The 120907-nt window shown below is 38.1% G+C and overlaps 11 protein-coding genes, 2 long non-coding RNA genes and 2 other non-coding genes across 21 annotated transcripts in view; 13 read left to right on the forward strand and 2 right to left on the reverse strand.

The window, feature by feature from the left end:
* Nucleotides 1–6811, forward strand: part of LOC139131413 (carboxypeptidase N subunit 2-like) — a 15547-nt gene extending 8736 nt beyond the window's left edge. Inside the window, exons 2-3 of the mRNA XM_070697441.1 lie at nt 1–172; nt 6465–6811. The exon at nt 1–172 is cut by the window's left edge and continues 4926 nt beyond it. The gene's annotated coding sequence lies outside the window, so the exon portion shown is untranslated. The remainder of the gene's footprint in view (nt 173–6464) is intronic.
* Nucleotides 6812–10489: 3678 nt separating this feature from the next.
* Nucleotides 10490–10560, forward strand: Trnag-gcc (transfer RNA glycine (anticodon GCC)). The gene has a single exon. It is a non-coding gene; the product is annotated as a tRNA-Gly (tRNA).
* A 2663-nt stretch (nt 10561–13223) lies between these two features.
* Trnag-gcc (transfer RNA glycine (anticodon GCC)) lies at nt 13224–13294 on the forward strand. The gene has a single exon. It is a non-coding gene; the product is annotated as a tRNA-Gly (tRNA).
* An 807-nt stretch (nt 13295–14101) lies between these two features.
* LOC139131414 (reticulon-4 receptor-like 2) lies at nt 14102–19390 on the forward strand. The gene is made up of 2 exons (XM_070697442.1): nt 14102–14376; nt 16423–19390. The coding sequence occupies exon 2, from the start codon at nt 17143–17145 to the stop codon at nt 18079–18081; it is 939 nt and encodes a 312-aa protein (XP_070553543.1). The 5' UTR covers nt 14102–14376; nt 16423–17142; the 3' UTR covers nt 18082–19390.
* On the forward strand, nt 16472–17014 carry LOC139132218 (leucine-rich repeat-containing protein 38-like). Its single transcript, XM_070698607.1, has one exon. The coding sequence runs from the start codon at nt 16472–16474 to the stop codon at nt 17012–17014; it is 543 nt and encodes a 180-aa protein (XP_070554708.1).
* Nucleotides 19391–23115: 3725 nt separating the features above from the next.
* LOC139132219 (leucine-rich repeat-containing protein 24-like) lies at nt 23116–24102 on the forward strand. Its single transcript, XM_070698608.1, has one exon. The coding sequence runs from the start codon at nt 23116–23118 to the stop codon at nt 24100–24102; it is 987 nt and encodes a 328-aa protein (XP_070554709.1).
* Nucleotides 24103–26407: 2305 nt separating this feature from the next.
* On the forward strand, nt 26408–31777 carry LOC139131415 (slit homolog 2 protein-like). Its single transcript, XM_070697443.1, has 2 exons — nt 26408–26771; nt 29705–31777. Exon 2 carries the CDS (start codon nt 29714–29716, stop codon nt 30698–30700), a length of 987 nt encoding a protein of 328 aa, XP_070553544.1. The 5' UTR covers nt 26408–26771; nt 29705–29713; the 3' UTR covers nt 30701–31777.
* Nucleotides 31778–32965: 1188 nt separating this feature from the next.
* Nucleotides 32966–35248, forward strand: LOC139130486 (uncharacterized). The gene is made up of 2 exons (XR_011551876.1): nt 32966–33266; nt 34312–35248. It is a non-coding gene; the product is annotated as an uncharacterized lncRNA (long non-coding RNA).
* Nucleotides 35249–35789: 541 nt separating this feature from the next.
* Nucleotides 35790–41092, forward strand: LOC139131418 (uncharacterized). Its single transcript, XR_011552122.1, has 2 exons — nt 35790–36244; nt 38192–41092. It is a non-coding gene; the product is annotated as an uncharacterized lncRNA (long non-coding RNA).
* LOC139131417 (uncharacterized) lies at nt 40786–58376 on the reverse strand. 2 transcript variants are annotated; one of them, XM_070697448.1, is made up of 10 exons: nt 58206–58376; nt 50158–50306; nt 49660–49809; nt 49125–49262; nt 46296–46389; nt 45633–45732; nt 45126–45183; nt 44264–44391; nt 43511–43678; nt 40786–42487 (listed from the first exon to the last, which is right to left on the reverse strand). In XM_070697448.1, exons 2-10 carry the CDS (start codon nt 50293–50295, stop codon nt 42253–42255), a joined length of 1209 nt encoding a protein of 402 aa, XP_070553549.1. In that variant the 5' UTR covers nt 50296–50306; nt 58206–58376; the 3' UTR covers nt 40786–42252. The 2 variants fall into 2 exon arrangements, with proteins under 2 accessions (XP_070553549.1, XP_070553550.1); XM_070697449.1 differs by lacking the exon at nt 58206–58376 and having other exon boundaries at nt 50158–50469.
* On the forward strand, nt 58329–78114 carry LOC139131416 (uncharacterized). Of its 3 annotated transcripts, none has more exons than XM_070697445.1 (14): nt 58329–58487; nt 59332–59463; nt 61052–62703; nt 63580–63822; nt 64661–64950; nt 65527–65902; nt 68190–68311; nt 69673–69809; nt 71570–71743; nt 72204–72312; nt 72997–73077; nt 73916–74035; nt 74751–75719; nt 76307–78113. In XM_070697445.1, the coding sequence occupies exons 1-14, from the start codon at nt 58468–58470 to the stop codon at nt 76400–76402; spliced, it is 4521 nt and encodes a 1506-aa protein (XP_070553546.1). In that variant the 5' UTR covers nt 58329–58467; the 3' UTR covers nt 76403–78113. The 3 variants fall into 3 exon arrangements, with proteins under 3 accessions (XP_070553546.1, XP_070553545.1, XP_070553547.1); XM_070697444.1 differs by lacking the exon at nt 58329–58487 and adding an exon at nt 58703–58902 and having other exon boundaries at nt 76307–78114; XM_070697446.1 differs by lacking the exon at nt 58329–58487 and adding an exon at nt 59047–59068.
* Nucleotides 78115–81279: 3165 nt separating this feature from the next.
* On the forward strand, nt 81280–81738 carry LOC139132220 (tripartite motif-containing protein 2-like). Its single transcript, XM_070698609.1, has one exon. The coding sequence runs from the start codon at nt 81280–81282 to the stop codon at nt 81736–81738; it is 459 nt and encodes a 152-aa protein (XP_070554710.1).
* A 4064-nt stretch (nt 81739–85802) lies between these two features.
* LOC139131419 (sialidase-3-like) lies at nt 85803–100418 on the reverse strand. Its single transcript, XM_070697450.1, has 9 exons — nt 99726–100418; nt 96438–96483; nt 95621–95791; nt 94427–94562; nt 93720–93813; nt 92833–92907; nt 90959–91098; nt 89392–89583; nt 85803–88367 (listed from the first exon to the last, which is right to left on the reverse strand). The coding sequence occupies exons 1-9, from the start codon at nt 99958–99960 to the stop codon at nt 88035–88037; spliced, it is 1422 nt and encodes a 473-aa protein (XP_070553551.1). The 5' UTR covers nt 99961–100418; the 3' UTR covers nt 85803–88034.
* Nucleotides 100419–106109: 5691 nt separating this feature from the next.
* LOC139131420 (amine oxidase [flavin-containing]-like) lies at nt 106110–118991 on the forward strand. Of its 4 annotated transcripts, none has more exons than XM_070697453.1 (14): nt 106110–106369; nt 107651–108495; nt 108692–108832; nt 109699–109800; nt 110508–110599; nt 110947–111100; nt 112027–112176; nt 112661–112818; nt 113939–114037; nt 114981–115034; nt 115344–115401; nt 115985–116082; nt 116859–116973; nt 117183–118991. In XM_070697453.1, the coding sequence occupies exons 8-14, from the start codon at nt 112694–112696 to the stop codon at nt 117384–117386; spliced, it is 753 nt and encodes a 250-aa protein (XP_070553554.1). In that variant the 5' UTR covers nt 106110–106369; nt 107651–108495; nt 108692–108832; nt 109699–109800; nt 110508–110599; nt 110947–111100; nt 112027–112176; nt 112661–112693; the 3' UTR covers nt 117387–118991. The 4 variants fall into 4 exon arrangements, with proteins under 4 accessions (XP_070553554.1, XP_070553552.1, XP_070553555.1 ...); XM_070697451.1 differs by having other exon boundaries at nt 108401–108495; XM_070697454.1 differs by lacking the exon at nt 106110–106369 and having other exon boundaries at nt 106390–107806; nt 108401–108495.
* LOC139132221 (amine oxidase [flavin-containing] B-like) lies at nt 106306–112395 on the forward strand. Its single transcript, XM_070698611.1, has 6 exons — nt 106306–106369; nt 108401–108495; nt 108692–108832; nt 109699–109800; nt 112027–112176; nt 112390–112395. Exons 1-6 carry the CDS (start codon nt 106306–106308, stop codon nt 112393–112395), a joined length of 558 nt encoding a protein of 185 aa, XP_070554712.1.
* Nucleotides 118992–120907: the final 1916 nt, after the last annotated feature.

The raw sequence follows: 120907 nt of genomic DNA on the forward strand, positions 1-120907 counted from the left end.
CTTGTTTGACTTCGTGTATTTAATCAGGATTTTGTGGGAGATTACTTATTGAGTAATTCTAACTCGATTTGAGCTTGTACATGGGTAATACTTTATTGTGATAATATGATATATATATATATATTGTTATGTAGGTCATTTCCCCACACTCATCATGACCTGAGTTCAATTAGTCTAGAACATTCTCAAGGTCACTGCCCTTGATGACCTCACAACCTTGAATTCAATTAGTCATGTTTGGAATGTTCTGGAAAGTTGATTAATTGTGTAAGGGAGATAATTTTAGAACAGTAATTAGCATGTCAATAAAAGTTCTAGATTGTTCTTATATGCCTTTATAAAAGGGACGTGCTCAGCTTCCAGTCAGACTTTTGGGATCGTGTCTCTTGTGTGTTACTAAACTCCAGCAGTAGTCATTCTCAAGACTTTTCAAGACCTTCACTGCCAACGCTGGATTTATACTGTGGACTTTGTGCAGCTTCAAGCCTGCAAGGACTGTTCATTCATCCAACTGACTGTTACAACTCTGAGACTGGAGCTTTGCCGTCCCAGCTGAGATAAGTAGTCTGTACACTTTTAAAGCTTGTACTCTATCCCTAACTTAGCAATTAGTTTTATTTTCGTAATAAATTTTGTTTAAACGTTAACTGCTGAGTTCACCCTTTTGTTCGTTTTCTCTGTACGTAACAAAATTGGGGGCTCGTCCGGGAGACGAATATTTTGAGCCGTTTGACAACATTTTGACAGCCTTTTCAAAACTACTGTATACTGTGAACTCAGCGAAATTTAATCATGGCGGAATTTAAACCAGACGAATTTATGGATGACCTTGATCAGGACACATTTAATTCCCTCAGAAAAGACAACCTCATAACACTGGCCAATTTCCTTAAAGTAGAAGTCAAAAGATCTATGCGCAAGCGAGAAATTCAATTCAAGATTGCAAAACATTTAGTTAATTCTGGCCATTTTGAAGAGTCTGCCTTAAAAGATTATGAGCCTGAGTCTTCCTTCGAACTCAAAAAATTAGAATTAGAAATTCAGGCAGATTTGGAGCTTAAAAAATGGCATTAGAAAAAGAAAAAATACAAATGCAATTACAAATGAAAGAAAAAGAATTGCAAATGGAAGAAAGACAGAAAGAAAAAGAAAGGCAGGAAAGATTAGAAATGGAAGAAAGACAGAAAGAGAGGGAATTGGAAATGAAAGAAAAAGAATTGCAAATGGAAGAAAGACAAAGGGAGAAAGAAAGAGAGGAAAAAGAAAAGGAAAGAGAATTAGCTGAACACCGACTGCAGTTAGAAATGAGACGTTTAGAGCTTGGAAAGTCAGGAAAATTCTTCCTTCAGACAATTTTGACATCACTAAGCATTTCAGGTTAGTTCCCCCTTTCCAAGAAAAGGATGTTGATAAATATTTTCTCCATTTTGAGAAAATTGCTCAGAGTCTGAATTGGCCTAAGGAGTCCTGGTCTATGCTTTTGCAGAGTGCTTTGGTGGGTAAAGCCAGAGAAATTTACATTCAGTTGTCAGTAGAGCAGGCTTCAGATTATGATTCTGTGAAGGAATTAATTCTCAAGGGTTATGAGTTGGTGCCTGAAGCTTACCGTCAGAAATTTAGGGATTGTGAGAAGGTGAAAGATCAAACTTACGTTGAATTTGCTCGAACAAAAGAACAACTGTTTGATCGTTGGTGTTCTTCTGAAAAGGTCAGTCAGAATTATGACAAATTACGACAACTTGTTTTGATTGAGGAATTTAAAGGTGCATCCGGAGTGACATCAAGACATTATCAATGAACAAAAGGCAGATACATTGGAGGTTGCTGCACGTTTGGCCGATGATTATTCATTGACCCACAAATCTTCATTTCTCAGCAAACCATCCCAGTCCTTTTCATACAGAAACAATGCAGGTAAATTTAACTCGTCCTTTTCATCCAAGAATTTTTCAAAGGACAGTAGAAAATCAAATGACAACAGTGCACAGAGTACAAGTAACACTCCCACATCATCAGATCCCAAGTCTCAATCTCCTTCTGACAAACAGTTCGGTACACTTTCTTGTAATTATTGTAAGAAAGACGGCCATTTAATGTCAGAGTGTTTCAAATTGAAAAGAAAACGTGAAGGTCAAAGTGGTCAAAGTGGATCTAAGCCAACCGGCTTTATTTCTTCATCAACTCAATTAGAGTCTAATAATGTGTGCAACACATTTTCTGAGGTTAAACCCCTCTTATCCCCAATTAATGAGGTCAAGGTCAATTCTTCTCAAGATAGCATTATGGGTATTTTCGAACCATTTATTCATGATGGTTTTATATCACTTTCTAGTGATTTCTCTTCCGCTACCCCTGTCAAATTTTAAGAGATACCGGGGCGTCCCAGTCTCTTTTGTTGGCAGATACCCTGCCGTTTTCTGAAAAGTCATTTTCAGGTTCTAAAGTTCTTATTAAGGGGGTAGATTGTAATGACTACATAACTGTTCCTCTCCATAATGTCTATTTGTCTTCGGACTTTGTTTCTGGACCTGTGACTTTAGGTATTAGGCCTTTTTTGCCTTTTGAAGGGATTCACCTTCTTCTTGGAAACGACCTTGCTGGGGACAAGGTCATTACTAATCCACTTGTGACTGATAATCCTAGTTTAGATCAAAATCCAGAGCCAATAGAGGAAGACATTCCCGGCCTTTTCCCATCATGTGCCATTACTCGAGCCATGTCAAAGAAAACTTCTGAGAATCAAAATACTCTCAAAAATAATGTCACAGATGTTGACTTAAATGACACCTTTCTCAGTCAGGTGTTTGACACGGAGCATTCCGTTATCCCTCGGGATTTGAAACTTCCAGTAAAACTTCTGCTGACCAAAGTCAGACATTTTCTAGATCAAATCTCATTGCAGAACAACACAAAGACCCAGATATTTTGTCTTTGTTTGACAGGGTAGATGATGAAGGTAAACTTCAGATAGCTCTGTTTCCTATTATACAAAATCTGGTATTCTCATGCGTAAATGGAGACCTCCAGATGTTTTGGTTGATGACGACTGGGCTATAAAACATCAAATTGTGGTTCCAAAGCCCTATCGTGCTGAAATATTGCGCCTGGCCCATGAAACCCCTGGGCTGGTCACTTAGGAGTCAGGAAAACTTATCACAAAATTCTCAGTCACTTTTATTGGCCTAATCTCAGGCAGGATGTAACACATTTCTGTAAAACTTGTCACACATGTCAAATGGTAGGAAAGCCAAATCAGACCATTCCAAAGGCCCCTTTACAGCCAATTCCTGCATTTCAAGAACCATTTAGTAGGATACTAATAGACTATGATGTGTGGGCCCCTACCAAAAACAAGATCAGGAAATGAGTACATGCTGACAATAATGTGTACATCAACTCGGTTCCCGAAGCCATACCACTGAGAAATATAAAGACAAAGACTATAGTGAAAGCTTTAGTCAAATTTTTCACTTTATTTGGCCTCCCTAAATGTGTCCAGTCCGATCAAGGCTCCAACTTTATGTCTGGAATTTTTCAACAAGTAATGGATCAGCTAGGCATTAAACAGTATAGGTCATCCGCCTATCATCCAGAAAGTCAGATGCTCTTGAGCGATTTCATCAAACTTTGAAAAACATGATTAGGACCTACTGTTTTGACACAGAGAAGCAGTGGGATGAAGGAATTCATTTTCTGCTCTTTGCTGTTAGAGAGTCAATTCAAGAGTCTCTTGGTTTTAGCCCATTTGAGCTTGTATTTGGACATACAGTCCGTGGCCCACTTAAGCTCGTTAAAGAGAAATTCCTATCAGACGATGATGATTGTCTGAATATTTTGCAATGTGTGTCAGATTTTCGTACAAAACTCTCTAAAGCATGTGAATTAGCCAGAGAAAATCTTGAGTCATCTCAACAGTCAATGAAAACCAAATATGATAAAAGCACCTCAAAACGGAAGTTTAAACCAGGTCAAAAAGTTCTTGTTCTACTTCCAATTCCTGGCAAACCACTCCATGCTCGTTACTTTGGGCCATACCTAATTGATAAGAAATTGAGTGATTTAAATTACATCATAATAACACCTGACAGGCGAAAACAAAAACAGCTATGTCACATAAATATGCTTAAGCCATATTTGGATAGGGATAATCCTACTATAACTCAGCCTGTCAGTGCAGTCAGTTCAAACTATTATGAAGATAGTGATACTGAAACTGACTTGAGTGAAAATACTCTAAACTCAAAGCTGGGCTCGGTCAAGCTTCAGAACTCAGAAATCCTGGAGAAGCTGGAGTCTACAAAGTTGGCACATCTCCAGCCAGAACAACAACAACAGGTGAAAGAACTGCTCCACGAATATAAACACCTGTTTCAAGATGTTCCAACGAGGACAAACGTCATCTATCACGACGTTGATGTTGGGGACAGTAAGCCTGTAAAACAACATCCATACAGACTGAATCCAACAAAAGCGAAATATCTCCAGGAAGAAGTCAAATACCTGCTGGACAATGACTTTATTGAACCCAGTAAAAGTAACTGGAGTTCGCCGTGCATACTTGTTCCCAAATCAGACCACAGTTATCGTATGTGCACGGACTTTAGGAAGGTCAACGCTTTAACAAAGACAGACACTTTCCAATCCCGAGGATTGATGACTGCATCGACCGAGTGGGAAAAGCCAAGTATGTGACGAAATTTGACCTACTGAAGGGATTTGGCAAGTCCCTCTGACGGATCGTGCTCGTGAAATATCCGCCTTTGTTACACCAGACGGATTGTTCCAGTACAAGGTGATGCCATTCGGAATGAAGAACTCTCCGGCAACGTTCCAACGGATGATCAACGACGTCATATCCGGGCTAGACGGGTGTGCAGCTTACGTTGACGACGTCATCCTGTATAGTGACACCTGGGAGGAACACATTAAGCTCATGCGGAAGTTCTTCGAGAGACTGAGTAAAGCAATGTTGACTGTCAACCTTGCCAAATCTGAGTTTGGTTGGGCGAGGGTAACTTACCTCGGACATACTGTAGGACAGGGTGAGGTAAAACCTGTTGATGCCAAAATCGGTGCCATTTCAAGTTTTCCCATACCAAACTGCAAACGACAACTGATGCGCTTTCTCGGTATGGCTGGTTACTACAGAAAATTCTGTCCAAATTTCTCCACAATTACTGAGCTTGACTAACTTACTTAAAAAGAAAGTAAAGTTTGTTTGGTCAGAACCATGCCAACAGGCATTTGATACACTTAAAGCCATACTGCAAAGTGCCCAGTGTTGTCTGCACCAGATTTCACTTTGCCATTCAAATTAGCTGTAGATGCTAGTGATACGGCTGCTGGTGCTGTTTTATTGCAAGAGGATAGTCATGGTATAGATCATCCTGTTTGCTATTTTTCACGCAAATTTAACAAATCCCAGAGAAACTACTCTACAATTGAAAAAGAGTGTTTATCTTTGATATTAGCTTTACAGCATTTTGAAGTTTATGTTACTTCTTCAAATCAGCCAATAGTGGTTTATATTGATCACAACCCTCTTGTTTTTCTGCAGAAATTTAAATGCAAAAATCAGAGATTGCTAGATGGAGTTTAATGTTACAGGAGTTTAATCTTGACATTAGACATATCAAAGGCAGAGACAATTTAATTGCAGACTGTCTCTCTCGTATTTAGAGTTTATTGTTGTTCACTTTCAAGAAATTTTATTGTTGTTCACTTTCAAGAAATTTTACTCTAGAGTAAAACAAAATTGAGTACTTAAATCCTTTTCAAGATTACATTTGTAAAAGAAAGATTTTTCTTTGAAAAATTTTCTTTTTTTGAAGAGGGGGTGTGTTATGTAGGTCATTTCCCCCACACTCATCATGACCTGAGTTCAATTAGTCTAGAACATTCTCAAGGTCACTGCCCTTGATGACCTCACAACCTTGAATTCAATTAGTCATGTTTGGAATGTTCTGGAAAGTTGATTAGTTGTGTAAGGGAGAAATTTTAGAACAGTAATTAGCATGTCAATAAAAGTTCTAGATTGTTCTTATATGCCTTTATAAAAGGGACGTGCTCAGCTTCCAGTCAGACTTTTGGGATCGTGTCTCTTGTGTGTTACTAAACTCCAGCAGTAGTCATTCTCAAGACTTTCAAGACCTTCACTGCCAACGCTGGATTTATACTGTGGACTTTGTGCAGCTTCAAGCCTGCAAGGACTGTTCATTCATCCAACTGACTGTTACAACTCTGAGACTGGAGCTTTGCCGTCCCAGCTGAGATAAGTAGTCTGTACACTTTTAAAGCTTGTACTCTATCCCTAACTTAGCAATTAGTTTTATTTTCGTAATAAATTTTGTTTAAACGTTAACTGCTGAGTTCACCCTTTTGTTCGTTTTCTCTGTACGTAACAAAATATATATATATATATATATATATATATATATATATATATATATATATACACACACCAGCTAAAACATGTAAAATGCTATAAGTTATTCTTTTTGCAGTGCAAATCACTTTGAACAAGTATATCTTTTATAGTTCGCAATTTGAATTAAACCGTCATATTTTTAGGAGAAAATAGAATATCGTTGGTTCAGTGGTACTAGTAGAATTTTCGCCTGCCACGCGGGAGGCCCGGGTTCGATTCCCGGCCGATACAAGTACCATTTTGACAATATCCTGGAAAATCAAACTGTTTCTAACACAAAACTCACATTTGGTCCATGTGAATGAGGGCTCTGATGTAATTACAATTTACCTTTTGTAATCAGATTGAAATAAAGTATGGTAATGATATTAATAATGAAAAAAATCGTTTGAAACAACTGATTGTGTTTCTTCAATATTTTACCCAAAGCTGTTTTTCTTCAGTGAGACCAAGTTACAATTTAACCCATCATTATGCATTGAAGATCAATATACCGGGGTTTAGGTTTGCGCGGGACTGAATTACTGACTCACAAAAGATAGAGCTCTTGTTTATAGCCCGACACCTGAAAGTATATTTTAGTTGTTTGTTTGTTTTTTTGCATTTGTGTAGGCAATTTCTTTGTATAATTGTGAACATGTTTTATTGCTCAGCTTACGCCGAATTATTTGTTTCCTTTCGAATCCGATTCGTTGTTCACTACTCCCACGGCAGTGGGAAAAATAAAGTCCATGTTCTCTCTTTTGCACCTGCTGCTTGATATCGTCATTAACATCAGATCTTTAGAACTCGGTGAAACTCCATATCATGATTTGTCATCAGAAAGAGCTATAATTTTGAGTGCAAAGGATGTGTTATTTTCGTAATTTCATAAAGTATAGCTTTACTCTGAAACAACATATAGGAATGCAATACCCTTCAAGTACTTTACGGTAGTTCATTTCATCACCAGGACTCTCCAGACTGTTACTGCTTAAATGTTGAATATTGGATATGATATAATGTTGCTGAAAATCTACGTTATATGCATCGGTGGTTCAGTGGTAGAATTCTCGCCTGCCACGCGGGAGGCCCGGGTTCGATTTCCGGTCGATGCACTTTATACTTTTACAAAAAATGCTGGCATTATGATCAATAAAGTTTATCATGTGTTCATGACATTAATATTTTGTACAATGTATAGTTAGTTACTCATGCACAGTAATTTATAAAAGTCTCAGCCGGTTAATTCCAACAGCCCTTGGGACCAGAGTTCGCTGTGAAAGACAATAAAACGCACCAGATTATAGACACTGGGATGACTTAAGTTTCCAAATAACAATGGACGGCTTTCAATCAATCGGGGATTCTTTGGAAAATAAGCAATCATATCATGGAGATAGAAAGGGACTGACTCTTGTCCTTATCAACGAAATCATCGAATGTGAACAACTTATTTGAAAATCTTATGACCTGATGTCAATGGTCTTGAGGATTGTCTTACTAATTTACTGTTTGACAGTTGTTTGTGTTCCGAAAATTAAATGTTCCAAAGGTCATTACTATCATAGACCCTAAGAAATGTCTACCAATTTGATAAGAGAATTGAAGAGTATATTTGTCTTTTATCAAAACCAAAGCCTGGTATATATCAGACTGGAACACATGCATTTGACGGAAGATAGTGTATGGCATGGGATGAGATTAAAAGTTACAACGATTTTTTGCTAGGTTATACACTGTGACAACGAAATCTTGTGACGACTTTATTTGTTGCAAGTGACTTGTATTAGATGGAAAATTCACTGCTTACAAAGAATAAAGATGCACATGCGTAGACATCACCACTCCTACTTTGACATCATACCGTTATGTCGCAGGTGTGTTATGCTTTATACTTTCTAAAGGGACTATCGGTACCGAAAAACTGACTTTGGCGATTTTACCAAACATCAAGCGATAGTTTTCTTTTAGATATCGGTTAGCAAAATATTTACAATAAGCGTCAGTGTTTTATAAGCCTGCCACGCCGGAAGCTCGGGTTCGATTCTGAGCGATTGTTTTGTGATCATTTTGGTGGAAAATACTTAGGAAGATACTATAAATTGAAGGCAACTGCTCATCGCTGAACTTCTTAAAAGGAAAATTATCATGCACTCAGAACTTAACAAAATGTAGAAACTTTACGCCATGCCGTCTGTTAGAGAGATACATATCTATATATGAATCCCTGAGAAATGGTATTTCTACTGTTGAAAAATGTAGGTCCACTTTGTTCTTGGAGATGCGTAAAATATTAAAAAAGGTAAATACTATAAGCCACAGCTCATTATTGTCATCTTGTCCGAACATTCCGGGATCACCCGATCTTGATCAACTTGAAAAGAATAGGTAATTTGCATATTTCAACTATTTTGCTTCTTTGAGCGGTTATTGGGTGTAACTTGCGGATTGCTAAGGTAAGTTCGATTATTTGAAGTTGGGACATTGACTTATTTACGGCATTAGAAGCACCGTGGACCCTATTCAACCAAAGCCGACAGTCTGACAGTCAACAGACAGAGTCGACAAAAACTTGTTTTTCAAAGATTTTGCTCACTTCCAAGAAACACTGAAATTTTTTGCGGATAGGGGGAGGGGGTGGTTGAAGCTGTAAATTGCAATAACAAATCTCAAACACTGCATCGATTTTTGAATATATAATTTGTCACATGGCTCGCAATGCCGTGTTGGAGGTCCGACATTGCAAATCTGGGTCTGACGCTGGAGGCGCTGCCGGCCGAAAGAGAGAATACATGATGCACGGAATTACTCTCGTCATAAAAACTGACGCACTAGAAACGTAATCCTTTAGTTCTAGGGAGAGGGGTAAGAGTCCAATTTGTTTTGCATCCGTCATAGTCGCAATAAGGATTCTGCTGTAGCAAAAATTGAAATAAAAAACAATATAATCAGACCATGAAACCATAACAGAAGAGAAAGGACGACGATAAATATTGACCTACGGGGCACCTTATTCGTGTGCGATTTTAATCTTGTGCACTCAACTTAATGTGATTATACTCCGCCAAATGTGATTATACTATCTCTGCGTTCATCGATAAAATTTGGACACAAATTATGACAACCTAAAAAAAGATAATGTAAAATTCTGATAGAAGTATATAGACTACTTTGAACGTTGAAAAAGTGTAAACGTAAAGTTTATCTATTTTCATATCTAAATTTTGTCCGTGAAAGACAAGTAGGTAATTTCCATACATAATAAACAACTGTTTTCCCGAAACACATTTCACATATTAAGGAGTTTCATCTTGAAAGGGATTGATACCAAAAATAAGGAATTACGTTTCTAGTGCGTCCGCTATCGTGATCAGCGCGACCCTGACCGCAATGACACTGCATAGAAATCCCTTCTCTTGTGTCTCAAAAACAATTCTATTCTGACATACTAGGTTAAACATCTCAGGATATTTGTTGTAATTCCAAAGTATGCAATTTACCCATGCGTATCGATAATCTAATCTAATTAGAGGCAGAAGGCACAAGAACTCTATATCTTGTCTGAAATTGCCGGCTCATAAAACGATAGAGCGTTTGTTGAGAGCCCGACACCTTAAATATGTTTCAGTTGTTTTGTTTTGTTTTGCATTTGTGTGTAGCCAATTTCTTTGTGTAATTGTGAACACGTTTTATTGCTCAGGTTAAGCCGCATTATTTGTTCCTTTCGCATCCGATTCGTTGTTTACTATTCCAACGGCAATGGATAAAAATAAAAGTCCAAGTGCTCTCGTTTTCACCTGCTTGATGAAGTCATTAACATCAGATCTTTAGAACTCGGTGAAGCTCCATTATTATGGTTTTGTCACCAGAAAGGGCTATGGTTTTGAGTGCAAAGGATGTGTTATTTTAGAAATTATTTAAAGTTTGGCTTTGCTCTGGAACAACATAGCAATGCATTAGCCTTGAAGTACTTTATGGCAGTTCAATTCATCACGGAAACGTTTCAGACTGGCTCTAACTGCCTAAATATTGAATATTAAATATTACAAAATATTGTTGCACTTTTCCGTAACTATGCACGCATCGGTGGTTCAGTGGTAGAATTCTCGCCTGCCACGCGGGAGGCCCGGGTTCGATTCCCGGCCGATGCATCTCTTACTTTTACAAAATTTGCGTGACATTACCATCGACAAAGTATATCACGTGTTCATGGCATTAATATTTTGTACAATGTATAGTTTTTCATGCACAGATATTCATGAATAGTCTCTGGCAATAAAATCCAAACAATCTTTGGAACCATAGTTCGCAGAGAAAGAAAAAACTAGTCAGAATACGTATTGATCTACTCCAGGATTTTTCTCTGTTTTGTACATAAAACGCAGCAGATTATAGACACTGGGATGACTTAAGTTTTCCAAACGAACGGTTTTCAATCAATTGGGGATTCTTTGGAAACTCTGCACGCATATCAAGGAGATAGAAAAGGACCGACTCTTGTTCTTATCAACGAAATCATCGAATGTGAACAACGTATTTGAAAATCGTATGGCCTGGTGTCAATGGTCTTGAGGATTGTCTTCACTAATTTACTGTTTGACAGTTGTTTGTGTTCCTAAAATTAAATGTTCCAAAGGTCATTACTATCATAGACCCTAAGAAATGTCTACCAATTTGAATGATGGAACATTCTTACATATCATAACATAATTGATAAGAGAATTAAAGAGTCTTTGTCTTTTATTAAAACCAAAGCGCTGGTATATATCAGACTGGAACACATGCATTTGACGGAAGATAGTGTATGGCATGGGATGAGATTAAAAGTTACAACGATTTTTTGCTAGGTTATACACTGTGACAACGAAATCTTGTGACTACTTTATTTGTTGTAAGTGACTTGTGTTAGATGGATCACCGTTTACAAAGAACAAAGATGCACATGCGCAGACATCACCACTCCTACTTCGACATCATACCGTTATGTCGCAAGTGTGTTATGCTTTATACTTTCTGAAGGGATTAGCGGTACCGAAAACTGACTTTGGCGATTTCTACCAAACATCAAGCGATAGTTTTCTTTTTGATATCGGATATATATATATTTTCAATAACCGTGGGTGTTACATAAGTAGAATTCTTGACTGCCAAACCGGAAGCTCGAGTTCGCTTCCGTGCGATTGTTTTGTGATCATTTTGGTAGAAAATACTTAGGAAGATTTTACAAATTGAAGGCAACTGCTCATCGCAGAACTTCTTAAAGGAAAATTATCATGCGCTCAGAACTTAACAGAACGTAGAAACTTTACGCCATGCCGTCTGTTAGAGCGATACACATCTACATATGAATCCCTGAAATATGGTATTTCTACTGTTTAAAAGTGTAGGGCCACTTTGTTCTTGGAGTTGCTTAAAATATTAAAAAAGGTTAATACTATTAGCCCCAGGGCGTGTTACTATTGTCCTTTTGTTCGAACGTTCCTGAATCACTAACGAAGATCTTGATAAACATGAAAAGAATAGGTAATTTTCATATTTCAACTATTTTGCTTCTTTGAGCGATCATTGGGTGTAACTTGCTGATTGTCAAAGTAAGAGTTCGATCGTTGAAGTCGAGACATTGACTTATTTACGGCATTATATTGGTATCAGAAACACCGTGGGCCCTACTTAATCAAAACTGATAGTCTGACAGTCGACAGACGGTCGACAGAAAACTTGTTTTTCAAAGATTTTGCTCACTTCTAAGAAACACTTAAACTTTTTTGCGGAGAGGGGAGGGGGATGGTTGAAGCTGTCAATTGCAATAACAAATCTCACTGGCTGCATCGATTTTTGAATATATAATTTGTCACATGGCTCACAATGCTGTGTTGGAGGTCGGACAACGCAAATCTGGGTCTGACGCTGGGGGCGCGCTGCCGGCCGAAAGAGGGAATACATGATGCGGAAATTACTCTCGGCATACTGGATCATAAAAACTGACGCACTAGAAACATAATCCTTTAGTTCTGGGGAGAGGGGTAAGAGTCCAATTTGTTTTGCATGCGTCAGAATCGCAATAAGGATTCTGCTGTAGCAAAAATTGAAATAAAAAAACAATATAATCAGATCATGAAACCATAACAGAGGAGAAAGGACGACGATAAATATTGACCTACGGGGCACATTATTCGTGTGCGATTTTAATCTTGTGCACTCAACTAAATGTGATTATACTCTGCCAAATGTCATTATACTATCTCTGCGTTCATCGAGAAAATTTGGACACAAATTACAAAAACCTAAAAAAAGATAATGTAAAATCCTGATAGAAGAATATAGCCTACTTTGAACGTTGAAAAAGTGTAAACGTAAAGTTTATCTATTTTCATGTGTAAATTTTGTGCGTCAAAGACAAGTATGTATTTTCCATACATAATAAACAACAATGATTTCCCCGAAATACCAATTTCGCATTAAGGAGTTTCATCTTGAAGGGGATTGATACCAAAAATAAGGAATTACGTTTCTAGTGCGTCCGCTTTCGTGATCAGCGACCCTTTAGAACTCTTTAGAACTCGGAGAAGCTCCACTATTATGGGTTTGTCATTAGAAAGGGCTATAGTATAATGGTTTGAGTGCAAAGGATGTGTTATTTCCGAAATTTCATACAGAGTTTAGCTTTGCTGTGAAAGAACATATAGGAATGCATTAGCCTTCAAGTACTTTACGGCAGTTCATATCATCACCAAAAACTATCAAGGCTGGCTCAAACTGCTTAAATATTGAATATTAAATATTTCAAAATATTGCTGCCCTCCGTAGTATGCAGGCATCGGTGGTTCAGTGGTAGAATTCTCGCCTGCCACGCGGGAGGCCCGGGTTCGATTCCCGGCCGATGCATCTCTTACTTTTACAAAATTGTGCTGGCATTACCATCGACAAAGTTTGTCACTTGTTCATGACATTAATATTTTGTACCGTGTATCGTTATTCATGAACAGTTATTCACTTAGTTAGTCTCAGGCCGTAAATTCCCAACAGTTCTTGGAACCAGAGTTCGCGGAGAAAGACAAACCAACGTTAGAATAAGTATTGATCTAATTAAGTTATTTCTCAATTTTTTACATAAAACGCACCATGATTAAAGACACTGGGATGACTTAAGTTTTCTAAATAACAATGAACGGTTTTCAATCAATCGGGGATTCTTTGGAAACTCTGCAATCATATCAAGGAGATAGAAAGGGACCGACTCTTGTCCTTATCAAAGAAATAATTGAATACGAACAACTGGTGACAATGGTCCCGAGGATTGTCTTCACTTATTTGACAGTTGTTTGTTTTGAGAAAAATTAAAATGTCCCACAGGTCATTACTATCATAGACCCTAAGACACGTCTGCCGATTTGAACGATGGAATACTCTTACAACATATACGTGGAAATAATATGACCTGTCGATATTAGCTTGGATAACGGCTAAGTTGTACCGTAAGAAAATCAGCGAATATACAACACTGAGGTTCGGACGAACAATGGGGTCGACTCATCTCATGTACCTTTCCTATGCCTGGCAGACGGAAGTTTCAGACGTTATATAGCCTGCATTTTTCATTTGTACCTCGACCGTGGTTGTACATTTATCACCAACTTCCTTGTAATCTTCTCGCGCAGCCTCAAATGAATCGTCTTTCGCAATGACACTATTCAGTTGCGCATCCTCACGTGATTAACGATGGTTTCAATCATTGACTCATTGACTTTGTGGGCTTGGAGACTTTGTCGCGCTGGCTGCATTTGGCATCGCTTGACGGAAATTCATTTCGTCCATGGTGTAGAAGAGATCTGGTGCATGTAAAATTTCAAAGAGCTGGAGACACCCTGACAGCGACTGGTTCTACCGACACCTCTACGTTGATAAATTTTGTTCATTGAGAAGGCCACTACATTGTTGACGCTGTATATCTCAACAGTACAATACAGGTGAGCAAACATAACGGGTAGGTCAACACAATTTGACAAAACGAAAGCCAGATACGGTACAACCGACATGTATGAAATACGAAGGAATTAAGTTTGTAACATATCGAAGGGAACAGTACAACCGTTGACCAAGTTATTCGCAAGGCAAGGATAACGCTCCAGGTTATCAGGCACGTTTGTTACTCTTTGTGTGTCGCCATAAAGAGGCAACCGTTTTGAACATGGCGGCATATTAAATAGTTCGCTAACACTGAACACCAAATGCTATATTCTATTCTGAAAGTAAACCGATTCATGGACTGAACAGTTGAATTCAAGTAAGACACAATTCGCTGTGATGTATCCGTGCATCCGATCACCTGAAAAAGTTGCATGGAACGTCCATTGGACGCTCTAAAATCTGTTAGGAACCACGAAATGTACTGAAGTCATTGTTTAAACAAGCGCGTTCATTGCGAGTACCATCTAACCCAAACTGACACTGACTACAGTGACCCAAGCTAAAATGCGTGTCGTACTGGTATCTTCACTTCTGAATAATGCTCCTTCGAGTTTACGTTTGACTTTGAACGTGTGATCGTCATTGGAAAAAAGAGTGCGGTCTTAATACCACTATTGCAGTGACTTTACGCTTAGACCCTCCGGTTTTAGGGTCTATGCTTTACGTCACTGTAAACGCTGGTGACAAACAAACTGATATTTACAAAAGAATAAGTAATCTTTTATGCTATCAACAGGTTGAAAATTAATGGTACAAACATGGAAGTGTAGAACTAGAGTTAATAGTTTAATGTTCAATCGCTACAGTATTAACAGATGATGTTCCTAAATATATTTCGGCTTGCAAAGACTTTATTTGGATAACCTCACAAAAAACAAGAAATTGCAAAATAACTGGACACCGTGTGGGCAGAAAATAGGTCAGTATTCAGGAAACGTAGGGAGAGGGCCAGGAGACCCCGTGCAGGGGTCATTTATTTACACAATGATAAGTCGATGTCACATCATTTCCAATTTATGTAAAATACACACAGGAAAAAAGGAATTGATACACATCATTATGTGCAAGGCTGTACCAGACATGCGTTCATGACGTAAAATTAATTTGCCGGCGATATGAACGAGCAGGCATGAATCCGTCACAATTATGCTCGCATATACACAGATACCCATGCTCACATACACATTTTATATCATAATTACATGTACACGATCGGATACATGAAAACGTATACTTAAATATACATGCACATTTGCACATATACGTAGTATTACAGACAGACAGATAGACAGACCGACAGACAGACAGGCAGGCAGACACTGTAGTCAGACAGACTGACTTACACAGTACAGCCAAAACTGCCTCGCAAGATGCTTTTAAATAGTGCGCTGATTGAGCTTGCTTTGTTCTGATGTTCGTTATGCTTTCTGTAGATGTGTGCTTCGAAAACAAAGCGCAGATCTATATACAGTTAACTTACTGACAATCGTGACAATGGTACTGGAGATGATAATTTGACTTTACCGATAGTGTTGAATGCGCCCCAGGGACAGATATTCGGACTCAATTTTTTACAACACTTTTTCTGGTCTACCGCTTGCGGGGGATCATTTTGAAGCTCTTACAGTCAGATAAAGTTTTGATGGTCTTATTTTTTGTGAAACTTGAAAATTCAAATAGCTTCCCATATAGTCGACACGGGAAAGGCAGCCACTTTGAATTTTAGATATTGGTAATATTTTAATTGTTGGTGATTTGTTGTACTTGTACCAAATGTTGCACGTTGACTCGTGGTTCTTGGTTTTGAATTCGAAACGGACTAATTTGAAGTTTCCTTGACAAAAGTTTGAGCAAAAGTTTAAGTCTTTCCTTTCTTGCCGCATACCATCTCAAGGTAGAAGATCGGTAATCAGATGCTGTTTTAAAAGCCAGGACATTTCAGTCGATTTTGTCAAAAACCATCTTCTATAAGAAAATAATTGAAAATCGGGCTTTACTCGATGAAGGACGCTCACAACTTCTTTCATTTCCGTTTTCCCAAACAGAATCATGAAATCGTGGTGCGGTCTGATTCTAATTTTCGTGAACTTCGTGATGCTTTGCAAGGGAGATGACCCGGCTTGCCCTGCGGGTTGTAACTGCAGCGTTCCATTGGTAGTAAACTGTTCATCGTCCGGCCTGACCAGTGTCCCAGAAGGCATTCCACTTGACACCGAGACACTCTACCTGCAGGGCAACAAAATTACAAGATTGGAAGTGAACTCGTTTGCCAACATGACAAGCCTGATCACACTGCGTCTGGACTCAAATCTGATAAAAACCATCGACAACGGTGCTTTCAACGGAGCAGAATCAGTGGACACTCTGAACTTAGCCAATAACAACTTGACCTCTCTCAATAGAGACATGTTCGATGGCCTCCTCGGGATCACATCTCTCGATGTGGCACATAACCTGTTATCTTCCATCGAGGATTTTGCCTTTGTCGACATGATTTTTTTAACGGAGCTACACCTTAACAACAATTCAATCGAACATATGACAGCGAACATTTTCGAAGGAATAGACAACCTTGAGGAATTACATCTGCAATATAACAAAATAAACGAGTTAAGGGAAAATACATCAGCGATCTAAGAAATTTAACATCACTTCGGTTGGACGTCAACAACATCGCATCAATCGAGAAGAAAGCATTCAACGGACTGAACTCCCTAACTTTATTGAAATTATCAAGCAACGACCTGACTCAGTTGAATGGCGATATGTTAGACGGCCTTTCATTCCTGAAGAGACTCGACATTGACAGAAATGTGATCTCTACCATTGCGGACGATACTTTCACTGCAACACCCGAGCTTATCGACCTTGGTTTGAATATCAATAACATGAGTGAGATCAGCTCGACATTTTGGACCGGACTGGGCAAGCTACAAGATCTGAACCTCCGCTATAATCGTTTACAAGAACTGAAAGTGGATTCTTTCAGAGGACTGACAAACATGGAACACTTGGAGCTGGATTCCAACAGAATTCAAAGCATAGAGAAAGGTGCTTTCAATGGACTCGACCATCTTATCTACCTCGAAATGTCCTTCAACACACTTACCAAGATAACAGCGGACATGCTGACTGGTCTGAGAAAGATAGACTACATCAATCTATCCGCCAATAACTTGTCCTCACTCCAAGAAAACCTGTTCACAGAATGCTGCATAAATATGACAAATCTGCTGATGTACTACAACCAGTTTGAAGTGCTCGACCCCGATTGGTTCATCGGTCTAGATCGTCTCAATAAAATCGATCTGGACACCAACAAGCTCCGCTCCATTCCCGGTGAGATTTTTGAGGTTCTCCCCAGCCTCAGCTACCTCATCTTGACCGGTAACCCGCTCCACTGCGATTGCGATATGCTTGAATACAGGGCGTGGTCCGGGTGCAACAACGCTGGGATGAAGACCATGTGTTCCAGCCCGGACGAATATAAGGAGCGAGTCATTGAGGAGATACCGCTGCACGAGTTCAGCGACATTTGTATATCAAGCTGCGAGCCTGAGAAAGAGACCATCTCCACCCTGGCTTGGATCGGAATCGTTGTCGGTTGTTTCTTCGTTGGGGTCCTCGCGACGGTCGGTATTGGCCTATTTGCTCGCAGAAATCGGACCAAAGGCTATGCAGAACAGAGGAACGAAACTATCTAAACACCAGACGTAAATCTGTAAACAAGGGACAAATAAAACCCGAGTGGTTCTGTAAATTAGACAAACTGAGGTAATAAGTGGAGATACTATATTTGGTGATGTCCATTTTACCATTGATTGAAATAATTGACATGCGCAAACAAACATTACGTCAATGTAGAAGTGTTCATAAGATACATGTATTAAGCTTACTCGGAAAGCCAAGCTGTATAGTGATATGGAAAAAAAATCTTATTTAAGTTGAAACAAAGGTAAATTAAAAAACGCAATGTTTGGAAAAGTATCACCCATCACTTAACTTATCACTGCTAGAAGTATATAGAGTCGACTTTTGTTCAGTTATATAGTGCGAGTTACATGTAGTTATATTAAAAATTAATGTGTTTTTAATTTTTTTTCTTATCTCGTTTAAGGTTATTGCTGCTTTGCAAATTATGTTTTATTACTTTTTGGCAAAGTTTTAAAAAAAACAAACAAAAAATAACGTTCTTGGTCAAATCAGTGATATAATTTACCATTCAAATTAATCCAACAAAATTTTGTTTCTCATGCTTGCTCTGTAACAAAAAGTGTGGCGAAGCGGTCTTTTCTCTTTTTTTTTGCTGTTTGTTTTTTTTCTATTTTTATTTATTTGTCAATAGAAAAGAGACGTTTGATTTCAACCGTTTTTCTGATAGGCGGAAAGATGATAACCCCAACAATCAAATTCGTATAAAGTTACATATATCAAAGTATACAGATGTCCTCGTGGGAGATTACAGTGCTCGATGCTAAAAGCAGAGCGTTCTAAATAATAACAAATTATTTCCAGTACAAAGTAATAATATCTGTTACTTACAAGTTTCATGCATCCTGCAATCTTCAGACAGATGTACAAGGATTATTGGCTCTACACTCTCATTTATATGGCTGGGACGTACCATTATATTTCTAGGTGTGTTAAAATTTGATAAATAATATTTGTTTTGGTAGCACATTTTTATTCATATATATATACCTATCTGACGATCGCGTGTATGCGTGAAACTCGAGTAATAGGTACCAAACATACTTGATGTGTTCTCATATTTATTGTAATATTGCTCTGCATCCCTGCATCGAGCACTTTACCCCTCTGAGAAGATACAAACAAGTTTTGGTGTGTATATATATATATATATATATATATATATATATATATATATATATATATATATATATTAAACCGATTCGGTTCGTTTATTTGTTTATATGTATGAACGTTCGTTCCGAATAATCACCGAACTAGCACAAACTGGATTCACAGTCTAAATACGTTGTTGTTGTTTTTCCTTAATAGAAAATTAAAGACAGATTCAGACACTGTCAACCGTGGACATTTATTTGTGTGAGGCGTTTGGAGAGAGAGTGCAGGTAGGGGCGTATGTATGTATGTGAGTGCCCCTGGTTTGTTGAGAGAGAGAGAGAGAGAGAGAGAGAGAGAGAGAGAGAGAGAGAGAGAGAGAGAGAGAGAGAGAGAGAGAGGGGGGGGGAGAGAGAGAAGTCCAACATCGTTATGTTTATTTGAGGGTCTCTGGTATCCCTTGGTCTGCCTTCAAAAAGTTATGTTACCTTGTACCTTATCAAGACTACGATGCAAGGAACATGAGTAAGAGACTTGAGAATATCCGATCATTTACATCATGTAGGCAAACCATAGATGATCAACGACCGCATCACACTATAACGTAACTCGACATTACATTATGTTGTCCTCATTAGCAAACATATATAGTTGTGTGTTTGTTCAATGTTGCACATGCGATCATAAGATAACACATTTTTAATGTAATTGCAAGTACTCTCAAAAACATTCCCTGGGAAGAAATGGCAACCAATATTCAAATTCTTGAGGCATTTGGTTTACACTGTTTTGTGTTTTCCTGGACTGAAAATCGTGAACAATGTATTGGAGTTTTCGATATGTGCTCGATACATTGGCCATGGCAGTAATGCTGTCATTAGCTGTCGAGGCACATCAAAGGTCTTTTTAGTTTCCATTCTTCGTTGTAGAAATACCAGACTTAATCGAAAAATTTCTTGGCATTGTGTCTCTAAAATCTTCTCACTATAGACGAATCTTTAATTTCCACATAAAAAATATTTCAGTAGCCTATATTAGCCTATCGTCACAGGTGCCTGGGTTGCCGGCGTACATGCATAGAGAGAGATGGGATGTACACCGGCAACCCAGGCACCTGTGTGTTAGCCTATCGTCACATTAAAATTGGAAATCTGGAAGCAGAATACTTCGACGAAGTAGCCGTTCAAACAGCTCGATCATAGACGCGATGCAAACACTTGCACACATCTTGTAAAGTACCGATCGTAAAATCAAAATTCTGGCATTTCTTAGGAAAACTTTTAAAAAGCGGAATGTGTTTATATTTCCCAACACAAATTAATGTATACCTTACTTCGAAAATGCACAGAATGATATACAACACAGAGTTGGACATGCAAAATGAAAACTCTCACACACACACACACACACACACACACACACACACACACACACACACACAATCTCTCTCTCTCTCTCTCTCTCTCTCTCTCTCTCTCTCTCTCTCTCTCTCTCTCTCTCTCTCTCTCTCTCTCTCTCTCTCTCTCTCTCTCAATTTCCGTTGCCGGAGTTAACAATATTGGTTAATCTGAATAATATCTTCTTCAAAAGAAGGCGTAGCAGCTGAGTAAACTCTGATTACACCGTCTTTGTTATAAATTAATTGATGATGTTTGTCGCTAAATGGTATGAAACTTAGATAATAATGTTAACTACAGTGTTATGAGTAAGACCAGTGTGGTGTGCTGTTTACGATAAGGTTCCAATGATCGATAGAGAGCGCTCTAACCATTATATTTACGATAGCGTCAAGGATGCTGTTCCAGTGTAAACCGTTGACCTCAGACAAAAGTTCCGCACTTACGTGGTAGGCCATAGAATGAGTGGAATCACGGTGTTTGCGTGATCAGCGCGTTTCCATGAAAGTGTATTTATCATTTTGAGTTATATGCAGGAAGACTGATTTGCGGTGACGAGGCAAGCCAAGGAAATTTTGTTGGCTTCACGTGTTGTGACAGAAACTGAAAATGGTAAGTTATCTTTCTACCTGAGTTTGATTTGTAATGGTCTTTAAGGGAACGTTACTGACTGTTAGCGTACCGTAATCTGCGTTAATCTGCGTTAATACAGCAGCAATGTTCACTTCGAAGGTATGCGTAATTGGAAATAATGTTCGTTAATTTACCATCAGCCGCTCCGATTTTACACGCGCATTCTGCCACCCCCCTTACATTGCCAGATCTGAAAATGCAGTTTAGTCGGGGTGGCAATCAGTTCTTTGTTGAGAGGAATTCACTTTTACTACAGTTTGACATTCAAAATGTCAAACGTATTAAGTCGTTGCGGTCTTTGTGATTTGATGATATGATAAACGTAACGATACGGGGAGGTTTGACAACGTACAGGTAGTTGAAAATGGTGCTTGTATGTTGCGATCTATTTCGTCTTAGACATGGAAAAAATATTATATCATCGTTAACAATACTATCCCACCCACACTAAGCTTCGAAATTCTAGTAAAAAGAAACTTGAGTCGATCAGGAGTACGTGATAGGGATTTTTGGTGTCAGCAACGGCGCTCCCAATGCCTCTGTTTTATAATAGTGGGACACTTCGTTCAGTTTAAGCGATACAAGGCAATGCCAGGTACGGCAGTATGTTTGAACATCAATAAAAGTTGGCACTTGACGAGTTTTTTCGTCGGTAATACGAGGTTAAGGACAATAAAACATAAAAAATCAACATGACCTTACTTTGCTATTTATGGGTGTCAAGTATCTGGCTTCTGTTGGTATTTCGTTACAATTAAAAGGGTAATATTTTTTGAAACCGTACTTTAACAAGCGGGCCGATAGAGACCCACTGTGTCACATAGAGAATAGCTGTTTGTCACATATGTGTTGATGAAGAACGTGGAAATCTTTGATAGCCCATTTCAGGACTGTCTGGCCAAATATGGCAAAAACAGTCACAAAGATACACAATAGAAGATTTCATCATAGTTTGAACATATAATCACATTAAGACCATCCCTCGGTACACTTATACCAAATTTCAAAGCTATCAGACAAGCACTTTTTGAGGAACACACTTTTGACCAAAAATGTCACAAATTGCCTCAAAAATAAAAATTGCAGATGCCATCATAATTTCAATATATCACATATAGATCATCCCTGGCAAGCTGTATACCAAATATCAAAGCAATCAGGCAAGTGGTTTTGAGAAAAAATATTGACCAAAAATTGCAAAAATTGCCCAAAAAATACAAATATGCAAATTTAATTACAACATGAAAAAACCTCAGGCTGACTGAAGTAAGCTCGGGAACCTCAATATCAAGTTGAAAATTAATTGCACCAGCAATTTCAAAGAAGATTCTTTTGACCAAAAAGAGATAAAATTACAAAAAAAACCCACAAATATGAAAATTTCACTATCGTTTGAACAAAACTGAAGACACCCCTAGGAACCTACATACCAAATTTCAAAGTAATTTGACAAGTGGTGTCCGAGAACATGATTTTTCCGAAAATAAAGAAAATTGTCCTAAAAATACAAATATGAATGTTTCACCACAATTCCAACAAACCTGATTGAAGTCACCCATAGTCATCTCCCTCCCCGAGGCTAAGAAACTGACAAGTCCCTAATGTCGTTATCGTCATCGTCATTGTTGTCATCATCGTCATTATCATCATCATTGTCATCAGGTTTTGTCGTCTTCATCATCATAATCATCACCAGTACCATACCACCACCACCATTATCATCATGATCATCATTACAACCACCACTTCCACCACCACCACCACAATCATCATCATCATCATCATCATCATCATTATCATCATCATCATCATCATCATCATCATCATCATCATCATCATCATCATCGTTTGTTTGTCCAATTTGGTTTCACGGCTTCTTTCTGTATGCAGGAAACTGTAAGAATGGGAAACAGATCTACTTGGCACTGTATCCTGAGGATCAGTGTTCTGGTATTCCTTGCCACAGTCACCGCAGATGCCTGTCCCACTTTATGTGACTGCTACAGTTCCGTTGACGCCGGTAATGTTACAGATTGCTCCGCGAGAGATTTGACTGCTATCCCCGAGGACATTCCGGAAAGCACCTCATTCCTGGATCTAAGTGCTAACAGACTTGTCCTCAATGAAACCAGCATGTTCGGTGGCTTGTCGAACCTCCAGACTTTAAACTTGTCCTACAATAACATTGCTGAGATAGAGGGCGCTGCTCTTTACGGCCTGAAGAGGTTGGCCGTGCTGGATTTGAGCCACAATGGGATAATCCGTCTTGATTACGGCGACTTTGTTGGGTTAGAGGCCATTTCCGAAATAGACATTAACAACAATGATATAGTTAACATTGCAGCAAATACATTTACCGCGTTTGTAAGGCTTAGAAGAATTTCCCTCGGCGATAACGCCTTGGATTATCTGGACTCGGAAAGTTTCTCCGGTTTATTCACTCTACAATTCCTCGATCTCCATGGAAACCGGCTTCAGACTGTACCCGGAGTTTTGATGGACGAACTGCCATCCTTGGCGTACGTTGACGTCAGTAGTAACCCACTTCGTTGCGACTGCTCTCTACTCGAGTTCAGAGTATGGTTCAGCTACCACGGTCAGAGGTCGTCCGCTCCACAACCCAGGTGTCATTCACCGGCCGAATACGCGAACAGTGACATATTGGCCATCTCGACTGACGACTTGGCGAGAACATGTCATGATTCAACGGGGACCCGGATGTCAACAGGAGGATGGGTGGCTGTTGTCATGGTGGCGTTTCTCCTTGGAGTCCTTCTCACACTTCTCGCGATATTTTTGGTCAGGATGATACGAGAACGAGTCCTCCGCAATCAAGCCACGGACACGAAGGACCTGACCAAGGAGGAGCAGCCGACAGCAACATCTTGAAACAAGATGAAATAAAACTTGAATACTAAACCTATTCACTTTGAAATGATGTCTACTAAACTACAACTCAAGCTTCATCGGCTGTAACATTTTATCATGTATTCTGTCAAAAGCAGTTTCTTTCCCAACTGAAAAACATAACATGTCGAAATGTCCAATGTTTAACTTGTGGACACATCCTGTATGCGTGTCATGTCTAGTTTAATTTGACAACTGAATTTTAGTCTTGCTTAAATTTATTTGTCGATTATCACAGTTCCATTTGACACACAATATTTGGTCTAGGCGAAATAAATTCTTTGTTCTTCAGTATACTGTAGGGAAAAGAATAAAACATACTTTTCGAATGAAAGTAAATATTAGACCATTGTCCTTCCATAAAACTATATAGACATACATACATAAAAACATACATACATACATACATACATACATACATACATACATACATACATACATACGTACGTACGTACGTACGTACGTACGTACGTACGTACGTACGTACATACGTACATACATACATACATACATACGTACGTACGTACGTACGTACATACATACATACATACATACATACATACATACATACATACATACATACATACATACATACATACATACATACATACATACATACATACATACATACGGCTAAATCGTTTTAATACTCTTTCTTACCGTCACCTCTTTTTTAAGGGCACAGCCAATTTATGAATGATTTACCCAATGAGGAGCATTAATTCAACGCTTGCATTTTAACTGAGCAATAAAAAAGTGGTATTGAAACAAATTTCATAGTTCATTTGATCCTCAGAACACTTGTACATGGACAATCCACTGCTTCTGTAGTAAATGTAGACCTATATAAATTTAGTTGTTTTTGAAAAATGTTTTTCATTGTTTTTTAATTTAAATTGTTGTATATTTTACGTCAGCCATTAACTTTTGCTCGTTGTATATTGTGTTATGGGGGACTGACTTTGTATGGGTGTTTTGCACCTGTTTTGGTCACCCAATCTTATGTAGACCTTTTTTTTAGTTTACGTTGGATAAATCTTAATAAATAAACAAAAATAAATATATCCATACATGTGCATGTATTTTAAGGGCTTTGATGAAAGGTTCAATAACTACAAGCTTTACAAGTTTACAAGTTATTGAACAAGTACTATTGTTTCTTACAATAAAGGCTCTGGTTGGGATCATTTGATGGTCAAGTTTTCTTCTTCGCTGTCATATGTAAAAACTGTAAAACAACACATTCTTCCAACATTGAAAAACTGTTAATTGCGCAGTGACCCGACAATATGTTCAATTTGCAGCTGGAAACTGTTTTATTGATCGAGGGACTGTGGATAAAACAGTATAATCTAAATTCCTTCTTGTGGAATAACCAAATTAAAGGCATTACACTGCCTGCACGTGTATATAAATAGTATCTGCTGGTTTCATTTGCTTGCAAGAAGAAATGCAAAATACTGTTTGGTTGTCACTTTATTCAAACCTTGACAAAATATTTTGAGGAGCCGAATTGGTATTCAAGACAACGGTGTCACCGTACATGTAATTGATTTCAAGGCCAACTGGACAGAAAATTTCTCGCCATAGAAACCTGTTTGAGAAAAACTTTCGACTAGGTAGGTTGGGTTTTTGTTTTGTTTTGTTTTGTTTGTTTTTTTTGTTTTTTTTGGGGGGGGCGGCATTCTTTGATTACAAATATGGTTTTGGATCCTATCACAGTAATTTGTCCCTTACCTATTTGGTGTCCACATATATTTGAAAGTAACTTCAGAAGAGAATGGGTTTTAATCATCTCCGAACGGACACTACAATATTCAATCCCATTTACTGCCTGTTTTTAGGCCCTGAAATTTGTCTATAAGAAAAGTAAACACCATCAGTTCATGAAATTCGAAGTGTATCGCATACAAATGTAATCCCACACTTTGTAAGGTATCGTAACCAATATTTCGGGAACACATTATTTGATTAATTTCCCTGTTCGCCTAATTATATACAACCTTGAAAAATGACATAGCTTTAGCAAATACTGGCAATATATGTGTGGTTTATACGACTTACGACAACCAACAAATTTCTTTTGGTGCGATCGAGGAAAAGATTTAGACTTTAGTTATTTTATAAAATAAAAAATAATACAGCCTTTTTCTTCATATTGCTGCTTTTCATTTCCAAGTATACGGTTGTTTGGACCATTGTCTGTGCAACTATTTTGCTCTGGTTTAGACATATGTATCTTGTTCGACACGCCCATGAAATATCGCCATTTGTCGAACCGGAGGGCGCTTTTCACAGGGTGAGGTCAGTCGCGCTGGTGCTTGAATCAATGAAGTACTAGTAGTAGTAACCTTATCTCTTCACAGCGAAGGGGCCTTGCTGGGGTACTGTACGGTTTGTATGAATGCTGATTCTCGGACAAACGAGTTTATAAAACTGGATCGCACAACACGTCTTTGTTGACATGTTCCACAGGTATACCTACGGTGTTTAATTCTGTTCTGATGTAGTGGTTGAAAAGGTACATGGTGGAAGATAAATTCCCGTATTTATCTTGAGAAATCTACGAGGCTGTGTTGCTCGTCGACGGCAAGGTGGAGTTCGAGGGTCTAGCTGAGACAGTGAAAAGATTTGCGGTTTATACGAACGAGGTATGTTACAGACACCCACAGGATTACATGATACTCCCTGACCAGGAAGTCTCTCTAGCGTTATGTCCCTACAGATGAGGATAAAAATGCCGTTAAGCAATGCGCATACATTCATGCTACTCAGTGAACGTTTTACTGTCTTCGTCAGCCATACTGAACCAAAATAGTTTTGTACTTGTAGGGTCTAGTAGCCATTATAGGCTGCATGTCACCCCATCGCACAACGGCCGAGTCAAAATTAGCTTTTATTACTCTACTATCGATAAATACACAATCCAGTGTTCATAAAACAAAGTCCGCAATGCAAGCACTGGGATATTTAACAGAATTGAATAATGGTATATTGAGCATAGGTCTAACATATCTCTCGATGATGACTCCACAGTTTCAATAATTAGCGGACCAGTAGCTGTAACTGTTGATGTTTTTATCAAGTTTGTCAGCTCCAGTTTCTTGTTCTAACCCCCCGCCCCCGGCACATTTAGATAGACAGTATTCAGCTTGTCACTTCAAGCCTGTACATGAGTAGACATGTGTTTGTTGTTTATTGACAAGTGCATTCTGGTCCGGTCTATAATTCAACAATAATAATGGTACGTGCATTTTACATAATATAATAGACGCTGTTTATCTAAATTGTTCGTGTTTTAACGTGCTTTTGGAGTAGAACATGAAAATGTAGTCGGCATTAAAAACAAAAACACTGAAAAAAATAATCAAAACCCTTTAATTTGTCTGTCGTAATACTGACGCCTAAGGATGGACGTTAGCTTTTCACGAATCTTGTTTATGCGGTGTGTATGTTCCGTTAAGGTAGAACACGCCTCAGGGACAGATAGTCGGACTCTCAAATTTCTACAATTCTTTTCTGATCTACCACTTGTAGGGGTTCATTTTAAAGCTCTTCGAGAACGAAAGACTTTCACCGGCTCAGTTTTTTACGAAAATCAAAAATTTAATTTCCCCCATAGAGTTAACACAGGATTTGCGGCCATTTTGAATGTTAAATATAAGCAAAATGTATGGGGGTAGGGCAATTTGTTTCGCTAGTTAGTTTTGCACCGTGATCCCCTATTTTATTGTTGATTGGTAAGAGAATGATTGAAAGTTTCATTTAGGAAATTTGAGCAAAAGTTTAAGTCTTTCACTTTCGAGGTTCTTCTCCCTTAAAACACAGATTTTTTGTTCTACACCCAAAATCATGCACCAGTGTAAGCAGTGTTCAGTCTGCCAATATAGCCTTTGTATCTCAACACGATACGGGGATAATTAGAAGGAAATGTCTGTGTTTCCTAAAACGGATATAATTAAAACGTCAATTGAGTTACAGCCATTGCCCCTTTAATCGTACACGTTAGGGTGTATACTCGATATTTCTGGAGTGACTGTGGTTTGAAACAGTGGAATACAAATGTTAAGATGCAGCAAAGATTTATATAATATGAACGTGCTACTAGCCACACAGTACAGTACATGTTCTAACTTTCTATGTTCCATACCCTTGATGCAGACTGCTGACTCTGCAATTGCCTTATGGATCCAGTCAAATACCGGGCAACGCAATTATTGTCATTGTGGTTGAGGGTCGTGGTAAGACCGATAAAAGTGACAATATTCAGCGCTCTGGTCGCTTTTTGGATACCAAACTATTCGCTACATACATTTACATATAAAACAAACAGTGGTATGAAAACGGCGTTAGTGACCTAAATTAAATCAAATTAGTTTTTCGTTTGACTTAGCTTCTATGCCCTCATTCCAGAGACAGCTCTAGCTCTCGTTGTTATTTAACCTAGTTATGTTGTCATCGATGTGTGGTGATATTATTCAATGATTGGTTTAAGACTGTGGCGTCTTCTTGAGACCTTTCAGCCTAAGCGTCTATGGTTACTTTTGAAAGTGAGAATAGCATGGAGCGCGGAGTGATGACGGTTGATATCAATTAAAATGTAGGATAAAATCAATCAATGTCACAGCATGAGTTAAATTACAGTTATTAAATACGAAAACGTTAAAAAGAAATGCCAAATATTAAAGTGTAAATAAAAATCAAGAACTTATTTCGTCACCCCACCGAAAAATTCTATACGACTGTACCTTCCACAATTACCGAGATATCACGTCATCCAATATTCTGGCAACTTACCTACATGAAATTCCAACAAGGAGATTCATTGTAGTTTCCTTGACAACCGAGGGTTGGTTGAGAGAGAGAGAGAGAGAGAGAGAGAGAGAGAGAGAGAGAGAGAGAGAGAGAGAGAGAGAGAGAGAGAGAGAGAGAGAGAGAGAGAGAGAGAGAGAGAGCCCTATGTCTAAAAATAGGAAATTTGCAAGTTTATACAGGAGATTGGTACTGAGTAACCGTTCGGTACACAAGTTATTCAATTTGCGCCATCAGAAGTCTGAAAAGGCGTGATTTTGGCCATTCGGGGATATAAACGTCCAGTGCATCAATGCATTAGCCCTTTCCCGCATGCTTACATTGAGGATAGTGGGACTCGTCAAATCCCAGTCATTTTCTCATTTATATTGTCATTATAAGCTCTGCACTCGAAAAATAAATTGATATCTGTCATTGTGAACGTCTGTTAACCATCTCCACCATCGACATCTACTTCGACTTTGAGAGGGTTTTAGTTTGGCATAAATGTTACGCTATCGCCCGTAGTAACACAGCATACATGTACACAACCGATACCAGTACGTTAAGTCCATGACTGACCAACTTACCTGTATTTATCAAGTTTTGCCGCTGTCTCACAGATACATTCTCTGACCAAAGTCCGAACAATAAATTGTGTTTACGGTTCGTCTATGATGCATAATCCTTGATGGTCACTAATGCAAGTAAAATTTATGATGCAGACGTCAACTGACAAAAGCGGAAATTTTAGTTACTCACTGTGTTTCTATTTTACTTCTGGCTCTTTCAGTCGAGAAACATGCATCCTTCACGAGTACACAGTATGGCTGTCTCCGCACTACTGACTATCGCCCTTCTCGTCCATATGTCACTGGCGTGTCCAATACAGTGTAAGTGTCACGAATCGACCATATACGGATATGTCACAGATTGCAGTGGTGCCGGGCTACCGAACATTCCCGGGGACATAGAGTCCAAGACTGAATATCTGGACCTCAGCGAAAACAGTATCACGCAGGTCGCACACACGCCGTTGCGGTCACTCTCCAAGCTGAAGACGCTGTACTTATCCGCGAACGAAATAGAGACGATCGATGACGGCGCTTTCAAGGACATGACGAATTTGGAGAATCTGTACCTGCGGGTCAACAAATTGAGCGAAGTCAGCGCCGCTACTTTCTCCGGGCTCGGCAAAGTTGCCCTCATTGATTTGGAAGCCAACGAGATCGGGGCAATACCGGCGGGCACTTTCTCTGCCAACAGCGAGTTGACCCATCTGATGTTGCCCAGGAATTCGATCGACGCACTGGACTACGAAGCCTTCACGGGACTTTACAAGCTGAGATACCTGAACGCACGGACGAATAAAATCACCACGGTGTCCGGCCGTCTGCTGAACGGCCTGCCGGCGCTGCAGCATCTCGATGTCAGCGGAAATGCTCTGCATTGTGACTGCAATCTGCGGGATTTCAGGATCTGGCTGGAGGCACACAGCGATGATGACGTCTCCACTCCCACCACACTGTGCGCGGCCCCGTCGAAACACTCGGGTCGCGCCTTACTTTCGGTGAAGTACGACGATCTGACATGCGGGTCGACTGGCTTGTCCGCAGGTGCGGCCGTCGGCATAGCGATTAGTATGTTCTTACTCGGTGCTGCTGTGGCAATTGCACTAGGCTATCTGTACATCCGCCGAAGAAAGGAACCGGACTTAGATACTGTCACTTTGACACAGAGCGAGTCAGTGGACAAAGTTGAAATGAACACACAAACAGTGAACAGCTAATACCTGGGACCAACATATATTATAGTCCATGCTAATAAGAATAGTCTTTCTTGAGTTATCGTAGATCTTCAATATATTTTTTAATTTCAAGTAAGATAAACAAGTCAAATCAACTTTAATGAGGTCTAACATATGCAAAATTTGTATTAAGCATTTACATGTGATGCATAACTAATAGGCCTACCAGTTTACACAGGTTGAAACAAATGGTTTTGTGCGATGTCATGTCCTGCAGATGCCATTAGTTCGTTTTATTTTTTCGATTTCCCTTACATTTTATTTGAATTTCACTTTTAGCAAAGTTTCGAAAGAAGAGTATTCCTTGCACATGTAACAATGCTTTGATTTAATTCTCAACCCTTTCCGTCTTAATTTTTGATGAGGGCATTTTCCATCACGTCACAAGCACCGGTATTATGACATCTTCGCCCTTCCAAAGAGCTGAAACTTGAAGTTGGTTACCCACAGGCTCAGCAGTATTTGCGGAACAATGAACGCGATCCAACCCTAAACGAAGATTCTTTCATAGACTCCATGATTACTCTTATATGAATCGTTAGACATTGGAGGGGTGGGATTGGTTGTCAGAGGGGTAAAAATTCTGCACAGCAAAAAAAGCACGTTAATTTTGCGGCATTCTGAGGTTTGAAGAAATATTCAAATGAAGTTCGGCCAAGTTCTGTGTAATTTTATGGGAACATAGTATGCATGCCGCACAAAATACGAAAATTGAATTGTCGAACAATATTTGTGAAAGCGACACACAGCTCCCAACACAACAGCCTTCATTTTGTGGTGACCCATCAAGATCAGTGACCCTAGAGAGATGTAACTATACATCTGTGGGGACGGGTGCATGGTAAAGCTAAAACGCTTTGTCGCCCGTAGCAACTTCAAACTATCATAAAATCCAATCTCCGGCATCGTGCCCTTTCAGCTCATCGAACTGTCTTAGTTCAGGTAACTTTATCTAGCACATGTACTCTTTCAGATATCACTACGCTAGCTTACTTCTCAAAGCCCTATAATTTGAAAATTTGAATTAATTTCCTGTAATTAAATTAAATTAACTTTTGATTTGTCTGTCTGATGATTGCGTGAAACTCCCTAGAAGACGCCCTTAGTACTTCATTTGTTTGTATACATTTATCGTTAAACAAAACAGGAGAGAGAGAGAGAGAGAGAGAGAGAGAGAGAGAGAGAGAGAGAGAGAGAGAGAGAGAGAGAGAGAGTCTGTGTGTGTCTGTGTGTCAGTTTGACAGTTTGCTTGACCGGCAGTCTTTACATGTAAATCCATCGACAACTACCGACTGTTACATCAGCATGTGTGCACATTGCATATTGACATCCTGCCAATCTTCAAATATAAATTAATCATTTTACTGCCCGATTTAAGGGGCCATTGATATTAAAAACACGCGAATTACAAATCAAAAATTTTACCATCAAAACCATCTGCCTCCGCGATGATTCTCAGGCGATGTTAAGATTTTGTTTCGAAATGAAATTTGTGTTTGTTACAAACCTGTCAGCAGTACAAACGTACCAGCAATTGTGACCTTGGAAAGTTCATATCATTATTATGTTCGCGTCGAAGTACGCACTTCCAAACTCCCATTTAGGGGAGGGAAATTGATGTCATACGCAACTAGTTATGTTATGTTATTTTATGTTATGTTATGTCATGTTATGTTATGTTATGTTGTGTTATGTTATGTTATGTTATGTTATGTTATGTTTATTGGAGTGTCACGTGTGGATTTAAGCAGCTTGGTTGCCACATCCAGCCTGAAGGGCTTACAAGACACTAAAACAGTAAATAAAGTACAATGATATGAATAGCTCGAAACAAAATTTAAGTATAAGAAGCTTCTCGTCTAATTGAAAATGCATGATAAATATAGGATGCCATGCAATTGCGATAGCATCTCGCTCATCAGAAATTTGAGTTTCTGTTGTACATCAAATGAATCAAATACAGAGCACAAATTTCTGGCTTTAGAAAACAACTGATTCCTAACAACATTGTAAAATGTACCGTCAAAAATAAAATGGAGTTCATCTTCAACAGTTGGACAAAAATCGCATAGTCTGATAGTCGAGCCCTCTTTTGAACATTCGGGCAGTTTCAATTTTCAGAGGTAATCTTTCTGATCTGAGACATCGTAGATATTTCTCCAAATACACCCGCTCATGTATTTTCGTTTGCCATTCCCGTGTTACGATTATTGGCGGTCCCTTAAATCAGGTAAGTGTTCTCTCTTCGAGGACAATAGCCGCCGAGTTTGAACAGTCGACGTCGCGACGTGTCAGAGATATACTGCAATAAATTCCAAACGCGACAAACTTTTTGAAATGTTTGCTGCGTAACGTTAGGCAAACAAACCAAACCCACTTCACTTGGCAGAAAGCAACTTGGCCAGGGCGCTCTTTTCTCGAAAACAGGGTACTGTCGCATGCAGCATCCCAGTACCTCGGTGCTACCTCACAGGACTTTTCCAACGAAACAACAGAGACGATTTCCTTGCTAAATCCAGGCGATCTTGAAGTCTACGGCAATCAGCTGGTAAGACCGCATTTCCGATATAGCACGTACATTGAGCATAAGTAAAGGCCATCTAGTTCACAGGAGGCTTTTATTGGCAAGCAGAGAGTGGGCGGTACTTGCTGCAAAACCGTATTTTATCATCCTTTCTGTGATCTTTTGCCGGTTATGAGGAAGATATCGTGGTCAGCAACAACAAAAAAACACTTGGAAAATGCCAAGTCGTCACTTTCTAATCTTTCCCCAGAGTCAAAAACTTAAGTTACATTAAATATGGCTGCTGCGGGATTACTGACCCCAACCATAATCATAGGTTGTAACGCAGGGCAATTATTCAGGCTGACTGAGAGCAAACAAAAGAAATGAACCAAAGGTCCGAAATGTCCGTTAATGATTAGTCGAACTATGTGAAAGTCATCAGATATTGCCGAGTGATTTGCAGTTTATATATAGCGATGTTATTACTGACGATGTCAAAACTGCACTGCTGGTTCAACTCAAATCCCTGCAGAACTCAAATAATCGGAGAACTCTCTTCTTAAAGCTCCACTGGTCGTCACTTTTGATGTATTTCATCATATTTTTCCTCAGGACACCCGCTCATGTATTGTTGGTTTCGCTGATATAGTATTTGGCGAGTCATTTAACTTTAAAGTTTGATTAAAGAGATACATACTGCTAAATACTATTATGTTGACAGCTGAATTGTATATGATCTGGACAACTATGGAGAAAATGTACTTGTTGTCTAAAGCAAAGACGATGTAAGAAAATATTATCAAGAAATCACAGTTACTGTCCTTCTTACCGTTTGCAATACATCGTCAGGAAAACAGCACTTAAGACTTACCATACTCCACATAGCCACTTTTGAAGAAAGTCTCATGAACTTCAGGCGTTCGGTTTATTCAGCGTAGTTGTATTGCGTTAAAACAAGCTGACCGTAAAAGTTACGTACTATACCATCCGACACGAGCATGTTAAAAAAAATGAAGAAAAATAAACGAGGTCCCAGGAAAAGGGAACAAAGCATATTCATGTTATCTTTCTGTGATAAAATTTGCAGGTCACGGAAGAAAGTTCGGCATTTCCGGCTTTGGATAAAGAATGATGTACGACACGAACACGGTGGCAGCCATCGCTGTCGGCAGTTTCTTCGTCGGTTTCGGCCTCGCCATGGCCTTGTTGTTCATAGGTTACATCTGCAAGAAGAGTGGGTCGGCCGCCGGGAAGACGGCGGGGCCGTCTCTTGGTTTGCACAACGCCTCCTACGTCGTGACAGACGAGTCGATTACCGTCGGAGACGGGAAGAATCCAAGCGGATACGAAAGTTTCTACGCAAGTTAGAGCAGCGCCAACTGAAGGAGAAGAGACCTGCGCACTCGTGCAATCACAAATTCGAATACAATACTTTTCCAAATATTAATTTCCACCATCAAACAACCCAATGTGTTTTCTTCGAATCCTCAGAAAACTTGCATCATTGCAGCGTTGCTTTGTCAATTAACAGCCCTCTACATCGTGTACGTTACAAATCACAGTCGAGAGGAGACGTGACGTCTTAGCTGTTGATTTCATACTTCGCAGTCATGGAATAAAGTGCATTGTGAAAAAAAAAAATATTGCTGAAAATTAAGATTTCAGTGTTGCATGATATTCCACTTGGGTGGGAAATGATGCTGTACTCAGTAACGTGCATTAAACATTTTAAATTGTGAACATCACAGTGCAATGCTGAGTAAGTCTCAAATTATATAGACAAGATCTTTCTGTTTCCTGTATATAGATTAATTATGACAATATGATATTAGCATTAGACGCCAAGTTGTTTATCATTTCGTGGTGGCAGTGACGACGACGATGACTGATGGATGGATGTATATCTACAGACGATGAGAGTGACTGTGTTATCGATGATTATTGTGGTGATATAGTGTCTTTTATGTGAACAGACCATCCCAGTAAATCAGGAAAATAAATGGGCGAGTGGTTTGGCCAAAGAATGAGTTTAGAAAGGTCCTGTACTTTCCCCCAATATTTTTGTGTAGAAATGTCAACTACAGTTTCTTGTTCTACTCTCCAAAACAGTGTTGGGCTACTCAACTCGGCCTGTACATGTGAAGACTGCATTTTTATTGTTGACAGGTGAATTCTTGTCCAGACTAGAATTCAAATGTAAACAATAACAGTGAACGCGATTGAAACTAATTTGGGATAATTATTTTTCAAATTCTCAAAAGTGTTAGGTGCCCAATAGCTTAATGTTGCAATATTGCAAATTAATCATTTAAACAAGTGTATGAGATTACATTTGCAGATTAAATCGACATTACTTCACCATCCAATTTTCCCAAATTAGTTCCGATCGTGTTAGTGCTCATTATAGGTACAGAAGCTAATCATGATGACAAGCTGAATAATTGGCGTTTCGACATTCTGAAGAACTTTCAATAGACACGAAAAATTACTTTGAAAAATCGACAAAAATTGCAGCTACGGCCCTTTGAAGAGTATCTATAAATGTGTTGACAGAGGTGAGGAACGTTTACGATATTGATCGTGGTGATATTCACCGGCAGCTTTGTGGCAATAAATCATTTGGATATCAGTAGAAAGCTGCTGTAAATAACTGTTAAAATGGAGGCAAACAAACACGGGGATACATAAAGCTTATCACTGAATTCCAACGTTGCTGCCTACCTTCACGCTAAACAATTTAGGTGCCAAACCAGTAGGGTCGAAGGTGAGCGGCTACTTTTTATGTACACCACACGGAACGTTGTAAATGCTAACCATTTTGAAGTAGAGGTCACGTAGGCATTTTTACCTGGGTGTGTTTTCGTCTGTCGTAGCGAAAGTCTAGCCCGCGATACCTGCATCCCACAACACAACACAACACAATACGGTTTGTTGTGGCGGAGCCAAGAGTGAACCGACTACTTCAGTGCGCTGGTATTTCGAAAAAATAAAACATCGATTAAAGGACCAAAAGTCTTCAGGTAAGATATGAGAATTTACAAGTCAGAGCATAATCTTTGGAATGGGTATTCTGAGGAAGATAGGCTTTTGAAAGTGAACAGAAAGTGAAGTGAAGTAAATTCTCGAAAGAAAAACCGAATGTGTCGGGAGAACTATGGGGAAGGCGGAACTAACACGAGTGAATAATTGAAGTATTGTTCCTTTAAGTTCGGTGTTATCATGTCATGGAAACAGAAAGTTAGGAACAAAGAAGTGAAACCTTGTCGTGACAACACATAGCTTCCTGCAATAGGTAAACCCGAATTTCCTAGTTCAACTTGCCGTGAATTGTCCGGTCAACAACTCGACGACTCCTTCGCTCACTTAGATTGAAATCATTTTAGAAAATCAGAGAACATGCATAGAAAGGGAGCAGTTCTGTTGACATAACTTTTACAATCTGTCGAGAAGTATTTACACAGGAGCCGGGAGCACGTCACTTGACAAATACTTCTGTCTACCAGTTATTGAGACGCGTCACAATCATGTTCTTACAAAGAATACCTTGCCAGCTTTGTCGATACCGTTACCAACATGTTGATAGCCTAAAACTATTTGTGTGGCGGACAGAACAAACAAAAGATTTTGATTTCAAGATTCGCATGTTATTTACGGCAAAACATTGAATATACCCTTTCGCGTGTGAGAGAAACGTTTTCATATTTCTATTTAATACTCCTTACATTTATGGAGTGAAGGTTCAAATTTTGTTTTATCTACACCTTTGCACTATTTCCTTGTGCTGTGAAAAACTATGTCGTGCAAGGAATGCAGTAAGTAATTACAGCATTATTCGAAATTCCTGTAATTGGTTTTAATTATGGGTCCATAGCTGTACTGGTAGTTTTCTGATGGGTTGTCTATCTCTTACCACAGTCGTTTGGAGAGCTATTCAGCGCTGGGACTATTCGCCCATAGACGAGTGCGCAGAAGCGAGAAATACCCCAAGTCTGGAAATGAAATGGCTATTTCGTATAGGGATTGTGCACCATGTCATCTTCGACGTTCGATTTTACCGTGAAAAGTAGCAAGTTCATCTATCATGTAACCGTCGACCGTTCCCTAGCATTCTCAAAATTCATACCTGGTACTTGATTTGCTTCACAAACGCTCGTTTCGTGTGATTTTCGGCCGAATTCGACGGACACGTCGCTAAAACATAAGCGTGAGCACATTCCGGTCACCTCACAGTGGACGTTGGGCACCTCCACTTTACTGACGTCAGCGCCGCGTACCCATGAGGGGTGACTGGAAGGTTGTTCATGCCTTATGTTTTGGCGACGTGTCTTCTGAACTCGGCCGAAAATCACACGAAAATTCATACCTGATACTTCATCTGCTTACAAAATGCTCATTTCCTGTGATTTTTGGCTGAGTTCGAGATAAACCTGGCCAAAACATAAGCGTGAGCAACATTCCAGTCATCCCTCATGGGTAGGCGGCGCCAACGTCAGTAAAGTGGAGGGACCCAAGAGGTGACCGGAATGTTGCTCACCCCCAGGTTTTGGCGAGGTGTCCGTCGAATTCGGCCGAAAATTACACGAAACGAGCGTTTTTGAATCAGATAAAGTATCAGGTATGAAATTTTAGAATGATAGGGAGCGATCGACGGTTGCATGATAGATGAACTTGTTAATTTTCACAGTGAAATCGGACACGGAATGTGACATGGCGTGGTTTTTATAGCCATTCTGTTTCCAGACTTGGGGTATTTCTCGCTTCTGCGCACTCGTCTATGGGGCGAATAGTCCCAGCGCTGAATAGCTCTCCAAACGACTGTGCTCTTACGTGCTGATTTTGACTTCCACGACTTTGCGCGTGCGAGGCGGAACGTCGTCGAGGCAACTCATCAGAAACCACCTGCATCTATGGAACTATAACTCAAGGTTTCATTGTTCTGAACGCCCGCAACTTTTTTATCACACTAGGAGTTCCACGGATACTTCGGCAGAACCATGGATTCAGCATTCGAGGAGTCGACTGTGATAGCAATTGCGATCGGCAGTGCGTGTGCTGGTTTCGGCCTCGCCTTGGCTTTGGCATTCATGGTCAGCGTATGCCGAGCTGAAGAGAAAACCAATCATCATGATCATGGGAAGATGACGGCAACCGAAACTAGAAAAGGTGATCAAAGGCGCCACCAGCGTCCGACAAGCCAATTGGGGTTGGTCGACAATGAGTCCCTCAACGACGCACACGATTTGTTCGCATCTACGGTCAACTCGTTCGCTGAAAACAAAGAGAGTGAAATGACCCACTTTTGAAAGATTTCCAGAACCATATTCATACAGTGTATTATAAGCAGAGGACGCGACAGTGCCGAATCAACGCCGACATCGAATGACTGTTAGTGGAAATTCTCTCAGCACAGTCGTTTGGAGAGCTATTCAGCGCTGGGACTAATCGCCCCATAGACGAGTGCGCAGAAGCGAGAAATACCCCAAGTCTGGAAACAGAATGGCTATAAAAACCACGCCATGTCACATTCCGTGTCCGATTTCACTGTGAAAATTAACAAGTTCATCTATCATGCAACCGTCGATCGCTCCCTATCATTCTAAAATTTCATACCTGATACTTTATCTGATTCAAAAACGCTCGTTTCGTGTAATTTTCGGCCGAATTCGACGGGACACCTCGCCAAAACCTGGGGGTGAGCAACATTCCGGTCACCTCTTGGGTCCTCCACTTTACTGACGTTGGCGCCGCCTACCCATGAGGGATGACTGGAATGTTGCTCACGCTTATGTTTTGGCCAGGTTTATCTCGAACTCAGCCAAAAATCACAGGAAATGAGCATTTTGTAAGCAGATGAAGTATCAGGTATGAATTTTCGTGTGATTTTCGGCCGAGTTCAGAAGACACGTCGCCAAAACATAAGGCATGAACAACCTTCCAGTCACCCCTCATGGGTACGCGGCGCTGACGTCAGTAAAGTGGAGGTGCCCAACGTCCACTGTGAGGTGACCGGAATGTTGCTCACGCTTATGTTTTAGCGACGTGTCCGTCGAATTCGGCCGAAAATCACACGAAACGAGCGTTTGTGAAGCAAATCAAGTACCAGGTATGAATTTTGAGAATGCTAGGGAACGGTCGACGGTTACATGATAGATGAACTTGCTACTTTTCACGGTAAAATCGAACGTCGAAGATGACATGGTGGCACAATCCCTATACGAAATAGCCATTTCATTTCCAGACTTGGGGTATTTCTCGCTTCTGCGCACTCGTCTATGGGGCGAATAGTCCCAGCGCTGAATAGCTCTCCAAACGACTGTGCTTGAACTCAGCTAGAACTAGGATTGCTTGTAAAGAACATATGTATTTATCATTATATCATAGCTTGGTCAATAGCAGTGAATTTTGTGACTTCATTCCCCAAGTGATTATTACTGATAATCTATCCGATTACCCAGTATCGTGGACCCAGATGTTTTCTATATCTATAAAGTCACTGGTATCGCCAAAACTATACAATTGCGACAATGTACCCCTCCCGGCCCATAATAAACTCGAGCAAACTGCGCGCTTCGCCTCGTACGTTATACGTATGTTGTGCAAAGTTCGCTTTCGTCCATTGTAGGCCGGGAGAGGATACAGTCGTCGGAACTGCGCTCAAAAGCCGCATACGACCAATGTAATCACTGTATCCAAGGTAGATGGTGATTGATGAAAGTTAAAACATCTCTATCATAATCTACATCGTATCATTTAAATGTCGCAGCTTTGATGATGAGGCGCCTCTACATATCGTGCACGATTTGTTTGTAAACAAGAAACTCGCACAGGCGTAGTTCCGACGACGGTTTCTCTTTAAATATGAAGCAGTCCCAGCAACAAGAAAAACGATCAATCACAATTGTCCTGTTTCTGTAGTCTTGTCACATCCCTAATATTATAGACTGATAATCACCAAAGATTACACTGAAAACCCATGTGCAGAAGGAATGCCCTGGTCATCAAGTTGACCTTAAAAATATGTCGAGTCAAAGACATGGTTTATCAAAACATTTTTCCACTTGAAATGCATCACCTTTCAAGCTTGGAGACAACATGAAAGCCAAAAGGCACGACATCCTGGGATTCTAAACTTTGTTGGTCAACTTGAAAATGATACATTTTGAGTAAAAATACACATTTTGGTGTACAATTCTTTGAAAAGTGCAATATCTTGAAATCAATCACCATTACTTCCATACAGCTCAATCAATTTTATTTGTCGTATTTTGTCTCAAAGTTTATGAAAGACATAAACTTACTTAGGCACAAAGCGATGACTGCATCCATATACCCTAGAGAAAAACAAGGGTCTATGCTGGATCCACAAAGCGTTGCATTATCTGACTGTCCATTAGCAGTTCTGTGTTTGGACAATTCAAACTTTTTCTCATTGAGAGAAGACAATGTACCAGCAAAAGGTGGCTCATCAAAGTGCCAATCATTTCAGTCCTAAACATGGGGTTTGATATTAAACTGTGTTGAGTCTGTAAGCTATATTGAGATACATGTAGCAGGCATGAAATGTTGTGCACTGTGCATAATTCTATTCCAATGAATATTTACAATGAATTTATCAGTTAATTTGCATATGCAAACATTGCTCATTTCATGTACTTTGCATATATACATTTATTTAGGAAATCAGTATTCGATGTAGACAGCGTGCAATTTCATTGTTGATACTTTGAATTACAATATTTACAGGCTACATGTCACTTTGTTGGTGACAAGCATATGCTGCATGTATCACCTTTAATTGGATACAATCTCAGTTACCTCATGCCCATGTTGTGATAATAAATTTACCAAAAGTACTACTGCTACAATGATCCATTGTGGAAGATTTTTCCTTTATATATATTTTGTTTCTTTTATATATACAACATTCCTGAAGGTTTGTCACTTAGATGGAGAGAATTTCATAGCTGTTTTGTGGTTTACCAACAAGTTGATGCCATCCAACCATATCTCTGATCTATGAATGATGCATTGCCACACAATGCACTTGTCCATGCTGTGCATGATCATGATATAGATAGAAAAACTTACACACACATAGCTGTGGAAACGCAGCTATCTGTTGGCGGGGTAGCGTGGATCGCTATGCGGGTCAGAGGTCAACACCGCCACGGCGGGGTTGACCTTTGACCCACATAGCGATCCCCGCTACCCCGCCAACAGATAGCTGCGTTTCCACAGCTAACACACACACCACCTAATGCACTACAGAGCCCCAGTCTGTAGTACAGATACATGTACCCTTGACATTGAGGAATACACTTGATTTACCACCCTGCCACTTGCTACTCCACATGAACTTGATGTGAAGGATTGCATGTCAACAGATCTCTGTCCTTGAAAAGACCATGACAGTGAACGATAATAGATCCATTATGACTCCACAGGGTCAAATAAGGTGATATCCTTGCTAACTCCTTGTCTAGACGACAGTTGCATCAAGGGAAACACTTAAACAGGTTTTTTGCATACCACAAAGTCGATATGCAAACAAGCAAAGACCTCTACTACAGGTAGCAAGGACCTCTACTATAGGTAGCAGGGACCTCTACAACATGAAGCAAGGACCTCTACTACAGGTAGCAAGGATCTCTACTACAGGTAGCAAGAACGTCTAGTATAGATAGCAAGGACCTCTTACTCTACTATACGTTGCAAGGACCTCTGCTACGGGTAGCAAGGACCTCTACTTTAGGTAGCAAGGACCTCTACAACATGAAGCAAGGACCTCTACTACAGGTAGCAAGGATCTCTACTACAGGTAGCAAGAACGTCTAGTATAGATAGCAAGGACCGCTTACTCTACTATACGTTGCAAGGACCTCTGCTACAGGTAGCAAGGACCTCTACTTCAGGTAGCAAGGACCTCTGCTACAGGTAGCAAGGACCTCTACTACAGGTAGCAAGGACCTCTACTACAGGTAGCAAGGACCTCTACTGCTGGTACCAAGGACCTCTACTACAGGTAGTCCTAACTGCTGATATAATGTAATATCTCTTCCCACAGACGTTTGTTTGCAATGAGTTCATCTTTTGTCCTATGTTCAGGTTCAATGTCTCTGTTGGCAGCTGTTTGACTTTCACACATGCTATGTACCAGTCTTCTGACAGTCTCCCTCAGAAACGTTGGTCCTCTCATTAGATGTGAGAAACTTTCCAGCAGCCTGTTGTAATCAAAATGGCCGTTTTCTGGATATGCTGCATGCCTAGTGCAAAAACACATGGAAAATAAAAAAAAAACATGAAAAAGGTTGCTTCATTTCATTCACGGAATAATGCTACGTACAGGCCACAGTGTTTAACACCATTTGTGATTGGCTAACACAACATCACATGATTGTATTTGAGATGATCTTCAATGTCAAGTTTATCATGGCAGAGTGGCTTCAATCACAATTGGCCTTTGTATGGTGAGACTCATATCACAGGTCAAGTAACAATAGATTAGACAAACCACTTGGTGTGCCTATGTAAATCCCATTACCAAATTTAGAATCAGCCTTCATCAAGTTCGTGGCCTGAAACCAAATTTACAATCAGTCTTCATCAAGTTCATGGCCTGAGACCAAATTTAGAATCAGCGTCCATCAAGTTCGTGGCTTGATGACCACATACATGGAAAAAATGAATGTTCACAGTATAAAGCATATGTTTGATAGTCTCCTAGAATGGCCACAGTGAAACTTCTTTCACCTTTTGTAAGTTTTGTCACAGTCATACCTATCGTAAAGGATATCTTTCACATTATTACAACTTCTGTAAATTGTACAATAAGCATACAAGAGCTACATATATACTTTGCAAGTTGTGATCTAAAATGGGAATCTGCTAAATTTTAAGTGTCGCTCTGATGTCAAAGCTGATCACAGTGGTCAGATTACACCACAGTCCCTCCACACACCGGTTGGGAAATGCCTGGGTCCCTATTGTTACGATGCACCTTATGGTTTGACAAGATGTCTGTGTTTGTAATTGTAGGGCTTCATTTTGGTTTGAATACAATCCACCCCCTCACCAAAATAAAACCACATTTCATGTGATATATGTACCTGTCGTAAAAGTTTATTATCAGGCACAATTTAGACTTGGATCATGCATACAACATATCCAATAGACGTGTCCCAACTGATGTGTGGAGGGAATGTGATTACACATGTAGGATGAACACATGCAAATGCATGTAAACTATGATTAAGATTTGAAGTGACACAAACGAAACATATCCATACCTCCATAAACTTCCCTGGGATACAACATCATACTGTAGCTCCATAGAGTTGCCCCATTTCACCAGGTGATCGATGTAAGCTTTGAAGAATGTGAAGTACTTGGCGGAGAGCTTGCTCAGGAGTGAGCTAGGTAGCTGCCATACACGGCTATTCTGATCAGATGTTGAACTAATGTACAAATACAAATACGGATTTACTGTTTCATTGCTCCCCCTTCTTCACAAGTAGCCTTTACAATAAGTCTCCAAAGTAATGTGTATACTGGAACAGCTGTTTTCAGAATTTTGTATACACTCTCAGTATCTGTACATTTTTACCATGATGTTAAATGTGTGTTTGGTCATGTGTCAAACCACCATTATCAGGAAAATAATGCGTTTCATGACTGTTTTTTGACAAAAATTTGACCAAGTATTTATAAAGTGAGTTGATCACAGACATTTTTCTTGCTTCAGGATCTATAAGATGACCCAGAGAAAGAGTCTTTTTAAATCTTAAATCAGTTGCTTCTCACCACTGTCGTTTCTTACTGCAATTATTTGCTACATACTGTAGCCCCCTTCTCTGTCTCTTGATCCAATATAAAATGTCACTCTCCAAATATTTCGTGAGCAAAGTGTGTACTAAAACACAAGTTATCCATGTGAGAGATTACCTCAAGTGACCCACCTTACAGCTATCACAGAAGGTTATATCTTAAAATTCTTGATCCCTTTACAGGTTTACAAGAATAAATACCGCCCATTTTCTTACCCATCAGTCATTGCAGGTCCACCACATTTCTGCATGAGCCATGCAAGTACCAGTTGATTGCACTGTTCTGTGTCACCACCGTTGCCCTTGTCTTCAATATCTGTTACAAGCATTATTCCAATAGTCTCCTATCAATGAATTCAAGCACACATATTGATTTAAAGTCTTCTCAGAAAACTACGACAACAACTGCAGTGTTAAAAAAATGGAAAAATTTAATTTATTGTAATATGTTATGATGTAAAAAATGCAGGGGATTGGGGGTTGCAGTGATGCTGATGTTCCTCTGACACATATCTGCTACCATATATGGATATATGCAAATTTTCAGTGAATAGATTTGCTTTTTTTCTGTAAAACAAATGAAATGTACAATATAACAAAACAATGTAAACTAAACACAGAAGCAAATCAATTCAAAAACATTGCAGGCTCTATCGTACTGGAGGGGCAGTGTTTGATAGCATGATGGTTCCCTCCAAAGAGTGTACCGGTACAAGTATGATATTGTGTCTCCTGTCTAACAAATCACAGTAACTGGCTTTCAAAGAAGCTTTGAACTCTACTGCAGAATATCAAGTATCTTGACATTCTCATACATTTGGAAATATTCATAACATTCTTATGAATCACAATACTTGAAGGTAAAATAGCTTTGGTTGTACAGATGTGGTTTTGGATTGTGGAAAGAAAATAGAGTTTGCCACAATTCCTAAATTATATTTGTTTTTGATAAGTTATTATGCCTTGTCTACCACAGCAATGTATCACACTGCTCAATCTATTTATTTCTATGGTTTGTCTATGGAGCCTGATAGAAAGAAGATAATTAAGTTTCAATCGTATTCAGGAATATGCTTACCAGTCCAGATTCTTTGCTGTACAGGTTATCCAACTTGGCAGTCAGCAGAAACTCTTTGCTACAAAACAACAGAAAGGCCATGTGAGTGAATGACGTGAATTGTGAGATATTCTCTGTGATCATCGAGAGTGAATGAGGCAACCATGACGATGTAATACATCTGCGATTTGTTTATTTTGTAGATGAATACAACATTCATTGCTAACATTGCTGAATGGAAAGTTCTCCTGAAGGTGCTGTAACACTGTCACTTCACGAGAAATTCTTATGTCTGAGATTGGGAAAGCTATCTTGTATTCTTATGGGCGGTATTGCAGAAGCCTGTACACCGGACGGTATATGACACCTCAGTGTACATATAATGGCAGCTTAATGTACTCATTGGACATGCAAGTTTACAATTGAAGATAGAGCTTTTACCAGTTTGCTTCAACTGTGTTCTCACTGTGACTGTATTTGAAGGGAAGAAATGTTTTATTTTTACAAAACAGAGATTGTTTGACACACCTTTGTTTTGGAACATCTTCTTGTAATAGTCTGCGCAAATACTGTGAAAGCAAGTCTGCCTCTGTTTGTAGATACACATCATTGGCAGAGAGACTGCACCCTGAAAAAAACACATCCAAAACATCAGTACATGTATTGAGAACATCTTGAGATAGGGCGGATTTTCATTACAACATTGGGTTCAATCCGACTGTTGCCAATGGTGTTGACACTGCTGAGGAACAACGATTGTCAGAATTAACTCTCAAATGATCAGGAAACAGACTGCTGCAGGTTCTGTTGGGTAAACTATCATTGTTATTGGCTTTGGTAAAGTGGCATTCCATAATCATGAAATTATTTTGTAACTAGTAAATCTCACAGTCTGCCTGTCATCAAAGTTGAAATCCTTGCATCACAATGCAGACCCTCTACTATTGCATCATTTTGATCACATGATCAGATTGGCCACTTAGTTCTTGCTTGGGGACACAAAGCACATCTTTGCTTGGAGACGTGGTAAAACATGTGAATTACGCCATTGTTTAGGTTTAGGACCAAAGGTACATGTATGGAGGAACACACATACGTACATGCAAACACAAAAGTGACAAATGTTTCTTTAGAAAAAGAAAAATATGTGGATAAACAACTTTTTTGAAGCTATGATGTCATGTGTCTCACCTGCTGTGTGATTATTACAACTCTGCGAGAGTTTATCTTTGATTTTGGAGAGTACCATCACCATTGCTTTGCCTTCACTGTACTTGGCAGCATCCTATGGGAATGAATGGAAGGAAATACAAGGATGAATGATTCCATTTTGTATTTGGTGATTCCCAAAGGCCAACAGCAGGGTAGGTGTCTGGGAAATATCACATATTGAGTATGCTCCATCAATTACTTACCCCAGGGTCTATGCTTGCCTATTACTTACCCTAGTGTCTATGCTTGCCTATTACTTACCCCAGGGTCTATGCTTGCCTATTACTTACCCTAGGGTCTATGCTTGCCTACAGGCATGTCATGAGTTAAGTGTAAGTCACTGCCACTTCTGCTCATTATATTCAAATTGTAATTTTAAATTGAGACTTGATGTGCTCATAAAGCATTGACTTCACAAAGCTAAATCACTCATACAGTATTCTGTCTTATTCTGTGTTACAGTACTACTACTGGATCTAAACCTTCACAAAGTCCTTAACAGCAAAGTTTGCTGATATGCACATTTTACATCGTGCAAGTTGGATTCACTTGTCTACTAGACTACTGGGAAAAGATATTTTTACTCTCAAACTTTTACAATACCTTTTCAGGCTAGCGCTTGTGGGGGCTCACTTTGAAGCTTATTGCATGACAAAAGTTTTCACCAGGCTCAGTGTTTAAGAAAATCAGAATTTTACTTTTCCCCATACAGTCAACACTGAGATGGTGACCATTTTGAATGTAAACACATTGGTAAATTTACGGTAATTTGTTTCCATAGTACCAAAATTTGCAAGGTGACCCAGACTTTTATTCTTGATTTTGGATGAGAAACGAGTTTCCTTGAGTTAAGTTTAGAGCAAAAATTTAAGTCTTTAATTCCGAGGTGCATACTACAACTACTCCATCAAATTCCTATAGTTTCCAAAGGCATCACTCTGTGGCCTGCAGATTCTCAACAACACAATATTACACTCAGAGTAATAATGAGAATAAAGAAAAGTTTTCCTGTTTTGGATACAAATGATAGTTCTACAGGTAGGAAACATCAGAGATAAAAACATAGGGCCAAAGTCCCTGAAGCTACTATAGACATGGATACAAAATTAAGTATTTCCTGACTGTATGAAATCATCTCACTAAGGTCGTCCTAGGGACATGTAAACCAAATATTAAAGCTGTCTGATCAGCGGTTTTGAAAAAATAAGCGACTCAACAGTTGACAGAGCTCTGCTGTGTTATGTAGAGAATAACCTTTTGTGACACATGTATTGATGAAGAAGGTGGATATCTTTGATAGCTCATTTCAGGATGGCTGACCAAAAATGGAAATAAACTGTAAAAATACAGATTTGCATATTTCATCAGACTATATTAGGCTATAATAGCAAATAAACGAGAGTCAATTACATTCTAATTAAAGTAAACAAGACTTGCTTAAATCAAGATTTACGTCATAAAAAACATATACATATCTGTCAGGTTATAAAGAATCTTGAGCTGGTTATCTCTTAATATATTATTTTCATCCTATTAACCAAGCACATTTTAACTTTCAAATTAACATTGTAAGTAAGTTCTGTTGAATAAGTTGAGACTGTACGTACTCAGAGAAAGCACACTGAAGAGACAAATGTTTGAAACTTAAGAAGTTCAAGGTCATCAAAAGCATTATAAGGAATCATTTTACACTTTCATTGCACTGTTTACACAGATTGCATAAGTGCTATAAATAGCACATGAGGAATCTTACAGCCCACCTTTACGATAAAAACCCTATCACTTTGACCACTCTTTTAATTGACCACTCTGTTTTTTTCCTAAAAATGTAATCTTATTTTATCCTTACCAAGTCAACCATAAATGGAAATTAGAACTTTCTCTATCTCTATTTATTTGACCACCCTATCATGACAAACTATTATGAGCAATTTCTTTTAGATAACATAAATAGTGGTTCAGAATATATCAAAGTTGGGATTCAGGAAAGTTGCCTTTACATGTTTTCATCCTCCAAGATGGTAAGCATTTCACTATGAACTGTCAAAAAAAGTTGAACTTTCTGATAATTCCACACTAAAATTATTTTGGCTTTGATGATTTCCTAATTAATTCAATTATTTAAAATCATATTAATTATTTTTTTCTGGGTGAATTGATAGGGTTTATACAGTACAAGAATTCCATACAACGTAAGTCAAATTTTGACCAAAAATGACAAAAAAATTCCTTAAAAATACACATTTGCATATTTCATCACAATTTGAACAAATCTAAGTTGGGTTATCCCTAGGGACCTGTATACCAAATAACAAAGCTCTCTGACCAGCAGTTATGAAGAAGATTTTTTACCAAAAACACCTTTTTTGGCATTTATTTGCCTATTTTCAACAATATCAAAAAATTAAAAAAAATAGTTTCTCAAAATCATATTTTTAATCTACACAACAAATATCAAATCAGTAAGTACTGTGGTTCTCAAGATATTTGAGTGGACGGACGCCTCACAAACGGACATACATACATACATACATACATACATACATACATACATACATACATACAGACTGACGCCGGACGCCGCACAGATACCCATCTGCATAGCTTCTATAGACTATAGTCTATAGTAGCTAAAAAACCATTTCATCCTGGACTGCAATGGGCAACAGGAACAAAAGGTCAATTTTCCTTTTCATGGCATTGACAGTGGTTTTGTAGCTAAAGTTTCATACAGATGTTTGAAGATTATGAATGAGTCTGTAATACACTGACACTCACAGGAGACACATACTCAAGGCAGTGACTTACATAAAGCAGTTGTTCAGATGTTGTCCAATCTCTTTGTTGACAACCGCTGTCTGCGTCGTGACTTGGCGGCAGCTGTTGGTATAACTTGATCACATCACTGCAGATTGCTTTACAAAGGTGAGGATTTTGAAGAAGTGACTGTGTAGAGAACAAAAAAAATCAAATAGAGAAGACTTTTCAGCTAGCCCATTGCTGATGTATACTCTTCTATGAGACTGATGTAAAGCAGCAAATGCATTTTAAAACAGCCATTTGATTGAGTTACATAGTCACTGAGATATCCCTGCTGTGAACATATTGCACGTTGGAAGAAGATTCTGCTAGTGATGAGCAATGCTAAACAAATCACCTTGTAACCGTGTACAGAGCAGGGTGTTTGTTGTAGGTTCTCCTACTGTAGTTAATTTTGATGTTTTTCATATCAAAAATGCAGCAAAATTTGTCATTTAAACAAAAGAATGAAATTTTTTGCAAGGCGTAACTATTGGACAGCTAGTTATTTAATATCAAACTGAAAATAAAAGTCTCCACTTACTTCCAGAAGTAATTTGCGGGCATTCCTAAACAGGTCAAAGTTGACCTCCAGACTCCCCAGATCAGGTCTGTGTTTCCCTTGGTACTTCAACCTCAGGTGTTTTTCCAGTTTGGAAACAAACACTGGCTTTTGATGAAGTTTGAAGTAAACCTGCATGAAATTTCAACAATATAAGGTCAGTAAAGGACTTGCTGGTACTCTGAAGGCAAGATTTTAGATTCTTTTTTATAAATTTCAGGGAAGTGGCATTGGTGAAGAATAAATTTGGTGCAATTGAAATGCATTACTGGTAAGATCTATCTGACTCTGCAGATTGATTTACTGCCATCATCTAGCCATGTTGCACCATCATCTTTCATTTTTTACCACATATTTTTAATCCATTTCTACATTTATGATACATCACAAGAAAGTTTGACATTCACTTAGTTATAGTACAGAAAAAGCAACCATCATTAACATGGAGACAAATGCATTATATATTTGACATTCACCTACCTGTTCAAAATATTTCGCCCAGTCATGTGCGCGTTGCAGTGCCTCTAAATCCCAGTTAGAAAAACTCTCTGTCCTCACAGCTGTCAGTATCTCCAGTAAATGTCCGGCGCTCTTCAAGACTTTTACCAGTTGCTCCATCGTTCAAATCCCTAAGTATCAATTACAGTGACGTCATCTGAACAGTACGCACAAGAATGAGCACCTGCTTCTATCAACTGATGAGAATTAAAATCTAGCCATTGTTGTCGAAAAATCTTTTAGGGAACAAATGTAGGATTTTTATAAGGCCAAAGAAAATTGTGCTATTGCGATAACCAGACTTACCCTACTTTTTACCTGCTGACCCTAGACTTTTGAAAGCTTCTTAAACATGGAAGTAAAAAAAAAAAGAAAGAAAAAAAAACTTAAAATAATGCTTTCGTTACCTTGCATTTGATTTTTTCTCAAGGATGTCTTTTATGTCTTTATTACTTTAATATGCTACGATACATTTTTCTGGCAAAATTGTGGCCAGTGTTTGATCACCCTGAACCCCCGAAAAATGTGTACTTTAAAAAGAAAAATATTTTGAAAAATATCCTGCCTACCTACCTTAGTACCTACCCTAATTTTGAAAACCATATTATCTGAAGAGCATAATTTATTTTCTTTGGCCTAATACTTTATACACCTGCATCTGTAACCTGTTCATCTTACAGTAGGTTTCAGTGTCGTGGATGTGGAAACCATAACAAAGACTTGAAGTCCAATAACTTTAAAGCCGCAACTTTCAATCCCAGGTTCCCACATTAGGCCAAAGTGATTAAATTCTTTGTTTTGCGTCCACTCTAAGTGGGAAAAGGTACGCGTCTAAGCGGCTGAAAAACACACACAAGAAAATTAACACAATGTATATTGATTGCTGCAAATAAAAAATTGTAACAAACTTTGAGTTCAGAAAAGCTAAGCGGTTATGTCCTAAAATTTCCTATTCAAATACACTGTGTGTGTTTTTCATGAAAACCATAAAAACCTAAGCGGGTGGGGACGCAAAACAAAGAATTTGATTACTTTGGCCTTAGTGGAGTTCACAACACTACCCACAACACTTGGCCAGTACGATGTTTGATTTCTATAACATTAAATTACAAAAACTGATCTCAACCTTTTGTCACCTTTTGCTGATCCTGCAAACAGAGTAAAAGCGTTTGATTGACGGTCGGTTCAAATCGCCAAAAGTCATTGATTAAAGTGTAGTTTACGCTACATTCCGACGTACTGTCTGATACGTAGCTTTACCACGTATTGAGGGGATCTGAAAAATAACAACATTTCAATCACGTCCCCCTCCCACTATTTGTTAACGCAGCCTAATCTCTCTTCCATTGTTTATGGTAATATAGCTTGTGTGCATATCACTTCCGACACGCGACAACGTATTTACTACTCCTTTTGTCTGAGCCTCGTGTCTGTAAATTCACTTCTCGGTAAACTTTGTAGAGACAGAAGACAGCATGTCGCGTGACTCGGCTGAAGCTAGCAGCCAAAACCTAGCAGCCAAAACTATGGTGTGGAAGCTAGCAGCCAAAACTTGCAAGCCACTTTCCTCCTATGTTTTGAAGTCAAGTGGACATCAATCTAACATACAAGGTTCTTTATACATGTATCAACACAAACACATCATTTACTAATTAATTTATTTGCATAAATTATCTCCATTCTAATTAGCACCTGGTATCCCAGCTAGCATATGGCTATAAAGCACAATGCATTGTCTGCTGGAATGAAAGAAACAGTGTGCACCCATAACACCTAGCATGTCTTACACTTATACATCCATACTAACAAACTACACTTGTCTCATTTCTTAATTAACTTCTTTGCATAAATTATCTCTGCTTTAATTATCACCTATATGCTAGCCTATGGCCATACAGAAGAGTATAGTGTCTGCTTGAATGAAAGAAAGAGTGTGCATCCATTTCACCTAGCATGTCTTACTCATATACATCCATACTAACAAACTACACTTGTCTCATTTCTTATTAATTTCTTTGCATAAATTATCTCTGTTTTAATTATCACCTATAGCCAATGGCCACAATAATATAGTGTCTGCCTGAATGAAAGAAAGAGTGTGCATCCATTTCACCTAGCATGTCTTACTCATGTACATCCATACTAACAAACTACACTTGTCTCATTTCTTAATTAATTTCTTTGCATAAATGATCTCTGTTTTAATTATCACCTATAGCCAATGGCCACAAGAATAGTGTCTGCATGAATGAAAGAAAGAGTGTGCATCCATTTCACCTAGCATGTCTTACACTTATACATCCATACTAACAAACTACACTTGTCTCATTTCTTAATTAATTTCTTTGCATAAATTATCTCTGCTTTAATTATCACCTATATGCTAGCCTATGGCCATACAGAAGAATATAGTGTTTGCCTGAATGAAAGAAAGAGTGTGCATCCATTTCACCTAGCATGTCTTACACATATACATCCATACTAACAAACTACACTTGTCTCATTTCTTAATTAATTTCTTTGCATAAATTATCTCTGCTTTAATTATCACCTATATGCTAGCCTATGGCCATACAGAAGAATATAGTGTCTGCCTGAATGAAAGAAAGAGTGTGCATCCATTTCACCTAGCATGTCTTACACATATACATCCATACTTACAAACTACACTTGTCTCATTTCTTATTAATTTCTTTGCATAAATTATCTCTGTTTTAATTATCACCTATAGCAAATGGCCACATGAATATAGTGTCTGCATGAATGAAAGAAAGAGTGTGCACCCATTACACCTTGCATGTCTTACACATATACATCCATACTAACAAACTACACTTGTCTCATTTCTTAATTAATTTCTTTGCATAAATTATCTCTGTTTTAATTATCACCTATAGCCAATGGCCACAAGAATATAGTGTCTGCATGAATGAAAGAAAGACTGTGCCATCCATTACACCTACCATGTCTTACTCATGTACATCCATACTAACAAACTACACTTGTCTCATTTCTTAATTAATTTCTTTGCATAAATTATCTCTGTTGTTTAATTATCACCTATAGCAAATGGCCACATGAATATAGTGTCTGCATGAATGAAAGAAAGAGTGTGCACCCATTACACCTTGCATGTCTTACACATATACATCCATACTAACAAACTACACTTGTCTCATTTCTTAATTAATTTCTTTGCATAAATTATCTCCAATTAATCAACATATATATGCCAAACCATGGCTATATACAGCACAATGCATTGTCTCCTGGAGTCAAAGAAAGAGTGTGCATCCATTTCACCTAGCATGTCTTACACATATACATCCATACTAACAAACTACACTTGTCTCATTTCTTAATTAATTTCTTTGCATAAATTATCTCCAATTAATGAACATATATATGCTAACCTATGGCCATACAGCAGAATATAGTGTCTGTTCATAAAAGAAAGAGTGTGCATCCATTTCACCTAGCATGTCTTGCTCATATACATCCATACTAACAAACTACACTTGTCTCATTTCTTAATTAGTTTCTTTGCATAAATTATCTCCATTCTATTAGACTCCTTATGCTAGCCTTATATATATGGCTATACAGCAAAGTACAATGCCTGCTGGAATGAAAGAAAGAGTGTGCACCCATGTCACCTACCATGTCTTACACATATCCATCGATACTAGCAAACTGCGCTTGTCCCACTTCTTAATTAATTTCTTTGCATAAATTATCTCTATTATAATGAGCATGTGCATGCTGGCTAATTGCTGTAGAAGTGAATGCATGGTCTGCTGGAACAAAAGAAAGAGTGTGCATCCATTTCACCTGCCCTGTTTTCTGCACGTACATCAATACTTACAGACTTCATATACCTCAACTCTTTAATTATTTCTTTTGCATAAATTATCTTTATTGTAATTAGCATCTGTATACTGGCTTGAAACAGAATGCACGGTCTGCTGGAATGAAAGAAAGAATGTGCATCCACTTCACCTACCCAGTCTTATACATACACATCTATACTAACAGACTACTCTTCTTCCATTTCTTAAATAATTTCTTTGCATAAATTATCTCAATTATAATTGGGACGTATATGCTAGTTTATGGCTGTAGAACAGAGTGCATAGTCTGCTGTGAAGTTTGTTAGTATAGATCTAAAGACACAGGACAGGCTAGGTGAAAAGGATGCACACTCTATCTTTCTAGCAGACACTGCATACTATTTATAGCCATAGGCTAGCGATTATGTGGTAATTAAAATTGAGATAATTTATGCAAAGAAATAAATTAAGAAATGTGAGAAGCCTTATTTGTTAGTATGGATGCAAGACATTGGTAGGTGAAATGGATTCACTCTCTTTCTTTCTTTCCAGCAGACAATTGTGCATTCTCTTGTATTCACAGGCCAGCATATAGGTGATAATTAAATTAGAGACAATTTATGCAAGGGAAATAATTAAGATATGAGGCAAGTGTAGTTTGTTAGTATGAATGTATATGAGTAAGACATGCTAGGTGAAAGGGATGCACACTCTTTCTTTTATTCAGGCAGACACTATATTCTTCTCTATGGCCATAGGTTGGCATATAGGTGATAATTAAAGCTGAGATAATTTATGCAAAGAAATTAATTAAGAAATGAGAGCAGTGAAGTTTGTTAGTATGGATGTATATGAGTAAGACATGCTAGGTGTAATGGATGCACACTCTTTCTTTTATTCAGGCAGACACTATATTCTGCTCTATGGCCATAGGTTAGCATATAGGTGATAATTAAAGCTGAGATAATTTATGCAAAGAAATTAATTAAGAAATGAGAGCAGTGAAGTTTGTTAGTATGGATGTATATGTGTAAGACATGCTAGGTGAAATGGATGCACACTCTTTCTTTGACTCCAGGAGACAATGCATTCTGGTCTATGGCCATAGGCTAGCATATAGGTGATAATTAAAGCTGAGATAATTTATGCAAAGAAATTAATTAAGAAATGAGACAAGTATAGTTTGTTAGTATGGATGTATATGTGTAAGACATGCTAGGTGTAATGGATGCACACTCTTTCTTTCATTCAGGCAGACACTATATTCTGCTGTATGGCCATAGGTTAGCATATATATGTTAATTAATTGGAGATAATTTATGCAAAGAAATTAATTAAGAAATGAGAGCAGTAAAGTTTGTTAGTATGGATGTATATGTGTTAGACATGCTAGGTGAAATGGATGCACACTCTTTCTTTCATTCCAGTAGGCAATGCATTGTGCTGTATAGCCATAGGTTGGCATATATTTATGTTAATTAATTGGAGATAATTTATGCAAAGAAATTAATTTAGAAATGAGAGCAGTAAAGTTTGTTAGTATGGATGTATATGTGTAAGACATGCTAGGTGAAATGGGTGCACACTCTTTCTTTCATTCCAGCAGACAATGCATTGTGCTGTATAGCCATAGGTTGGCATATATATGTTAATTAATTGGAGATAATTTATGCAAAGAAATTAATTAAGAAATGAGAGCAATAAAGTTTGTTAGTATGGATGTATATGTGTAAGACATGCTAGGTGAAATGGATGCACACTCTTTCTTTCATTCCAGTAGGCAATGCATTGTGCTGTATAGCCATAGGTTGGCATATATTTATGTTAATTAATTGGAGATAATTTATGCAAAGAAATTAATTTAGAAATGAGAGCAGTAAAGTTTGTTAGTATGGATGTATATGAGTAAGACATGCTAGGTGAAATGGATGTACACTTTTCTTCTATTCAGGCAGACACTATATTCTGCTCTATGGCCATAGGTTAGCATATAGGTGATAATTAAAGCTGAGATAATTTATGCAAAGAAATTAATAAGAAATGAGACAAGTGTAGTTTGTTAGTATGGATGTATATGAGTAAGACATGCTAGGTGAAATGGATGCACACTCTTTCTTCTATTCAGGCAGACACTATATTCTGCTCTATGGCCATAGGTTAGCATATAGGTGATAATTAAAGCTGAGATAATTTATGCAAAGAAATTAATTAAGAAATGAGAGCTGTGAAGTTTGTTAGTATGGATGTATATGAGTAAGACATGCTAGGTGAAATGGATGCACACTCTTTCTTTTATTCAGGCAGACACTATATTCTGCTCTATGGCCATAGGCGAGCATATAGGTGATAATTAAAGCTGAGATAATTTATGCAAAGAAATTAATTAAGAAATGAGAGCAGTGAAGTTTGTTAGTATGGATGTATATGTGTAAGACATGCTAGGTGAAATGGATGCACACTCTTTCTTTCATTCAGGCAGACACTATATTCTGCTCTATGGCCATAGGTTGGCATATATATGTTAATTAATTGGAGATAATTTATGCAAAGAAATTAATTAAGAAATGAGAGCAGTGAAGTTTGTTAGTATGGATGTATATGAGTAAGACATGCTAGGTGAAATGGATGCACACTCTTTCTTTTATTCAGGCAGACACTATATTCTGCTCTATGGCCATAGGTTAGCATATAGGTGATAATTAAAGCTGAGATAATTAATGCAAAGAAATTAATTAAGAAATGAGACAAGTGTAATTTGTTAGAATGGGTGTATATGTGTCAGACATGCTAGATGAAATGGATGCACACTCTTTCTTTTATTCAAGCAGACCATGCAGACATTATATTCTGCTGTATGGCCATAGGCTAGCATATAGGTAATAATTAAAGGAGAGATAATTTATGCAAAGAAATTAATTAAGAAATAAGACAAGTGTGGTTTGTTAATTTGGATGTATATGTGTAAGACATGCTAGGTGCAATGGGTGCACACTCTTTCTTTCATTGACGCAGACACTATATTCTTGTGGCCATTGGCTATAGGTGATAATTAAAACAGAGATAATTTATGCAAAGAAATTAATTAAGAAATGAGACAAGTGTAGTTTGTTAGAATGGGTGTATATGTGTAAGACATGCTAGATGAAATGGATGCACACTCTTTCTTTTATTCAAGCAGACAATGCATTGTGCTTTATAGCTATAGGCTAGCATATAGATGCTAATTAGAATGGAGATAATTTATGCAAAGAAATTAATTAAGAAATGAGAGAAGTGTGGTTTGTTAGTATGGATGTATATGTGTAAGAAATGCTAGGTGTAATGGGTGCACACTCTTTCTTTCATTCAAGCACTGAGACAATGCAGTGTGCTTTATAGCCATAGGCTAGCATATAGATGCTAATTAGAATGAAGATAATTTATGCAAAGAAATTAATTAAGAAATGAGACAAGTGTAGTTTGTTAGTATGGATGTATATGTGTAAGACATGCTAGGTGTAATGGGTGCACACTCTTTCTTTCATTCCAGCAGACAATGCATTGTGCTTTATAGCCATAGGCTAGCTGGGATACCAGGTGCTAATTAGAATGGAGATAATAGCGTTTATCGCGATTTCGGGTTTGTTACTAAAAATAGCTGCACGCGCGCGACTTTCGGACAAATATGCTGAAATTCGGACTAATTTCGTCGTTGTATGCGCGACTGTTATTGCAGCTTGTAGTCTCAGTCATCAATTCATACGAATAAGTGTGAAGCTAAATAGCCTTTCTAACACTCACAGGTTTTATTTTCGTCGTTATGCGGAAAATGCGGACAAATGTTTATTTATGCATATTAATGAGAGAGAACAGTGACGTCATTTGCGATCAACGCTATTTATGCAAAGAAATTAATTAGTAAATGATGTGTTTGTGTTGATACATGTATAAAGAACCTTGTATGTTAGAATGATGTCCACTTGACTTCAAAATATAGGAGGAAAGTGGCTTGCAAGTTTTGGCTGCTAGCTTCCACACCATAGTTTTGGCTGCTAGCCGAGTCGTCGCGTTGGAACGTATGATAAACTACACTTTCACAAACTACCACTGATCAACATAACGCCTGTGGGTCAAAAGCACAAAAGACGGTGATAGATCGATGCAAGACACGCTACAAGGCCATGTTTGGAGTATCATGACATCGTAATTACACTCCTATACCTCGCTAACATCCATGGAACACCTTACTGCATTGGCCACCGTCACCAGCTCCATTTCAAACCTTCCGCCATTTTCAATAATTTGGACGTGTCCGTGTGTTTGCGGTTTCTTCATCGTACGCGTAGGGAATGTTGGGATATACAATTTTTCAAAATGGCTCGTCAGGTGTTCACGAAAGATACCGAGTAACGAAGAAATTTTTCTCTCGTGGCCTTTCCAGGGGTCATCGAGTTGGGTTTGATGGATCCACTGTGAAACGATCATGTCCATTCGTGATAAAAGGTGAGAGAATGTTTAGTAAACCCAGCATGAGGGTACAAGAACTTAAGGTATATGCCTGCAACCACGGTCCGTGCTGCAACATGAACATAAACAAACGCTGGCGCGCCGGCGGCACTGTGCCAAGGGTTTCGCCAACTGACGACCCTGTACACAATGATTGCAAGCCGCGAAACCAAAAACGTGTCAACGCTTGCTTATAGATAAAGAGTTACCATGGGAAATAATCTTGCGTTGGTATGGTTATAACGTTGAATTAACGTTCTTTCGGTTAAAAAGCGCGCAGCATTCCACATCAACGTCTCTTGAGGATTTTAATCCATTGGACTCGGAAAGTCGACCTCTCCTGATGATAAAAAGTCAGAGAGACGTGTTCGGTAACGCTCTGTGAAATGTTACAAATACAACGGTTGGTTAGGTAGGATAATCGCAGATCTTAAAGCATTTTGACCATCATCTGTTACTGTGTATCTAGACGCCAAACTGTTGACTATCACACCAATAGACACACAACAGCAGACGATAATATTGTAGTATTGGTATTTCTGGCTTCGGTGTATAGTCCTGGTAAATCAACCATGAAGGTAAACGATAATTCAGTCGCGACAGTGTGCGCACAAATGAGAAACCTGATGCATGTTTAACCATTCACTTTGAATAATTTGTATTTTCAAATATCGATCGGCATACCCTGCAATAAAGTGGGTGTGGTAAGAACCATCAATTACAGTAAAATGCAATACCATACGACAGAAGAACAGTGTTTATATACATGTAAATGGAATTTGCAATGTGTTCTGTAATTCACTAACATTCACTTAGTCTCATTCTCTCTTCTTCGCCGCAGCGCCTTGAAAGTGGCCAACCTCAGTCAAGAAAACAAGAGGTTGGCCAAGGACATCGAGAAGATGGAAGTTGTGCTCGAAAGACACAGGCTGATGTTGGAGACAGAAGCCAAGTCTCTGAATAGCCAAATCAGGTACTTTATGCTTCACTTACATACCTGGTATATAACAGTAATTTTACTTTGCAGTAAGGAATTTGTCAAGGTTAAATTTTAAAACTTTTTTCTCCCAAAAATCATCACTTGTTTGTATGCTGGCCAGTTTGATGAGAAATTGTTTATTTAGAGTATAAACGGAAAGTAACAACAAGACATCTGGGTAGGTACCGATAACTTTTAAACACTGCCCACAAGAGCAAAACAGTACCTGTCCTGATAATTATTATATCTCATACTGTATGCTGCACTATGCTGTAGCATATACCTGACACCTCTGGTCTCAGCAAACCAAAAAATCAGAAATTGTTTCCGATTGACCATTGGCAGATAACCCTGAAATTTTGTGTGCTTTTTCATAAAATTGACTTGTATCAGACAGTCACTTATTTCATAGTCTAGTATTACTACCACTCCATTGGCCATTTTTGCTGTATATAAGGTCTAATTCTGCCACTGCAAACAAGATAATACCAAATGGGATGGTGAAAGGGTTCAGTGATCAACACGATGGTTGCGTAGTTACTTTTCATAGGAGTGAAGCGAAATTGCAATTTTTACATCTGTATCCACCTTTAAGAAATTGAATACAACTACCATAAGTTATCATATAAATTGCAGTGTTTATTAAGACAAATTTTTATGAATAATTTTCATCATGTAGCATTTGCAGCCTTATATTCATTTCAATAACTGTTGATGATCCTGTGAAATTAAACTGTCTCTTTGAAATAAGATTTCAGTTGGCCACTTAAATGTACAGTACAGTACAGCTGTTTTTAAATCACAATGTGTATTCCTGGCAACAAGCCAAGAAATGTAAACCAATCTGCATACCCGTATACAGCACTTCAATGTGAGGGCAGGTTTTTTATATATCAGCTTTATCTCTGAATGAATTGCTTGCCACAATTTTTGAAGGACAACAAAGAGTAAACATCGTGTCTAATTTCAATGTCAACAAGCTGTGATGTAAAAACCAGTTTTGAAGACTACTACTTAAAGATATTCCAAAATTCTGTGTATAAAATTTGTTTTACATAAAACTTGGAAAAATATACCAATACTTGCATTCAGAATTATCAGTGCCAGTAAATTTGGTTTCATGATATTGTCAGTCTGCGAAGTTACCTGAAGACATTTTATAAACTGGACATTTATTTTTATTTTATTTATTTTTTTATTTCGAGAGCCAGCTCATACACCAAAAAAACGTACAGGAAAAAAAAGGTGGGGGACACAAACTATAAAAAAAACTAAAAACTAACACACAATAGAAATGAAAAATATCAGACAGAGAAAACATTTGCCAAGGGCTATGTGTAAGGCTTCGGTTATTTGTAGTGACAGGGTTGGGTAAGGATGACATTGTCATAGAACTTGAACAAACTATGGAGAACACCTGTTCCCCCCAGTAGTCCTATTTGAATTAGAATGTGAGCATTTTGGAAGGTGTAGCAATGCCATATAGGCTTATCAGATCAAGTGATTGTAAATGAGACGCTCATCAACTACTGAATAAATACCTGTACATCCTAAATCATGATATGTTATCCTTGACACCTAGGAAGGAGGTTGGAGGGTCAAGATGGCAGGCTGGTGCCAAAGGTCAAATGAGTGGTTACAAGTCCATCAAAGGCCTTCACAAGGATGAGACAACAGTGTCCAAACCTCAGAGAGAAACAAAGAAAGGGGACAAGAAGCTTAAAAACCATGAGAACAGAGAAGTCCGTCCTTCAAGTCATTCCACAAGAACTTTAACAGATACCAAAGACATATCTCAACAGTCACATCCAGCTGCCAAGAAATATAACAGCAGCTCGGGTGATATCAGCAGCAAGGTCAATGTCACAATGGCTGCTCCAAAGAAAACATCATCAGACAGGCAGGCCGGGACTCTATCAGCCCATGGCAGAGCTATCACAGCAACCTCTGCCAGGCCACAACCAAGGCAGAATAGTAGTGGCTTCAGAGAAGTTGGTGGTGCCAGTGCCACAGACAGGACTGTCAGTAAATCGCATATGCCTGGAGAAGAGCAGGACTCTGTGATGCAGTACAGTGAACGGATCGCCATCATGAAGGGTAAGGTTCTCAGCAAGGCCAGCGCTAAGGTTAAACTCCTTGAAAAGCAGAAGAGAGCCAATTCCAGGTTGCCTTTCAGCAAAGAAGATGCCATGCCTGGAGCAAGCACCGGGAGAGACATGCAAGAAGATAATGTTGCCATGGATAAGTTTGTCGTGACAGAAGATGATGCAGCTCCGTCAACTAATGAGCCTGGATGTGAGAACATTGTGAAGCCTGAAGTGGTGACAAAAGAAATACTGAACAATGTCAGTGCCAATAATGAAATGATCAGTGTGACATTACCAGCAGTGGGTGATCTCATTGAAGATGATGAACGGGTAAGTTCATCTACAGACCGATCAGAAGAAGAGGAAGAAACCAAAGATGTTCCTACTGTAACCAACAGTAACAGTGGGATAAGTAACACACAGAGTGCGTATATAGAAAGTCATGAACACGTACCAATGGCCATTGGCAGACAATCTCCTGAGGAAAATGAGAAAGCTGCCGTTTCTGAACAAAAACTGAACAATTATGGCATCGCCCAGACAGAAGAGCCACCACCAAAGAAGGACCCCGTCCTTTACGACCCTGCGCTCAGCGTCTGGCTGTATGGTCTGAAACTGCTGGACACGGACAAATACATCCAGATATTTGTGGACAATGAAGTGACCATGGAAGGTGTGAAGCTGCTCACCGACAAACACCTGAAAGAGATGGGAATTACGGCGATGGGTCCACTGAGTAAATTATCGCATGGCATTAAAGTGTTAAGAGGAGAAGTGGAGGAGGACAGCCTCCCATCCAGCAGGGGGAGGGCAGATGGAGGAGCAGACAGCCCAAAGGATATTGATTCAGCATTAAAACCAGGTACATGTAGATCTGAAGTGACGGATGCATCAAGTTCAAGAAGAGACGATACTGCCGTGAAAAAGTCAAGCCAACCTTCTGAATTGCCAAGGAGAGCCAAGGTGGATAACTCATCGGAGATAAAGTTGTCAGGAAGGAGTGCAGCTGTGAAGAAAGGAGAGACGGGAAAGGATACCAGAAGAGTGAAGAGCGCCACCACAGGTAGAAGTAATAAGGAAGAATCAAAGAATGTGAAGTCAACCAGACCAGTGTCTGCAAATGTAGCTCAGAGATCTCTAGCATCTGGTAAGTCAATCTGGAACCATCCTCAAGTTGTTTACAGTGGTTTCCATTGAACTATTGGTAGAACGGGAACTAGGCATACATGTAACATCTAAATTGAGGAGTTACCAACACTGTCAGGTGTTAATATTGTCTAGCGATCACAAAGAAATCCATCGTTGTGAAAGTTGAAACATTGTCTGGAAGAAAGTCAGACGTAGTAGTCAAAACAACAACACCAGCTCTGCACAAACAACATATGCAAATGATGCATTCTGGACAGATGAGGGGTGTATCGATGTGTGTTGTTTTGACCTCACGTGACCTCATTCCATACAGTGTTTAAACTTTTGCAGAGTTGATTTCTGTGTTGTTGACTGATATTACTTCCTAAATGATAATTACACCTGACAGGGTTGACAACTCTTTGTTGCAGACATATTTTCAAAGCCAAAAAAGTACAAGTTATAGAATTTCACTTGCCAAAAGGACACCTGTCCATTGCAACCACAGTCAGTGCTCTATAAACTCCACTGCCTAAACTTTTGATGTACTGAACCGTATTAATGTTTGGATGGTGAAATTCCCTTTCCTTGGGCAACTCAAAATTCTTGTCAAAATGCCTGGTTTACAGCTTGTCATTGCAATCTATGTGACGTGTCTGATGTTTTTGTCAATAATTGAAGTTTACTTTGTAGTTCAAATGAAAATTTGTCCTTCCCAATATTATACACAACTTTTGGTTTTGATGTTGAAAGGCTAACACTTCATTTTTCAACGCCATTGAGAGAGAATAAAAATGTATTAATTTTGCTTTTCTCCTATAATAAAGAAATGTTATCTTATGGTACAGCTATTGTCCCTTTACTACAAAGCAAACTTCTTCTTTTCTATACCAAGGTGTTCAAGCAGCCAGTCACAGACTGAAGAAGAAGAAGGAACTTCAAGAAAAGGAGACCAAGAGACAAGAAAAACTCACAAAAATGAAGAAAGCCGAGAGAGACAAGATGGCGGCTCAGTTTCACATGAAGAAGAAGGTGACAGAGAGCTCCAGAAGAAAGAGTTCATCGTCTGATGTTGATGAAGGATCAGGACATAGCAGTGATGGAGTTGTAGAAGATCTCTTGATGGTTTATACCAAGGGTAAATAAATTTTTCGGGGCTGTGAGTGAGGATTTTTAGACATGATCCTTTGAATATGAACTTAAAGGGTTTTCCTGGGGACGATGATCAGGACTCCCTAGGTTACTAGGGTGTCCATTATGTTGCCTTGTATGTTGCCCTTTCCTTGTTACCGCATGTTTCAAAATTTTGAAGGATCTAAAGTGAGCACAACATTTGCCATTAATTTTTCTTGGGAGTCTGTGCGCATACATGAATTATAGGTGGCATTTTTTTAGGCCAACACACATCCAAGTAACATGTCACCATAGTCGTTTCAATTTGGATTTCTCGGTGAATATTAATATCAATACAAACCAAGAGAGCAAGAGAAATGGTACTGAGGTTCCTAAACCACCAACCTAGGTTCCCAAACCTTGGCAACAGCAGTGATGGGAGTGAACAAATGCAGTTGTCTGGGGTCACTGACCACCAGAATCCACCAGTAAATTTGCTGTCATTTCACTGGTCCTAAAAATGGTAAATACCAATGCAGACATATAATAAAGAATGTATGTGGGTCCAGCAAACTGGACGGCAGGATCACTAGACTTTTAGTAATACTGACTAGGAGACCAACTTATTCTGAAATAAATTTACCTAAACATATGTATTATATATTAATGCATTGATAAGTGTAGCATTGAATTTGTGTGTTTCCATCACATGATACATAATTCTGGGAGACAGAAGTAACTAAAAGAGTTTCTTGTTATATCAGCCTTGTAAAACCACAAACACTATCATTAGTTTTGGTGTCCCTCATATTTCTTTTTGCGAAATCAATAAAGCTGCGACATTTCATTATCTCCCTGCTCAGGTATACAGGGTACAAAACCCAAAGCCAACACCAGCACCAAACCAGAGAGCCCAAGCAAAACAAAAACCAGTGTTTATCCCCAGAGAGCCCCAAAGTCCGACCGATCGTCAGCAGTTCCTCTGTCTGAAGGAAGTGCAGCCTTGCTGGTGCAAGGGGATCAGCTGATTGAACCAACAACAAGGGAGAGCAGTCGGACCGGAAGGAGGACGGAATCACATCATTCCAGCAGGAGTACGGAATCGTCTCCTCTATCTAGTCAAGAAGACAGACTCAAAGAATTAGAAATTCAGGTAAAAATCCAGAGGGTCAAATTCTTAGATTTCTTACTGACTGTTCAACCCATACACAGCTGTATATTTGTTGAGGATCACTGACATATTCATCAGTAGCCACATGGTCAATATTGTATAATTTCAGCTTCCTTGTGACATGAGATTTTTATCAAATATTCCACATTATCTACCATGAAAATAAAATTGTCTCAACATGAGGTCCTTATGTACTGTATATAACTTTTCATGAAGTAAAATTCATTTTTTCATACAAAGTGACATTGTATAAAGTATATCCTTTCTTGAAAACTCATCCAATAATATTTTAATTGTTATTTCTGTGTCATATTACATGCATAACATGATACACGTATCTACAAAAAAGTACATATAATCACTCATATTCTCCGCCTTTCCATAAGGCTTAAGTCCAGTGATTGGCAAGGTCAACGTGCATGTGTAATAATCTGTCAATGATGTTTCAGAAAATACTCTGTGTCTGTCCTTGTCAGTTTATTTATCATCCAAGCAAAATTTTGATAGTACAGTGTACATGTCAAGGTGATTTTTGTGTGTGTTTTGTGCAAATGACAGGTACTTGGGTTGCAGCAGAAAGGGCCGGACAGTTCACAGGTCACCATCGAAATGATCGACAAACTTCAAAGACAACTCCAGAGCATACAGGGAGAGCTGGCCGGAAAGATGGCCCAGTCTGACCTGCAGGACGACCAGACCGGTGGCGAGTCCAAAAATGCCGTGGAGGTGGAGGCACCCAAAGCGGAAAAGTCCAAGACCAAGGGATCGTCGTCGTCGGTCACCAAGAGAGAGTTGATGAGGAAGGTGAGGAAACAGAATGAAGAACACAGAAAGCAAATCAGACACCTGGAAGCTGAGCTGACCAGACTGAAACACAAAGATCCAATGAGAAGCTGTGAAATACCAGAAGATGATATCAGGTTTTCTGAAGCAGGTAAGCTGACTGATATCAGATTGCACACGATGAAGTACACAGGCCCAACTTCGCACGCAGAAAAACTGTAGCCATCATATAATGTTTGTGATTTTTTGAAAGATTGTATGTATTTTTGTTCCATTTCCAATTGTAAAGAAATTGTCTAAATGAAAGTGAAATTATCGAAAACACAAATGAATGTTTGGTATTTGTACTTAATATGTTTAAGAAACAAAAGAAAATCAACCTGTCGAATTGAAATATTGTTTTAGAAGAAATATTCAGGTTGCGTTGCACATAACACATTGTATTTTGCTCAAAATTACTTTTTTTGCAAAGGTACATTCACAATTTACATTACTTTGTTAACCCAAGATTAAATATTGGTTGGGTTCACCTTTTAGCATGAATACCGTAAAATTCCCAATTGAGGCCGCACCTCTAATTGAAGCCGCACCCTGACTTTGAAACATTGTCTTGGCTCATTGTTTGCCCATTTGGGGTTTTTGAATTGTACCATAATAGAAGCCGCACCCTTCTCTGAGCCCATCATGAAACAATGCATGCTGAAATTCACACCAGCTGGCTTGCAATGCGTCATTGACTTGTGCTAATGATTGACAGGTGTCTTTCTTACAGAAAAAATACACAATAAAAAGTTCCTTTTTAACACTTCTACCATTGTGCATTTTGTCAATGATAGTAACAAAAGTACAAACAATGCCCCATGTATCGGTACGTTTGTGTGTATGTTTGAACACGGCCGAAGTTTTTGTCAGTGTGGTAAACACCGCCATAGTCAATACCTGATGCAACAATTTTGAAGCAATGGTGTTTGTGTACAAGTTAAAATAGTTGAGAGATTGAGATACCATGTTTCAAATACGTAGTTTTCATTCAATACCCTCGTACCCTTACCGATGCCTGACGTACAACACCACCACTGCATCATATTGCCATAATGAACTGCCATGCCTATACTGTACTGTGGCTGTTGAATGACCATGGTGGGTGCGTATAAGCTTGTACACGTTCTGTTTTTGATCATGAGAAAATAAAATTTGACTGCAAAATAGTTCACAAAAACATGGCAGTAAAGTTACCAAAGGTCATTCACTTGCCTTTATTGCACTATTCGAGTACGAGCCACCGGTTCGGCAACACAAGACGGCTGTAAATCAAGGGGACCCATCTGCAGTGGACGCTTAATTTATGCTAATTTTATGCACGATTTTTTTTCAACACCATTTGATCTTCTATTGCTTTCAAATCGACTTACACGTCCAAAGAAATTGATTGTACAATCTCTGAATACAGAAGTGACATTTTTGTGAAATTTCAGCGTCCAAAAACCCCTTGAAACCACTTGAAACAAAGACATCATGCCCGCTGCTGATCAACATGGCCGACCTTAGTGAGACTATTCTATTTAGAGGACGGGGGTGACCAGGGTCAGAGAATCAAGAAAGTGCTGGAAAAACGTGTCATTTTCCTTACGATGCTGTCAAGGGAACTCCAGTTTCCTATTGTTTTAACATCTTTTAATAGTTTCCTTATTATCTAAAAGGAATTTACCAAGTTTAACGACCAAATACACTCTCCTAACGTTTCTATATTGGAGTTACACTAGGTAGGGACTTTTTATGCGGGTAATTTATTCACGCAGAATTCATTGGTACTAATTTGCATAACAATAGCGATTGTCCCCTGCAATGCTTGGTGAGCATTGAGAAAAATATCGAAACACAGGAAATGTACGTAATTGAAGCCGCACCATGACTTCAGTGCGTGGTCCCAGGGGTCCCTCAAAAATGTTTCTAATACAAGCCGCGGCTTCAATTGGGAATTTTACGGTAGTAGTCATAAGTTTTGTGAGGAAGAAGTGTAAATATATGCAAATTTATGCAAATCACCCAGTTTCCTTGCTTCTGTTTACTACTGTTTCCAACATTTCAAAAAATTTACCTCCACTGACACTCTGGCTGGGTCAATTTTGTTAAATTTTCACATTATGTTCTGAAATACTATCTATCATGGACAATTTTGTCTAGCAATAACATTCTTACATTCGACTGAGGGTCATTTCAGTTTTGCTTCTCATGATTTTAATCACTTTTTTGAATGTCAATTTTCAACCCCTACTTTTTTAAAATCCATAGTATGAGGGGGTTTCATGTCATCTTTGATGAGAAATATTGCTTTGAAGAAAAGTATGTTGGTTAAGTGTAACACCACCTTAAATATAACACTGCATTGACATTTTGTACTCTTAATATTGCTGACTGACCTTTGACCTCTACTGCAGATTTAACTGGAGAGGGGGCCTTCTCTCAAGTATTCCGAGGATCTTACCATGGCTCTGAAGTAGCCATCAAGAGACTGAAGACACCACTGTCAGTACAGGACAAGAACTACTTTGCTGAAGAAGTGAGTCTGTTTGTCATGTCAAACACTTCATGACAGCCCCCTACTTTTGTTCACATGTAATTCTAAGTCTGATTTTTTTTACTTCACTGTGTTACCGTAGAGTAGTAGACCAGGTTGTAGCCAGAAGCAATAATGACAATTTTTCAGGTTTATGGTATCACAGACACTTGACCAACAAGGTAGTTACATAGCACCTGGCATGTACAGTGGAAGTTGCCCTTGTATCAGTACTGTTGCAAGTACATTATTTAAAGCAATTGTGTCAGTAACGCTTATCTACTGAAGTATGAAAAATGGAGCTATTTCATGTTTCACGATCGCAGTCAGTATCTTATAGTTTGGATTTCGCCTACTTAAAGTTTCAAATTATTATTCAGAACAGAGCAGTGTTTTCATGGCATGGAATCACTGTACAAGTCAATACTGCCATGTACCTATGGCTTTATCTTTATATAATATCATATACTGTTTTTAGCTCATATTTGGTTTTATATATAAATACCAAAAAGAGCTTATATGATGAGTCTGAGTGGCGTCTGTATGTCTGTATATTTGTGGGTATGTGCGGATGTATGTCCGTCACACACAAAGGCTCCCATACTGCCAAAGCTACCGTCTCAGTATTTGGTGTACAGGTAGATGTAGGGGTTGAGATGTGAATTTGTTCAAATGAACACATCAGTGTCAAAAATGTGCAAATGAGGTAAGAAAAAGGGAAATACTGCAAGTGTGCAGGAGTGGTGGCAGTGAACTGAATCAGCCCACACATCTGAATAAGAGGATTTTGACCTTTAACCTATTTGTATGCAGGGTACCTATTATGTTTGGGAGTGGTAGCAGTAACTGAAACAGCTAATTGTTCATTTCCTGTCATTGTTTATGAACTGTGACATACTAACAGATCTGCTGAAACCATATGGATGTCTATTTTTGTACATCCATGGTAGAAAGATTCTCTGCTATGCATGTTGCTAAAGTTGACCTTCAGTATCTAAAGTTTCAGACCTTATTTACTTTTGTCATTCTTAATTTTCTGGTTTAAATATTTCTTGTTGTTTTTCTGGTTGTACTGTGCAGAAATTGTCATAACATCAACGTATAATTTTCCTGCACTGAACAGATAGAAATAACACTTATTGTTGATCTTTGGTATGTACCAATTCTGATCAAATTTGAGCGACACCGTATAATTGCGGTATTTTTAATAAATAAAATTTACAAATTTATTAATTTCCACACCAGTAGACCATTAAAACTGTTGCAGAAATAACCAACACATGTTGTTTTGGTCTGGCCTCCACAAGGTGTTCTGAATTAAAGAGTCACAAAATTAACCAGTCTGTCTCCTTACTCTATGGTAGGTGAATTTAATGAGAGAGCTACGGCACCCCAGGGTGGTGTTACTTCTCGGTGTGTGTACAACCAGTCACTTACCTCTGATGGTGCTGGAGTATATGTCAAATGGATCTCTGTATTCATGGCTGCATGATCCAAACAGGTAAGGCAGTTGTTATCAGTACTTGGTGTAAATAATACCAAAAAATATACCACAAACAATTCCTGTAAATTTTTTGAACAGTTTTGAACTTGTGGTACTCCAACTCAACCATACTGTAATTTTCAGATATTCAAAAGGTAAAACTGAAACCATTCTTAGGGCTCGAAATACTTTTTTCAACCACCTGTCCACTGGACAAGTCAAAATAAAAAGTACCTGTCCCAGTGAGAAAAGTACCTGTCCAAAATGGCATAATTTATTCTAAGAAACTATACTAGTTTCAATTCAATTCAACAAACTCATGCCTGTATCATATGCAAACTGGCGTAACAGCGGTGTCAAGATAGCTCTGAGAATCTCCCAATCTAAGAGATTTGAGACATGACCTTAGATAAATCAATATGGCTGCCTCCTGTAAACAGTGATTAGATATTATCGAATTTTCTTTTACTTTTTTTCTCTCAGGTAAATATCCAAATAATGATTTTCAAAATTGTAAAAGGTATATACTGTAACAGCGTTTCCGTTAACGCAAAATCCTGCGTATTTTACGCAAAATAGTCTGAAATACGCAAAAAAAATCATGACTGCGTAAACTAATTAATACGCCTTGAGAAATGCCGCCCCATGACACGGACGTACTTGGCTCACACTACATTGCCTCAACTTAAAAACTATCGCCCCTTACTGATATATTTTCGTTTTCAATGTGTTTACGTCAACCGTCCCCTTTGTCAATGTAACATGTTTAGGATATGAATTAAAACCTTTACTTGTGAAATAGCCTTCCAATGTAATGGAACATCCTATAAATGCCCTAGGGCACATTATATAAATGCCCTAGGGCACAGCAGATTTTGTATTGCAGCTGGTTTCCGCTGTGTTACCAAATTTGAATATTAAAACGTACCAGATGTCTACAGAATATGACATGTTCACTTTTGATTGGACAGTACTTTACTACGGCGCTGTCATTCGTTTCTGGAATTTGGTGACCAAGGCTTTACGAGTAAATAAAACACCCTGAATTGAGCACTCTGATTGGTCAATCAACAGTAGATAGTTTTTAAAAATACAGTTAATCATGGTCATTAGGTCGCATGTTATTTGGAAAGTGTTTACGGGTGACGATTTACACTCTGTAGGGTTGCATCTTGAGAGGTCCCGCTGGACTTTGATCGGTATCTGATTTTGTTGGCCCTTTGAAAACACTAATTTCATTGTCAGAAAGTATTTTCTTTGAAACTTTGAACATGAAGTCATTAGGCTGCTCAACGATCATATACGAGACATGCATCACGGCATTGCAAGCGTTCAGCTACTATACCTTGAAGCCCCCCAGGTTATTGTTTTTTGTTAATAGAGCATGCGCATTAAAGGAAACCCCCCAAGTTCGACAGAAAAGACTGCCCAACTCACTTCAGATACCGATTCCCACCGACACCGTACGAGTTGTTGATACATTTTACGCAAATAAGAACCAAGTTGCGTAAAATCGTACGCAAGTTTTGAAATTGTAACGGAAACGCTGTTATATAAATTTAAACTTATGAATATTTGCTGTAGTCAATAGGTTGAAATACTGGTTGCAGGCTGAAAAAACCTACCTGTCCACTTGGACAAGTACTTTTCAAAACTACTTGTCCCAGGCCAAATTTCACTTGTCCGGGACAGGCAGACAGGTAATATTTCGAGCCCTGATTATACCAAACTAGAGTGGCTGTAGTATACAAAATTTTGTTTTTAAATTTTACTTGCAGACCACCTCTGGACCACATCTCATATTTCCAACTAGCCAGGGATACCTCCCTGGGAATGAACTACCTACATAGACACAAACCAGCTGTTCTTCACATGGACTTGAAATCCATGAATGTTCTAATCGGTTCCCATGGTAGGGCTAAAATAGGTGACTTTGGATTTTCCAAGCTCAGGTGAGACTACATCTTGTCTATTAGAAGGGACTTTCAAGTGCTTGAGTAATACTGGCTCTCCTTATTACAGAGGTTTTGTGTGTACATTCTATTTCTCTGTACAAATGCTTACCTTTGAAACTTAGACAAGAATGTATACTGTTTTAAGAGCAATATAGTTTGATGATATCATTGATAGAAGTATTTGTGAAATACTTATGTTTTTCTGGTAGCAAGAACAACATACTCAGTGCTGTGTACTTTATTTGGACAGAGAATGCCGATGGTACATTATACTACGTACAGAAATTATCTTTCTGTGTCTTATATTACTCTTTTGTTACTCCTTTTAATTCACTAATTGAAAAACCATGTATGTAGACTCCCTTTTCCTACTTCACAGACTTTCAGTCTACCTAACAGAGATTTAGAAATGTTAAATAAATTTACATCTTTTTTCTGTTTTTATTGTTCATCTCAGACATGATGCCGATTTGGCAGCGTCTCAGTCTGGAGTCAGTATGAGAGGAACCCCTGCATGGATGGCCCCAGAGTTACTGGATCCAACCATTGGAGATGTCACAACAAAGGTGAGATTATATGCAAATGAAAATGCAGTGCCAGTATACCATGTGAGTGGTTACAGCAGTACAAAGCAATGTTGTCCATTACTCCAATGTATTTTGACATAAATGCCTACTCGTGGTAGTATAATTAAGACTGAAAGGGGACAAAACAACCTGTTTAAATAGCGCTGATCACAAATGATGCCATTTTGCTTTCATTAATTTGCAAAAATTAATATTTGTCCACATTTTCTGAAAGTACTTCGAAAATAAAACCTGTTCGTGTTACAATCGATACTAAAAGTCACATTAATTCATGGTTCAAACTATAAACTGCAACAACAGCCACACATGCAACAATAAAATTTGTTTGAATTTCAAGGAGTAGTGGCTAGTGGTAGTAGTGCCGTGCGCATGCAGCGATATTTATTAACAGACCTGAAATCATGATTAGCACTATTCAATTCCCGCATTATTGACTAGTCTTTATTTTGCTGGTAAGAGGTAAATGAGATACCACAGTGTACTTTTCCCTTATGGCACTTTCCCACATTTGCAAACTCATAATTAAACTTCTGAGAATGTTTTCTTGTGTGTGAAAGGTACTTACTAAATATCTTATATTCAACAGACAAACGCATTCTAGCCAGTCTCTGACAGAGTTTATGGACTTGAGATAACAGATGCTATCCATTATCTGTTTTGTAGGTTGATGTATACAGCTTTGGAATGATACTGTGGGAAATGTTCACCAGAAGACACCCTTATAAAGGGTTATCAGTGTTTCAGGTAATTATGCTCTCCTTCACATAGCTTGCTGTCTCATTACCTAAATTTCACCAAAGTCCCATTATTCTTGACCACATGGGAAGCCAGGACATCATAGTGTAAAAGCTATTGAATGCAACCAATATCTTGCTTACTGAAATTATGAATTTTGATATGTGCCAGTTGAGGAATGTATACATTTATTATTTTGTTTATCTGTATGACAGAAGTTTACCTGAATTTAAATGTCACATGTATTACTAGTCTGAAACAAGGAGGGACCGTGCCTGAAACTACAGGCCGGATTTGGTTTAAACTTGTTATGCAGATTCCTTAAGGTGACTTTAGTTAGCTTTGTTCAGATTGTGGTGAAATTTCATATTTGTATTCTTTGGACAATTTTTCCTGTTTTGGTCAAAAAATCTCTGAAATGGCCTGTCCAGCTGCTTTGAAACATTGTATGTGTGAACAAGGTTTGACCTTGGTCAAGTTTTCATATTAGTGAAAGTTTCATATTTGTGTTTTTCAAGCAACTTTTTCCATTTATTGGTCAAAAAATCTTCTTCTCTGAAACTGCGTCTCAAATTTCTTTCAATCGAAACTTGGTATGCATATTCATTGGGGTGACTTGAGGTGAGTTTGTTCAAATGTGCTGAAATTTTGATGTTTGTATTTTTGGGGCAATTTTTCAAATTTTCAAAATATATTCAAATGCACATGACATTATGAATGATACAAGCTAATGCCCATTGAAGCTATTAAATATCATACCAGGTACATACACTCACTCTGGCTTGCCGCATCTAATCAAATGTGAGCAAAGTGTCATTGACGCTGTTTTTGTCTCTCATCTCAACAGATTATTGAGAGAGTTCGTCAAAACAAACGTCCAGAAATCCCTGACACCTGTCCAGCAGCGCTATCTAAACTCATCAATTTATGTTGGGAGCAGAAACCAAACAGAAGACCTTCATTCAAGGTACATGTAGCCGTCCATTTCCCAGTCACCTACTTTGTGATTGGCTGTTTGTGTCTGTCATGAAATGAGTTGTGTGTGTCAGTGGTTATTTGGTTGTCATTACAAGGTCTCGTTAAATACTAAGTTGATATGACACCATCCCTTGAAAGAAAGTTTTCTATTGATGATGCTATGTCTTTTAAAGTTTGTGAGTAAGTTTTTTTCAAACTTGAATTGTCTTAGAGACCATTTTCAGTGTTTTTGCTAAGGTTCTGGAACATTGGTAAATGACTTGGGAACCACGTCAACGTTCTGCCGTCCCAAAATCTGATTGTGTAGATATACCAAGGGGAACCCAGTAAAATGACTGGGAACCCCGTAACATTTACTGGGGTACCTGCCTTAACAAAAACACTGATTTCCATCCAAACTACTTCAAGTTATGATATGTTTGGATGTACATGTGTTCAACCATTTCATTCACCACCATGGTTTGAACCAATCGCGTTGTTTTCTATGGTATTAAAAGTAGGACCTCTAGAGAGGGAAATGAGGGTGAAAGCATGATACATTGCCGTCATGGACTTTCTTGATCCCAAGAGATACTGTCTACTATTCGTATACATGTATTAGCCAAATGAAAAAGTTTTAATGTTGGCTACAGACTACAAATTATTCCCTTTCTTGAAAAGATAGTTATTATAAACATCCTATTGTGTGCTTAACTTTTCCACAGGATATACTAATATCTCTTGAGGGGCTATCCTTCCCTCCGGAATGGAGGGACTTATTTGCCGCAGCAGGTATTCCCAGGGAAGCCATGGATGATGCCCACTCAGCCCGCAGCATCATCGACCTCGTCAACAAGTCTGTGGAAATGTCCGAGAGTGAGCTGGCTGCTGGTGTGGGTATAGTGCCTCCCTTGGAGCTTGGACTTAGCCGGGATAATATCAAATCTGGTGAGCTCATGGCCAAGGGCTCTGAAGCAGCTGACATTGATGTGGACAGCGTTTCATCCGATGACGACTGGGTCGCAAAGACCCCCGTCAAAGAGAGCATTGATGATTTTGTGCTGAAAATACCACAGAATGTTCTAGATGCCATGAACGAGTCCCGTGACGATGATGATTTGCATGCACAGACTGAAGATGTGGATGGCCATGTGAACATCCAACAGAACATCAGCGAGAAATCTGATTCAAAGGATGGAAGTCACACAAGTTCAAGGTCAAACAGGAGCAGCAGAAGTTCAGGTAGATCTGACAAAAGTGAGCAAGGTATGGGCTTATCACCAGTCCATGGGAAGAGCCCGGGCAGATCTGTGAAGTTTGCTGACCAGAAGGCAGACTCATCTTCTGCTGAGAAGTCACAGAGATCATCAACAGCTTGGGAAGAAGGTCAAGTTAAAGTGAAGGGCGGCTCGATTCCCCCACCACCTCCTGTCCCTGACCTGTCCCAATCCCTGGCCATCACTCAGGGTGCCAGGCGAAAGACAGCCAGCTCCATCAAGACCACCCAACCCATGAGGAGAACCGTAGCAACAGTTGTAACGCCGGCAGCGGGTCACGTGACCATTCCTGTGTCTGAACTACTGAAGCAGAAGGCCAAGCTGAGACCAGCCACTGATCCACATCCCAGTCAGCTGGCAGATCTGACAAGGATCAGCCAGGATAAGTTTACCAGCATTGCAGAAATACTTAAAAAGGTAAATACACTAATTTCAATACAGAGGAAGGTGATACAATTGACTTCAGAGGGCATACATATATGGTAAACCAAAGTGAGTCATCAAACATTCAAAACGTTGGACTCAGGCAAAAACAATCCACAGATTCATTAAGTTTTACCGGTAAAATCAGCATGACTTGACCGGCACAGATAATGTAGGTTATGGGTTTTTTAATAGCATATACATACAATAAAACACTCTTACATAGTTTGTCATCATATGTGTACATCACCCTACATTTTGTGAAACCACCTGCTAGTTCTAAATTATAGCTGCTGACTGAGAATACCTTAAAATTCGAATTCAACAGTTTGGGACATGCATGATAATTGGTTAGCTCAATCCTCAGTATCTTAGTTACAAGCTTGTCCGACAGTACTTTCCACAGGGACAGCACATCAAAAGAAAACAAACTTTTCTGGGATTATTTTAACTTTTAATAGGGCTTAGTGAGAACTCTCTATTGACCTATTCTTCAATCTTGTAGAGTTTTTCACTGTTTTCTGTAGCATGGCGTGGAGGCACTCTTGATACCAAGGTAGTTTTTCTTTTTCTCTTCACAGGCTGTCGGTGAAAGAAGAACTGCAATGAGAGAGGATGCCGCCAGCATTGAACATTCATACCCCAGTGGGGCATGGTCTCTAGAAGAGGGGATGTAGCTCGGTCTGTTCGATGAATTAATGATATCAAACTGCTCCAACTGTCAAATGAGTATATGGTGCATTGACTGAACCAGTAGAAAAAGAGACGAATTCACCCAATTTTAGGTAACTTTTCTTTTGTTGACTGACAGACAAAAGGCACATCTTGCAAAATCCAGATCGCATCAGAATCGCTGTACTTAAGTGTAGTATACATCATCCCACTAGCTGTCAGCTGAAATGATTGATGCTTCTATTCAAATTTTTATTTCTGTAACTTATCATGAGACATTGTAACTTTTTCCTCCTCGTAGAGTTTATTCTATTTTAAATTATCAAAGGAATTCTTGACAGGAAGGAATGTGCTCCTGGAAGGTCAATGAATTTTAAGTTACTTTTGAGTGTAAGGACCCAGGCTTTAGAAATTGAAACTAAAAATGCGCATTTATTTAACAAATTGTTGTTGGCATACTGAATGGTTGTGTATTTACATGATACGGTTTCATCCATACCATAACGGTAGTCTTCTAGAATTTAGACTTGGCTTATTTTGACCAGAACTTGACTCTTTTGGTTGTGTTACATCACCAATGATGTCACAGCATAAAACAGCATTTCTTCGCATCATGAAACCAAAGATGTCTTGATGGGAAGATTCTGCCAGTGTCACCATTGTTCATGTTGTTTGTGTAGTGTTTAACACCACTGTGTATGTCTGTGTATTCACAACATGACAGGAATTCCAAGTGAGACTAGAATATCTGTCCCTCAAGGACACTCATTCAGAGAATCTTCTTATCCAGGCTGTGAGTGACCTTTTGAACCTGATGACTTTTGACCCTTGAACTACATATTGGCAGGTCATCACAGTGCTCCTAAACCCATACAATTTTCAGTTGTATGGGCAATCTTTTTGAAGCCCCACCATAGACTAAATTTGTGAACTTTCTCTCTTTAAGAAATCCCTGTAACTCATTATACCCAGTATTTTCAGTATTTTTGTATAGAGTAAATAAATTGAAAATATATTGATAAATTCAAAACACCGTAGGATAATAACAAGTTGCTTTTGAACCGAACGGTGTGAACAATGTGCAGCCACCATAATCTGTTGAGATCTCCATGAATATCGAATGTGTCTTTTTGTATGAGTTTATGCATGGCCCAGGGACCATGGTTACTCGTAAATTTTATTTTTGAAATCTTCAAAAATATAGCCTGTTTGGTTGTAAAGATGTACAGAAATTGACTGAAAGTCTTAATTATTGAATATGGTTTTGCAACACAATGACCCACACATGAAATTTTTAGTTTTTCAAACTGAATGACAGGACAGCTGTTTTTGATCAACACGATGTTGATGTGTGTGTAAGATATAAATACATACTTAAAATACAGCAGAGGGAACAAGTTTTACATATTTGATAAGCATCATTCAGATCCTCTGTTTGTACATAATTACCTTGTCTGATTCTGCACTATTGATGACTTTTGAAATCACATAATCTGTACTGCTAAAATTAATTATTCACAAATAATGATTTCAGTAGTAACACAGCAAAATCACTTTTTCATACATATGCTGATTCAATTTAAATTAATTCATGTAATTTTGGCTTGATTTGAAATTTCTCTGTACATTTTTGTTTTATTTATATCATGTTGAAAATGTAAATAGAATATTTAAATTATTTTTGTTGAAAGTCCAAAGATGTAAGTTTCTCAATTTTTTTTATTGATTCTTCCCCAGACATGTTCAATAAAATAGTACATGCAATGTCCGCTGGTTTGTAGTTTGTTTTTTGTCAACGAATGTTTGATCTGCGGTTGAATGTGGTTAATGTAAATTCGAAAATACCGCCAGTCCTATGTCAGGCATGTAGCCATTTGCATTATGGGATACGCTTGACTTCCTGTTTTGTAAGCAGTGCGGACCGAAGATGTCTGCCGCTAAAAAGGAATCCTAGCTTCTGACAACATACTCGACTCGATTGCGTATGTGTAAGTGAGCTTAGGTATTCACCCGCAAGATTGATTGCCTGTCGCAAAATTCGTTTCGGACAAAGATAGCAATTCTGTTTTTGCCAATACTGCAAGCGTAACAGAGGTCCATCAACATCAGACGCGACGCAATGTAAAATGACGAGTGTGCTTTGGTGTGACGTAATGGCCTCCGCTGTAGTATTTTAGTCGAGTTTGTTTATGTTTTGACTCAGCGGGCATGTGAGCGTGAGAGCGACTGATGACAGGTAAGTACCGTTCTACCGGATTTATCTGTTGTTGTGATCATGGTGCCGAATATTTTCTCAAGTTGATGCACCATTGCGACTTTGTATGGCATCACAGGCAGGCCGCGGCATGCGTCGCGCTAGTATGGCTTCTCTCCTATGTCCCGTTGCGATTTCTGCAGTGCTGGCTGCTGCACTTACTAAGACAATAGGTTTGCCCAGGGTGTATGAAATTTAATTATGATTTCAAATTGAGATGCAAGACCCCTTTCGTGTCTTCAGGGCTACCATGAGGAGGAGGAGTTCACTGGTACTTGTAATCAAGCCAACCCGGGCGCGTTTTGTTTACCAAGGTCATTCACAGGTTTGTTATTGTCAACATAGGCACGTGTTAATGTTTGCCGTACAGTAGGCCACCGTCCTGGTCATTGACCTGCCCGCAGTACACTGTGTAATACTCTGTGTCAACAGCAATACCTCAATGAAACTTGAATCTCAAGGTGAATAGTGTGTCCTTCAACATAAAAGTATAGATTCAAACCTAACTACAGGCTATGGCAGGCTGCAGGTCTTAAGGTACCGTGTTGTTAGAGTTCGGTGTTATAACATACACACACACCCCTCTGAATATTAATTGATAATTAAATTATTGCACACAAAAGCTATACAGTTTAATCGGTGCAAGCATGGATGGTCTGTGGTACGCCATGGTGCAAGTATTTATCCCTTGTCTGATCATAACCCAGTAGGCATTCTAGAGTTATTACTTCCACGTTAGTCTTTATCTTCAACAGACTGATCCTTCACAAAAATTTCAATAATTCACCAAACTAATATTAGTCACAAATACATATACAACACTGAATATGAACCAACTTGATCTCTTCGGTAAAACTTTTGAGTGCAACCGTGAAAGTGAAAGTTAAGATTTGATCTCCTTTTATTGTGCAGGCGTATCTATCGACACAAGCGCTCATGGTCGAACAAGCGCTGACCCAACTGACAATGAGGTGTAAAAATCGAGGTAATGTTCAGGCAAACAAAAGTCTGCACTTCTCAACCACAACTTGTGCATTATTTTGAAGTTCCAGCATTGTTCTTACTACTTGCAAAAGGATAAACACTTTCCGACATACGCAGCTTCAAAAACAGCATTTAAAATAGCAATGATATCTATGAAACCCTTCTTTGCCACTCAGAGAAATTTAAACAGGTTTGAAGAAAATAATTGCAAATTTCTTAAATATTTTTCCATTCATCAGACTCATTATTTGAACATGATCTTCTGCAGAACATATTAATCAAGTTCATAGCTGAAAATTGTTGAATTTGTAAGACAATAAAAGCTTAAAGACAAATTCTGAAAACAGGTGATGCCTCTTTCTCTATTTGGTAAACTTGGTGTGACCTATGTCTGTTGATGATATTATTTTGTCTCTGATACTATAGATCAAATTCCGAAACCGGTAAATGTCAGGTTGCCAATTTTGGAAATGACCAAAACAACACTACATTCTGCCTGTATTACTTCAGCACTAATCTTCTTTATTCCCAGTATAGCTGCACCTAAATTGCTAGTACTGTCTAGTTTTGAGTTTGAAACACGGGCTAGATGCTGACTTTGAATCAACAACTGAATTTGCTGTACATACCCACAGCTGTTTTAGTAGGCTGTAATAAATTGCATTTTGAAGTGCATTATAATCAACTCTATTATGTGCACTAAAGTTTCAATAAACATCCTCTTGTGTATTCAAATGGTTTTGTCAGTCAAGTATAAGTAAACCGTTCAATTTCATCAGGGTTGTTGAGTTAATTACTTTGGGTTTTTCCAAGTGTACCTGTCTGACTTCACCCATATCGTTATTTTGATACAATAAGAAGACCGTAGATAAAATAATGATATCCGTAATTTCAGAAATGTCCTTTTCCAGAACCAAGTGTCGGTAACTGGAAGTAGCAGAAAAAACACTGTTCTAGTTGGTTTTAGTGCTTTCATGAAAATTAATTCGACTTACGTGTAAGTTGGTGACAATAAGGATGACGTAACCTGTACACATTTTACATTCAACATATATTTTTCTGTTTCTTTCAGAACAACAAAACCATCTACCTTCAATGCTGAAATGTACTCTGATCAGTGAACTTACCGCTGTGAAAAAGTCCATTTGGAGCCTAAAGATTGCATGTGTCAGGCCAATCATGTAGCCTCTGCATTGGAGACTGTGTACAAAGTGAACGTGGATGAAATGAATGAATAATGTCACTATCTAAACAGCTTGTAAAGACCATTGGAGAGGAAGGAACAAAAGAAGGTCAGCTCAAAGAACCTTGTGGTATTACTGCCTGGAGTAACGGGGAAGTTGTCGTCGCTGACCGAGGCAACAATCGAGTGCAGATCTTCAACCGGCATGGACAGTACAAGTACCACTTTACGTATGAGGACTTCAAGAGGCCTTTTGATCCTGTGGACGTCGCGGTGACCAGAGATGACAGTCTGCTGGTCACCGACTACAGCAATTCGAAGATCCTGGTGTTTGACAGGCATGGTCAAATGATTGACCAGGTGGGCTACCAGGAGATTCATGGGCCCTGGGGATAACTGTGAAACAGGATGGCAGCTTTCACGTTGTCGACAGAGACACAAAGTGTGTTGTCTTCTATGACATGTACGGCTCATACCTGAAGACAGTTGGAGGCCCCGGTAAAGGGCCCAGTGAATTTCGGTTCCCACTTTACATTGCTGCCTCTCAAGACGGCTACATATATATCTCCGATAGTGTCAGCCAGGCTGTCAAAGTGTTTGACTCCAATGGGAAGTATGTAAGACAGCTTGGCATCAGAGGACAAAAAGCCGGACACATCTTCTGGCCAACCGGTGTTGCAGTCGACAAAGAGGGCAATGTGATAGTTGCTGAGTTTCAGGACGTCCTTGGCGGAGGCCACAACAGACTTCAGCGGTTCAAGCCTGATGGTGCTTTTGTTGACCGAGTGGATGACATTAGCGAGAGTCTGAGTCACCCTGAGGGACTGGCGGTCAGTTCTTGCAGCGGCAATACACAGAAACTGTATGTGTCAGACTGGGGTAGTAACTGCATCAAAGTTTATCAGATCTTTGGTACTTAGTTTTTCTCCCAATGTACGGCGCTGTCACTCAAGTCAGTGGAAGACAAATTACAGAAAAATGGGAGAGAGTCAAGTCTGGAATCAAAGATTTCAGAATGCCTTATAGGATATGGATTTAGATGTTTTAAGAATACCCATCTGTCAAGTTTGAGGAATACTATCTTCCAGCACAATAGTGTTGTATTCAGTTCTTGGCATAACAGTATAGTGCAAAAAAAACACAGCCCCTTTCAGGTTTTGTCCACTTGACTGTGTCAGCTTGTTGATGCAGTTGGCAGCATGTCCTCTAAATGCCTATATACTAGAGCTAATGGCAACTGCCCTCAGCATATTTGCTAATCTTAGTATTGAATGACCTGGAAACAGGAGACGGAAAATATACCTAAAGAGGCATTTTTTGGATCCCATTTGATAGACGTGTTTGTGGCATTTGCAGCTATTGGGATCTGGTCAGTTGGTGTTTGGCATCAGAAAGACTTTTAGTCAACTCTTGTGAAATTTTTGACAGTTTTCTTCTTTCTGAAGGGACAATGTTACACCCACCCCTTTAGTGCCCATGAACTTGAGAAATGGTGTGGCTAAATCAAAGTTTGAAAATTTATCTGCTGATTTCTCTCTGATGAATTTAACAAAATTGACTCTGTGTTAAGCTGTACTCATTGAGGGACTGTGCGGTAATTTAATCAATTTTGATTACTCTAATTTTTGATTTTTGTGAAGAATACAAATTTGTATTTCCATCAACTTATAAATGTAGCTTGAATCTCTGTTTGTGGAGTTTTTTGAATAAATTATATTGATATCTCTCCCCCCCCCCCCCCCAAAAAAAAAATGCCATTCTAGATATTAATTTAAACTTCAGCAAGAGGGATATCTGACTTTTGAGATTGATGGACTTCAGAATTTCAGTGATGAAAGTTTTTCCAATCAACAAAAAATATAATTTATCATTGCAATGTATATTTGCCTTTCAATTGCAGTTTCCAATTTTGATATCTTTGCCTTGTCAACATAGCACGGTTATAGTCCATACAACAGGGTCATTGCTGATGTATGGTTGTTGTCAACACTGATCACAAATTCTTTGCTAACCGTAATATGGAAGGCTTAAAATTTGTTGCAAAGGAAAAAAAACAGAGGCAAAACAGTTCTCCTGTTTGCACAATGTCCAGAATAGGGTGACAATGGTTATGTAAAATAGTAAAGTTTTTCCAATGCGAAAACTATAATGTGTTACATCAACTTAAATTAATATAACACTTTATGAGAAGACAGCCATTTTTACGGTTCGTGTCCTACCTGTGCTGACTGCCACACAATAGGAACATCGAATTAGACTTGTGAATTGAATTGTGTAGACCGGGGATTTTGTGATGTCTTGCATTAACATGGTAATGTGAAATCACTAATATAATCCTTATATTATCAATTAGTATGGGAAAGATGTGCTGGATAAAACTGATAACTAGGTCTGCTTAAGGTCATACATGCCTCAAACTGAAAGACTTAAACTTTGTTTAACCTTTCCTTAACGAAACTTTCAACCATACTCTAACCAAATCCTGAATAAAAATCAGGCGTCACCGGTGCAGTTTGGTACCACAGAAAAGAATGTATCTAACTCAACATTTACTGATTTTTGAAATTCAAAGATGGCCGCCACCTGATTTTGGAATAAAGTGAGACTATGGCAATATTAATCACTGCAAGAGCTTTAAAATGAGCCACCAAAAATGGTAGAACAGAGAAGAATTGCAAAAATTTGAAAGTCCAAACAACCGTCTCCGACGTATGTTCCAACTACCTTTATGACATTACATGTGTACCTAAATTGATTGGACAGGGAAGAAAACGACTTGGCGTAATTCAGTTGAATTTCAGAGTTCCTAACACAGCACTGAATTTGTCAAAGTTTTGATTTTACAGGACGCTGGTAAAAGACCCTCAGGTACATCAGGCTGTCTTGTCAGGTGCTTTTTCAAGCAGATCTATGAATCAATGTATTTTGCAACGCACTCAACCACTGTCCCAAGAATCATAGTGTTATGTATAACTAGAAAGAGCTTACCAATTGTTATGGATTTTTACCTTTGTGACACTAATCATTGTAATGCTGATTGATGCTGTTGTAGGTGAACCTTTCCTGACAACGCTGTAATTTATCTTTTTCATTTTCAATACTATGGTGTTGATCTCCATAGAGTGAATACTGACAGTGTGAGGGGGTACATGTATGTACAACCATAATCAAACATTATTGTGCGACTATACATAGGATTTACCATATACTGGTTGATTTGAATTTCTAACCTTGGCTGTCTGTTTTACCAGTAGTTTTATCTGGTTGTTTTGCATCAAGGGTTTTACAGAGATGAAAGAAGTGTGCAACTTCAAGTACAAGGAATAGTTTCTTGTGACTTTTTGATCCTGCCATACACAATATACTTACTGATGTCAAGGCAGACTATCAACCTAACATGTTTTCTTAGGGTGACCAGTGCCTCTTTTCGAACACACTGCCTCACTTTAACTATTTATTTAGCCTTAATCATCACACATTTTGAGCAATTTTCTTCAGTATCAGTGATGAGGAGGAAGATTTTTGATGATAATGAGAGAGTGCGGAAAAGTTTCACCTGTTTGTGAACATGTGATAGCTTACTCATCGGTCAATCATAGCCTATAGGGTGCACACATTTTGTTTTGGTGTGTGATCAACCAATATGATAGATGGACTCCAGGGTTAGAGCACAAATTGTCATGGAAGACAGACACCTACATGTATAGGTATGGTGTAGGAGTGAATTATGCCTTTGTACTAAAATTTTCAAGCTGGCTAAACAAAATCACTATTGTAATGGCAGATAAACTAAAATTTCAGAGTTTGTATATTGATGCATTTTATACAGTTCCTGTGGAAAATTCTACAACTCCAAAATTAAATATGAAAAAATGAAATATTGAAATATGAAATAATTAGTACACCTTTGCCAGGACTAAAGCAAAACAGATAGTTAGGGGTTGGGATGTGTGTGTATTTGCAGAGAACTTCAGATATTTTGTATTTTGAGAGTTTACCGTAGGAACCGTGCGCCACCAAGTGGTAAGAGTGGCCTGACTACAGATCTGGAGGTTTTGCATCACTGGTTTGTGAGACTGAGCTCTTCTGTCAGGTCAAATATAGATTTTTTTTCAAGTTTGTATCCCATTTCTCAGAGTAATGCATCCTGTAACATCATGTAGTACAAATCAGACTTTGAAGTTTGCGGTGCTGTTGTTTAATTTCAGTATGTCTTCGTTTTCATGCTGACGATTTCTGTTCTGTATTCATAAGATCTCTGTTCTGTATTAAAGATTGCATGTAAATTTTTTTTTCTCCTACCTTCAAAGAAGTGTCAGTTGATAGAAGATTGGATTGAATCTATTACAAGTGAAAGAGTTTGTCACTATAATAAACTATGGTATGACAATTTTGCATCTGTATATACGCACGCAGAATAAAACAGTAACTAATATAAACAGTGGCTGTTTTCATGATGTGATTCGATGTGTGGAAGAGAGTGTAAAACATTCAGCTCCAACAGGAGGCTGTCACTGCCATTCTCAAGTCTGTTATTTCTGCCACAAGAAGGATGAGGAGGTAAAAAAGTGCTACAAACTTACATGTAGTCATGTTTGAAACTTCTGTTGTTTCATTACAGTGGCTGTATGAGTATGATGATAGCACTGTGCAGTACTGCAGTTTGAGAGACCACAATTTGCGTGGCAGAAATGACAAACGCTAAATGTCAGCATGGTTGTGAAGTGCACATTCTGAGGATTCATAGAATCCCTCCAGGACAGTGTAACTTCATTATTCTTGAATGTTTTGAAATACCAACATTTATTCATTAAGCGGCGGCACCTTGAGAGCATGCATGTCCATAGTCCTGACAGGCATGGTGGGTAGCGCCCTCTACAGGCCATTTAGAATAGACAAACTTACTTTTACATGCATTTGATAAAACTCGATGGCTGTGTTCTTATTTTGTATGGACACAACATTATGCAACATCAAAAATACGAAGGATTACTTGTCTAGTCCCTTTATTCATTTAGTGTAAATCAACTAGAAAAAAAATCAACCAGCGTGTCAATGCACTGAAAGAAATAAATCACTATCCTTACTGGTTGATATGTAAAACAATATTTGCACAGGAAACGGAACATATTTTGCAAAACGATCTTAAAACAAGCACTACATGTTTCCTTTGTTGCAAAGTGCTATTGCTTGGCAGGATTATGGTTAATTATCATCAACATGGCTACTCAAACTTTGAGGCACAGAACACCGTGATGTCTACAGGACGTCTGTGTTATTCAGAAAGACTAAAAGTTACAAAACGGTGTGAAGGTCTCATAAAGGCCTTCCAAAGGCCTTGGGGGAAAAATCTACATATGGCACAGAGTTACATGTTTATGGATAATTCCCTGCTCATGTGTTGCATCTTTCGTGAATCTGGTAAGAAGTGGCATGTACAGGAAATTTTTCCGACACATTAAAAATATTTCTCTTGAGATACAATTAAAAAGCATCTCACATCCTTGTAAAATACATAAAATTGACATGCGATGCATTTTAGAATCTTTTAAATCAAATATTTAACCCATTGACTGCTATTAATTCACAATTATAGTGTATAAAGAGAGCTCCAAAAAAAAAAAGCCTTGCATCGTTTTAAAAAAATACAAGAGTGAAAAGATGCATAGAAGTTTTGGGAAAAGTATACATACTCTATCAACACTGACAAAATTAGGAAGAATCTTGGAAGCCAAAGGAATAATGTCCTTATTCTGACAACGTCCACTATGAAGATCTGATGGTTCTTTAACTTCAGAATTATTTGCAATGTCTGAAATATTGCTTAATACTTCATGCACATAAAGCTTTCCGTGCGTGTGCTGTAAGTTGTAATATGGTCCCTTGGTGCCCTGAGTTGCCATAAACTTCAATCTACAAACCTTAAAATATCTGACAAAATATATGTTCCATAAACTCTCCATTGATACCTATTTCATGCATAGACCAAATGTGTGAAATTGTGTCATTTGCTTTTAAGATTAATCAGTGCAATTACAACTAAATTAATTTATGCATAATTATAGTAACCTCAGATGTTACATGTACAAACCCTCACATTTAAAAAATTCAATATACTTCAATGAAGAAAAAACTTGACATTTGCTTGACAAAAATCCTATACTCTCTTTGTAACCCAGGCATACAGTGCACAAATATACATAGATAAATAATAAATTATTTATATTAATTGGTTCAATGAAACATCAGATGTTACATACACAGAAATTAATTTCATGTGTCTTTGTGATTTTTGCTGCTCAAGAAACTTATTGAGGAGATTATGTGATGTCAGACATAACTCTTATCAACTGAATGCGAGTCCAGAGACCAGCTGTATGACTCCTCTATTCAACACAATGCATTGTTCATGCAAGGCTATGAGCATTTCAACACACGCCCTAAGGAGAAGAACCAGAGAAAGTGTTTCTTTTACAGAACAAAAATCAGTAAATCACAGAAAGTTATGACACTATTCCTTTATTTGTGTACACCCTGACCTTTGACACAATTTGCTTTCATGAGAAGTTAAAGTAGACTTGCTTTTGTTCTCCCTTCACACTTCCCACATAAAATGGAGAACCATGGTCCTTTTGAAACACTCACACAATAACTGCTGTGCTCCAATTTTCCCCTTCATGCAAGTAAATGTGATTTCCTTCTGTGACATAAATTATTGCATATCCAGCTTTGGTCCAATAATACACTAAGATGAAAGCAATCAAGAGTACTGTGATGTTTATTTCATTTTACAGAAATTTGTCCATTGCATTATTTGGTTATTATTTGGCATTTTATTTCATTCACTTTCATTCAATTAGTTGTTTGTATTGCCTTATACAGACCAAAATATGATATTTTTTCCAACAGATTCTCAACCCCTCTTCATGGCAATTACAATGCTGCTAATATCTATCAACTACTTCCCATGGGATCAACTTTCTGGACTTGTGCTTCAATGTCATATTGAAATGACGTCATGTTCATTTCTTATCTGACATCGTTCAAGACAACCTCTACAGCAGCTATACTAAATCATTGCCTCGACTTGATTTCCAACAAGGGGGCTGTTTATATTGGACAAACAAGCTTTTTTAAGCTTTTCATTTTGAGGCCCTGCATTTATAGTAGACGTGAACTTGACACACATTTAGTTGAACATGTGATATGCGGTAATTTACATAATTCCGCCAAGTACTTCTGTGAGGGAGAACGTCCTGAATACAATGGCTTCAGAGCTCTTGCGATGACCCCTCTCATACAGGAGTCCAAAGTTTTGGACTTTTCGACCTCCCTCGTAGGTTTCAAAGTATGTCAGGTCTGAATAACCCCCGGCTTCATGGTTGAAAGTCCAAGGAAGGCTCCATGATTTCATACCATCTGTGCTGAGACGTATAGAGGAGTCTTTCCTCACTGATGCGTCAGCTGGGTTGGAGAACAGGACCCAGGTGTTGGAAACATATTCACTGAACACAGTTTCTTCAGGGGCAGGAAATGCCAAAATACTCGCCTGAAAATAAACAATTTTTTTGTTGTTATATTTGAGGTTTTGTTAAGTTACCAGCTAGTGGTGAAAATTTTCAAATTTTCTTCCCTGTAAATCCACAGGTGAAGATAGACTTGGTATAAGTCTGTGATTAAAAACTAATTTAGTGAATGTGATGTAGCAGAGTTATTGCTATTGTTTTCTTCAGGAAGAAACTTTCTTATACTGTCAATTGCGTTTACTCCACACATGCACAAACGCACACAACCCAGACACTTCACACACCTCACACAAGCTCATGCAGACATCTCGCTCAATATACCGGTACATTGAACTCTGAGTGAAGACTGCATAGGATAGTATTACTATCATCTCAGTCAAGGCACTTCACACAAACTGTAACCTTAATTCACTATAACTGGCTGACATGACTTTATTTTAAAGAATCACTAACTTGAACAAAGTCTGCAGGTGGAAGAATTTTCCAGTACCACATTTTACTGTGAAAAGTACACTCATCATGCCCTTCACCAACATGTTTGAGGTCCGTATCCATACTCTACGGGTATTGGCAGTGTTCTGGCAAACGCCCTTATTGTATATTGATGGCTAGAAGTATATTGAAAAGCAATTCACTGCATTTATTGCAGAGTTTTCAAACTCAATGAACTCTGGCACTCTAAATATGCTAATTAAATCCCCTATTTTCCAGAAATATCTCCATAGGAAATAGGCCTCTTTCTTCAAATAAAACAGAATTAAAAACGAACATTGGTTCCAAAATCATTGAGTTAATATTCTCCTGAATGGCTCAGAGTTGACAGCTAGCTGCCATATGGACTTCATTACACAGTGCTTCAGATAGGCAATGAAAAATATCTCCAAATCTCCTCCATTTAAGTAGTATGATGTCATTAACCACCCTCACCGTTAGCAATTGTAAGTTGTGTTTAGCTCAACACGTAGTTGTGAAAGTGGTCCTGCAGAAAACATGGATTCCACTTGATTCAAACAATAGCTTCAGAATGAAAAACTAAATTACACTAACCTGACAACCAGAGTAGTTGCCGGGCCTCATCACCCCCTTTTTAAGCTTGAAGCCAGGTTCTATCAGATTGTACGCCAAACTTGGGAAACCGAATGTCTGGCCAGCATCCTCGCTGCATGATATTGCCCTTGTCTGATAGGAACTCAGTGTGCGACTGTTAAGGCATACCACATTGTTCTCAAGCTCGACAGCCTTGTAAGAAAAACACATGCAAGAAGTTTACCAGTATATCAAAGGGTTTTGATTAGAAATACTGGGTGTCATCACATGGCGCCCTCTAGAGCTTTTTCATGAAAATTGCTCGATTATATAGTAGCCATCGTGTTGAACAGCCTGGTGAAAATTAACATTCAATAAACTGGAAATACCTGTCCATTGTTGCATATAAAGAATGTTATAAAAATGATTGGGATCAAGAAAAATCCCTCATTCTATCTTAACTCAGTCGCCTTTCAATTTGGTTAATCAGAACAGTGAAAAATGGAATTACATGTAATGCATAAGTACTCCTTTGACCAAGAAATGTTGTGACTGTGTGACCAACAATGAAAACATTTGTCATCATTTTCCATTTACAGCACAAATTTATTGTGACATACATGACCCATCGATACTGCCGCCATTGCACACAATGAGGGCAGACATCATCCGCAGCATGTTGCCACTACTAAAATATTACTGTGATAGCTGTAACACATATGTTACCCAACCCAAACAAAGATACAATGAAAAAGTCCTACATTGTTGACAACACACACACTGTTTTGATTGCATTTCTCAGTATTTTTGGCCTTTTACCTATTACTTTAAATTATCATACTCCATTGAACTTCTTCAGTGTTGTTGCAGGCCAGATACAGCAATTTGGTAACATTTAACAGTGCACATAAAATATTTTTGTACACTACATGATAAACTCAGAACATAAAATATAATGGCCGGCACAGCTGGCACGTATTAGTATCAGCAATATCATAATAATTCTGACATAATCCTGATATACCATCACCAAGGATAATCAAATCAAATCTGATGAAATTTAGTCAGAGAGTAATTTTTATCCAGGCCCATCTAGAAAAAAGTGATATATTATATCTTGAAAATTACATATTCCTGAGTTTTGTCAGAATTTTGAAATTTATTTAGAACATCCCTATGATCCCCAACAAAAATTCAATCGCTAAGATGATAGAGAGGCCATTTCTGAGCAATTTTTCAGCTAAAACTGAATGACACAATATTTATTTAAATTACTAAACAGAAAATATCGACAAAGACCAAGCATTGTAGTAGCAATTCTTAATTTTCAATTTTTTACATGTACAAATGTACACTGTACAGACTAAAAAGACACAAAACACGATATATATATATAATATATGTATTATGTGTGTGTATGTTTTTCTGATAAATAATGTAGATTTTAAAGGAAATATGAGGTGTTTTTTCTGAAATTTTATTGCATTGTACATACGTAATATGTATGTATATATGTACATTACATTAATGTATATCATAAAAATTTCTTTCTCAAAATAGCAATTACAGTTCTGCAACATACACTTACCTGCACTTCATTGGTTTGGATGTATTTACCTAACCTATCAGTCCCAAGGGGTACCCTGCCACCCATGTGCCAGGTAGTACCTCCGTCATCGCTGTACACAACTGTGGAAAGGTTGATACAACCTCTCTGGTCGCTGCTACCTGTCACCATTATGCACAATGAGAGAAACTTGAATGAGTCAAATCGATAATTAACCCTCAAATTTTTGTCAAAATTTTGACAAAAAGCTTTAGCCGATGAAATGTGATGTTCGTTAGGTCCAAAATTATCAAAAAAATTAGAGACAAGTTCATAAAAATTTGTGAAATTTTGCACTTAAATTTTGGCGGGAAAAAATAACAGCACTCAAAGGTTTATACGGAGAACAGCATTATTCTGTTTTGCAAATTTGCCCATTATTTCTGTTCTATAGACACATACATATATTCAATATTTTTACTACTTCCTAAAGTATATTGTGAAAGATATGCGCTGCTAATGTAAACAAATGTGGGCAAATGAGTTCTGCCTTACGACTAGCATTCAGTTGCACACAAAACATCGGGCATTTTATGTTAACCAGTAATACACAATTGAGGCATTTCACCATGATTTTTGGAAGAGAATCTGGACACTCAAACAGTCTAATTACTGAAGGTAGAATCTAGAAAGCGCCTCGGAAACACAAATTTGGCCTCTCAAACTTTTACAATTCTTTTCTGATATAACGCTTGCGGGGGGTGGGGGGGGTGTTCATTTTACAGCTTTTGATGTAAGAAAACTTTTCACCAGCTTAGTTTTTTAAAATTCGAAAATTTTATTTTTCTCCATAGAGTTAACAAAGGGATGGCAGCCATTTTGAATTTTGAATTTCTGTATATCTTGAGTTATTTGTTTCCCTAGTACCAAAATTTGCATGGTGACCCCAAATTGTTATTCTTGATTTTGAAAGAGAATGATGGAAAATTCCACAAGGAAAGTTTGAGCAACAGTTTAAGTCCTTCACTTTTGAGGCCCTAACTACCTTAATGAGAAATATGTTCATGCAACAGCTATAGCTGTCAGGGAGCTTCCAGGACAAGACTGCATGGTTATAACGCATGTTACAGGTAATTCTCCACTAAGTCTGCCCACTGTGACAATATAATAAATGTACAGTACTCTGTCTCTATTGTTTTTCAATAGGATGGTGGACCAGCACACAGGAATACAGGGGTTAAAGATTTAAATTTGTATTAATGAAGAGAGATGGCTAATCTAAAATGATGATGTTATTATTGACCAACCTGTATTTCAAGCAAAACTACAGAAAGGTGAAATGGAGAAGGAATATATTCAAATAGCCCATGGCAGTAGTAATGGCAGACAGCCTTCCTGTTTGATCAGAATAATCCATCGAGTAGCCGGTCATTTGAATAATTACTAACTAATTAATTGAGTAATTAATTAACCAACTAAATGGGTTGATTGTTGATCAATAGAAATAAAATGGCTCATTAGGTCAAGTGGAAGGTTTTTTACTGCGATAAGTGTATCAAGGGAAGAGAGGCCATGTGGGAAAAGTCTTGTGGGATTTTTTTCAAAAAAGAACACAAACACACCCACCCGTATGTACTAACAATTAGGCAGATTAAATGTGATCACCAAGGAGACAGCACATCATCAGCCAATGACTGAACAGCAAACGAGGTATGTGACCATTTCAACCCTTTCAGGCTTGACTTTCTGGAAACATACCAAAATTTCTCCTATTCATAGGGAATCCGGCTTGAAAGGATTAATTAAACTCTACACATTGGAAATAAATTGGGCGTTTTGTGTGCATTTTCTGTCGCCATTAACATGATGGATATTTTTTTTTATACTGTCATCGAAAATAACCAAAGGAAACGAACCTCGTGTGTCTTTGAAGAATACATTAGCGGGAACGATGAGTCTCCCAGATCTAAGTTGGATACCATGGCCTGGCCCTGTCAAATAATCATAAACAGTGAAGAAGAACATGATGTTTGGTATGGCACACCTAAACTAATTAGTGATGCTAATATAATAATAATAATAATAATAATCTTTATTACCCTTAATCATAATAATATTGCAATTCAATGATGAATGTACATCTGAGTTGTGCTGTGATAAAGGGTAAATGGAAACGGAAAATAGCAAATGCTAGTCTAGTCCGTTCCCAAAGCCATTTGATGTTAAAGCAAGGAAACAAAGAAGAAAAAGAAAACTGAAGTATATCGAGGGTAGTGTACATGAAAGTAGTGGGATTGCAAAGTAACCTAATTGTAACAAAGTAACTAAGTGAATAAAGAACAACTACATAAATAAATATATAACTAAATAGATACATTACGAGTAAGTAGAAATGCGTAAAAAGAAAACGATAAGAGAGAAAAAAAAAAAAACGTATATAAAATATATATATATTTAATATTGAGTGGACTCATCCAGTTTGTGAAAGGCCTATTATAAAAGTAATATTTAACGTTAAGCAATGATGGTGTTGGCCATGCTGGGATAACATATGAAGTGTGGACACTTAGAAATTCAATTATCTCTTTCATATGGCGATCATGCTTGCATGTTAAAGAGAAAAACAGACATTATAATCACATATGGCTAAACTATGTAACCATATTCTGTATCATATTTTTGACAGCTGTGCAGACTTATCTGGTTTTATGCAAATGTGTCGAGCACATTTCCATTAATATGCACTAATTGTTCTCATAATATTTCATAGCAGTGACAGGTAACATCCATTTCAATGACCAACCTGTCGCAAACATGGCTGGTGTCTGCTTCATTCTTGCAAGAGTACTGGATGTGATGTCCACGGGGTTGCTCCATGTCAGACCATCATCAAAACTCTACAAAAGACCGCAAAGATTTTTGAAAAATCAAACAGATATTAATACTTGGTCAAAATATCTCATACATATACATCAGTGGCCACTTTAGTGTTGATCAAGGCTACTTGATACAGACAGAAATTCTGCTTGTATAAAGACAAAACAGGCCCTGCCAAGGGTTGTAAATGAGAGCTAATGACTGGCTAACAATTGTATGCAGTATTTCTGTTTTCACTGTTCTGATCAACATAATTAGAAAGTGAATAATTTAAGACAGAATGCAGGATTTTTGTCTTAATTCCCATCATTTTTATAACATCAATCTTTATATGCAACACGGGAGAGGCAATTTTCCAGTTTATTGAATGTTATCACAAGGCTGTTCAATATGATATCTAACAGATAATTGAGCACTTTTCATGAAAACCTCTTTGATCTCTTTATGATGTTTGAATCCTATAATATATGATGGTTATTGCAATATGATATGCATGTGCTCATAAAATAGCATGACTATTTTGGATCATTTCCCCCTGATATGCTTATTTTACAGAAAAGGTAATAAATTAAAGTTGGATAAGAATGAGTTAATCTCTATAACAAGTTTTGCAATATCACAATGAAGTTGAACCTTAGTGTAGTATAGTCCCTGCTGTAAGGTGCCGACTTCCAACAAATCATACTGGTTCATAGATTCTTCAAACGACACAAACACCAGCAACAAGCAATTGCGTACTCTGTCCACAATGGGTGTCGGGTTCATCACCCTGAAAAAGATTGGCACTCACGGATTATTTCATGATTTATTTTTAACCCTTTCACCACCATGGTTTGTCCCAAATCCATTGTTTTCTATGGTAAAGTTGGACCTGTATACAGGGAACTGGGGGTGAAAGGGTTAAACTAAATTTGGTTCGTGTCAATGTGCTAACTGAAGGACATGTATAGAAGTATCACTGCTCACTGATTTGGACCATGCCTACATGTTTTAACAGGTTAAATAATAAACGGGTGCCGCGCTCATAAAATGGCAACCCCACGGAAAAGCACAAAAAATGCACTATTTCCTGCATGTGCACATCGTGATCGTAAAGGAAAAACAAGCATGATGCCATTTACTTGAATGAACAACACACGGTGGTCAACATTTTGTTGTTGTAATCTTCATTTTCTCAGTCACTAGTTTTTTTGAAAATGGCGGGAAATCAAAAAATGATGGTAAAACGTTTAAATTTACATGCCACTTTTGACACTTATGACAGTGTTATACACTTTTTCAGTCTTTCATGGGTCTTATTCAAAGAAAACTCTTTGAAAACTGAGAATATTGAGATTGGTTTGTTACAAATTTATACCTATTGGGGCTTTAATGTGTGACATGAAAAGGGAAACTTATGTACAGAGTATTTGTAGCGTAAATATTAAACAAGCAAAGCTCTGATTGGTTAAGACAAAGATATTTATATGATCTAATGGGTAAAGTCAATCATACTGATTGTCTGCTCAACCACATCATGATATCATATCAGTGCATATATCAATATGTCTACATACATATATCGATAAATCTATACAATATTACCTACATACTTTAAATACATAACTATTTTTACTGTACTATCTATACATCTATGATTTTCTTCAAATGTGTATCTATCTTATCTATGATCTATATATATCCAAAGCATGCTTGTAGACACATACATATTGATTATCTATATCATCTACATAATATCTACCTATATTATGAGTATGTATGCATAATGTATGTGTGTGGACATTATCATTAAACTGTCTTGTGAACACAAAATTCTTTTCCACTCACCTTCTTCCCGGCATAGTGACAACCACTGATGGTTCATCCCAGATGATCTCATTTCCAGTCAGCTTTCCCCTCCTGGCAATGATATCCATATTGCCAATATCTTTGAACGTGTCTTTGCGTGCTTCACAGAAAGCGATAAATGTTCCATCTTTGTAGACAAGCGCAGGAATTCTTTGAGATTGAAAAATCACAATCAAAAAGTCAGATCTACTCGAGACATTGGACTTAAAGAAAATCGACAGACAGGATATCTGGAAAAATGTTACAAGAATGTTTAAAAAAAATTGAAAAAATCATCGAACACCATTTCTGGGGTGTTTAGCTCGAAGATGTTGAATGATATCTTTTGTAAACATAAAACAAGAATATAAGCACATCTAGTGACAGCTTTGCCTTGCGGCACTCTATCACAGTGTTTCATCCAGGATGGCATCAACAGAAGGGGTTTTCCCCCTTAACCAGAAAGTTAAGGGGGCCCGAATTCACCAATTTATGTGTTCTACCATAGACCCTCGAGAAAAACGTTTTTCTCGAGGGTCTGTGGTTCTACTTGTATAGATCTCTAAGGTGTGACTGGCGCCATGGGGGGGAGGGGGGGCTGGTTCCCTCTTGACAAATTACTAAGGGGTGCCAACATGTCAACAATGTGGAATCCCCCATCCCCCATCAAGATGAAACACTGCTATCAGAAATCCAAACTTTTCAAAAATGAAAGACAACAAAAGTATGATATGAAAGCACCATTGAATTTTATTTTGTCATATTTCATCCAACACATTTAACCTTTCACATAAGAATGAAATAAATGAGACTTTACCTTGATGTGTTGAATCCATGCATACCGGAGTAGAATAACGGAACATCTGGAAGAAAACAAAAGCCAGTGGACATCATCACGGTCACATCACAAAGTGACTGTGACATCATAAAGCATTTGTCTGGATATGTACAGTAAACTCAGGTACAACGTTTATAAGACAATCCATTTTCCCAAAGGCTGACAATTCACACTTTAATACAGTTCAGTCTTACTTTTGTTAATGGTAATAATGATGAATTTTTAAAGTATTGGTAGTCGGTTGAACTTGAGTTTCTCACATTTTCAAGGAGTTAATGAGCATTATAAACAACTCAAAAAATTCAACTTTGTGAAAAAGGCATTATTTCTACACAGTATATATTAGTGCTTGCTGAAGAATCACAGGTTTGCAGTTTTCACCTGATCTGCATGTGAATGAAAGGAAAATGGCGTAAGTACATGAAAGCTGAAGGAAAAGTAAGCTTACAATTTTACACTAAGCATTTTTAGACAAAACTTCTGAAAGACATGTTTTCAAGGTGGCAATGGCACTGCAATTTTAAATACTGGTACAACAACAGGGATGTAGAAAATTATGGTTACAGGTGGCAAAAATAAAAGTACAGGCACAAGTAGTGTCTACATGTGCATATTAAGTTTGTGCAAAATGTCCTGATTTTTTACTAAAACTAAATTTTCACAGTGCAGCTGAAGATCGCTGTCTATGGTCCGCCATCTGCTTGTGTTGGTACAAGTTGAGCTGATAAAATGGCTAGAGGATTAATTTTCTAGACTGGCCCTCCATTGTAGTTTTTGATTCCCCACTTAGCCCAGAAAATTACCAGTGTACGACACTGCAATTCAAAGAGTATGAGGTTGAAAAAGTTCAATATATACAGACAGATTCCATGGTGTGGAACCCCTACTCAGACAGTTTATTGAACGGTGTGAACTCCCTTCTCAGAAAGTTTTATTGAAAGGTTGTATTACTAGGCTAAGGCACTGACACCAATGAAAAAAAGCCTGTCCCTTAAGTGGATAGTTGTGAAAAGATCTATGTAATAATAAAGTGTGATCACCATTCACTGCATTCTTTCACTGCGCTGATGTCTATAATCTGCTGAATTCTTTGGCAATCTGAAAAGTGATTCCTTTCTCTTCTATAAAAGCCTACTGTGTCTTGGTATTTTTGCTGTTTTTTTAAAGCCATACCCTTTAACTCTATACTGTTAATAGAATTGCTTTTTCTTCTATAAGGGGAGAACCATTTGATTTCTGGGGGGGGATATGGAGGATTTTGAGAAAAAAAAATTTGTCACCAGGTGAGAGAGAAGAAAAAAAAAATTGATCCTGTCATGGCCTGAGAAAAAAAAAATTGTCATAACAGACAGAAGAGAAAAAAAAATTGTCACAATGCACCAGAAATAAGCAAAATTTGGAAACCTTATTCTCATGTATTCTTTGCCAGCGCGCCGCCATAGGCGGCGCAAATGTTTTTACCACAAGCAATTCTTATGTTTCTTTTCCCAGCACTTATGATATAAGCATGCACTCCATAGGTCTACTTTACACCTCAGTACACTCAATGTTTTCCTTCTATTTTCTGACCCAAGAAATCATTTTCAGGATTTCTGTTGCAATATCTCAATGGCATAGGCACTATCTAAAGGGGACTATTTGACTTCTGTAAATTGTGAAAATTTAAAACACAAGACAGGAGTCAATAAACTAGTGTTAAAACCAATATATTATTTTCTCAATATAAATTTGTTAGAAAGATGTACCTTAGCAATGAAAAATTGAGGAAAAATAAAATATAATGAAATACAATGTGTGAGCCTTGTTTTTCTGACCACAAACACCGGATCGCAAACATACCATATTCAGGCTTTTCATTAGAAGCTGGCAGCTGGAGAAATGACACGAGAAGGTCACAGATTTTCCGTTCCTGTATATTCATTTGTCTTCAGTCTCTGGCAAACAGAACTGTTTTTCACAAATTGTATTGTCATTGTTTGGTTGTTGAATATTGTGACTCAAAAACTGATCATGCAAAAAATGTAAAAAATATCAGTGTTCAATGTCATTTTCAAACAGTTTTACCGAGTGCAAAATAAACTGAAACTCCTCTCAGATTGCACCATTAAACATCAATTTCTCAAAATTTCCAATACGAGAGGGGGAACCCCCTCTCGTGCTCTCCCCCTTGGGGTATTCTAACAGTTTCACTTAGTGAACAAATTAAAAACCTCTCAGATTGCACCAGACTGCACCATTGCACACATCAATATCTTAAAAATTTCCATGCAAGATAGGGGAAAGCCCTGTGACACTTTCCCCCTAAGCCTCTCTCATGTTCTCCCCCTGTACTTTCAAATTCTGCCCGGTCAGATATCCTAGTGAAAACCCTAGCATAATATCCATCCAAATTAAACAATATACTATATGATTAGATACTGCGTGATCTTTTATATCTTTATTTTATTGTGACTTTGAATTTCATTTTGATGTGTTCACCTTTTTTGAACCATCATGAGAGCTGATGATAGTCTAGCAGGGTACATCAGGATTTGAAGGGTCTTTACTGTTGCTGTATTTTGTAAATTTTACAATTACATGTATTGGTATTTAACTTTTCTAAGTGGAGAATGGTCAAAATTTCAGAGTTAGAGAGGAAGGTTACTCAAATTCATCATGGTTGGTGAAGGGGGGAGGGTCACTCGAAATTTCGGAGTTTCAGGCCGTCAATAATGACGGCTCCCTTATATACAACGCATTACAAACTTGATGACCAATAAAAAAAAAAAAATTGCACTGCTACTCCATTTGGAAAAAAAAATTGATGCAGGTCTGACAGTAGAAAAAAAAAATTGCTGTCACTCTGACAGGAAAAAAAAAATTGCTCCCATACCCTCTTCCTCCATACCCCCCCAGAAATCAAATGGTTCTCCCCTAAAAGCCTGTCTTGATACTCTTGCTTTTTTGAAGGCAAAATACAACCTTCAACTCTACACTGTTATCACACAAAAACAGAGTAATTGCAATGAGTCCCATTGAAACCCCCCTCTGCACCCCATCCACAGGCGTTTTGTTAACTCGATCGTTTGTAAAAGCGTAGTTTATGCTACGTTCCGACGTTCTGTGTCTCTACCCTTTTACTATTACGTTTGCTTACACTTTCACTACTACACTTTTACAAACTATTGAGTAAACATAACGCCTGTGAGTGTGACCCCATCCAAACCCAGGGCTGGCAGGCCACAACGGAAGCGACGTGACAGCACTTGATCAGCGTTTCATCATTACCTTTAGGCCCAAAGTACGGTACAGCATCCGTTCTTTCAAGATGAGGGTTGCTGCGCAGGACAGACAATATAACTGCACTTTTTCCTGAGGTAGTTCGAGAGTTACCGTGAACGTCGTCCACCTGTTGCCTGCAACCACTTGCCACAAGCCATCCATGTAAAATAACTGTGAGGCATAATGCAGCCAGTCCACACAATGCCGCCGCCGATGACACTTTTACCCGAATCGGCAGCATCACTGATCGCGTTTGCTTACACCAAGTGCCACATATGCTTTTCTATGTTTATATTGGTATAGTGTATATATAGTTGATTTTGAGGTTCTTTACTAAATATATACCCTTTTCACGCCACATTTTGCCACGGTCCTTCTGCTTACGTGTATGTCAGTCACTACGTGTTCAGTACACTTCCAGTTCACCCACTCAGCAGGTCCAGCAACTTTGCCGCCTGAAAACACCACTGCATTGGCGAATACCGTAGTTAGCCTAAAAGCGATATAGGCATGCGGTTTCTGACATGGACACTCTCCAGAAAGATCGGCATACCAACTCGTTGTTGACGACTGCAAATGTTGATGCGACTTGTTGACAATCGACGCATTGAGCCCACTCACCTTTACGCGTTTACAAATTTACATGAACGCCGCGCGCCGCAGCAGGCTTTTATTTTGCATCGACCGTGAAACAACTTTCTGGACAGAAATTGGAGAGGGCGCCGTTTCGATACTTTTATGTCAATCACGTGTGTACGGCGCTTATCTGACAAAACGTGCTTATCTGACAAAACTCTTTTTAGCAATACCCTGGGGAGTCACTTTAGCCAGCGCACTTCATGCGCGCGGTACATGTCGTCGCTTCGTACGATGTTTTGTACAGAGTGTGCCAATTTAACGTTAATACGAATTCTTCTATACGAAGGATTTTGTTTCTGTAAACTACTCTCAAATTGTTGACATAGGCCTATAGTTTTTTTATTTTGGTTGTTCTTCCATCGGCCGGGCTCGCGCTCGCTCACTGTACAAACTACTGTACGAGCCCATGGAGATAACTTCGTGTACGTGTTGCAACATGTAGGTGCTTTTCTTATCATCCATTTGCATGTTTATTGAATATAATTTATGTACTTAAATGGCAAAATTAGCGATCGAGGAAGGTGATGAAAAACAAAAACAAAAGTACTCTTGCCATTGCCGCATTGTGATGTGGTGATTTTGATACTACCGCCATCGTGAGAGCGCACGACCTCATGTGACCTCGTGCCCTCTCCTCTACCCCTTAAGACAGCCTTTATGTGTTGATCGATGTATACACAGTGATTTATTGAGGTGCTCGGCGATTTTACGCAATCAATGAAATTTACTGTATTTTTTAACTATTTTATGGCTATTTTGTGATGTTTGTGATTTTAGACTTCTGTAATTAAAATTTCATTCGTGTGTTTTAACAGACGAAGTATTGTGTAAGGGGTTACTTTCCACAAATGAGTAAGGCTACAAGCAGTAATTAGTTATTTTTGTCAGATAAGCACGTTTTGTCAGATAAGCGCCGTACACACGTGTGGGCGACCTGCCTTACTATACCCCGGGGTGCTGCTATACGATCGAGGGATGTACACATCTGTATCGTGTTTTGTCACCTTATGAAACGTTAATAAAATGTACAGTCAACTTGTAGTCGTCTGAGATATGAAATATAGGCCAATTGTTTGTACAAAATATAGTTTTGACCAAGACATTTGGTCAAAAATATCACTGGCTTACACCTCTATGAAGGCGGAATAAGCTTATTGTCTCCGCCCTCACCACAGGGGACTCGTGCTTGTTGTTTATTTGTGTCTGTTTGTTTGTGTGTATGTGTTTGTGTTTGTTTATTTGTTATTTTTAATAAAATAACAGCGGAAAGCTGTTTTGTTAATATTTGTCAATACAGAGCAGTTTGTTTGTTTATATATTTGTTTGTTTGTTTGTTTGTTTGTTGATACGTATTTCCGATGGTTAGGGTTAGGGTTAGGCTTGAGTTAGGGTTAGGGTTAGGGTTAGGGTTAGGCTTAAGTTAGGGTTAGGGTTAGGGTTAGACTTTTTCACTCCCTCTATATATTGAGACATATAGAGGGAGTGAATAAGTCTAACCCTAACCGTAACTTAAGCCTAACCCTAACCCTAACTTAAGCCTAACCCTAACCCTAACCCTAACCCAAGCCTAACCCTAACCCTAACCATCGGAAATACGTATCAACAAACAAACAAACAAATATATAAACAAACAAACAAATAAACTGCTCTTTATTGACAAATATTAACAAAACAACTTTTCGCTGTTATTTTATAAAAATAACAAATAAACAAACACAAACACATACACACAAACAAACAGACACAAATAAACAACAAGCACGAGTCCCCTGTGCCCTCACTTGCTTCTAGAAAGACTTAACCTTAACTTTTGCTCAAACTTTCTTTCAGAGGGAAACTTAAAACCGTCCCTTTAAAAATCAGGAATACAATCGGGAGTCGCCGTGCAAAATTGACTACTAGAGAAATAGACCTATAAATGACCTATATTTTACCGACACCTCCATCCCTATAATAACTCTATGGGAAAAAACCTATTTTCACAATATTAAAGTGGTGGATGGTTACTTCATGAGTTTTAAATGTAACTTCACAAGGACTGCCCCCCTCCCCCCAAAAAATATTGTGAAAGTTTGAGAGTTGAAATATCTGTCCCGGAAGTGCACTCTACCTGAAATGTGAACTGTCTATATTAACTCGATCGTTTTAGTTCAACAAAAAGTATAATCAGAGGTAAATGATTTAAATCACGGTCGATTCCACGGAGACCCAAGTACAGAAAGTTTGGCAAAACTTATATTTTACATGGAAAAGGTCAAATGTCTTAGTACTTATGCCCAAGGTGTTATACGAAACATTTGATAATACACGTACGTACTGAAGTGCAAATACGTATAAAAATAGCAAATTTATGAACTTTGATAGAAAAATAAACAACATACAAGACGTACCCATAGCTTGAAATGACAATGACAATACAACCATGTATGCAAACATTATTTAGGCGAGGATAAGATTTCTGCAGTGGTGGGCGGAGATTTAGGGGAAATTTTGTTGACAACTATAAAAACAGAAAAAATATTTGATCTTGTAATGGCATGAAAAAAGGGAATTGTTCAAACTGACAAAAGTAAAAAATTGTTGCCAATGTGATGAAATCAGAAAACTGTGAAACATGGTTATCTGATTATCTGGCTACTCGCGCGCCGCCTATCATGGCGCTTGAATAAGTCAAAAACATTATTTTTATTATACAAGAGTATGGTGTGTGTATTTTCGATAGGAGAAACACCTGTGGGTTATTAGTAGGCAGTGATGTGATTGACCAGTAGTTCTACTGGTACTTAATGCCGCCGGCGCCCGAGGGCGTATTTTACTGTAGGGCTTCCTGGTGATATATAATTGGCGATCTGTGCTCATGTATTACACGCTCGAGCCCTACAGGACAAAGACCGTTGGGAGGTAGAGGTCACGGAGCTGTCATGGTACATTTCTATAAAGGGGTGTGAAGAAATTAGCCCAGACATTTAAATTTGAGTCTTCCTCTCCGGCCCGCCTCCACAAACACAAGAAATCGGAGTGACTCCGTCTCAATAACAAAGATAATTATGTAGAAGATGAGGTACATTTAAAAATTTCCTGCTCCACTGCAAAGGGAACACAGATACTAGGAAAATTCTCATTAAGATAAACATGGACAATAACACACTCAGGGACGCAGGACATAGTTGTTGAACCATTATTATATTAATATCTAGATCCCACAGCGAATACGATTTCAATAAAGGCTTTACTTTACTTTACTTTACTTGACAAAACAAATCCTTCGATATTTAAGCACTCCCTGTAAATTTGATGTTTTCAATGATTCCCCACCCCACTCAAGTTGTAGAACGATAGATTCCTGAGAAGAAGGATTCATTTCAGTGGCTATGTAGGAACTGTAATGAAACATATTTACCTAGTCCCAGCCTGAATAGCATAATCATTTCTCACTCACTTTCAACATTTTTAATTAATATTCTATGGTTCCTTTGGGCTGCGTTCACAAATAATGGGGGGGGGAGCGGAGGAATTGCGATCGAAATCTTATTTTTTCAGATCTCCCCTCAATATCCTCAAAAAATTTGAAGCCCTCGTTTATATGATCAACATTTTGCAAGTCCCCCCCCCCCCCCCCCCCCCGTTATCACATGGCCGCATATTTATTAGGGATGCACGCAAAGTTGAGAAAAAATGTACATGTATTGGGCAGTTCTGCTCGCAAATGTTCTACACTGCCTGTTATTAGCAATTTGTAGAGCATACTCCTAAGGCAAGTTCTTAAAGTGATCATCAGTGGACTTTTTGATTTATCAGTCTAAGTCATTTGATTTGAGTTTATCCAACTCTGGCCAGGTCAATGGCACCTGTTGACGAGCACACAAAATGACGTTCATAAGAGAGTATGCAAATTGTTCCTGGCTATACATTTTGCCAAATTGTGAAAAACTGATCCCGGTGACCTAGCAAAAAATCTTTTTACTAAGCATATATGACTTTGATGTTGCTCAAAATTGACAATACTGTGGTGGAAGGTTAAAATATTCCATAAATATACGTTTTAATCTCTGAAATTTTAGGTGTAACAATGGCAAATTTGGTCAAAATTTCATTTAGTCGCACATTTTTTTCAATTTAATTTGAGTCTTTACTTTTCAAAGATTTAATTTACGGTGTTATTTTTTACGATGAGAATGTGAAAATTTAGAAAATCAAGCATGATGACAGTACATATTTTTCCTTTAATATTTGATTATTCTCATATGCCAGAATTCGATCAAAATTTCTGATACTTTTAAAGTCTCCTGGTCTTCCATATCATGTGTTGCTCTCTGGCCTGATTTTGTGTATTAGTATATTTCACTGTCATGAGCGTCATTTGACTCAACCTTTTCTTCAACTACATCAGAGTCAGAGCTATCTCTGTCACTGCCGGTATGTTTTGACATATGTTTTTCGTCAATTTATACAGCTGCGTTCTTGTTCTACTCCTCGCTACAGCATGTTCAACTGTCAAGTATTCAGCTTGCCTACACAGCCTGTATATGTGTACCTTGCATTTGTATCATTGACAATTAAATGACTTTAAGTCTGGACTTTAATTCAATCACCAAATATATATTCATATACAAAATGATCAATAATATTGTATGTTTCAGCATGCTGTAGGTAGCTGGACAGCAAGAAACTTTATTTGATATATAGCATAGAAATATTGAAAAAATATCAATAGTTGCATCTTACGGAAAATTAATCGTACAGGTTTATATTTTTTCGTGATAAAGATCATGGAAGGTGACAAAAGTGTTCAAGATTTGCATAAGCTAGAACGATTGGGTGACACTGAAATGTTATTCATTTTTCATTGAATTACCTATAAAACATTCGAATCGGAAAATGTTACAAGAAAAAGGGAACCAAAAAATTTAAGGTTCCCCTTATAGGTAGAGCAAAACTTCCAAGCCCTCCCTTTTAAGAGCTTTAATTCAAAAAGGTATATTTATATATTTCTTCCTTATTGCTAATCGACTTACAAAACGAAGTCATTTAAAATTTTCATTTATTTTCAGCCTTTGTGTTTATTTATTCAGATAAGTTTCGTACATATCTTTCATGAAAACTGGTCGACAGTAGTGTTATGCAACAGCACAAGGGGAGCCTTTCAATGTGTGCCAGGTTTCAGTTTAACATATAGCTTGCAGCCTTGCACCTAGTCATTGCCTTTAATACGTCAGATGAAGGCTGGTAAGAATTGTTCAGCGAGCTCAATTTACAAGATGACAAGCCTGTATAGAGTCGCCAAGGCAAGATCTTCATGTATATTAGTACATATACTTTAATTCATGTTACAGTGAATGACTTCAGAGCATGAAATCATGCAGAGAATCATTTTCCCAGAATATTTTTGTACACTGAAACTGCTTTTTGACGGGATTGATGCTTATGAAAATCGAGTGAACCGCCCCTCCGTGTGCTGTTTGAAAAACATGACCCCCCCCCCCCCCACCACCACCAACCTTGCAGTTTTCAAATTTAAGGTGATCCCCCGGATTTTGCCGAGCCACCCCTTGCCTTAATAGCGGGACGCCCCCTTAGGCTTCATTGACCTTTCTGGGTGCAAACACTTTCTCGGCACTGAGTGAAACAAGCAGGAGCAACACAGGCAACAGAAGGAAACTGGCGACCGATCAGTGCAGTATGGTCAAGTGGCAGCCCCTCTTACCCTTCGCCCACCCCCAAAATATAATGGCACAGTCTGAGTGGACGCTCCACACGATCACTATCATGCATCTGCAGTGCACAGCCATTCTGCCCACTCACACAGTGAGCTCGACATCAACACTACACTGCAGTGCAGATAGAGCACCTGACTGCTTGGCCAGGAGCTCAAAGGAGATAGCCAAGGGAACCATACCTACATCAATCTGTACACTGCGTGAACAGGTCTGTGTGCCAACCCTTCTGTATGGCCATGGAATCCGCCAAAATCAAAAGGGCGGACGTGATCGTTGTTGGGGCTGGGATCACAGGTAAGGGAGCCGGGTCTGAGGAATCGGAAACTCTGATATTTCAAGTAACCCCCGCCCGCCAACCATGATGAATTTGAGTAACTCCCTCTCTAGCACAGAAATTTTGACTGACCCCCCCCTTAATTCCCACATAGAAAAGTTAAATATCAATACATGTATTTGTAAAATTTACACCAATACAGCAATAGTAAAAAGACCAAATCCTGGTGTACCCGGCTAGATTATCATCCGCATCGGTTATCTCATGATGGTTGAAAAAGGTGAAACCAACAAAATGAAATTAAATTTTGCAACAAAATGTTGATATTAAAGTCTCTCGCTATAACCGGTATCCAACCATATAGTATTATTTACTTTGGATGGGTATCTTGACAACGTTTTAACTTAGATATCTGACAGCGGCAGAAATTTAAAGTAGAGGGGGGGGGGGAGTGTCAGATGGGGTTGTACCCTCTCTTGCATGAAAAATTTTGATAAATTGATGTGTGCAACGGTGCAATCTGGTGCAATCTGAGTGGTGTTTTCAATTTGTGTTTTTACTAAGTAAAACTGTTAGAATGGAGGAGAGCATCACTGTGTCCCCCCTCTTGCATAAAAAAATTTGAGAAATTGATGTGTGAAATGGTGCAATCTGAGAGGTGCTTCAATTCATTGTGCACCAAAAATTGAGAAACCCCCTTCTTTCTCTCCACATTTTTAGCAACCCCCTTAATGTAGCTTTCAAAGTTTTCAGTGACACTCCCCCCCTTCACATTCCTCCAACCCCGGGCCCCAGGCCGTACATAATGACAGCTCGCTAATACATATTCCCCTTCTTCGTGCCAAAATCTGGTTTTGATCCCCAAAGTCTCATGGAGGATAAACAAACTGTGGAACTCATACCTGGTGTCTGTTATTATCAAAGCGGTCATTATTCCACGTACAGATATATATATATATATATATATATATATATATATATATATATATATATATATATATATATATATATATATATATATATATATATATATATATGACATGTATATCAAAATCACTAGACAATCAGAGTATTGTTTTATCAAATAAGTCTTGCCAACCACTGACAGCTACACTGAAGAAAAAGATTCTTGTCACCATCTGATTATTGTCTACACTGGTTTATACTGGGAAAAAGATCGCTTTTCAAGAAAGTGTAAATTAATACACAGATATATTTAGCATACCATTTAGCAGGGAGGTTAGAGTCAGAGCTTATACTTCCATACTAAAAGTTAGTGCAGGTACCGTATTTCAAAGCAGGTGTTGTCACAACATAATTACAAGCTGAAGATATTTGTGAAAAGAATGGAAAACCGATGGCATAGTATGCGGATGGTGACGTGATGTACTACTGCAGCATTTCATCTGGCCTATTTGTACATCTTCTGTGACGCATACACCCTTGCAGTACAGCAGGTAAAATTGCAACAGCGCCATAACATTTAAGGCCTAGGGGATACATCACCCAGTTAATTGTGGTTTATTGGTAATTCCCAGCAGTAAATACACAGCATTTATACTCTTGTCCTGTACACCAAATACTGTGACCCCTCAATGACCCTACCTCAAACAATAGCCCATTCCCATAATGCTGTGTAATTCACATTTAAGTAATGCAGAAAAATAACATAACTCAGATTATCTGTAAATTTCATTAACTCACACAATAAGGCTTTCAATATCATTTTTTTATTCTTTAAGGTTTAACCCCTGGTTAGTGTAAAAGAGATCAAATAATAGTACATTTAACTCTTTTACAGCTAAGCTAAACTTTTTCTCTTTATACCCACAGAAAGTTTCAATAATTTTCAAAACTGCAGTCCTTTAATTTCACCAATCATCCCGCAAAACTCAAGGGTTTGTTTGACATAGCTCAGTCAACAAGAATTAAGGGACCATGGGTAATTACATAAACTGTTCTTAGATAGTTTCTAAGATGTATAAAATTCAACCATCATATCCATACTAGGGATCACTAACGAGTCGTTTATAATCAATCATAAACTATAGGGACAATAGCAGCAAAGATTCTTACTGAAGAAGGTTTCGATGTCATTGTATTGGAAGCCAAGGACAGAGTTGGAGGAAGACTTCACACAATAAAGGTAAGACTGCAAATTATTGACAATTCTAATACGAGTGAAGGATGTAAATGAAAGTCAACTTTGTTGAAATTTCTTCATAATTACATGCAAATAAAACTACCATAAAAAACAGAACAGATTTCATTATGTCCCAACTCATTGAACTGTGCATGTATGTGGTCTTAATTGTTATTATATTTGTGTGTCATATTTTCAGACTTCAACGTCCGAATATATAGATTTAGGAGGGGAGTTCATCGGCCCATTTGATCACAAACTGATGGACCTGTTGGAAGAATTAGGAGTTGAGATTTACAAACCGCCACCTCCTACTGGTAGTCTTGGCTTCCACTCACAGGTATAGTCACAGTACAGCTCTCATGAAAGAGAACTTTGGAATGCATGCATTCACCACATGTCACAGACTGCTGGTCGCAGGATACAGCAGAGCAGGATCCACGGTCTGCAATGGAACAATTAGTTATCTGTTTGCTCTTTCAACTAAATCCAAGTTTTCATGCTGTATTTATATCCAACTTCACCAAACAAAATGTAAAAATTTCTGTTTTGTACTTCATATGTGGGTTTCTAAGTTAAGGTAGTGTGTGCCTCAAAAGTGAAAGACTTAAAACTTTTGCTCAAACTTTCCTCAAGGAATCTATTGACCGTTTTCTTTCAAAATTGAGATAGAAATCGAAGGTCACCATGCAAATTTAGGCACTAGAGAAACAAATATCCCAAGATTTACCAATATTTAAAATTCAAAATAGCCACCATTTCTGTGTTAACTCTATGGAAAAAAATAAAATTTTTGAATTTCAATAAAGTAAGCTATTGAAAAGTTTTCCATATACCAAAAGCTTTAAAATGAACCCCCACAAGTGGTATATCAGAAAAGAATTGTAAAAGTTTGAGAGTCCAAATATCTGTCCCCGAGCTGCATTTTACCTTAAATCTTTTGACCCAAAACCAAAAAATAAGATAAAAAACAGCATTAGCGCATCATTTTGTGAAAGACCTAATGGGTAAGATGAGAAGCAATCATACAATTTTGTTTGGCCTAACCTTTTCAACACCAAACTGTCTTTGGAACATCCCTATGTACTTGGATTGGATGGGTTGATCTGCACTCAGGGAATATAGGGTGAACTGAAAAGTAATAATTCACTCAATCATTCTCATCTAGCATCTCTACTTTTATTCATCCTTTTTTCCTTCCTTCAGGGAAGAACCGTAGCCTACAGAACAGTTTTCCCGATTTGGAATCCCATAATTTGGATGGATTTGAACAACTTTTTCCGTGCACTGAAGACCGAATCAGCCAAGGTGGGATTTGTATATTTTGAGTGTGAAGTGCTTATTTTGCTGAAATCCTCAATTGTATATTTTGAGTGTGAAGTTGCTTGTTTTGCTGAAATCCGTGATTGTAGAAACAGAATCAATGTGCTGTTAGCTGGAGTATGGCTTAGCTGATGGTTTGAATAAAAGAAAAGGTGTTATTCTGCCAGATTTTATCATGTAACCACAGATAATTACTTGACCTTGTCAGGTTTTTGCTCTAGCTCACCAAGGTTGACACACCAATTTCTATCCACTGAAATGACTTTCCTTGATTAAAACTGCAAAAAACATAAGAAAACATCATAAGACTATCTGGCATGATGAAAAATTATTTTGATTTTGTCGCTTTAAAATTTCATATTTCGTAAATTGTTCATTTAGTTCTATTATGATAACTCTTGATGTATCTTTCATTATATTTGTTCTGTTTAAAACATCAAAATACTTGGTGAAAGCTAACTGAATTTATATGTCAACAATGATATTGCTTATTTATTTTAGCGGCAAGATGTTTTCTTTGTATTTCAACATGCTTTAGTGAGAAGTGAGTGAAATGTGCAAGTCTTGTTTTATGGATAATAATGTTAAAATTGACAGGTAATGTCCCTTCAACGTCAGCATGTCTGTCTTTGTGTCAATGCGTGGTTCAGTCATTCTTCATCACGTCTCTTGTTCATCATAACTCAATAAAGATACCAAGGACTGCACCATGGAATGCAAAAAACGCTGCACAGTTGGACCAATGACTGCAAAAGAATGGATAGAAAAAAACCTGCTACACCAAGTAAGTTAATTGAGATTATTTCCATGCTGCAGAGGCCCGGTCACTAGCCATGATAGTAGGTAACTGATAGTGACCCAAGATGAAGGCGCTAAACGATTGCAATAATCATAAAAAACACAACTTCTAAAACTGTCATGCACTTTATGATATTGGTCATCGCTGTCTGGTACAGTCAATTAGATATCACAGTTTCAGACCACTTTCAGACTATCAGAGTTTTTAGAGGTGTCAAAAAGGTCCAGTGTAGATTATGTTATACCTTATACTACCGGTAGAACCCCCATACCAACGTTGTTTCATAATATAAAGTTAGTTAATCATTTTCCATCTTTTTCTATCTACTACAGAACAGCAAAGCAGATTGCTACAGCTCTGTTGACAGTTACGTTCTGCACCGAGCCTGGAGAGCTCTCCCTTCTGTTCTTGTTGTGGTTCCGGGGAACCATAGGGATTTTGTATTATGACTTCTTGTTCCGTGTTCCACCCAGTTTTAAAGTTGATGTAAGTTGATCAAGATTTAGACTGTCCACAGCATCTGGTGCCCACTTTGCCCAGAAGTTATTAACCCCAAATATACACCCACTTCATCCTTTGACTAAACTAATGCTACCATACTAAACTTTAGAGTCTCTGCTTTTTGACAATATATAGTAAGAGGGGGTTTCCTTGTCATCTTTGATGAGAAATATTGCTTTGAACTAAACTGTGTTGGCAACATGCAGCTCCACCTTAAGGCTTCAATGACGTCATTAGATTGCTGCTTTCCCAGTAGCTAGCTGAAACTCTGCTAAATTTGTCTTCCGACAATTATAGATTAGTGTTGTATAAATTTGTATCAAACAGTTTCTTGTGTTGAATTTTAATTGTCTTTGAAATGAATTCAGTTGTCAAAAGTTATAATTGCAACTCAAGTAAAATTACCTTGGAACTTCTGCAAAGTTTAATTGTCAGGGTACAGATTTTAACGAAAAAGACTCGCTGAGTGATAGTTTCAGCTTGAATGTATAATTTTATTCTGTTGTGGTACAAAATGTACCACTAAATGCACATCAGACTTACTAAATGAGAATTTTTCCTCCCGGAAGATGTAATTTCATTCCATATGTACTGAGGAAGAAGCAAATTTCACTTTCAGATGTTAACCTCACTGTTGAGCTAGGTATGCTTGAACAAAACTGTCATTTTGTTGTTTCTTAGAGGACCATGGAGGGATTGAGAAAATTCTCTCCCAAAGCCCAAAGGTCGTCCCCTCTTTTTATTACAATGGATCAAACCTATGCCATCTACAACCAAAGGGGTTATATCACAGCTGGGTGTTTGAAAGGTCAGACACACTTCTGAGATTCAGTCAGCCTGCAAATACATCCAATTCACACCAAACTTTAAAATGACATTCAACACAAATCCTTCGTGTTTTTCTTACTCAGGCACCAAGATTCATCGGTGGTGGTCAACAGATCTGTGAGAAAATAGTCGCTCCCTTCAAGAGCCAGGTCCACTTGAGCAGTCCAGTGCAAGAAATTTCACAGGATGGAGACAAGGTTACTGTGAAAACACAGAACGGTAACATCTACCAGGTATTTTCCATACATATAATTTTAAATCATATCTGTTTTTCAATCTCAGCAAGGTACACACTTAATTCATACCAAGAGGCTTTGCACTAATTTAGTTATGCTTCAGAAAAACTAGCGGCATAAACTCAATTACAAATGAAGATTTACAAACCAAGAACAAAAGTTAAGCAAATCTCATATATGGTGATGGTGACATATTCTTATTATTTGTAGAGATAGAACAAAATTGTAATACAGTCTCTCTGGTGATGTATTTCATCCGCTAATCATAAAGTCACCGAGGAGCTCTTTGCTATTCCGTTATAGTTGAATATGCTACACTGTTACATATGTAGACCAAGTCTTCTGAAATGACCAGTGCAAAAATTGAAAGTGATTACATTCCAAAGAATAGACATTTTTTTATATAGATGGAAGTATGTCATTCCAACTGGACAATAGATTTCTCTTGTAAAAATATTAATATGTATTTTTCTCACAATAGGCAGACTACACCATCTGTGCTGTACCCAGACCAATGGTACAACACATGACATTCTCGCCGCCACTGCCCAGTCTGCAGAGCCAGGCCTATCAGAGAATTCCCATGGGATCATGCATCAAGACTATAACCTACTATTCCAAGGCATTCTGGCAGGACAAAGGAAAGCAAAAGGGGAAATAAAATCACAGAACAGAAAAAGACCACTAGAATTTCTAGATCAGAAAAGGAGATACTTTTGAAATTCTGAATAATTACCAGGGTTTTAATTGGCAGAAACACAGTTTTCTTTTCTCTATTTAGAAAATGCCTTTGTTCATTGGTATCTTTTGATCACTTGAATTCACAGACATACGCAATATCTTTTGATAAGTTTTCTACAGTTTCCATAGTCTCTTTGATATCTTTATGATGACTTGCAGACAGGTTAAGTCCTTATGACTTAAGGAGGAGATTTTTTAACATCTTGAAATGCTATCTTAGGCTTTCACATACATTTTTAAAGATCCATCCATAAAGGAATCACCGGCTAGTGTTTCTCAGATATACCCTAGCTGATTCACTGTACATTTGGCACAAGTATGAGACTCTAAATGAATACCACATGTATACATGTATTTGTATCCAAGTTTATTTGATTACACAGCAATTATGCACCTCTGTGTTCCCACCTCATGGTCATTTTTCTCTTGAATATTTAAATTCCTGAAATATTGTACATGTAGTTACATTGCTTTACTAGAGGAAAAGGAATATATATTACCATTCATTAACACAGCACACTTACAGTGGCTTGCATTGAACCATGGGCAATGCGGGAACCAGATATACTGTACTGTCTAAATTGAGGAGTTGCCAACGCTTTCAAGTGGATCAATCATCTAGCTGTCATATCAGTCAATCACAAAGAAATCAACTCTGCGAAAGTTTAAACATTGTCCGGAAAGAGCTCAGATGTGGTAAAAAAAAACAACACCAGATCTGCACAAACAAAGCGTGCAAATGATGTGCTCTGGACAGTTAGTGAGTTGTGTGATGTTCTTTTGACTATACTCATGACCTCCTTCCAGACAATGTTCCAACTTTAGCAGAGTTCATTTCTTTGTCATATATTGACCGATATTACCACCTGGTCGATAATTACACCCAACAGTGTTGGCAACTCTTCAATTTAGATGATATGTCAATAGTTTCTATATTGCCAGCTGTTCAATGCAAACCAGTGTAATACCCTGAACAGTTCTAAAAACTAACAGTATGAAACTGTCCTTTGAATAATCCAGGACTGTCTGGTACCTGTGTTGTACTCGATGATGATGCTCCAGTAAACTTTATCATAGATGACACAAAGCCTGGCGGCAGATCTCCTGCACTTCTCAGGTAGGATTGAAATTTCACGACATTGCTGAAAAACAACACCTTTGCCTCTATCCCAGTAAGTTGCTAAAAGCAATTTTACTCTTGAACATTTTTTAAAAATTTAGTTGGTTGAATATTTCTTTATGTATATCATATATTTATATTTATTATTACTAAGTTCTATAAAAACTACATTCAATTTGTTACAATCAAATACAATTGAACAAATTTTGAGTATCTCCTGAACAAGCTGCCTCATGATCCTGTAATCACTTAGTGTCTGCATAATGATTAGATGAGTGTGCCATATATGCTTGTAAATGTATTTAGGGCAGGGCACATACTAGCCTTTCACAGACCACCAATTATATTTGTGTGTCATACATATAATGGTCTCAGTCTGTAGATCTTACATAGATGTCGCCTATTGTTCAGGGTTGTGCGGTAGTTGTACAGTAGCGTGTGTGTGAGTGGATGGCTTGTTCAAACTGTCTATTCATTTATGTACCAGGGCATGTTATTTACGATGGACACACAGCACTTTTTTGCAAAGGTTAAATAAAGGTTGTATTAAGCTTTCCTTGGAGAGTTACTTGGTTACCAACATTTTTACCTCAACTTTTCTGGTCTGGCAGCAATGTCTTGTGACATCTTGACAATTGCACAGAAAATGAAGTTTTCATGCTGAAACTCAAAAATTTGTTTTTTCCCTGCTAGCATTACGACAGGAGACAGCAGCCATTTTGAATTTCAAGTATCAGTAAATTTTAGGTAGTTTGGTTTTCTTATCCTGAGCTTTACTCGGCAAGCATGTCAAATGATTGTTTTGTCTTGATGTGAAAGAAAATTGCTAAAGCTCTTTAAGGACAGTTTGAGCAGAAAATTTGAATTAAACTTCCAGTGTTTAGGGGCACATTACCTGGAATGCAGAATTTGGTTTCAATGGAATTTCACTTTCTTTCAGTTTCTTCACCGCTGGAAAAGCAAGAACTTTGATGTCAAGCACAGTAAAAGAAAGGTGATTATTGTACAATACTTTTGTGCTATTTTGTCAAGATTTTATTTCTATAAACATTAGTCATCACAAAAGTGTCAAGTACAATTTTCATCAGAACAGCCATGTAACATGCTTGGACATGGCCCATCCATCAAGAAGTTTATCCCTTGGGAATATATTCAACTCCTGCTTCTAGATTTATTTTTAACCTATGCCTTCTGAACGAAGGTGTCAGCTTCGTTCTCCGGACAGCTTTATCCTAGTTTGTGAGGCATTTGTTGATTTTGTCTTCAACTCTCACAGTTTCTTTTCAAATGATTTCCTACGCAGGAAGCAGACACTGGTGGAATTGTATTCTAAAGTGTTTGGATCTGAAGAAGCCAAAGAGGTGAGCACAGATGATTTGGCCAACGCTTTCATTTCCCTCAGCTTTTCAACAATTTTCTAGTAGGATAATTTATATACCCCTTCAAAAGAAAGTTTTTCGTTTGCTGAATAACAATCACATAGTATGATAAATGGCTTGCAGCAGACACTTGAGTCTGCGCAAGGGAATCTGCACCTGTCTATGATACTCTGTGCTTGACCAGAGTATGACTGACTCAGGTCACAGGTCGAGCTAAGGATGCACTGACTTAGAGTGCGGGGGACATTATTCAGTTGATTAAAATTCAAGAAACAACTTGTTGGCCACATTAAATCATAGACCCTAAAAGAGATTAAATCTATGGAGCACAGTTGTTACATGAGGAACTTCTTCCTATCTTCATATTTGTGAAATAAAATTGATGTAATCTTCATTTTGGATATTTATTGACCAAAAATTTCTGGTTTTATTCATGCTGCCAAAGCAAACACCTAGTTTCCTCCTTTGTATAAGCACAACTGTAACTGTCAGATATTCATTGACAATACTGTACATGATCTGTCTAGACATCATACAAATGTACCCACGTCTGTTCTACCAACAGCCTATAGACTACGCAGAATGTGATTGGTCCTCAGAGCAATACATTGAGGGTGGCTTTGCGTCATTTTATCCCCCTGGAGTCATCACAAACTTTGCAAGGTAACTATTTTTTCTCTCGCTGAACTTGAAGTTGAAACCTAAATACAATTACATATAGGAGAAATCATCAGAAGCTGAAATAAGAATTAAACCTTCATTGGTGTTAAGGACCTTCACTTTCTATATTGTTGTGGCACAGAGATAATTATTTAGCCACTAACAAATTGAGTTTGATTTTCAAAACATCATTGAATGAAGAGAGACTTTTGGGATACGCGTATATGTTCATTTTGGTACAGCTATATTGTGTCTGCATGTTTATGTGTCGTCATGCAGCTGCAGATGTACATAAAATACATTGCTGCAGATAGAACTGAAGGCAGAAAGCTAGTAAGGAGAACACTGCCACTGCTGTTTGAATGATAGCCTTTGAAAGATCAAGCATCATTTGATCGATACACAATTTTGGGAAAATACACTATTTGCAGTGTAAGGCTCAATCTTACTGGATTCAATCTTATGCAACTATTACCGGTCATATTGCAATACAACAGAAAGAGAGTAAAATAATTTATTCATCATGTTGTGAAGGAAACATCCACAATGCCTTGCACTGTTTTGTAGTGCAGTCCAGAATTGTTTATTATGGAAGTGAATGCTACATTTTAGATTGATTTGGACAACTCTCCAAATAAGCTTAGCTCTACAATGAACTTTTACATTTCGTAATGCTTTATCTCTAACCTCTAATGAAATACCTCACTTTTTCATGGCATTTCCTGTAAGCTGGGTTTTGTTTTCAACTGGTGTAGTAAATATTCCATTTTGCATTCCAGGAGCATGAAATCATCATTTGGAAGGATTCATTTTGCAACGGGTGAAAATTTACAGCTTCTGACGTGTTACTCTATGAATGGCGCCATCGCCGCTGGATCCCAAGCAGCAAGACAGGTACATAGCACAGCAATATCTATTTTTTCAAATTTTGCAATATACCTTGTTCATTACGGAACAAAATGGGCTGTCAACCCTCTGTTCTTACACAACTTGTTTTTAACATTTTGATGCAAGATTTTTGCAGTGTCTTCTCAGAATTAAGTTAACCTGATGTACGAGCTAATCTACAAAGGTAAAGTTTTCAAAAAAATTATTTTTTACAGGTTCTGTATAATAGTGGCAGGATTTCCGGAGAAGACGCCAGCCAGGAAGGGGAAGAAGTAAACATGTTCCCGCAAACAGTGTTGACTTGGAAAGAAAGAGCTATCCCGTCCGTGCAAAGTTTTCTGCGAATGATCAATTTTCTGATTCTGCTTTGCACTGTTGGAGGTCTCTACATCGGTTGCAAGAAAACACAGATTGATTGATGAACGATCTTGTTTTCCAGTCCATCAGACAATAGTTGAAAGAGTACAATGTAATTTACAATGAGTGCCTTAAAAAGGGACTATGTGTATGCCATATAGGGTTTTCATTTTGCTGATTGCAAATTATAGGCACGGCATGTGCAAGTATGAGAGTATGTTGATTTGCTGCACCTTTAAAAGGATTTTTAAAACTAGAAATCAACCTATCTATACCATTTAATGGTAAATGTATTTCAGCTTTTACTTGCGTTTGGTGATTGCCCCTCCCGCTTAGCGATAGATGAAGGGCATGATCATGATCCAAAACTTTTGTACTTGAATGGTTTTTAGCTTCTGTAATGTAGACAACAAATACCGCCATCTGCTAGTCTGACTACTGTAATCTGAGACTTGAGTTTTTACCCAAGGAAACCTTTCAAACAATGCTGCTTTGACAAGTTTAGCAGAATTATGAGCATGCCAAATTCTGGAAACCTTTTATATATGTCTGTGTAAGGATCGTGTTACGAAGCCAATTAAGGTTGTTAGACTGTTGATTTCCAAAAATTGGCAAAGTTTTCGGTGTTTAATTCCCTAAACAGCAATATTTTCTGTTCTTCTGTGGTAACTTTCATCAATTTTTCCACCTGTAATAGCCTGTAGACAGGTAGGTCCATAATTATCATTGGTGACACTGGGTTTTGGCCAAACCATGGTGGTGAAAGGGTTAAACTTAAGGTAGTACCCGCCTTGCAAGTGAAAGACTTAAACTGTTGCTCAAACTTTCCTTAAGGAATCTTTCAACCATTCTCTTTCAAAATCAAGAATAAAAATTAGGGGTCACCGTGCAAATTGTGGTACTGCAGAAATAAATAACCCAACCAAGATTTACCGATATTTAAAATTCAAAATGGAAGCCATCCCTGTGTTAAATCTATGGAGGAAAATAAAATTTTCAAATTTCGAAAAACTAAGATGGTGTAAAAGTTTTCTTACACCAGAAGCTTTAAAATGAACCCCCACAAGTGGTATAGCAGAAAAGAATTGAAAAAGTTTGAGAGTCTAAATACTGTCCCCGAGACACATTCTAGTACCTTAAGGTTCCAAGACAAGAAATGTGACCTTTTTAATCTAACAATTCTCTAACGGTTAAGAAACTCAGAACCCCCGTAAAGTATACATTTTCTGAAAGCCTACATATATGGGAACATTTTGGTAACCACAGTGTCACCATTGTTTACATAACTATCACGTGACAAGATAATTTGCATAACCTTTCAAAAGTCGGTTTTCCCTATGTTTTGTCTCAATACTTCAAAATATCTGACTCAAACTTGCTGGAATGCAAGCTGTCACAATGCTCTTTCAAAGTGTGTCTCAGATTTTTTATATCTTGCTTAGTTTTTTTGGAGCACAATTTTAAAGAAATCAACTATGGTAAAATTCACTGCTCTGGAAGTTTTTCTGGCATAAAAAATGTTTGAGAAGGTTAAGAAAAATTCTGAGACACAGTTTTGAAAACCTGTAGGATAGCTTGCACTCACATGAATTTCAGCCACATATCTCAAAGCATTGATACAAAACATAGGGAAAACCGTTTTTTGAAAGGTTATGCAAATTACCTGTCACGTGATAGTTATGTAAACAATGGTGACACTATGGTAACCAAAATGTTCCCCTATATCTAGGCTGTCCGAAAATATACAATTTAGGGGGGTTCTGAGCTCATTAAACACTAGAGAATTGTTAGTTTAAAATGGTCAATTTCTTGTCTTGGAACCTTAATGTTATTTTTTTGAAATCATATATACTTCATACAGTTTCAATCTTTGTACTGTCCTAGCATATGGGCCAGACGACCTTAAAGCACAGCAAATGCCGAACATGTATATGTACACCTCATCTTGATATAATAGAGAGTGAAAGGAGCAGCATCTTTGACCTGTTCACCCCTAATTCCCTGTAAACTGGTCCACAAATCACCATTGATAACAGTAGGTTTGGGCTTAAACCATCGTGGTGAAAGGGTTAAGACTACTACTTTAGCTGATTTTCAGTTGTTTCACAAACTCTTCCGAATTTTTACACAGGCATATATTGGGTAAGGCTACATTAACGTGAAATGAACACTTTCTTTATGTAGTTTTTCAATGAAGGTGACCCTGAACTTCAACTCTTCCATCAAAATGTTTCATAAATTTGCATAATTAAATCATGTAACACTGGCAAAACTGTCATTACTATGTACAAAGGTTTCCAGAGTTGAGAGAATGCACACGATTAATGTTTCCACCTTTTGTTTTTAGCGTCTAACGCATTTTCTATATTGTACCATGTTGTAAAATCATGTAAAAGTAAATATTGTGATTTAATATCCTACTTTTCTTTGCATCGTTTACACATTCTTCTGAAATAAAATACCAGCATACTGGTAGCAGTTTTTGGTTGTTAATGATATGAAATGTCAAAGAATACAATACTATAAAATCCCTAATAGTAGTTTGCTACCAGTAAATGGAGAAAAAGATATTGACAGCACAATTTCAGATGTCCAGGGGTTGCTTTCTGAAGAAGTTTCCAGTACAAATCAAGAGTAAAACATGAAAACACATCAGTAACACAGAGAGTTGATTGTTTCTTTATCGGAGTGTTTTTGCTTCCTAAGGGCATTTGATCGTTGAGAATGGAAGTATCATGAGAGTTTATCACTGAGAATGGAATATCATGAGAGTGGATCATGGAGAATGGGAAGATCATGAGAGTTATCACTGGGAATGGGAATATCATGAGAGTGGATCATGGAGAATGGGAAGATCATGAGAGTTATCACTGGGAATGGGAATATCATGAGACTCAATCTTCATCAGTTGCCAGATCTGCCTGTTCATGACTTAAATGTTTAACTTTTTTCTTGATAACAAGAGCTAGGGCAGCCCGATCGCCATTTTTGCAACACGCTTTTTCTTGTTGAGGGAGTGAGCATGCAGTTTTTGTTTAATTATCGAGGAATAGACGAGTAGACAATATTTTTGTCATGGCATCAACAGGTTTAGGAAATTTTCATGCTTAGCAGTGAATGAGAATTGTTTGCTTTAGTTGACAGCTAGAGGTCTTGTGAATGACGGTAACTGTTTGTAATCTGAAATCTTTTGCCTGCTTGACACAGACTACATGCTTAATTAGTAAGATGACAGTGGCTGTATGACTTCATCACTGATGTCGGGCAACCATAATTGCTTCAAGAGACAAACCTATGGATGATAGCAATTAATTGCTAGATGTCGGGGACCATCGATAATTAAAGCTGACGCATAACAAATGTAAGTTCTTCGTTTTAGTTGAACCCCGTCCCTCTCACTTAAATAGAAAATTCTAATGTGAACATAGGGTCCTCAGTCTCCGATGATGATGATGATGATGATGATTAAATATTTAAAAATGAAGAAAAATAAAAATATATTTGGACTCAGTAAATTTGTTGTTGTTATTATTATTGTTGTTGTTGTTGATAGTATTTGCAGAAAAGAACAAAGTATGTGCTG

The sequence above is a fragment of the Ptychodera flava genome, chromosome 4 (assembly GCF_041260155.1).
Source record: "Ptychodera flava strain L36383 chromosome 4, AS_Pfla_20210202, whole genome shotgun sequence".
Lineage (NCBI taxonomy): Eukaryota > Metazoa > Hemichordata > Enteropneusta > Ptychoderidae > Ptychodera > Ptychodera flava.

Bases quoted from the DNA above. Each gene is read 5' to 3' on its own strand.
- LOC139132219 (XM_070698608.1), top strand. From the start codon at position 23,116: ATGGGAAACAGATCTACTTGGCACTGTATCCTGAGGATCAGTGTTCTG.
- LOC139132220 (XM_070698609.1), top strand. From the start codon at position 81,280: ATGTACGGCTCATACCTGAAGACAGTTGGAGGCCCCGGTAAAGGGCCC.
- LOC139131414 (XM_070697442.1), top strand. From the start codon at position 17,143: ATGTTAGACGGCCTTTCATTCCTGAAGAGACTCGACATTGACAGAAAT.
- LOC139131417 (XM_070697448.1), bottom strand. From the start codon at position 50,295: ATGGAGCAACTGGTAAAAGTCTTGAAGAGCGCCGGACATTTACTGGAG. The intron at 45,733-46,295 runs GTGAGACACATG...TGTTTTTTTCAG, and splicing joins TTGTAATAATCACACAGCAG to GGTGCAGTCTCTCTGCCAAT. The intron at 43,679-44,263 runs GTAAGAAAATGG...TTTGTACATTAG, and splicing joins GGACCTGCAATGACTGATGG to TTCAACATCTGATCAGAATA.
- LOC139132218 (XM_070698607.1), top strand. From the start codon at position 16,472: ATGCTTTGCAAGGGAGATGACCCGGCTTGCCCTGCGGGTTGTAACTGC.
- LOC139131415 (XM_070697443.1), top strand. From the start codon at position 29,714: ATGCATCCTTCACGAGTACACAGTATGGCTGTCTCCGCACTACTGACT.
- LOC139131420 (XM_070697453.1), top strand. From the start codon at position 112,694: ATGGTACAACACATGACATTCTCGCCGCCACTGCCCAGTCTGCAGAGC. The intron at 115,035-115,343 runs GTGATTATTGTA...TTTCCTACGCAG, and splicing joins TCAAGCACAGTAAAAGAAAG to GAAGCAGACACTGGTGGAAT. The intron at 116,974-117,182 runs GTACATAGCACA...TATTTTTTACAG, and splicing joins GATCCCAAGCAGCAAGACAG to GTTCTGTATAATAGTGGCAG.
- LOC139131419 (XM_070697450.1), bottom strand. From the start codon at position 99,960: ATGCTGCCGATTCGGGTAAAAGTGTCATCGGCGGCGGCATTGTGTGGA. The intron at 96,484-99,725 runs GTAATGATGAAA...GTTTTCTTCCAG, and splicing joins ACCGTACTTTGGGCCTAAAG to ATGTTCCGTTATTCTACTCC. The intron at 93,814-94,426 runs GTTCAACTTCAT...GGTCTTTTGTAG, and splicing joins AGGGACTATACTACACTAAG to AGTTTTGATGATGGTCTGAC.
- LOC139132221 (XM_070698611.1), top strand. From the start codon at position 106,306: ATGGCCATGGAATCCGCCAAAATCAAAAGGGCGGACGTGATCGTTGTT. The intron at 106,370-108,400 runs GTAAGGGAGCCG...CATAAACTATAG, and splicing joins TGTTGGGGCTGGGATCACAG to GGACAATAGCAGCAAAGATT. The intron at 109,801-112,026 runs GTGGGATTTGTA...TTTCTTACTCAG, and splicing joins TGAAGACCGAATCAGCCAAG to GCACCAAGATTCATCGGTGG.
- LOC139131416 (XM_070697444.1), top strand. From the start codon at position 58,877: ATGTTACAAATACAACGGTTGGTTAG. The intron at 71,744-72,203 runs GTGAGACTACAT...TGTTCATCTCAG, and splicing joins TTTGGATTTTCCAAGCTCAG to ACATGATGCCGATTTGGCAG. The intron at 74,036-74,750 runs GTACATGTAGCC...ACTTTTCCACAG, and splicing joins ACAGAAGACCTTCATTCAAG to GATATACTAATATCTCTTGA.